General features: G+C 41.8%; 16 protein-coding genes and 1 long non-coding RNA gene across 17 annotated transcripts; 9 read left to right on the forward strand and 8 right to left on the reverse strand.

Moving 5' to 3' along the window:
- Positions 1-4353: 4353 nt before the first annotated feature.
- On the forward strand, positions 4354-5836 carry LOC6543170. Its single transcript, XM_001968962.3, has 2 exons — positions 4354-4439; positions 4491-5836. Exons 1-2 carry the CDS (start codon positions 4436-4438, stop codon positions 5702-5704), a joined length of 1218 nt encoding a protein of 405 aa, XP_001968998.1. The 5' UTR covers positions 4354-4435; the 3' UTR covers positions 5705-5836.
- Positions 5837-5970: 134 nt separating this feature from the next.
- Positions 5971-8134, forward strand: LOC6542977 (tektin-4). The gene is made up of 3 exons (XM_001968963.3): positions 5971-6469; positions 6538-6812; positions 6878-8134. The coding sequence occupies exons 1-3, from the start codon at positions 6110-6112 to the stop codon at positions 7998-8000; spliced, it is 1758 nt and encodes a 585-aa protein (XP_001968999.1). The 5' UTR covers positions 5971-6109; the 3' UTR covers positions 8001-8134.
- Positions 8135-16367: 8233 nt separating this feature from the next.
- Positions 16368-16690, reverse strand: LOC113564059. Its single transcript, XM_026978465.1, has 2 exons — positions 16586-16690; positions 16368-16520 (listed from the first exon to the last, which is right to left on the reverse strand). The coding sequence occupies exons 1-2, from the start codon at positions 16688-16690 to the stop codon at positions 16368-16370; spliced, it is 258 nt and encodes an 85-aa protein (XP_026834266.1).
- Positions 16691-21199: 4509 nt separating this feature from the next.
- LOC113564060 lies at positions 21200-21529 on the reverse strand. Its single transcript, XM_026978469.1, has 2 exons — positions 21418-21529; positions 21200-21352 (listed from the first exon to the last, which is right to left on the reverse strand). Exons 1-2 carry the CDS (start codon positions 21520-21522, stop codon positions 21200-21202), a joined length of 258 nt encoding a protein of 85 aa, XP_026834270.1. The 5' UTR covers positions 21523-21529.
- A 10943-nt stretch (positions 21530-32472) lies between these two features.
- On the reverse strand, positions 32473-35716 carry LOC6541205 (aminopeptidase N). The gene is made up of 4 exons (XM_001968965.3): positions 35150-35716; positions 34941-35096; positions 33520-34876; positions 32473-33271 (listed from the first exon to the last, which is right to left on the reverse strand). Exons 1-4 carry the CDS (start codon positions 35629-35631, stop codon positions 33158-33160), a joined length of 2109 nt encoding a protein of 702 aa, XP_001969001.3. The 5' UTR covers positions 35632-35716; the 3' UTR covers positions 32473-33157.
- Positions 35717-42481: 6765 nt separating this feature from the next.
- Positions 42482-43668, forward strand: LOC6541223 (phenoloxidase-activating factor 2). Its single transcript, XM_001968966.3, has 2 exons — positions 42482-42835; positions 42898-43668. The coding sequence occupies exons 1-2, from the start codon at positions 42509-42511 to the stop codon at positions 43666-43668; spliced, it is 1098 nt and encodes a 365-aa protein (XP_001969002.2). The 5' UTR covers positions 42482-42508.
- Positions 43669-43760: 92 nt separating this feature from the next.
- LOC6542269 (CD109 antigen) lies at positions 43761-49025 on the reverse strand. The gene is made up of 9 exons (XM_001968967.3): positions 48887-49025; positions 47004-48191; positions 46682-46943; positions 46389-46614; positions 46312-46332; positions 46193-46252; positions 46022-46130; positions 44876-45971; positions 43761-44787 (listed from the first exon to the last, which is right to left on the reverse strand). Exons 1-9 carry the CDS (start codon positions 48946-48948, stop codon positions 43777-43779), a joined length of 4035 nt encoding a protein of 1344 aa, XP_001969003.1. The 5' UTR covers positions 48949-49025; the 3' UTR covers positions 43761-43776.
- Positions 49026-50691: 1666 nt separating this feature from the next.
- Positions 50692-52099, forward strand: LOC6543105. Its single transcript, XM_001968968.3, has 5 exons — positions 50692-50786; positions 50840-50896; positions 50954-51352; positions 51411-51721; positions 51782-52099. Exons 1-5 carry the CDS (start codon positions 50716-50718, stop codon positions 52036-52038), a joined length of 1095 nt encoding a protein of 364 aa, XP_001969004.3. The 5' UTR covers positions 50692-50715; the 3' UTR covers positions 52039-52099.
- Positions 52100-53818: 1719 nt separating this feature from the next.
- On the reverse strand, positions 53819-55535 carry LOC6542032 (retinoid-inducible serine carboxypeptidase). Its single transcript, XM_001968969.3, has 3 exons — positions 55386-55535; positions 54290-55201; positions 53819-54154 (listed from the first exon to the last, which is right to left on the reverse strand). The coding sequence occupies exons 1-3, from the start codon at positions 55459-55461 to the stop codon at positions 53859-53861; spliced, it is 1284 nt and encodes a 427-aa protein (XP_001969005.1). The 5' UTR covers positions 55462-55535; the 3' UTR covers positions 53819-53858.
- A 346-nt stretch (positions 55536-55881) lies between these two features.
- Positions 55882-57361, reverse strand: LOC6542035 (retinoid-inducible serine carboxypeptidase). The gene is made up of 2 exons (XM_001968970.3): positions 56364-57361; positions 55882-56299 (listed from the first exon to the last, which is right to left on the reverse strand). Exons 1-2 carry the CDS (start codon positions 57328-57330, stop codon positions 55989-55991), a joined length of 1278 nt encoding a protein of 425 aa, XP_001969006.1. The 5' UTR covers positions 57331-57361; the 3' UTR covers positions 55882-55988.
- Positions 57362-65178: 7817 nt separating this feature from the next.
- Positions 65179-68580, reverse strand: LOC6543100 (the record flags this gene model as incomplete). The annotated part of the gene is made up of 5 exons (XM_026978474.1): positions 65179-65820; positions 66316-66487; positions 66550-66806; positions 66863-66998; positions 68269-68580. Coding segments are annotated over 5 exons (1023 nt in total), but the record flags the coding sequence as incomplete, so codon positions are not given.
- Positions 68581-74394: 5814 nt separating this feature from the next.
- On the reverse strand, positions 74395-75057 carry LOC113564061 (phenoloxidase-activating factor 2-like). The gene has a single exon (XM_026978476.1). The coding sequence runs from the start codon at positions 75055-75057 to the stop codon at positions 74395-74397; it is 663 nt and encodes a 220-aa protein (XP_026834277.1).
- Positions 75058-78328: 3271 nt separating this feature from the next.
- LOC6542056 lies at positions 78329-79004 on the forward strand. The gene is made up of 2 exons (XM_001968972.3): positions 78329-78451; positions 78558-79004. The coding sequence occupies exons 1-2, from the start codon at positions 78379-78381 to the stop codon at positions 78866-78868; spliced, it is 384 nt and encodes a 127-aa protein (XP_001969008.1). The 5' UTR covers positions 78329-78378; the 3' UTR covers positions 78869-79004.
- Positions 79005-84030: 5026 nt separating this feature from the next.
- Positions 84031-85693, forward strand: LOC6541519 (phenoloxidase-activating factor 2). The gene is made up of 2 exons (XM_001968973.3): positions 84031-84275; positions 84336-85693. The coding sequence occupies exons 1-2, from the start codon at positions 84063-84065 to the stop codon at positions 85635-85637; spliced, it is 1515 nt and encodes a 504-aa protein (XP_001969009.2). The 5' UTR covers positions 84031-84062; the 3' UTR covers positions 85638-85693.
- Positions 85694-100499: 14806 nt separating this feature from the next.
- LOC6541540 lies at positions 100500-101881 on the forward strand. The gene is made up of 3 exons (XM_001968974.3): positions 100500-101137; positions 101194-101489; positions 101548-101881. The coding sequence occupies exons 1-3, from the start codon at positions 100581-100583 to the stop codon at positions 101757-101759; spliced, it is 1065 nt and encodes a 354-aa protein (XP_001969010.2). The 5' UTR covers positions 100500-100580; the 3' UTR covers positions 101760-101881.
- Positions 101882-118630: 16749 nt separating this feature from the next.
- Positions 118631-120240, forward strand: LOC6542935. Its single transcript, XM_001968975.3, has 5 exons — positions 118631-118718; positions 118770-118874; positions 118923-119321; positions 119529-119860; positions 119921-120240. Exons 1-5 carry the CDS (start codon positions 118684-118686, stop codon positions 120172-120174), a joined length of 1125 nt encoding a protein of 374 aa, XP_001969011.2. The 5' UTR covers positions 118631-118683; the 3' UTR covers positions 120175-120240.
- Positions 120241-121078: 838 nt separating this feature from the next.
- Positions 121079-121500, forward strand: LOC113564110. The gene is made up of 3 exons (XR_003407797.1): positions 121079-121190; positions 121249-121317; positions 121384-121500. It is a non-coding gene; the product is annotated as an uncharacterized LOC113564110 (long non-coding RNA).
- Positions 121501-139355: the final 17855 nt, after the last annotated feature.

Genomic DNA, 139355 nt, shown 5'->3' on the forward strand with positions numbered 1-139355 from the left:
TTAATATTGCTCGGTCTCGAAGGCCGGTCATTTTATTTATTGTTTACCCTTTGTGCTTCCTTTTATCTGGGGCCATTGTGCATACGTGTATGTGCGTCAACCTTTAACTGTTTATATTCGCACACGCTCCTTGCCTTTTAATGAGGCAACAACAAGGGGCACGTCCTTCGTCCTGCGCCCCTTTTTGTTTGACGGCCATTGAGGCTCCAACTTACATTCGTCGTTTTAGCCTTACTTACACTTGTCGCTGTTTGTCGCTCTTTAAGTCGTCTGAAGAGCTGTTGGCCTTGCAATTAGTTGAGGACCATGCCAGGCCTTCTGCTCTTTGTTTCGCCGCTTGTTGCAGCGCCAATTTTGATGCCATCATTGCACCCCGGGGCCACTCCAAAGTTGCTCACTTCAAGAAGTTCCCGGAGAGCGTTACTTAGACGCTCCGACTAATTGCCAAGGCAAGTTCTTGGCCGTCACAAGAACAGGGGTAATCAAAACACAGCGTTTTGTGCTGAATATGGAGAAAATATAAGAGAAATGTTGTGCAGCTCTTTTTAATCTGATACAGTAACTACTGCAGTATAAAAACAAGATAAAATGCTATTGTCGAGTTCACCGACTATCAGATACCCGTTACTCAGCAAATCCATTCATACCCGTTACTGTGCTCCGTAATCAAAAAAATTACAAAAAAATGTAATAAAAATAAATTTCTAAATTTGAATGCAGTTTTTTAGAGAATCGCGTCAGAAACATTTAGAGGTATGCCACATCAAAATCCGATTAAGATAAGTTGAGTTATGGAGTTTAGAACTTCGGATATGGGACATTTCTTAGTTTCTTTGAATTTCTGCAACATTATATTATCAGAACATTATCAGAAAAATTACAAAAAAATCAAAAAAAAATTAAATTCTAAATTTGAATGCAGTTTTTTAGAGAATCGCGTCAGAAACATTTAGAGGTATGCCACTTCAAATTCCGATTAAGATTAGTTGAGTTATGGACTTTAGAACTTTAGCCTTGGGACATTTTTGAGTTTCCACAACATCATCACATCAGAAAAATTACAAAAAAATAAAAAAAAAATTAAATTCTAAATTTTAATGCAGTTTTTTAGAGAATCGCGTCAGAAACATTTAGAGGTATGCCACATCAAAATCCGATTAAGATAAGTTGAGTTATGGAGTTTAGAACTTCGGATATGGGACATTTCTTAGTTTCTTTGAATTTCTACAACATTATACATCAGAAAAATGACAAAAAAATGAAAAAAAAAAAAAATTCTAAATTTGAATGTAGATTTTTAGAGAATTGCTCCAGAAACATTTAGAGGTATGCCACTTCAAATTCCGATTAAGATTAGTTGAGTTATGGACTTTAGAACTTCGGATTTGGGACATTTCTTAGTTTCTTTGAATTTCTACAACATTATACATCAGAAAAATTGGAAAAAAATTAAAAAAAAATAAATTTCTAAATTTGAATGCAGTTTTTTAGAGAATTGCGCCAGAAACATTTAGAGGTATGCCACTTCAAAATCCGATTAAGATAAGTTGAGTTATGGAGTTTAGAACTTCGGATTTGGGACATTTCTTAGTTTCTTTGAATTTCTACAACATTATACATCAGAAAAATTGGAAAAAAATTAAAAAAAAATAAATTTCTAAATTTGAATGCAGTTTTTTAGAGAATTGCGCGAGAAACATTTAGAGGTATGCCACTTCAAAATCCGATTAAGATAAGTTGAGTTATGGAGTTTAGAACTTCGGATATGGGACATTTCTTAGTTTCTTTGAATTTCTACAACATTATACATCAGAAAAATTGGAAAAAAATTCAAGAAAAATAAATTTTTAAATTTGAATGCAGTTTTTTAGAGAATTGCGCCAGAAACATTTAGAGGTATGCCACTTCAAAATCCGACTAAGATAAGTTGAGTTATGGAGTTTAGAACTTAGGATATGGGACATTTCTTAGTTTCTTTGAATTTCTACAACATTATACATCAGAAAAATTGGAAAAAAATTTTAAAAAAATAAATTTTTAAATTTGAATGCAGTTTTTTAGAGAATTGCGCCAGAAACATTTAGAGGTATGCCACTTCAAAATCCGATTAAGATAAGTTGAGTTATGGAGTTTAGAACTTCGGATTTGGGACATTTCTTAGTTTCTTTGAATTTCTACAACATTATACATCAGAAAAATTGGAAAAAAATTAAAAAAAAATAAATTTCTAAATTTGAGTGCAGTTTTTTAGAGAATTGCGCGAGAAACATTTAGAGGTATGCCACTTCAAAATCCGATTAAGATAAGTTGAGTTATGGAGTTTAGAACTTCGGATTTGGGACATTTCTTAGTTTCTTTGAATTTCTACAACATTATACATCAGAAAAATTACAAAAAAATTCAATAAAAATAAATTTTTAAATTTGAATGCAGTTTTTTAGAGAATTGCGCCAGAAACATTTAGAGGTATGCCACTTCAAAATCCGATTAAGATAAGTTGAGTTATGGAGTTTAGAACTTCGGATTTGGGACATTTCTTAGTTTCTTTGAATTTCTACAACATTATACATCAGAAAAATTACAAAAAAATTCAATAAAAAAAATTTCTAAATTTGAATGCAGTTTTTTAGAGAATTGCGTCAGAAACATTTAGAGGTATGCCACTTCAAAATCCGATTAAGATAAGTTGAGTTATGGAGTTTAGAACTTAGGATATGGGACATTTCTTAGTTTCTTTGAATTTCTACAACATTATACATCAGAAAAATTGGAAAAAAATTTTAAAAAAATAAATTTTTAAATTTGAATGCAGTTTTTTAGAGAATTGCGCCAGAAACATTTAGAGGTATGCCACTTCAAAATCCGATTAAGATAAGTTGAGTTATGGAGTTTAGAACTTCGGATTTGGGACATTTCTTAGTTTCTTTGAATTTCTACAACATTATACATCAGAAAAATTGGAAAAAAATTAAAAAAAAATAAATTTCTAAATTTGAGTGCAGTTTTTTAGAGAATTGCGCGAGAAACATTTAGAGGTATGCCACTTCAAAATCCGATTAAGATAAGTTGAGTTATGGAGTTTAGAACTTCGGATTTGGGACATTTCTTAGTTTCTTTGAATTTCTACAACATTATACATCAAAAAAATTACAAAAAAATTCAATAAAAATAAATTTTTAAATTTGAATGCAGTTTTTTAGAGAATTGCGCCAGAAACATTTAGAGGTATGCCACTTCAAAATCCGATTAAGATAAGTTGAGTTATGGAGTTTAGAACTTCGGATTTGGGACATTTCTTAGTTTCTTTGAATTTCTACAACATTATACATCAGAAAAATTACAAAAAAATTCAATAAAAAAAATTTCTAAATTTGAATGCAGTTTTTTAGAGAATTGCGCCAGAAACATTTAGAGGTATGCCACTTCAAAATCCGATTAAGATAAGTTGAGTTATGGAGTTTAGAACTTCGGATTTGGGACATTTCTTAGTTTCTTTGAATTTCTACAACATTATACATCAAAAAAATTACAAAAAAATTCAATAAAAATAAATTTTTAAATTTGAATGCAGTTTTTTAGAGAATTGCGCCAGAAACATTTAGAGGTATGCCACTTCAAAATCCGATTAAGATAAGTTGAGTTATGGAGTTTAGAACTTCGGATATGGGACATTTCTTAGTTTCTTTGAATTTCTACAACATTATACATCAGAAAAATTGGAAAAAAATTAAAAAAAAATAAATTTCTAAATTTGAATGCAGTTTTTTAGAGAATTGCGCGAGAAACATTTAGAGGTATGCCACTTCAAAATCCGATTAAGATAAGTTGAGTTATGGAGTTTAGAACTTCGGATTTGGGACATTTCTTAGTTTCTTTGAATTTCTACAACATTATACATCAGAAAAATTGGAAAAAAATTAAAAAAAAATAAATTTCTAAATTTGAATGCAGTTTTTTAGAGAATTGCGCGAGAAACATTTAGAGGTATGCCACTTCAAAATCCGATTAAGATAAGTTGAGTTATGGAGTTTAGAACTTCGGATATGGGACATTTCTTAGTTTCTTTGAATTTCTACAACATTATACATCAGAAAAACTACAAAAAAATGCAATAAAAATAAATTTCTAAATTTGAATGCAGTTTTTTAGAGAATTGCGCCAGAAACATTTAGAGGTATGTCACTTCAAAATCAGATTAAGATAGGTTGAGTTATGGAGTGTAGAACTTCAGCTTTCGGACATCTTCCTTCTGCCTGTTACATACTTTTCAAGGAATCTAGTATACCCGTTTACTCTACGAGTAATGGGTGTAAAAATATTAGCCATAAATCGGTCAAGCTAGCTATGGCTTAAAACTTTTACTGGTTACACTCAGACTGACATTTTGGGGGAGCTTAACTTATAAACACTGAAATTAGACTGTGAAACCCGAAGAATGGGTAAGAACTAACTTCAAATTTAGGAAGTAAATATTAAAAAACTCGCCGCAGATGCTCAAGGACAACAGGATATGCGGCTGGATCCGCCGCTCTTCGTGACCTGTGACATGGAACAGTTTCGGGATCCAAGCAAGAAGCGTGCCGCCAACGATGCCTGCGAGGAGCTGGACAAGCTGGATGCCCAGGATGAGATCAGTGTGTCGAGTATCATTTCGGCCCTTTTGCGACCGATTGAGCCGTCGGATGATCAGTTTAAGGTGTGCGACTGGGGCATCAATCCCAAGCAGTTTTTGCCCACCAAACAGGCCATCATTTTCAAGGAACAGTTGTTTATATCAAAGCTGCGGAATACGAACTGCAAGCTGAATGAAAACCTAAAAATCTTCTTTGAGCGGGAACTTGAGCAGATTGGACGGTTCTGTTTGAATGTGGAGGAATCGTACGATGGCTATGTGATCTTCAGCAGCAGCAAGATGAAGAAGGGCAAGGGTCTGACGGAATGTGGCCACCAGTTGAAGGGGAAGTACGATGATAAGTTCCTTCTCATCTGCGAGAAGAGATCGGAGTTCGATCGAATCGATAATACTCGGGTGGAAAAGACACTGGAGTTGCGAAACCATGCCGATTTGATGCTCACCGCTATTCGCGAAACCAAAATCAACGAGGAAGTGCAGCGCTTCAAGGCTCGCATCGATATCAAGGATCGCGATCACGTGTTCGTCCTGGATGGCGGTATCATGCTGTTGATGCGCCACCTGGTGTGCAACAATTTCGTGGGCAACTTCGAGTACTACACAATGAATTTGTATGGCCGAGTCCTGCGCTGCAATCTGGTTGTTTCTAAGGAGCGCAAGGAGGTGCGCATTTTCTATCGCACATACAAGAATGTCGTGCACATCTTCACCCAGCAGTGCTTCAACGACGAACTGCAGGATGTGGCCGAGACCTTCATGAGTCCTGAGGGTCGGATTGTTCTGCACTATTGGCGCGGCTATAACTACTTATTGCATGCCGCCTGCATGCCACCGAAGAGAAAGGAACCCATCCTGCCCAAATTGGAACTGATGTGGCGCCAAAATGAACAGCTGTCTCGCAAGTTCCGGGAGCTCAAAGCCCTCAATTACGAGAATGCCACCAGCTATCTGAGCAGCAATTCACAGCTGGCCGATTTTATGCAGGATTATGTGCTCAATCTGCTGCGGTACAAGCCCAGCAATGTCCTTGAGTTCTCCATCATGTTTTTCCAGAATATGGCGAAGGGATAGGTAAAGTCCCAACTTAACTGGATTGTCTTCTAAATTCCAAGTGCTCATTGGGCAAGTAATCCTATAAACAGAAGAGATAGGTTATGTTTAATATATCGTTGTATTCTTTATTAGAGTGTTAATTAAATTAAAATACATAAAAAGTACAGAAATGGTATGCTATTTTCTAAAAATACATTCAACTTTTTACTCGAAACACACAATACAATATAGTAACCGTTGCCAATAAGCCGAACTTAACAATGAGGCACCCCAGCAACCCATTTCTTTGTTTGCGCCCTTCAAACAAACGTCCAAAATTTTCAATATTAGTCTGTGCCCAACACCAGACGAAAGTCATTCGTACACTTTACAATCCACGTGATATTTTCTTATTTTCGCAATTTAGTCGTAAGTTGAGCCATAATGAATTGCTTGGAGAAAAAATCGCCGGAGGCGAATCCCGAGTGTAGGGGCAAGACCATCGAGCTAAATCCGGGCTCCGCTTGCCCGGCTCCGCTAATCTGTCCCCTGCCAACGGAACCGCCCTCCCACCGACTGAAAAAGCCCCCACAGCCCGCCCTAGTGGCCTTGACGCCTCACCCCGATGAGGCCGCCCAACAGCACCTGGTCCAAAATATCATGGGTTCTGCCCAAGAGCATCAGAAGCTGCAGGCGGATCTCCAAGCAGGAGTTGACCAACAACAGATGCAGTTGGCCGACATGCGTGCTGAACAGTATAATCAATCGCACAAGCCACTCAAAATGGAGGAAGTGCAGTTTGCGGTGAGCTGAGTCAAAGAACTTATTCTATATATTCTTAATTTATATAATTTTCCCCCATTTCTGGACAGCGTTCCATGGACCCCGAAGCAGACGATTTGCGAAATCCACCGTGCTACTTGCCCCAACAGGGGGATGAGTTGCCCCACAAGGACCAGCTAATGCCCATGGGTCCAATTGGTCCTTGGGCATCGGGCAAAGTAGATTGGAGCCCCATGGCCGGGATAACAGGCACAAGACCCGTTGTGGACCGCTACTCGATCACCCGATACAGTCCCAATGAATGGCGGACCAGGAACCACGAGACTGTGCAGGTCGTCAACGGAAGCTTGGGCAGGGCGGATAAGTACGCATACAGAATTTAAGGACCTCGAGTTACTAAACCGCCTAACTGCGAAATCTAATCCACAGAAACCGCTTCAGTTCGACCACCGAATTCCTAAGGCTCTCTGCCCTGGTGGCCAAGTCGCAAAAGGAAACCACCGACAAACTTAGGATCCGTTCGCAGTTGATTGGTAAATGGAAGAATACCCTGGAGAACGCCATCAAGGCGATGGCCGATGAGATATCCACTATGGAAGTGGAGCGGATTAAGCTGCGGAAGTCCATGGTGGTTCTGGGCGTACCGGAATCCATAGCCAAGGAGTGCATTGAGAAGAGGGCCACACGACCAGATACCGAGCTGGTACGCGACCAGGTGGAGGAGGAGCTGGTCAACGAGCTGGCCCTCATCGCTGAAATCCGAAGGTTGTTGATGAAAACGCTGGATGACTTCAATACGCAGCAGGTTGAGAATCGCACGGCTAGGCAGCGCCTGGAATACGATTGGAGTGACAAAAAGGAGGCCTACGAGATTGATACCGTGAATACCGGGCTAAATAACTGCTCCAGGACGATCATGTTTCGACCGGGAGCTGTGCGCCAGCCACCAGAACAAGCATCCGAAAAGTACTGGGAACATTTCAGCATGGAGACCCTGGACGAATGCGAAAAGTGTCGCCTCAAGTCGGTGACCCTGCGCAACACATTGAACTCGACAATGATGAACGCGGCCAGAGATATTCGCACGCAGGCCGATGTCGTTGAAAAGGCCCTGACCTCCAGGATCAACTGCACCCAAGAAGCGGTGCAAAGGTTCGAGAACGATCTCAAGAATATCCTGCAGGGCCTAGCCGACGTGGAGAACCGCATTGAGCAAATGAAGCGTCGCATTAGTTCCTTCGATGCCTCCATGAAGGTGGCCCAAACGCGCATGGACAACCGCAGCTATCGGCCAAATGTGGAGAACTGCCGGGACTTGGCCCAGCAGGAGCTCATCGATGGGGTGCACACCATCCAGAGCAGCGTTTCGGCCCTTCTTCATGAGCTTGAGGAGGCAGAGCGGGTCAAGACGGACCTAGTGAATTCCCGTGCCCGACTTGAACGGGAGATCATGCTGAAGAGGCGTAGCCTTTTCATCGATCGGGAGCGTTGTATGCTCATGCGATCCTATTATCCTTCGGCTAATACCCTGAGTGGCGCTGCCACATCCTAGAGGGGCTTACCCCTTCTGATTATGCCTAAATTTATGCCAGAATTCTAAATTACCCAGTGCTGATTTAGCGGCAAAGTTTTTATTGTCGGACTCACATTCAAAATTAGCAAGTGAATAAATTTTTGAATAATGAATGAATAAATTCTAATTTAAATTTGACCACATTTCCACATTTTACTTCTATGGCGATAACAGGATAAGCAATGCTGAACAATAATTATATTTCGAAAAGGTATTTAGCTTAGGAATTAAATGTAAAAGGTTGCTATCGATATTCCAATTCAAAAACAAATCCAAATTTGTATTATTTATTACAGTCACTAACGCGTTTGGATTCCCTTAGGTGTTTAAGGCTTTTCAAGCAATACCACTTAAGCATCTAATTGCCTGATTTTTGAATTAGCCTTAAGTTCTTTTTAATAAATGCAATAAAATGCCATTAGAGGGCAATCAGACACGTTTGGAAAACCATATAACTGAAAGAAATATGTTGCCAACATCCCTACACACACACGTCCAACCACACACACACACACACACTCGTGTTGGCCCAAGTACTTACCGAAACACGTTCAACAGCTAGAACAACACGTACTCAATTTAGAGATACACGAACCGGATGGAAAAGGGGGCGTGGCAGCGGACTGATATTGATACGGAGGTGCTTGAACATTCGTTAATGTTTGCCTTCCTTGGCGCGGCAAATATAGGGACAGTTTGGCCAAATACACTCGCTCGAGGTGTTCGGAAACAATTTTGCAGGGAAGCCAATAAATTACGGAGCAAACGGAGGACGGCGTGCTGGAATTTCCAATTGAAAATGGAAGGGCTATTTTCCCTTTTGCAAATTTGCTTGCCATAATTGTCTACTAATTTCAAGGATCACAGCGATACTATTCTCTTAAATGCACATGGAAAAAATAAAAATACAAATAAAAACCCAGAATGCGACGCGTCTCCTGTCTGTCATGCGTTGCATGTGTTTCTCGTCTAGTCTCCGGAGTTTTTCTTCCTTCCGCATACGTGCAAAACATTCGCCGTCCAAGATTTATTGCCTGGAAACGTGTTGTTTTTCATATTGGCCAATGCTGCCATGGGTTGCAGCTAAGGCTTGCCAATAGGGTTGATACTTTAGGGAAAAACATTTCCAGATGGATCCATGAGAGGGATTGCATCGCTTCGCTATTGTCAAGGTCAAGGACAGTCGATGATGGATCTAAATAAGGCTTTATTTTAATTGTTAGGCAAACATGTTGGTGTTTCACTCTTTTGTGTTTCAGGCCTTCATCAAGATCGCAGCATATAGTTTGTATTTTTAGTACCGACATGCATTTATATTTAATTAATTTTCGATTATTTATTTATCAAAATGGTTTTCCAGTAAAATATTTCAATGGAATTAAAAAATTACTTTGAATGACAATATTGTTTTCCATTTATTTTCGCACATGCGTGCTTTCACTTCCAAGACAAGTCCATTACCACAAAGCAATTCTCAGGGGCATCAAACAGCCATTACTCAAATTTTCCCTCCTCCATCAGTAGCTGGTTGCCTTAAAAAGCAAAAATCGTGTTTCCCATGTATGCCGTATGCTGTTAATATTTCGTAATGCCGGTAAAAATCACAGCGTGTGGTTATCGCAGTCAACTAAAAAATAAGGGGAGAGTGGAAGTAAAAGGAAACATTGCATACATTTTGGCGCTGGAGCGCGCTCGCAAAAATGGTCGACTGTTTTTGTCCTGGCACCATGTGGCTAAGAAAAAATCTGTTGCATACTGTTTGCGGTGAAACGCAAAAAATGTTATATTTCTGCTACCCCGCTGGGAAACTGCGAGAAAGAAATGTGAAAACGTCAAAAAAAAAAAACAAAAAAAAAACAAAAAATAGTCAACATGGGTCTTTAAAAAATTGTTTGATGTCCTTACGAAATTTTCTGTGCGTATGTGTCTGTGTTTCTATTATTTTTTATATGCCCCAGAGCTGTATTCTACGGGCTGTTTAAAGCTGAATGCCAGATACTCCAGGTGAAAAGTTTTTCGTGAAACTATTCCCAGTTGGAGATGTAAAGTTGAATGCCACACCTTCGACCCTGGGAGGCCATAATTTAACTTCAACGCAGCAAGACATGCAATTTAATTTTAACAAAACCTGACATTATCACACCAGCCAACAACGAGCCCCGTCTACATAGCTCCACAAACACGCACGCAGACATACACAAGGAGTTGGGACAGAAGGAGTCGAGCGGCGTTGGCAACACAAAGTTAGTAACATAATAAGTAGCAATTTTCGGTTTCCGCTTTCCGGGCCAAGCGGCAGCAGCGTCAGTGGCTGCAACCTACCATAAAAATACATAAAATGGCTCTGGCTAAAAGAAAGCCCAGAGAGCAGAGCGAGGAAAACCCAGCCGCATGCACTCGTCGTACCGCCAGCATCCTTTCCAGATTCAGGGCAGGAATGGAAGCGAATGGCAGCGAATGCCAGCCGAAATCGGAACCGGAGTAGGGATTGTGCGGCAGGATGGCAGGAAGAACGGCAGGCAGGCGAGTCCCGTTGCCAAGAAAGTATACTAACTGCTTGCGGAGTAAATTGGTATTTTATAGTTGCAGCCTGCAACTGCTGCCCGAGTTGCCCGAGTTGCCCGTGCTGCTCACAGGTGCCAGCAGCTGCTGTTCGCCGAAACTGAGACGTAGACGGTAACTTTGGCAAGGAGTTCCGGGATTCCGTTTCTCAAAAAGGACTCTCCGTTTTCGGTAGTTACGCTTAGTTCTTTAAAAAATTATTAATTTACGAACACAGTTATGCATAATAGCCCATTTAATGGTGGGACTTTTTAGGTAATACTCCAAAAGAAGTACAGTCTTATTGGTTTTCAAAGTTTTCTAAAAGGTGCTTAGACTATTGCCATTCCAAAATTGTTTCACTGCCTCTAGGACCTTTCGAGAACCCTATTGCCAGAACACCAGCCGCGGATAATCCGACGAAATGAAATGCCGCTGACTTTGCAAAGGCAGCTAAATTAGCTGCCGGCCACCTTCCGCATTCATGCCAAAGTCACTCAAAGCGACGACATCGGCGACAACGACAAGGACGACGTTGATGATGGGATGCAGGACGAAGGGGTGGCCCGCCGGGGGAAGCGCCAGTGGGCGTGCCAGGACAATAAAGGTTGCCGGGGCTCGTTAGCATTTTACAACACTGGCATCGGCTGCAGCACGTAGCTCCTAAGATGATTTGTGACCAGCTGCAACTTTTTGTTGCCGCCTCCGGCAGCCATTTTTGATATTATTTCAGAGCTGCCTCGGCACTTCCGTTTCCGCCCTGCCCGCGTTGCATGTAAATGGGTTGAATGGGTTGCATGGGGCTCCCTTTTTTTGAGATCGCTTATCGGGGCCAAAGGGAGTGCCGAGTGCAGGAGCTTCAGAATGCAATGGTGCGTGTGCGAGGGAGCGAATTGAAGTTAATGTGGGCGACTGATGATTTTATCTGGTGCTGTTGACTTGTTGACTTTGCGGGTTAACTACGGCACTGTTTATGGCTTCATTATGCTAATAAAAGATATTATTTTTACCGCTTGTCAGATTGTGAGCGGAGGTTCAACTTTCGTTTATATCCCCACGACCCCACGACACACGACACTCGACACGATGGGAAGTTTGCGGTAGAGTGTTGGTTTGTTTTAAAATGTAAATACAAATATACATTTGCAAAATCAGTTGTTAATTAGCTTTTAAAGGCTAAATCCCTTCAATTATAGTTTCGGTTTACGAAATTTGTTGTGTATTCTTTAAAGAAAATTAATTATATTTCATGGTTATTAAAGAACGCAGTTTTTAGTGAATTCAAAGCAAGTAAGTGCAAGCACATTGCAGTTGCTTGCTGCAAGTTGGACAACGAGCCGCAGACATTTGATGCATTTCACAGCATTTCACCTGCATCTGCCCCACCTGAGGCAAACAAGCCGATTAGCATATGTTTAGCTAGCAAGTTGGCCGATTCGAGGTGGCTGGACCGAGTGCCTCCCATGCCGACGTCATTTCAAAAATTCAGTTGGGTGGGCCAACGGGTGGCCCGGAAATCAGTGGATCGTGTCAAAAGCATCAACCGAGGCAGAGCGGCGGGAGCCACAAGCTTCAGACCCGCCCCAAAAACACGAAACACGAAACCCGAAACCCGAAATGCCGAAACCAAACCCAAACCCAAATGCGCTCCTCTGTGTCCGGTTTGCAGGCCCGGAACGCTGGTCACCGAGCGCTAATGCGGCGTGAATATGCAGGGACCGATGGTCGATGGACGTGGCGATGTCAGCTGGGGCCAGCACGTTATCATCGTCAATGCACGATTTTTTGGTCGCTGTCAGGCCCAAATGTTTGCAGAGCATTTCCCAGCACATCCCCAGCTAATGTGCGGTTTGGCGGTCGCCAGGAGATTAGCCCCACTCCACCATTCGCTCCTCCATTTCCCATTTGCCAGCACTCACCTTTTCTCCGTGTTGACGTTACCTGAAAAATCAAAATTCCAAATTCCAACACGAGCCAGATTGTCGGGCATTTTATTACGAGGAATGTGTTGACGCTCCTCCACCTTTAGAAATGATTGAATGACATGCCAGAGAAAAGGACCAAGTGCAAAAGTGTAAGACAGTCCCAGATTCTGACACGTTCTACGCACTTAATATATGCAATGAAATGAGGTGGTTTTTAATACAACAGAATGCTGAAATTCCCTGAAAATTTTGCTGAATGCTCTTTGGAGACACATGACAAATGTCAAAAGGGGAATGCCATTAGCGTACATCTTCAAAAATGTTTTTGGAGCCAATATGTTCTTTTGAACTCTGTCTATGCAACGGAATAAGCTTCAATTTCAATTTATACAATGTTATTTTTTTAAGAAACAATTCCCGAAGCTTGTCTTTAATTATTCTTTCCTCAGTCCTTCTTAAGTTATGTTCTTCTGATTCATTATATTACATCTGAAAGAATAAGATTTCATACTCCTTCCGATTTTTTGTATATTATTTTAAAATCTTTAAGGCACATTGCTTGTTAAATGCGCAGGAAAACATTAATTATTCACATTTTATTAGTTTCTTGAACACAGTGCCACTTGTCTTCAAACGTAGCCATCTCGAATCCACACACCGCTTCCGTAAAAACTTCTCATTTACAATCTCTGCTGGCAAAGTGTGTGAAACTCAAACTCAGATGTCATAGCCCGACTTTTGAGCCGGCAGAAAAAACTTGTGCTTCAGTCGCGCCCCAAAACCATCCACATCCTGCAAAGTCCTTGTTTGCGAATCCGTATGTGTGGGTGTGCGCTAGCCGGCATTTTTGGGTGTGAGCCAGCATTGAGCTGTTTGTCTTTTAATTGTTTGCACTTAAGTCGTTGGTTTGTTTGTTCGTCTGCGTTTGTCTGCCTCGCAGGTTATGACTTTTGTGAGAAAAGTCGTTAGGAGACCGCTCAAGCAAATTACGGCCACAAAGTGTGGCACGTTTTTTATGCGAAGTGAATGCGCGCTTAAGGTGGGGCTTCCACGAGAAGATGCAATTAAATGTTGCGGACAACTGTGTGTGCAAGGAAATGTTATTATTGAAATGTAAGCATTTCACATAATTGATGCTTTAAGAGAACTTTAATTGTAAATAATTGATTTGTAAAACACAAGCCCGTGCAGGAATGTCCATGCTGCTTTTATCAACTGCAAGTTTGACCTAAACTATTAGGAATACCTCGAAATGTGTCTGCTTTAATTTGTATCTTAAAATTGGGAAAGTATGGGAAAGCAAATGCAGTGTCAATTGACTTATCTGTGCGGTCACGCTATCAGCGTTTGGCATGCTCGTTCTTCAGTATTCGCTTTCCAAAAAGCACCTACTACAGCAATAACTACATGTTTGCCAGGACAAACAACATGGGAGGCCAGGTCGAATGCAATCCGAATCCTTAACCTAAACACTTGGCTAAATTGATACACACATCAAAGTTGCGTTGCAGTAGCCTCAAATCTTTCCGTAAATCAAGCAAAATGCAAATTTCACTAAAAGCTGAGGACGAATCCGAGCCGGTGAAAAGCGGAGACCACAAAACCAGCACACAAAAAATGCAAAAGCGAATGGCGAAAGGAAACTTGTTGTCTGAACTGAAGTTTGGAAGCTGAAAGTTTTGTGGGGAATAGCCCAAAATGGCGCCAGGTAAACGGACAACGGTGAGGTAGGAAAGAGCTGACCCCCGAAAGCCTTATTTATCACACGTATAGTCCTGGTCTCGATTCTCACCCTTCCATTACCAGATTTGGTTTCTGAAATCGCATACGAATGTTGGCCAATTGGATTTGGTTACCCCAAGAGTTGGCCAAAGCCCGTGTGTGTGTGCTTGCATGGACCCTATGCAGTGCACTGTAAATATTCGGGAGAATATTATGAATTACTAATAAACAAAACTGTCGTAAGACCCAGTATAAATGAGTAATTAAGGGAATTTTAAAAACCCACTTCTTATTTTTTACAGAACGGATCTTTTCCCATGCTGGATTATCGATTATCTGGAAGTTTGCCTTCATATTAACCGCTGATAGCAACTTAGAAGAAATCGATGGAGCCCATGTGGCTTAATAGAATTTTGTTTTATCTTCATAAGTCACTCTGATAAGACTTTTAAAAACTGTAAAAATGATGCGAAAGTTACAATATCAGTTCGCGAAAAACACTCTTGTTAAGCTAAAGATGTTGCCTCAGCTAGGACTCTTCTAATCTCTTCTAATAGGAATCGAAAGTGCCTTATCGATTTCCACAAATGGCAGCTCAAAAACAGAACCTAAGCAAACCTCTCAAAATAATTGTTTTAATTCAGCTTTTTTAACTGTACCAGATTGGCGGCCGAACCTTGGATGCCTCAGGGATTTTCTTAATTAGTTTGACTACTGGTCCCGGATTTCCACTGATGACCGACCTTCTCTTAATCCATCAAGCTTTATTGAAAGCCACCAGTTGGCTGCTACGGCTGTAAAAACTTCAAGAAAATGTAAATAAAATGAATTCTGAAATATAAGACTTGTTTTGTTCAGTGCTTGCTGATTTCCTGTTGTTCGTGTTGCCCAAAAATGTCCATGCCTGCATCAAAATGGTATCGAAGAATTTTCTCATCGACTTCCGATCAAGTTTCCTTTTGAGCGTGGAATTCGGCATTTGATTTGCGGAAAAAAGGAATCATGTTGATTAAAAGCGAGGGGCAATAGTAAAACCGCATTTTACCTTACACCACTAGTTTTTCGCATAATGCCAGGGGAAGTAAAATTAAGGTTATTTAAGTTAAAGTCGGATGGAACAACTTCGTGCCTTTGGTCTTATTTAATTAAACCCGGTGCCGGGCATGTTTTATTTCAATTAGTAGCCGGGGCAAGTGGATGTTGCAATGCACAAAAACCCGTGCAAAATAATTAACTGCATGCAACAATTTCCCTGGCCGTCCTAACTGCCGAGCTGGTTGCCACGATATTGAACCGAATTCGCTGGGCTGGCTTACTTGCATGTACGAAAATGGAAATCTGCATTTAATTTATTGATGCAACAGCCACGGCAAGTGAATGGGAACTCCGGCTGAGGATTTCGATTCTCCCGCCAGTCGCCTAAATGTATGCAGTGTAAAATTGTTAAATGCACGCTTAATCTGCATATAGGCGTGGATTCCGCTGTGCGCCACGCCCCTCCACCGCCCAACGACCACCGCCCACCGCCCACGGCACACCCCTCACCCGTCGCTGGCACCGAAATTGTTTCATTTCCCCATTAAAATGTACGGACGAAAATGTTAAACACTTTATTGGCTCAGTACTGAACGCCGGTGGGCGTGGCAGGTCTACCTCCGATTGTTGCGGCTGTTTGCCACGTTAGCATATCTGTTTTTCATGTTCGCAGCACTAATCGGCCAACGTCCGTCTGCTCGAAGCCCGGGAATCCCCCGATCCACCGATTTCTGTCCCTGGGCTAGCAACTTGTTCATTCCAGACAGTTGTCACCATGTGCACTCACACGTTTTCCGGCCAGAAATTTTCGATTAATCGGAGTCGTGGTAAAGGAATTTCTTAAGCCATTCAAAGCGGCTTTTAAAGTGAATATGGCGACAAAGATTCTTGACCGATACAGTTTCAAGGCCTATGATATGCTTTTAAGGACCTCGTTGAATGGATATTGTTTAGAGAATCAAACGTGGCCACCTTCAAACAATTTGTTTAACTAACTACCATTTCAGAAATTTGTAAGACCTGTTTGGGATTTTAATTTTCTATCAATCCGTTTATTTTCGAATTTTCGCATTCTTTAGGATTCATATAAAATTCAATTCAAGACTCCATCAGCGATTTCCAACTAAAGCTTGGGCTTAGGTTTCCTGGTGTCCCGGATGTTACTAGCCAGAAGATTGGGCGTGCAATCCACGGTGGTCAAACCACCACTGCTTTCAGGAGTCTCAGGTGGGAAATTTGGCGGCAAAGGGTTTTCCCCATTCATCCTAGGGCGCGCCTAGTTATGATTATAAAAAGTTGATTAAAATATTTTCCCAATCAATAGCAATATTTAGTACTGACGGGATAAAGCACAGTCTTCCGATGGCCCCTGTTTAGCTGGGCATTGGCCATTCCTAGGAGAACGCAGCTGAGGAGCAGGATTGCAAGTGCGAATTTAGGAGACATCTTTAGCTTGGCTTGAGAGGCTGGAAGACACTGTGACTTTGGCTGGAAATCTGAGCGTATTTATACCTATTTGTCAAGCTGGGGTTTCGCTTATCTGCTGATCAACAGAGAATTAAAGTTAATGCATCTTGCAATTCTTAATAAATAGTATAATAGGTTTTAAGTGGAAGCAATGCTTCCACGAAAAGCATGAGCCAGTCAACATTGAACGCCAATAATGTAAAGTTCAAAGAAATCAGTAAAGTTCATGAGTAAAAAGTAAGTAAAGTAAAGTTCAGTCCAATGGAATTTTGTAGGCTCTTCATCTCCTGCTGATAAGCCTTTTGAAATTTACATAAATGGGACGACAGTATCGGTGCCTATATCAGTTTCCTCAAAACACTCTTGTTAAGCTTAAGATGTCACCTCAGCTTGGACTTGTGGTTTTACTTTTGTGCACTCTTCTCCAAGGAATCGAAATTGCCTCTGCTAATAAATTTAGACAAAGGTTCCCTGAAATACCGATAGTAAGCATAAATATCTCAAAGTTATTATTTTAATCTAGCTGTACTATCTGTAAATAAAGATAAGCCGGTCAAACGGCCGCTCAATGCCGGAAAGGAACGGAGATGGTCCGGTAACTTCTGGAGAGAACCTTTCTTCAAATTTTGGTGGATCTTTTTCGTCATCAGGTGGTTGTAGAAGCTGTGGATCGTTTAATAGGCGGACAGGAATAATCAAGTGCAGATTCTAAATCATAAAGACAACATCATTAAAATATTTAAATAAAATGAATTCTAAAATTTTCGGAAATTCTAAATATAAGATTTACTTCCTTTAGTGCCAGCTATTTTTCGTGTAGCCAAAAATGTCCATGCAATATGGTATCCAAGAATTTTCTCGTCGCCTTACGATTAAGTTTCCCTTTGAGTGTAGAATTCGGCGTTTGACGATGTAGAGTAAAATGTTCGGAAATTTGAAAGCTTATTTTGGGATTTTATTTTTCTTTCAGAGGCTTATTAATTTATTTTTCTTATAAGAAAAACAGGCAAAATAAACAAGCGCAAAGGTAATAAGAGTCCGTCCTTAGTGTTCAAAATGTTGTCTAGAGAAAAATGTTCAGTACCATAGTTAAGTCCTTCATAAACAGAAAATGCAGAGTATATTCTAAGGATATTTTATAAAAAATGGAAGAAATTTGGAAAGTAGAAATCCCTAAAATGAAGACTTGTAGCTAGTTTATCGCTTAAAATTAGTAGGGGCTCGCCATCTCAGTGACGCCGCAAAATATTTTTTTGCAGATATAAAAGATTGCGCAGAAAAGGAGATTATGATGCCCAACGTGTCGGCCAACCGGCAAGCCGATTTATATATGCTTACTGGGCCATCTTACTCCATCTAACAACTTTTGGAACATAGCAGAAGCTTAGGCCAACTCATCCCTTAAGCACATTCTTTTTAAAATAAGGTTTGATATTTTTTCGTTTTATAATTAGATCTGCCAATTTCTATCGGTATTTGAAAAACATGTAATATTATATATAACATAAGACAAAAAAAGAAAGAAGAGTCGGACAAGTGGAAGAAATAGTTCAAGTTACTGCAAAGGTAATGTTGAAGCTAGCTTCCATTTATGTATTTTTTCGTAAGGAACTTATATTGTAAAACTATGTTGTATAAATATTTATACCCGATACTCGCAAAGGATATATTACCAAATAAAGTATATATACATTTTTGGCCAGAATCTCGTTCGACCTAGCTTGTCCATCTGTCTGTTCGTATTACCGTCGAGATCTCCGGAACTATAAAAGCTTGAAAGTTAGGCTTAGGCTTGGCGTTTCTAGAACTCAAGTGTTCTAGAGTTTGTTAAAGATCTTGCCTCGCCCACTTGCAACGCCAACAAAACGGCGTTACCTGCCACTAAGAAAATTTTTAATTTTATTTTTTTTTTGCCAATTTCTATCGATTTACCAAAAATGTAGTTGAAATTTCTATCACTAGTATCACTAACGGTATCTTGTTTTTTTCCATTTTAGTATTTGTGTTTCTATTGTAATCTATTCTATTGATATGCCGAAAACATGTCACGCCCACTTTCTTTCTTCCATTTTATTATTTGATTTGCCTGTTTCTATCGATATTCCAAAAATATTTTGACAACGCCCACAAGACCCAAAAAGGTATAAAACCCACAATCTTAAAAATGTACTTTTTTGTCTTTTCTTTGCCTAAGTCTATCTACATTTTTCAATAATCTTTTAGCACTCTCATTAGCGGATATCTGTTAGTCGAAGAAATTACTCTTGTTTTTTTATGCAGAAAATTTAATGTCGCTCTAATGTTTATTTTCGAATATAAATAAATTCGAATATGTTTCATATAAAAATCCATTTATCATTTAAAATCAATTATAGTGGACCCTATCTGCGCAGTATTTCCCTTCGGTTCAGCGGTAAAATTTTTTTAGTTTAAAAACTATTGCTTGGACTTAGGTTTCCTGGTATCCCGGATGTTACTGGCCAGAAGATTGGGCGTGCAATCCACGGTGGTCAAACCACCACTGCTTTCAGGAATATCAGCCGAGGGTGGGAAATTTGGCGGCAAAGGGTTTTCCCCATTCATCCGAGTCCGCGTCTAGTTATGATTAAAAATGTTGATTAAAATATTTTCCCAATCAATAGCAATGTTTAGTACTGACTGGATAACGCACAGACTTCAGGTGGCTCCTGTTTAGCTGGGCATTGGCTATTCCTAGGAGAACGCAGCTGAGTAGCAGGATTGCAAGTGCGAATTTAAGAGACATCTTTAGCTTGGCTTGAGAGGCTGGAAGACACTGTGACTTTGGCTGGAAATCTGAGCGTATTTATACCTATTTGTCGAGGGAAACCCCAGCTTATGTGCTGATCAAGAGAGAATTAAAGTTAATGCATCTTGCAATTCTTAATAAATAGTATAATAGGTTTTAAGTGGAAGCAATGCTTCCACGAAAAGCATGAGCCAGTCAACATTGAACGCCAATAATGTAAAGTTCAAAGAAATCAGTAAAGTTCATGAGTAAAAAGTAAGTAAAGTAAAGTTCAGTCCAATGGAATTTTGTAGGCTCTTCATCTCCTGCTGATAAGCCTTTTGAAATTTATATAAATGGGACGACAGTTTCGGTGCCGATATCAGTTTCCTCAAAACACTCTTGTTAAGCTTAAGATGTCACCTCAGCTTGGACTTGTTGTTTTACTTTTGTGCACTCTTCTCCTAGGAATCGAAAGTGCCTCTCCTTTTCAAATTAGACAAAGGTTTCCTCAAATACCGAAGGTAAGCATACCTCTCAACATTATTATTTTAATCTAGCTTTACTATCTGTAGATAAAGACAAGCCGTACAAACAGCCGCTCAATGGCCGGAAGTGGTCCGGTAATTTCTGGCAAATATGAATTTGGAGAGGACTTTTCTTCAAATTTTGGTGGATCTTTTTCGTCATCATCAGGTGGTTGTGGCAGCTGTGGATCGTTTAATATGCTGGCAGGAAAAACCAAGGACAGATTTTAAGCCAATTAATGTTTGTCATAGTCATAAGAATATTTAAGTAAAATGAATTCTACAATTTTCGGAAATTCTAAAATATAAGATTTGCTTTCTTTAGTGCTTGTGGTTTCCTATTGTTCGTGTTGCCTGCCGCAAAATGGTGACGACTAATTTGCTTGTCGCCTTCCGAGCAAGTTTCCTTTTGATCGTGGAATTCGGCATTTGATTTGACGCTGCAGTGTAAAATTGTTAAATGCACGCCTAATCTGCATATAGGCGTGGATTCCGCTGTGCGCCACGCCCCTCCACCGCCCACCGCCCACCGCCCACGGCACACCCCTCACCCGTCGCTGGCACCGAAATTGTTTCATTTCCCCATTAAAATGTACGGACGAAAATGTTAAACACTTTATTGGCTCAGTACTGAACGCCGGTGGGCGTGGCAGGTCTACCTCCGATGGTTGCGGCTGTTTGCCACGTTAGCATATCTGTTTTTCATGTTCGCAGCACTAATCGGCCAACGTCCGTCTGCTCGAAGCCCGGGAATCCCCCGATCCACCGATTTCTGTCCCTGGGCTAGCAACTTGTTCATTCCAGACAGTTGCCACCATGTGCACTCACACGTTTTCCGGCCAGAAATTTTCGATTAATCGGAGTCGTGGTAAAGGGAATTTCTTAAGCCATTCGAAGCGGCTTTTAAAGTGAATATGGCGAAATACTTGGGCGTCAAACAAGAAAAGATTCTTGACCGTTACAGTTTCAAGGCCTATGATATGCTTTTAAGGACCTCGTTGAATGGATATTGTTTAGATGCAGAGAATCAAATGTGACCACCTTCAAACAATTTGTTTAACTAACTACCATTTTCGAAATTTGTAAAGCCTCTTTGGGATTTTCATTTTCTATCAATCCGTTTATTTTCGAATATAAATGCATACTTTAGGATTCATATAAAATTCAATTTATCATTTGAATTCAATTATTCTTGACTCCATCAGCGATTTCCAACTATAGCTTGGGCTTAGGTTTCCTGGTATCCCGGATGTTACTGGCCAGAAGATTGGGCGTGCAGTCCACGGTTGTCAAACCACCACTGCTTTCAGGAGTCTCAGGTGGGAAATTTGGCGGCAAAGGGTTTTCCCCATTCATCCTAGGGCGCGCCTAGTTATGATTATAAAAAGTTGATTAAAATATTTGCCCAATCAATAGCAATATTTAGTACTGACGGGATAAAGCACACTCTTCCGATGGACCCTGTTTAGCTGGGCATTGGCCATTCCTAGGAAAACGCAGCTGAGGAGCAGGATTGCAAGTGCGAATTTAGGAGACATCTTTAGCTTGGCTTTAGAGGCTGGAAGACACTGTGACTTTGGCTGGAAATGTGAGCGTATTTATACCTATTTGTCGAGGGAAACTGCAGCTTATCTGCTGATCAAGAGAGAATTAAAGTTAATGCATGTTGCAATTCTTAATAAATGTGATAAGCCTTTATGTGCACTTGCAATCTTTTAGGTGGAAGGAGGGTTTCCATGAAACTTATTATTTAATTATTATTATTAAATGAGAGTACATTTTTCCTAATGTGTCATAGTTGTTTTTCATGGGTTCTTTTTTAAAATAAGTCCGCAGACTTTTTTCTTGCGCCTTTTCATAAAAATTATTTTAGTAATACATTTTTCAATTCAGTGATCTTATCTACTGTTACAACTGGAAATCCCAGGAAAGTTGAGCATTTACCAGTATGGTAAAAGTGAGCAAACATCGACCATACAAAAACGAGTCCTTTCTAAAATCATCATCATGGGACACACCAAACTGACCGACGTCTTAACAAACACCACATTTGAAAATCTTTAGCAAATCTTTAGTTTCCTTAAAATAAATAGGCAATTTACTAGGAGTACTGAAAATATGTTAATATGTACTATAAATATAGTACGTTATATATATACAACGTTAATTTGTTAAGTAAATCTGTTATTATAATTAGGTATAATTTTGTTGTTTAGAAGTTTTTTTAAGTTTCGGCTACGTTTTATAATATATAAATAACAAAATGTTTCCTACTTCAATTTAGGAATGGTGTCCCAAAACCTAATTGCATAATGATTTTAAATCACTTTCTTTTATATATATTTTCTCCAATGGAAATTTGCTATACCCTAATGTTTTCCATGACGTCAGCCCTTTGACAATATTTAGTTTTCAGCATTCGAACTGTTTGCCCATTGCTTTCATTTTGGCAGGCGCCCAAAGAATCTCCATATAGTGGCTTTCGTATAGAGCCATATACATTTGTAGACCCAGTTCATCGCTGTAGTAAAGTCGAGTTGAGTCGCAACCTTTTTGATTAGATTACGCAACGTAAAACTGGTTTGCAAATTGAATAAATGACTTTTGCGTTGCCAATATAAAACGTGTTTGAAATTTTTGATTAGGCAAACACAAACACAGGGAACGCGATTTTCGACCTTTCGAGCGTACTAAAGAAAAAAGTAAAATGAAATGGAATAGAATATAACAAACAACAGCGGCAGTGACAAAATAAGTGGGACTGAAAAGGCCCAGGACACGAAGGACGAAAATGTCCTGTGCTCTGGCCAAACTCCATTTTTCCCCGTCACTTTAGAGAAGGGACTCTGCGAACCGAACGTAATTTGTCAATTTTGTTGGGTGGCAGCGCGGCCACTTTGTGGTTTTGGGACTAGGAAGGGCCAAATTAAAATTCATTAAACGTAAATTAACATTGGAGTCGGGCATTATAAATTACCTAGAGGCCGCAATGAGTGACCTCGGAAACCTGGCTAAAATAGTAAGCCAATTGAATAGGGATTTGTGTAGCTAGTACCTGGATCAGTGCTTCTTTAGATTCAATTATGTAACTTAGAAGTTATTTTCAAATTTAATCCTTAAGCACAGCGTTATAACTTAAATTATGAAGGCATTCTTCCTCAACGGAATGTCTTGCCATATGCATCTTGCATATATCCAACAATAAATAATTAACTGTAGTTAACCCATTAATTTATGAGGTATGTATATAAGTACATTTTCCTTTCATATCCAAGCACAACAGAATAAAAAGAATGTTAAATCAGTATTTAAAGTTAAAGTCATAATATTAACTTAAGCATTAAGGACATTTCCAATTACGCTAGAGTTTGCTGAAAAAATTGGCGATGCCAAGATTTCTGAGGAGCAAAAATCGTGGATGCCTAAATCCAATTCGGGCTTAATGAGCTGTGTAATATTTGCATTTTGTTCACACCCAGAGAAGTAATTTCGGTGACTTCGCCAAGAACTGGGCAAAGTTTAGTTTTCTTGGCAAAGTGCCGTCCGGCAAATGTGCTGCAATTGCTTCGGCGTTTACGTTAACATTCTTTTTCTGTGCCCTTTTTGGCAATCAGGGAAATAGAGACACGTAGAGAAGAAATAGGGCGACATAAATCCATTACAGATTGTGAATGTGAAATAAATCAAAAGCCATAATTCAATATTAAATCTCTCAAACGCCCGGTTAAACCAATTGCAAATGGTGAATGCATCTCGGTGGCACAACAAGCAGGACAATTAGTGTGTCACTCACTGCGGCGAAGAAAGAAGGGAAATGAGAAATGGGCTGTGCAGTCCCCCCTTTTAGCCAAATGAAAACCTCAAATGCGAGTCCCTGCTGCAAACTCTTCTCGGGCAAAATCAACAAAATATTTCAAAATAACAAATGTGTCCATTGGTGCCGGCTAGCTGTGCTGGTGGGACAGCAGCAGCTCCAATGACAAAGTGCTTGCAAACGCACAATATTTGTCTAGGTCATGCATATCACAATCCGGATCCGGTCGGTCTTCCCGAAAGGTGAGCAGCCCGGCGAGCAGTGGGCGGTGCTCGGCCCTTCGAAGCGATTTCAATCCAGTTTGCCAGTTAAATGCAAACATAAACACAAGGGCAAATACACACAAAACACAAGACATATTAATCAGTGCAGGACATGGAAGGCGTGAGATTCGGAGGGAGACGGCGGGCTGTGGCCAGATATATAAGCGATTCCCTGCATTGGCTTTAGTTGCCCAAACAAATAAATTGCAATTTGTGTAATCTTAGCACCTAGGGCCAAAATCAATGGAGAACGGACTCCTCCAAGCAGCACACCACATCGTTTCATACAATCACTTGCGCATACATACGTTTCCATTGAGCAAAACCCGGCAAGATCAATACTTTAATAAACGAAATTTTTTTAGTGAATTGTCAGAATTGTGCAACATTAGCTTTATAAGCGCACAATTCGTTATGTTAAATTATTTAATTGAAAATTATACATTTTACTTAATGTTTCTCAGTTAAAAACAGCTTTTAAACAATTCTTTTTCGATAAGTTGCGCATTTAAAAAAACTTTCTTCTAATATGCACCACAATTTACTCTGCTTTTTTCTTTAGTGTGGCCAAATATGTATGCAAGTATTTGGATCAGGTGTGTGGCAAAATATTTACAATTAAGCACAAAGGCAGCAAATGCATTGAGACTTCTATTGTTCCTTGTGATGTGGAGAAATGTCACCTATCGGCGTTCAAGGATGTTGAAATTTCATTGTATTAGGTAGTCGTATGCATGTGGTGCCTCAAGTGAGAAGGGATTAAATAGGATTGTGGGGAATTTAACCAAAGTCAAAATTGATGTTTGATTTTAATTACAGCGTGCTTTCTGCCTTTGCCAAATTATGGTTTACGGAAAGAAAAAAACTAGTGAAGGTAGCTTAACTCATAGTGGAATCTACTTCCAAACAATTTCTTTTTTATTTTGGGTGTTATTTAACGAAATACACGTGATAATTAAAGTTGCTCATCTAGGCACTGTAGGCTAAATACTAACTTAGGACGTTTCCAATATTGTATACTCCTTAAATTGCACCAAGCCCATAAATGATCCTAAGTCTTTGGCTTGCGTCCGTAAAAGGCAGCACTCCAAGATGGCCCTGAAACTCAGACCCCGAGGGTCTAACCGGAGTGCTTAAGTGCCTAAGCACTCCATGATGGATGCAGGCGAGGTGGTGCTGAAGCTTAACCCTAAAAGCGCATTTTAAGTAATTCCAGAGCCTTGCCTATGGTCTCTTAACCCACTGCTCACCCTTTCGCCAGCCATTTCTGCTGTGGCTTAAAAGCTTTAAAGGAATTTATTGCGAACACTTGAAGTATTTTTTGCCGCTCCAGCTCTATGTACATACATATATGCATTGCTACCTATGTATATGTATATAATGCGAATTATTCCCTTGGGTGTAAAGTGAAAGGAGCTAGAAAAACAACAGCATCTGCAAGGAGCAACAGTCGGAGAGGAAGGTCCTTGCCGATGCGTAGGTTATTTACAATGGGTATTTTATGGTGGGAACCGAGAATGGCAATCCTGCTGCTGCCAAGGCATTCAATATTTTCACACTTTGGTTTTTAGTTGTAATGCTTTCCTCTATATATATATGTGCTGTTTTACAGGACAGAGGCGATGAGAGTTCGGCATCGAAAACGAAATACAATTGCATGTAATGGATGCAGTTCCTGTGTCTCGAAAGTAAATGGTTTCGAGCTGGCACAAGAAAAATTATTAGTTCGCATCGACTTTCTACTATTGGTCGTTGTGTATGGTACAAAAATATATTTCCTACCATCGGAATTCGTTTTATAGAATCCGAAACGGTGAGCACACACAATATTGTTTTTAAAGCAGTTGCGGAAATTTTATATTATGTTTTCAGCAATAGCAAAGCATCTGATAAATAAATGATTTGCTAAATGACTTACTCTGCTGATAAAATCATCTATAATTAACAGGAATTAAACCTCAACATTTTCGCATGTATTCGATTTTATCGGCGCCACAATATTTGTTTTGCTTTGTTTTGGCAACCATTTTATTTTTTCCCATTCACTTTCATGTCGGTTTACAAATTAATTATTTACTTTTTTACTCGAATTTAGTTTTTCAAAGTATTTGACACTTCGTGGGGTGGCGGATAAAAATGAATAAAAATCAGAGCACAGCTTTTTACGACCATAAATAAGTTATCGAAAATTCATATTAAGCGAGAAAATTTAATTTTTTAAAGTTTGTACAAGCTTCAATAGTTTAATTAATTTTAGTGTTTTTAGACCGTTATAAATACAAATTAAAAATTAAATAACAACAGCGTTTTCATTCACCTTATCAACAACAAAAAAGCAAGGAAGGATACCAAAAGCAAAGTATTATTTGTCAGAACTCCCTCGAACGTAACTTAAATGAACTGAATACATAATTTGCTTTTTAAAATCGTCCTACAAATCGTTTTTTTTACCTCTCTTGTTTGGCCTAATTAATGTCGTCTGTGAGCTCATCAGGCCGTTGGATAAACATTTTTACATAACCAAACTGCATTCAAATTGATTTATGTTAATTACTGTTTAACAGAATGCGGCTGACTGATTGCTAAATTGATTTTAAATGAAATGCAAATACGGAAAAAATTCACTCCGTGGCGAAAAAAGATGGAAATCACCCAATAGCTCCCACTGACGATAATGGCAATCTATTTTATCGCTCTGATTGCTGTCAAACATCAATGATATGAAACAAGAGGTTTGGTCGGTAAATCGGTGAAAGAATGGATAAGCCGTAAAAAGTGAGAAAACGAACCACATTATTTGTGGAAATTGATTTTGTTCTTTTTTTGTATTCGCACAGAAAGGTTTAAAAAGGAGCTAATGGCAGATAGAAATTATATATTTTTTTCTTAACTATTTTTTTGGCGGCTATGTTTTAAACTGCCTTTTTATTAGTATTTTATTTTATTATTAATATTTAATACTCATTAATGATTCGAGCCACTTAAAAAGTCTTCAGCTTAAATGTGAACTTTGAATCCCTACTAAAAATGTGAGATCTTTAAGGTAATAGAGGCATTCCTATGAGGATGAAGACGGATAATAGACGGAGGAGCTGATATGAAACAATCTGTGACTTTTATGGACTCAGTTAATGACAGTCCCTGCGGCGACAAAAAGTTGCCAGAAAGAAACATTCCGTAAGTTTATTTATGGAATTCTGCCGCCAAGGAATTGAGAATGTTATGCTGGTGATGGCGATGGTGGTGTTGTGAAAAGTTTTGGCTCTTATTTGCATATATTTAAATGGTTGTATAGTCGTGTGCCGAAATAAGCAAAAAGGTAAATCAGAAATCAAAACTCTATAAGTGCATTAGGAAAAATGATTGGAAAAGCCTTCCGAAAGGACATTTCTTCGCCAGAAACAACATTTGATTTATCACTCCCCATTCATTATGGCAAGTTATTAAATACGTATTGATGTTTGCCATTGTGTTTTCCAGCATCTCCTTGTTTGTCAGCGCAATTTCGATTGGGGGACAGCAATTAAGGACTCCTTTGTCTGCGATTAGGTAATGACATGAGCTGGCCCCTACCGCACAATCGGCTATATCCTTGTTGTCGGGGTCTCAGCTGTCAAAAGCAGCAGGTGGGGGGATGACAGGAGTGCGGGTGATAATGTCCTGCAGAACGGGAAGGGGCAAATGGAATGCCAAGGCACCCAGCATATCAATGGCGTGGAGGCTGGAAAACCAACTTGCAACCTACTTGGGTCAGAAACGCACTCGAGTGTGTGTGTGTGTGTGTGTTGGCTAAATGCCAACGCACAAAACTTGCCATAAATCTACAGGCAGCGTATAATTAATAAGGATTAATTGTACACCAGAACTTGTGCAGCGACAAGGCCAGACAGAGCCAAGACAAAGGGAGCATTGGCTGTGGATTGGGCCATGGAGATGGAGATTGCATGGCCGTAGTCAAAATTTAATTAATTAATAGCACAATTTTAGGTGGCCTGCATATGCACGTGTGTGTTTCTCAGAAAGTGGGCAGCAAATCGATAAGCAAGGCTTGAATTCGCAAAATTACCTCCGGTATGCGTTGGACAGAAATATTCTCGTAAAATATTTGCCTTAATTAACAGATTCAGATCATGGGTCTTTATTAGAAAGCCAATTACCAAAACACTCACAATGCATCCAACCAAACTAAATGAAATGTTTGTTCATTTATTTCATTTCTTAAGTCAATTTTGAGTCAGTATGGCTTACAAATTTATCAGCCCATTTTAGCATTATACGAGTCTAATTAGTTATACCGATTATATTTTGTAAAAATCCCTTTATTTTTGTATATATTAACCATCTTATTATATTAATTGCATTCAACGCCATTTTATTTCCGCCATCGGCCCAATGAATCAATAACACAAATATTCATGCATTGTTGCCAAAATCCGCCCATTTGCATTAAGCAATTTCAAAGGGCCAAAACTAGTAATTAAGCCGCATTTGGCAGCAACAGAAGATTGTCCACTTAATACGAAAGGAAGCTACAACTTTTTTATTAGCCCTGTAATTCCTTCGTTTTTTCGCCTCGGCATTTCAATTCCCCGAACTTTTTATCAGACCTTTTACAGTTTTTCTACTTAACTTTACGTTCACTTGCCCCTCGGTTTTTCCACCGCTTGGCAGGTGAGTGCAAAAAGGACGACGGAAGGGAAATGAAAGACGGCAATTAATGTTAAGCTCTTGGCACGGCCCAAAGGATAGTTGAGCATTTGGCGGGGCAAAAAAAAAAAAAAAACAAAAAATCCAAAAATAAAATAAGAATACAAGTGCAGCGAGGGAGGGTTTGGTTTTAATTAGAAAAAGTGTTTTATACACCAATAACATTATGGTAATCTTTTCTGGATTGAACGCGGAAGACTTGGCGTCATCGCAAAATGGAAAATGGATGTTTAAGTTTGGATTTGAACGCGAAAATCAATACTTTGCTTTTAAAGTAATTTGTGGCACAATATCTATTATAAATGCAGACAAATCGGCACCTTTTAATTCGATTCAAAGTATGAAACTCCCACCACTGGGCACCCAAAAAAAAAATAAGTTCTGAGCACAAAAACATTAAGCGAAATTGAATAATAATTATACCGCTTATTGCTGTTTAATAATATGTTGATTTATTTATATCTGCGTACTAATATTCGGTTCAATTTATAGCTGATTTTTTCTGAACATGTTTTTTTATCCTTCCACGCATTTTGGTTTATCAATTTCAACCGTTGCATATCATTATACGTATTGATTTATTCTTTCAAGCATACAGTTGGCCGACAATTTAAGAATATTTCGGCATAACTACTTTTTATGTTTTTTTTTTGGCGGTAGAAAGTTGGAGCCAATGGCCATTTGGTATTTATCTCTGTTTACCATACTTTATGCTTGACTGATTTCCGCATTAAGTGAGAATATAACCTACGAAGAAATATTTTTATTATAACAACAGACAAACAACAATAAAACTAGAGATACGAACGGAATTTGGGTGTTTTTATTTTTCACGCATTTTGCCATTGGATCCACAAAACTGTATTCGAGGCACCATTCTTTGGTGTTTGCCATACTTTTAGTGGGTAAACAAGATTTTTGATGCGGCAATATTTCGCCACCACCTTCCTCTCATTGCGCGGAAATTTGTTTTTGACGCATTGCTGATAACGACGACGATGATGATGTCACAATTTTATTCCGCTCGTTCACATCCCGTCCAAAAATCAAAACAAAAAGCGTTTAAATTCAACGATCTATCCGCATTTCATGTAATTTGCATAATATTTTAATTTTGCATACTTATTGGCGCATAATTAGGTGGTTATGGCCGTGGGTAGAGGCCTTGTTGTTTGACTTTCAGCTCAATATTTATCAAAATAAAAGAATATTTTCACTGATGCGACGAGATGTCTGGTTAAACCCCAATCACTATGTTTCCATATCCACTAATTTCACATCACTGGGCAAAACAGCGAACAACTTTGCTGTAAGTTGTCTAATTGTCAATGATTTGTTTATGTAAAAATTACACCAAATTCAAGGCACTGTTCGGATACTATCACCAAATCCTCTGGCAGAGTTCCCCACCTGTCCTTATTTATTTGCTCTTTATTTACCCCTTGACCACATCGGCAAAAAATAACCACAAATGTACATTCGCGTATTTTAATGGACTTCGTGTTGCACTCCACATGGCCCCACATCCTGAGGCAACTCGCAAATCGAACGAATGTTCGAACTTTTTGGGTGCCACATGATGTTTGTCTAAGATCCACAGTGGTGTCCTTATCTTCAGGGGCGTAATAAAAAATGTTTTCAGCGGGGCTAAGAAATATCCCAAGTATTCCTGCTTGATTGAGATCTATTGACTGTCTGGTTAAAAGCATGTTTAAGCCGCACTGTTTGCTTGTGATTTCTGTGGAACGCTGGCCTCCGCATTTTTCGCAATACGCCCCTGTCTATATGTGGGATTTTGGCTTGGTCACAACCAGCCATCGAATTGGGTACTTCTTCTTCGCAGTTCCGCAACCCGGCACAGTTTTTTCCCCACTCGCTCCAGGACCCAACACAAACACTCGAGAGCTGCTGAGCGTTGCCGGATATTGGCTTCATACACCGCCAGCCAATTTTAAATTGCCAATATTGATTTATACGCCGCATGCGTTGCTGCCACATGGGGTACGAAAGCCAAGTTAGTGGGAGTTCGGAATCGCCGACCCTCTGAAGCATTGTTAAGTTGCAATTTTGCAGGTGGCGGTCGGGGATTCATTGCCAAAGATGGACGTGGGCCCGGAGTAAATGGGCATGGGATTTCACGTAGTTAACGCTGCCTGAATTTATTGGCCTGGCTTTAAAAGCTGCACTCGCATGCAATGCAAATGTGTTTAAATGTACACAGAGAACAGAATTTAATGCACCACCTGAGATATTTAGCAATGCCTCTCAGGGATAAAAAATTTTCATATTTGTTAATACAACATTACTCGTACAGCTACCTAACAGATTTTCCAGTGTTTCTTCCTGTGCACAATCCTCGTACATATATGTTGCGATCATACTTAAATGTATATATTACTTGGACTAACTGCAATTGGATATCCCATCAAAGCGAAAAAATGGTTCGCCTACCGTTGAGCTCGCTTCCCCTTTTAATTTCACATCCCCATCTCTGGGCTCGGCTTGTGATTTCCCAAATCCCATTTAAGAATTCCCTTTGTGGGAGCCTGGGACACCCAGAACTCAGCCAGCCCACAACAGTTGAACCCACTCCTTTGCATAATTCATGCAAAAAATTCAACACAACTCGGATTCCGACTCCCAGTATGTTGGTTGTTTATTTGCTGAGAGATGTTTTTGATTCTCCTCCCGTTGTCCCCTCCATAGGGGCAATCGACATATGCTTTAAGTGCTCAAATGCCGTCAGAAGGATGAAGATGTGTCAACTGAATCCTGCCCGTTGGCGAACCAGCTGACATGTGGCTTGAAAAGGGTAAGATGTTTGTTAGCGTATTCATAAGGGGCGCTTTGATTTTAGCTACAAGTGTAATACATTTTATAATAAATATTACAAGCGGCCAACTTTCTGTTTATATTCCGTTAAGAAAACATGAACAAAATACTCATGATATGAAGTACATTATTAAGAAGACAAAAAAGTGATATATTTTTATTTTAACACTTTAGCGAACAATATTTTCAGTTCTAAAAATTCGTCGTTAAATGTGTTTTAATTTTTATTAATTCTGTTCAACTTTCGAGTTTTGTTACTTTTTTTGACACACCTGGGCAATTAAAAGAAATTAATTGCCTGCTTCCATAATGAACGTCATTATAAAACTGTCAACTGCATTCAGCAACTGTATTGTGGCCATCTCTGATACATAATGACATTTTTTACTTGCTTTTACAATAATGACAATAATTGATTTTTTCAATGCAGCATAAGACTCTTTGTTTTTATTGCGTTCAAAGTGCATACTTTGGGGCTCCTTTTATTTACCAAAAAGAAAATTAAATAGCAACCTTAATAAATGTGCGCATTTAAAAATGACCACTGACAAAGGGGAATAAAAACTTAAACAAGATTCATCCAGACAAAAAAGATATCACACGAACCATATACAATTAACGCCAAAGAGCAAAATCAGAAAATAAACCTCAAACGAGAACTAGTAAAAAGTTAATTGTTTTATAAGTGCATATATAATATAAAATATAATATTTATCGGGCTTGCAAGTGATTGGATGTTAATACTTTTGCTTTGGAATGCCCGTTTTAATGCAAAGCGCTAAATTTGATTTATAAATATTTGTGTTGCCGACGACCATAAACCAGCCAGAGAGCCGAAAATGGGGGTCAGAAAAATAACAAAACGGAAAATGGTAATATATTTTCCATTTAATTTAATTTGCATGGTTTTAGGCGGAATACGCTTCCGCCTGAGCTTTGGCTCCCACGGTATTGCCCAAATTTCATTAGGCGTAAAACGAACTTTTTGCTCACACAATTTTCAGATTTTCAACCGACTATAATACTTTACTTATATTTCTTCCACAAACTTCGACCTAAAACTCTTTGCAGCGACCTTAAAGACGCGACTCCTTGAAGTGATTTGGTAAGTAGAAGCAGCCCATTGCATTGCCATGGAAATTGCTGCAATATCACGAGGTCTGCCATTGTCTTTACCGCTGCGGAAAGGAGCATCGATACTGTCCTTTATTCCTGCCCAGTCCTTTTCGCGGCCCGCCTTTATTGTTATTTCGCCTGCATCATTATTTCAGTTGGCGCCTTGGCTGTAAGTGGATCCGCAGTTCCCAGGGGCTGCTCCTTCCTGCTCCTTCCTGGTCCTTTGGCATTGTGCGGAGATGCTTTTGCTGTTGTTGCAGATAAAGATAAATAGTCTCAGATAACGCTCAGTTATTTGCAAACAAATACAATTGCGGTTCATTGATGGCGGTTTCATTTCGCCAGCTCCCAAAGATGGAGACTTGCCACTGGGCAAATGGGAGTGCATCTGCCCTGGCCCATTAGTTTGTGGTGCTCGAGTGGGCCACCATTGTTTCCGGCTAGTCTGGGTAGTCAAGGCTATTCAGATTCTGGCTGGGATCCTGAACCACGAATTTGTCGAACGTGTAACTGATGAACTCTGCATACCATTTCGCAGCAATTCCAAGCCATTTCTGTGGAGAGACCGAAGCAATATTACTATCGAATCGCAGATTAAGAATATTTAGGTTTTGAAATTTAAGATATAACCTTTAACTACGAACAACTTAAAAAGTATGCATAAATAAACTTACTTGTTATTCCCTATGCTATTTCTTATTGTGATTAATTTAAATAAATAGTACTTAAGATATAACAACAAGGGAACCCTTAGGCGAATAACTATTGAAGTACTCATTAAAACAAGGTGGTCTTGTCTCACCGCAATGCTAAACGAACTCTCCGTCGAGATTCCACAGAAACCATTGGTCACGCCCACAACGAAAGCCACCAGAGGTTCGTACTCGTCCTCGTTGATGATGTACTTCAATACATTGAAGGCAGTGGACCAGGTGAGCAGCTCCTGATTCCAGAGGAATAGAATATCGCTGACGATCTGGGCACGGTTTAGGACATTTATGCTACGAAAGTCATCGAACAGTGTGGTGGCCAAAAGCTGCCAGGTGTGCTCGTCATAGTTGACTCTGTAGTAGCCAACAGCACGCAGATTAAGAAGGATCCACTGGTTAGGCGGAACTATAGCATTTAGTTTTATGCTATGGCTGTCGGCACTAAGCCACGCCCTCGGCTCGAGGTTTTTGGAAAAAGATCCGCCCTCTATGAGGTAGGTCAGCGGAATCCACCAAAGCTGGGAGCTGCTGCGGTTGAGGGCGTGTCTCTGCGTCAGAAATACTTCACTCCCGTTCCGGATTACAGTGACTAACGGATAGCCGTCCTGCATAGTCCACGTGTCCATGATGCTTTTGACATCCCAGTTTTTGGCCAAAGCGGCCTCCCTTTCGCTGGCCAGTTGTAGGGATCTCCAGAAGAGCTCGGGCGTGCTGCTGCCAAAGGAGTTCTGCCACATGTGCCGCCGAAGTCCATCGTAAAAAGTCTCATTGCCCAAGAAGCCAATCAGCATATAAATCAGAGAGGTGGCCTTCTGGTACAGTTGCTTCTCTTCATTAGGAGTGGCTACTGATGAAGGAGGCACCAAGGATATGCCGCCCACCTGCGATTCGTACATGATGGAGGATTCGCGATACCTGAGCAGTATCCGGCGACCCATTCCCGATTGCAAGTGATCCATGGCCAGGCTTTTAAAGTATCCGGCTAGTCCCTCCGTTAACCAGATGTCTGAGTTCAAGTCCATTCCCAGCAGATTGCCAAACCACACATGTGCCATTTCATAGGAGATTAGCTCGAGTGCCTCCACTTTTTCCTTGTTCATTGGCCCATCTTCACGGAGCAACAGCTGTGTGCTACTGTAGACGACGAGACCGAAATTTTCCGTGGCTGCTGCAGGAAAATCATCCACCACCAGTTGATCGATCTTCTCCAGTGGTAGTGCCACCTGAAGCAAACTGTCCAGGAACTCCAGAATCTGAGGAGCCATTTGGGCGGCAAAGGAGGTCTCACGCACATCAGCCGACTGGGCACAGGTACGAAATCGAACTGGATTCGTACTGGCTGCTTGGCTATACCGGCAGTTGAAGTTGTTTACGGAAAGGGCCAGCAAATGTGTGGGAATCAAGGGCGTAACCTCATGCACGGACCATACATAGTCCTGTATCTCGCGGCTAGAAAAAGGTAACAATGGCGTTTAGGGATTACGGGCAAGCCATCCACACGGATCAAACTCACTTGGGCTGCACAGCTTGGATATGCATATTGCTGTAGCTCTGGAAGCGCTTGTGATGACCCATGGTCACATTAAAAGTGGCCTTCAGGGAGGGCTCATCGAAGCTGGGCATGGTGTTCCTTATCCAGTTTCGATTGAAGTGGGACACGGAGTACCAGCTGAAGGGCGTGGGTGTTACCTTTGTTGAACTCGAGGAGGAAAGGAAGCTTACATTTTCTCCGAGGTCTTCGAGTGTACATAGTGGCGTATAAAATAACCATCCCTCTCATCCGTGGACATTGACCTGCCGAATTCGATGCTGAGGACATAGGATTTGCCCATCAACAAGGATTGGTTGAAGGCAACAACCATATATTCCCGATCCTTGATGAACCTGACATATATCAGACGATAGTTGGACGTCCCACCAAATAGCCTGATTTTCTTGGCCTCGATTAACACTCTGCCCACATGAAGCACCACTTGATTGGTGGTCTTTTGTGCATGAATGGAAATCCTAACGAAACCATTGTAGCTGGGATGGGCTGAGCTCTCCAGGTGAGTTAACAATCTAATGTCATAGTGGAATGGCTTTACATTTGCCGGCAATCGGGGCTCATCGTACAGCTGAGTTTTAGAAGAACATGCAACTTGACACAGACAAAGTAGGAGTATCAATCGGTACAGTGCAACATTTTCATAGCATTCAAACATGCTGAACAAAAACTGCTCGATTGTAGATCTTTTAAACTGGTCGCCAAATAGTTTTAAAATTTTAAATTTCTTTTCAAGGGAAAATTTACGACGATCTGACTTACTGAGTCCAGTTTACTTACTTTTGGTGCTTTTGGAATTTGTTTTGTAATTAATACCACCTTAGTGCTATTATATTATTCAAAGTCACGTGTGTCAAATCAACATTAAGAATATTACATTTACCGTGGGCTGGGGTTGCTTAAATGCCTTTTTAACTTGGGAGCCAGAACACAAGATCCTTCGGATGGGCACGGGGTGCTCTGAGTAAAAGTAACATTCCCAGCTCGACTTAGCAGCGTCTTGACTTACTTTCCTCCAGCTTTCACTTGCGGGCTGGCAGAAGTTTGCAACTTTTTGCGCTACGTGCGTTTCTCGACTTGCACATGTATCTGTTTGCAAACACGTGAGTGTTAGTGTGTGCCAGTGTGGCACAGCGCCAAAAAGGATGTTAAGCGCTTTGGTTCCAGTTTGCAGGCCCACTCTCGGGCCCAGCAGGACCAGGACCAGGACCAAAACCAGGACCCTCGAACGCACAGCGCATACGCATACATATGCGGATCTGGTTTGCGATTTATACGTGCATGTAATATGTGTAATTTATGACTGACGGGATGTGAGCGCTTAAATTATGTGCAAAATGCTCGCAAAAGCCTCGGTGGCTTTTGGGGGCTGGCAAACTTTTGCTCAAAAGTTTGCCACCAGCCCCGCCTTGCATATCAAAATATTGGTAGTCACGTGTGGATTAGTTATTGGGATTGAGTTGAATACGGCGGATTATTTTCGCAAAATTTGCAAATCGATTTGGCCATTCAAAATTAAGTTTGCTATGATGAATTATTTCAAGTTTTCTCAACATTTTATAAAAAACATTTTTCAACTCTTGCATGGAAGTTAATTTATATAAATAAGGCTTGAATCCTGCGTATACTGAACAAAAGGGAACACTGCAGTAGTATTATTTCAAAGTTCGTTAGATGTGATTGGTTGTCCTTAAGAAAATGGTTCCCATGAGAATGAGTTTCCTCTGTCGTAGAGAAGTGTCCATTTGAAGGACTCGTTGAAATGACAAAGCTCAAACGGATTATGCTTTTTGCCCCTTCAAAGACCCTCAGCCCCTGCCCAGCGCATTTGCTCATCCCGATTCGGATCCTAAATGAATTTTCATTTCCAATTACTTTACAATTTTGCTTTTGTGTGCCTGATAACTCGGATCCCTCTCCCACAAACTGGCTCCCCTTTGTTCTTCGTCCTGCCCCTGTTGGCATTACAATTCGATTTCCTAATTTTCAATTTTACACGTTTGGCAAACACTCGAGTCGAACAGCCCAGATCGAAAACAGGACAAGACCCGAGAGCCCATACCTAGTGCGGATCCGAATCCGGATCCGCATCCACATCCGCAGCCCCATCCAATCGCTGCGCCATCCGTATGCAATGCCAGCCCAGAGACTTTTGAGAAATTTTAATTAAAATTGAATTTTCTTGCATTTAATTAAAAGCTTAGCTGGCGCGCATGAAAAATGAGAGAAGCCAAAGAAAAACTATGCTCGATGTGGATGTGCTGCGGGCGAGGGTGCGGATGAGTATGCGGATGGGTATGCGGATGTGGCAGGGCACTCGAGCAGAAGTGCATGCACTGGCTGCACTAGAGATATGAGAATCATCATCGTCAGCTGGCTAAGGCGCATCCTTGAAATCCTCTATATCCTTTCATGGATACCATCGTGAAAGGAAACGGAGCTGTGTACGTGTGTTTATCCGGTCCAATACGGGATCCTGGCTTCCCGGAACCGGTGCTAAACGGAACACTGACAGCTCCTGTCAAAATAAGCAACTAATCTCCCTGTTGCAATATTGTTTGACAAGCGAGCACACAAACAATTGGGCGAGCTTCCATTCACCAAGCCCCCATTCCCAGCAAGTGCCATTGGTTTTGGACTGGAGAAAATTTCAATGAAATTTTTGCCTCGGTTTCAGGAACAATCACCATCCCATTTGGATTTTGGACTGCGGCTGGCTAATTAAGTTTTCCAGCTCCACGCCCCCGAAATCCATTGCAAATTGGCCCCTAAAATTTGCCTAGGCCACAAAATTTTCCACCATTTCCGGCCGCTAGAATGCATCACAGTTGCGGACCGGAAGACGCATCAGTTATACCGCAGAAGGCGGCCATGCGGAATGATTCGTTCAATGATTTTGGTTCGGCTTAGCGATCATTTTTAATTGACCGCAATGACCCAGTAGCGGATCGAAAATGTCTGCTTTTCATACCCTTGCAGATGATATTTTGATTTCTGGCAGAAGTTTGCAACGTAAGGTAAAGTATATATGTTTTTGATCAGATCCCTATCAGTCAGTCATCTACTACAAGTAATATAGCTGCCATTTGAATAACTATTTTATGTATTTGTCATATGAACAGTGGGGAAAATTAATTCAATTTAATAGAAGTGAAATCACATTTTCGTTTTTTTCGATAACAGTGATCATATTTTGTATACAACAAGGGTATATAAGCCCATGAGGAAACTGGAGTTAGTGCGTACTGCAATTCTTTATAAATGGGACTAGATATTTTAAGTCGGAGGATTGCTTTCATGAAAAAGACGGTGAAATTCGCTTTAAAAATTGATTCTCCTGAATCATGCATATTGCAGTGTAACTTTTAATAAATTTTATTTGTGCTACTGCATTCTTGTCCATCGTTCTTGACCAAGAGGACACCCGACGCCCCATTCATAAGGAGGTAACCAATCAATGCATAGTTGGTATTCCTTGCCTTGCATCGCAGAATGCCATGAACAATTTCTGCTGGCGCTGGCGCCCAACTGACCAACCAAGCGATCAATGGCTGCCCATCCTGCTGCCGGAACGAAGCGGCCAAAGCCACACAATTGTTTCAAAATTTTTCATAAATTCCCCCGCAAAATGTTGTCCGTTAAAAAAGCGACCCACCAACCCCGCACCAGAGGCAGCTGTATGTAAGTAGTAGGTAAATTTTGCGAGTCTCGGCTTTCGAGCGCCACCCAGCCGAGACACCTCGAGATCCGGTGGCTAGGAGGCGAAAACCGAGAGCCTGGGACCAAGCATAAATAGTTTAATATAAAACGCAGACAACGGCCTGGAAGGGGAGCGGAGACAAAGTACTTGCCTCATCTCGTGCCCGCATAGTTTGTTCAGCTCAACCTCATCCTGCGCCCCGAGTTCGTGCAGCGTTTTCTTTTGTCTTGCGGCAAGAGGGAAAATATTTAATGCACCCACAATATTTCGCTTGGCTGGCAAGTGATAATGCACCCGCCTCGGGCATCGGCTGCCTTGGCCTTTGGCAGAAGCACTGGGCACAAAGGACCCTCCAACCATCCCACCATCCCACCATCCATCCAGCCAAACAGCCAACCATCCAACCATCCAACCAGCCATTCAAAGTGGGCGTGCCGCTAGTCGTCAAAGCAAGGCTCCCCTGCCGATTCGCTTTTTATATGCATATTCAACAGTGTGGAAGTAATAAAGCCAACTTGCCGACAGTTATAGTAGCTGGTACAGTTGTCTGGAGACAGTCGGTGTGCCGGTGTCAGGAATCAGGAAGCAGGAAGCAGGAAGCACTCGTTGCCGGCCCAGACATTCATGGTCCAGGATGCTGGCTAGGACGGGATCCGGCGCGATTGGCAGCCCGAAACCTTTGACACTCCTTCTGCGCGGTTTCTCAATGCACACAATTTATGCCATGATAACAAATTGGTACTTACTTAAGATCTGATCACGTGGGAGCACTAAAATGTATAAATGATAAATGGCACCGCAAATTCTTAGCTTCATATGTAAATCCAATATTACTTGATATTTTAAAAATTACCATAGTTCATAGAACAGTGTATGATGTGGCAAAAATGGGAGACAAACCATTTCTACACAAAGAAATGTGCTTAAAGTATAAGCAAAGTACATGTTTTCGTCTTTCAGAAGCGAGCTGTAGGCCTTTTCCTTTGAATTTCCCCCACATGTCCCAATTTGTCACTTGACTTGCTGCACAGCGCTCTGCTGACATAATTAAATTTCCCTTTGCTCCGATGGCGGCCTTAGAAGAGGAGCGTTTAGCTAATTTGGCATTCAACACACGCTTTAATCGAACCCGCCGAGTCCATAGTCCTGCCAGCCAGGCAGCGAAATTGAAAGTGACATTTATGACACAGACATTGCCGACACGACATCATCATTTCCATCAGCAGCGGCATTCCTCTGACGAAGCGAGGCGCTGCATTTTACCCTGTGGCACTGATTTGAATTCTGTCAACAATTTCACATCGACGACATCTGCGGAGGTGCAAAGAGGTAGCTGATTGGCCGTCTCATTGCGACATCAGACAGTAGGCAAATTTAATTGTTGTCAATCCGACATTGCCAAATTGGAGCTGCCGACTGCGGGCTGTCTCCGTTAATTTTGGCCAGATTTGTCTCTGGGTTAGCTGCCAGTTAATTTTCCCATGTTTCCAAGGATTAATTTTACGGAAAGCTCAACTCTGTGTTACCGGTTTGTTAATTTTCCCATGATTTCCAGGATTCATTTTATGGAAAGCGCATCGCTGTGTTACCGGTTTGTTAATTTTCCCATGATTTCCAGGATTCATTTTATGGAAAGCAAATCGCTGTGTTACCAGTTTGTTAATTTTCCCATGATTTCCAGGATTCATTTTATGGAAAGCTCATCGCTGTGTTATCAGTTTGTTAATTTTCCCATGATCTCAAGGATTCATTTTATGGAAAGCTCATCACTGTGTTACCAGTTTGTGATCGATTTAGGTACAGTGAATCTAGTTAGATATTTTGATCCAGCAGCTTTCTTATCATACTTTGGTTTGAAAATTTGTTATCTTATCAGTTTGGAATTCAAGAAATATTACGATTTTAGTTTAGAGTCTAAAAACAAATCCACTGTTAGCTTTGAACAAAAAATCTATCTTTGTTGCCATTGCTGTGTCTGCATTATCAATCAAGCTTGTCTAACTCTACCCCTACAAAACTTTAAGTTATTTTTCAATGTCATGGGCATAGAAAATTGCCGGCATATCCTGCGGCTCCTGATATTCCCAGACTGTTTCAATATACCTCTGTATGCACTCCTAATTTGCGGTTGCATATTTTTTTCCTGCGCTTTTCAACTTTTTTGTGTGATTTTGGCCATAATTATTTTTCTGGCTTCCTTTGAAATGCACTGGTCGTGAGTTTGCACCATCGTCCGATGTCCCAGGATGCGCCAACATTTTGCTTGTCACGCAAATGTTTCGTGTCAGATTTCTCTCTCGTCCGGATACTTTCCTGCAGAAAATATTCATTTTTAGCCGTATATATATGAAATATATATAGACTGCTACACAGTTTGCCATATTCTTCATATATCCATTATATACTTTCAACATTAGTATGTACGAGCTGTGTTCGTGGAAAACCGCGCTGCACGTCGACGGTCCACTTGCAGAAAGTCTGTCTGCCCACAGCCAACTGACCCATGTAACAACTCATTTCAGCAGGGAAACTTGCCTATGCGGCCACAGTATTTTGAAAGCTGTTGATTCTGGCCCGGAAATGTGTTTTTGTACAAGTTGGTATTTCTATTTAAAAGGTTTAAGTATTTGCATTCATGAGGATTTCATTGTTTGTGATAATTATAGGTGTATGTTGCTCAATAGTCGACCCATGAAATGGAATCGGTCCACTGTGCATTTCTCGCTGCACGTCCTCTTGGTCGCACGCTATATTTTTCAATTTGTAAACATATCCTGCGGTGTCGGCGTTGAAAGCTGTTCTGAAAGGGGCGGCATTAGTTGGCCACGCCCACACTCCGCCACCGCCGGGGGTGAAATGCATTTGCTTCATTTGTTTGGCGTGTATTTCATGTCAACTTAATGTTTATTAGAAAACGTCTACTCGAATCGCGCGGGGCAGCAGAAAGGCAAAGGACGAAGCTCCAGCTGTCAACTGACGCAACCCCTGCCCAGTGGAGCTCATTCATCAGCCAACGGAAGGAAGGACTGGTCCCTGCCGTTCTCTAAACGCCACTTGGGAAAGGTAAACTAGAATCATTCCGAACGGCAGACAAGGTTTTAATCTCCCATCCTCTGCTGTGCTGAGAAGTCATCTAAGTTCAAAAGCCATTTTCCTATTAGCATAGCAATGTGAAAGTACTAAGAACAGTAATTAGAAAAAAATTAACTCAGTCCTGGGAAAAAAATCGATCTATATTCATCGCATTTTTTTGTATATCATCTAAAGATTTTTTTCTTAAGCTTGATTACGTTCTCAGCTCAGATACACCTACTCCAGATTTGTTTTGTTGATAATCTAGTTAGTGAAATTCCAATCCACAGCAGAAATGTTTTGCTTGAGACTTAAAAGGCATAAAAAAAAGGTATTTGAGGCGCATTTGCGTTATCAGTAAAATTATTGATAAGTCGATTCTCAGTTCTTCAGGGAGTAAATTCCTATCATGAGGCTTTCATGTAGGTGCACAACTTTTTTTGAATAAATATAAAATCAAATCACTGAGTAATAACTACAAACGGAAATAAAAATAATTTTTAAAAAAGGAATTACTTTAAATATTTATACTCAGCACTCAGTACATCTATACTCAGTATAGATGTCGACTACAGCCTGTTATCAATCAAGTTAAATATAAATAGAAATATAAATATAAATACACATATGTATGTATGAGCGGACTACGAGTATTAACTAAGTTCACATACTAGTTTAGTACATGCAAATGCGTCTCGCAGCCATGTTCTGCTGAAAATAAGAGTAAAATATCAAAAATAGCGTGAAGTCTAAACGTAGAAACATGTTACTAGTAACAATAAGTTTGTTGGCCATATTTTCGGGAGCTTTGGGAGAAGCAGAAGACAGCGATGAGAGTGAAGATCTAGGCTTCGGTTTACCAGATGAAACAACACTCACATCGACCACATCGATCCCATCGATCACAACTGCCACAATTCCTAAAACAGAAATACAACGGAAATGCGGCCTTTATAACAACAATACCTGTGTTAAGCGATCTGATTGCTCAACCACAATGACCAGTGGTTCAAAACTCACCGTAGATCTGAAGGTACGGTCGAAGAATGGCTGTCATTACCTTGAGGTTTGCTGTCATCCCGATGACATGGTAGGTAGCTTGGAAATGTATTTTAAATAAGTGATCTATATTATGCCCTTCTCTACTTTCAGCTGACTCCAATCAACGCGTGGATTCCTTTAGGGTACGTGCAATGCGGCATTGGCAATGTTGGTGGCATGTTTATGAACCTAAAAGGTGGTCGTCTGGAGACGAACCTCGCCGAATACCCGTATATGGTGGCCATTCTGGACACAAGTCACAGATTTTTATGCAATGCTGTTTTGATTGGCTACAAAGTGGTTCTCACAACAGCCACTTGCTTAGCTCCCGAGCAACCACTTGTCGTAAGGGCTGGGGATTGGGATCTGGCAAGTGATCGCGAGTTCGTGCCACACGTGGACCTCAATGTCGAACATCAAATTGTTCATCAGCTATTCAATTGGGAATCGACAAAACACAACATTGCCCTACTGCTCCTTACAGAGGAGTTTCCTCGGGTCCAGCATATAATACCCATATGCCTGGAACGCAGCGGCGTGGATCTAGATTACGACAGCTGCTTCGTCACCGGCTGGAATTATAGACTGACTAACAAGTTACAGCCGACTCGGAACATTGTCCTAAGGCTCGATGTGGACTTCGAGCAAACCAACTTCCCGAACACCTCCACCTCCACCGATCCAGTTTTGGTTGCCGTTCCCCGACCTGATCAGCCCACGTATGCCAAAGGGGCTCCTCTAGTTTGTCCCACCGAGAGCAGCAGGTACTATGTGGTTGGCGCCTGGAGCACCAGCCTCAATGGATCTATACAGTTCACCGATGTAAGGAAGTTCAAGGAATGGATTTATCGGGAGGTACTTGCGTACAATATTGCACTTTAAATATTGTAGATACTTGTTCCTTTTCAGACATTAATTATTAACACAAAATATAATATATACAAAATTTAATTTCATTAATTTTTGTAGGTATTTTGTTTTCTTAAAATACTAAAGTATGCGAGGAGAGTCCACGTGGTAGAATTCGGTAGCCTTGCGTTCGGTGGCATAGTAATCGTAGAGCTGAACCCAAGAAGGTTTCTGCTCAGCCACTGCATGGGTGTATATGGCCTTCAGGTTCAGGCACTTGGGGGCATTGGGGTGCAGCTTTTCGAAATAGATATGAACCTCGGTGTCACCGCGTTTGGACTCCACACGCTTTACGTCTGGAATGGCCGCGATGAGGGCGAAGGAATCGGTGTCGCAAACATAGCCAGATGGTAGCTGCACCTGCATTAAAGCCATATTGGTGGGCTTACTCCGCTCGGAGTTTGCGATGGGAGTGTACTCGCCGCAAATATTGAGGATTAGCCGGTACTTATCGGACTGCATAACCTTAGTCCTTAGTTTGAAGCTGGGACTCTTCACCGCGGTGGCCACATTGTACCGGTAAGACAGCTGAACTAGAGCACGTCCTTGACCTGTGGCCGTACACTTGACCTCGGTTGCATTTTCAGGAAGCCGATGGGTCTGAACTTTGAATTTATTGTCTTTGCCTACCCTCAAATGTTTTCTGTGTTTGTCCAAATACGAAAGCTGAACATCAATACCTTCGGTCGTCATTTGTGATGCGAGTTCGTACTTGGTTAGGGCCATGATACCCACAACGGTGTCCTGCGAGGAAACGAAGCCTCCGTTGCTGTTTCGCTTGCTTATCAGCCAATCGACAATCGGCTTGGCTGAATCCAACCCGTTTTGCTCAAGAAGGGCGAGCAGCACATATGAGGTGGTCTCCACATCGCTGCTCTTGCTGTTATCTGCACCGGTCCACCACTTGTGGTCACCACGCCTCTTGGCCAAACTTTCCAACTTGGTTAAAGTGCTTTGGGCACTGCGATGTTTTGCTAATGAAAGGGCCAGGGCGGCGATGGCCAGATCATAGGCGTTATTCGACCTGGTCACCTCCTCAGCCACCCAATTCACAGCCCTAGCGATCACTTTCTGATATTTATTTTTATATTTCTGCAGAGAGAGGGGTTAAAAAAAGTGGCTTAATATTAATATAAATCTCAATATAAATCAAAATAGAGCAAAAGGAATGGAAGCTCACCTCGTTTTCGAAGAAAGTCAGCAGGACAAAGGATGTAAGCGCCAACGGACTTCCATGACTGTTTTGTATAAGCCTGCCCAATTCCTTAAATATCCCATTTGCACTTTGTCGGGACGCGATGAAATCCAGTCCAGCTGCCAGTACACTGTCGTCAATGTCGATGTACTTGGCAGCCTGATGAAAGGACCTTATCACATATGCAGTGAGCCACGTGCTGCCTGCAGGATCATATTTGCCCCAAGCGCTGAAGGAGCCGTCGGAACGTTTGTACGAAAGCTCGTTTTGGTAACCAGTTTCGACATAAACCCTGGCAATATGTTCTATTTTCTTATCACTCCGATTACTTGCTTCTAAATAGCTCAACGCCAGGATGCTGGGCACAAAGTTAAACATGTTCTGCTCGCCACAGCCATAGGGCTTGCGCACCAGACCGTCGAGGTGTTCCAGCTGAGGCGCTTGGCTACTTCCACTCACTTGGATTTCCCTACAAACGGAGCCCTCCACAGCATCGTGGATTTCTTCTATGACAAGTGTCTTCTCCGGCGGCGCCAGACTTCGTCGCTTCCGCCTTTGAACGGTAATTAATACGGCTTTGTTGACGTACTTTGGGACGCCTTCGGCCTCCACTTTCAGTATTTGATGGAGTCTGTCGCCGGCATTTGGCGAGATGGCGGAGATCTTTAGGGTGGTCAGACCTACTTTCCTCGGGCGGATCATGAAGGAGATGCTTCGTCCGGTACTGGCGGGTATCCATAATTTTTTTTCCCTTTCCACTCTCTTCTTCTTTTGGGACACGTTAGCGCTGGTGGTCTCAATGAATTCGTACTCACCCTCAGAGTTATCCATTGATACTCTCGCCTCCACATCCATTCCCAAGTAGTTGAAGACGACCACAGGAATGGCGATCACTTCGCCGTGCTTCACCGAGTACGGCAAGTTGGTGGTCACAAAGAACGGTTGGAATACACGAATTCTGTGAGGATTCCTGGTTACGGCAAGGCCGGTTTGGTAGTTGAGGGAGAAGCCGGTGATAACCCAGGAGGTCATCGTATCGGGAACTGTCGTGTTGATGGAGGTTTCGCCGCTGGCTCCCACGCTGTAAGCTAAAATGTATTTTGTTGCTTTCGAAGCATAATATAAACTTACCTCCTTATGTTTGAAAACAGCCAGGTTTCGGGGAAGAGCTTGCGAACTGGTGGAAGTGAAGCTTGTGCTTTGCTTGAACTGACAGTTGGAACAGGAGCTGAGTTCCTTACTGGAATTATAAGATGTCATTGGAAAAGAGGGAGAATTTAAGCAATTGTGTGATTGGCTTACCTGATTCAACTTTTTGAAACACCGTTCGACTTATAGGAGCACCAGTGCAATTGTTTTGGTCTATATTATATTATATTATATTATATTATATAAATTATATGTTCGCTTTAATGACTTACCATCATTGGTATAACAGCCACCTAAAGGGTTAATCCAGTTTAGCATTAGCAGCCAGAAGCGTACAAATAGAACTTACCCGAGCTTTTGGGGATAAAAATATTCGCGTTTGTTAGGGTCACCAAGTCGGTGGAGTCCGTGGCCAGATTGTTCAATATTTGTTCACGGTTTAGGTCGTTTCCTGACCTTAAAAGCAGCACACTCTGGTCCACTCCAAGGAGACCCACAAAGGAATGGGGATTGGTTTTCACCCTTAGGCTGACTTTATCCCCGGGCCTTGCTTCCTTTTCTGTTGATATTTCAATCTGTCGGGAAGTGTATTGAAAATAAGTTTGTCAATCTTTTGGAAAAGTGGAATATAGAGTGTCTTACCGTGTTTTCAAAGTCCTTCTCGATATCGACAGTTTCTTTGGCAGACATGAAATCCCCGTTGACAATGTAATGGACAAATATCGTAGCTTGGGGCACCATTTCAAAAGTCGGTACGAACTTAAATTCGTGGCTCTTTTCTCTTTCTTCCACCTTTATATATTGACTTAGAAATATGTTACCTCGTGCTAGAATAGTCACAATAATGTAAGGAAGATAGTTATTGGACTTAATATTTATTTTAAGCTCTTTCCTTAGTTGCGGTCTGAAAGTAAAAGAAGTAACTACAATTGATCAATCTCAAAGCAAGACTAATGTTACTCACCTTTTGGTAATGACCGCAATATTGAGTGTCGCATCGAGCTTATATAAGTATCGTCCTAAATTGGCTGCAGTGTCATATGTAACCGTCACAAGACAACTTTTGCACGTTGTATCGGGTAGCATTATATGCTGGGTGGCAATGCTATTTTGAAGGAAAGCTGGGAAATTTCTAGAAGCGTGACAGCACTTAACGTTGAAGTTCACGTTCTTAGAAGAGTCAGTGACAGGAGAACCGTCCAAGTTTCTAACCACCGTCTTAAATTCATACATTACACCTGGCCTATAGTGCGTTGGCCAAAACAGATCCTCCAGCTTGTGGCGGTGTTGGTGGACGGTCACGTATGCAGTAGCGTTGTGTTTGAGGTTCGTCAGCTCCTCGGCAACAGTGGCAGTTATTTTCAAAAGACTCTTGCCGGTCGCTGGAATGGGAAACTCCACATTCACCTGTCCATCGATGGGCAGGTTTTTCTTCGCCGAGCTGCCCTCGATCGAAGCGACGACGTGGCCCTTTACGGGCTTTTTAAAGGTGTACCTGGCTCTTATCGTTGCCCTAATGTAGCCAGCACTAGCCGCGACATCCTTGGCGGTTATAACGAACACCTCAAACTTCGGCACCACATACTTGTCCACCACCAGCGTTTTCGTCTCCTTGCCATCGTCTTGCGCCGTGACGGTTAAAGTCCAGTTGCCCAGAACCGGTCTGTCGGACAGCTGGAGCTCTCCGGAATAGACACTCCTGGGTATGATATCCTTCCATTGCCTAATCAGATTATGGTCTCCATCGCGAATCTCTATCGCAATGGCCTTATCGATTACGGCTGGTCGGGTGTGTTTGTCCAGGAAAAGTACTCTAAACTGGATCTTATCGCCGGGCTTATAGGTGGCCTTGTCCGTTTGAATGTATATCCTGTTCTTGTCGGTTGCAAAGTCCAGCTTGGTGGAGTTCCGGAATTCGATGCCGCCACTACCCACAACTTCTAGCTTGTACTTGCCTTCGGTTAGTTTCGGAATGTCAAATCTAACAGTTTTCGAGGACATTGCTGAAACCTCAACATGTTTTCCCAAACTAAATGAAGGTCCTGTCAGGCTGACTGAGACATTAGTAGCTCGCGGTGCATTTTGGACGGCAACTACAACATTATAGGCACTTTTGGATCGCAGGGTCTTGGGTGCCACAACGGAGTACAGGCTGTGAAATTAGAAGAAGGAACAAAAATATATTCCGCTGGGCTCCTGCATATTTTAATTTTCAGGCAATACATGCTACTTGTACCCGTTACTCGTAGAGTAAAAGGGTATACTAGATTCGTTGAAAGGTATGTAACAGGCAGAAGAAGGCGTTTCCGACCATATAAAGTATTCTTGATCAGGATCAATAGCGTCCAACTGGCATGGCTATTTTCATTTTTGAATAAAAGTTTTAGTTTCATTTTATAATTTTTTTCATTTTCATTTTAATTATAAAATGTTGAAATTTCTTGCTTGCACTTCCACTAGCTGAGTAACGGGTAGCTGATAGTAGGGGTTCTCGAATATAGCATTTTATCTTCCTACATATTATCAATATACAATTTATGAAATTCCAAGAAAAATCCAATATTAAATTTATTAATTTTATTGAAGTGCTGATAAAGGCTCGGCGTAGATCTGCATTCCATAGTCAGAAATTTTCCATATTCGTTTGCATCTTTACAATTTATTTACTTAATCTGTAGGACCACAAAAACTTTTCAAGAAAATTGTTTTTTTTTCTAAGAAGAACTATGCTTATAGTCAAATTCCGAAGAATATATGCTTATATCTCACACAAGAGATAGTTTTTTATACCCGTTTACTTTTAGTTTTATATTTTGAATTTGATATTTATGTCGCTTTAATACAAACCCGTCAGCATTGGTTAGCAGCACACAATGCAAAATTGCCGAACTTAGTATTAACCACAGCATAGTGCAGTCTTTTTTGCATGTATTTAATTTTTCAGTTCTTAAAAGAGCCACTGAATATTTTAGGACCTGCCAGCTTGTCCGACTATAAAAAACTCAGCTTTTAATCAGAGCGGGAGACTTTATATACGCTCGAGGAAGTGGCAATGCCAATACACGGAATAAGTATCGGTTTAAAGATTATTTTCTTCTATATAAATATGAAAAGAATATTTATAAATATGACTGAAAGTTTGTTTTGACTTGTAGATAAAAGAGTGGACGTGTGATTGTACTGAAGCAATCTTGCTTAGTGTAGTTATGACCAGAATCGTAATTCTTATGCCCAATTATCTAGCTAGCTCACAATATGTAGACAGGTATACCGACGTACCCAAGATCGGCTTGGCTAGTAATTCCGATCAGGAATATATATTCTCTACATCATCGGAAAATCTCATTTCTACTTGTTAAGCGCATTTTTAGCAATACTATATTGTTGTGGGTGTTCTAAATCCTTTGCCATAACCATATGTGCCAACGCACCAGACCCCCACAGATAAGCGCCCCAATGGCATTTAAAATTTTTTATTTTTCTCCTGCTCCCAGTTACAACGGAATGGGGTCCACAAATGTTTATACATTAGCAACATTTGTGCAAATGCTTGGGCGTCGTCACAGGTGCTGATTATATTGAAAATTATTTGGGAAACATTGCAGCATTCAGACTCCCGTGGAGCTGGAATGCTCAGTGGGCTGAAATGGTATGAAGTGGGCTAAAAGGGCGGTTTCCGTCGGCTGGGCACTGCATGTGGGCTATAAAAATTGATTGCATACTTTGTGGCGCACTAAGTGCGCTATGACTATTTGCGGATGTATGCGTGACTGAATACCCATATCCCCAAAGCATATATTTAAAAGTTTTTTTTAAACAATTTGAAGAATGTGTGATTTGAAATACTTCATGAACATACTTTGCTAATATATTTAGTTGCAATTTCAAAGTTTGCCCTTCAGTTCGGGCACTAGTAAAATCATAGATACTCAGCACTTAACATATTTAATTATTTTTGTTTAAAGCACCCCTGCTTGCTGTACTTGACAATAATTTGAAAGCTGATGATGTGCACACAATAAAGTGTCATATATCGACACACATCAGCGCACCGGGAGACCGACATCATGACTGCCGATGTGAGAGCTATGGAGACAGGACAGCTTTGGCAGCTTCGAAAAATAATATAAAAGTCCACAGGTGAGTCGTGCCAAGAAGCAATGTGTGAGAAAAGGTATGGAAAAATGTACAAAAATTGATTGAGCGCATGATGCGAATGAGTTGATCTGAAAGATGAAGTGGCGCTAAAAAAATAAGGTGATTTGGAATGCTGCGGAGCACGGATGTCGCAGTGCCTTTTCCCCCTTTATTACACAACTTTTTATGTTAAATATATTTGCTTGACTTATTTATTGTTTTTCGCTCTTAGCTTCGGCTGAAGCTGAAATTTGATCAAAGTTCGAAATTCAATTTCTAAATTCAATTTCAACATCTGTTTTGTACTTTGCATACCTAAATTAGTTTTTAAAGCCATTAACTCTGATTTTTACTTGTCATTGAGAGTATCGACCATGCTTTTCATTTGTTATCAATAACCATATATACAGGAATGCGTTACACTTACACTTGGCTTATTCACTTGAGTTCCTTTTAATTGTTGTTGCAACACAAGACACCTGTTATATTTATATAAAACAACCACCACACTACTAACTACCACTCGCGATTTTATAAAGATGCACATGCATTTTTTTGGGCCTCCTGCGACCACCATGGAAGAGGACGAGGATTCTTGTACGGAGTCTTAGTAAGTTGAGGCTGTTGCTAATTTCGTATTTAAAGGCAGACCTTAACCACAAGCTTCGACGACGAGAATAAGCTAAGTTGCATCTGGTCCTTGACGGCGAAGTTATCCCGGTAACATACTGCAAATAGAGCAAAGAAATATGGCTATAAGACTTCTTCCCCCAAAAGCACCAATGTGCAGCTGATCGACTACAAGATGTTCATTGCTGCTCGTCGCATCCAATCCTTCTGGCGTGGCTACCGCGTCCGAGAGCTGCTCCTCCAGCGCTGGCAGGCTGCCATTGTCATTCAGCGCTGGTGGCGCGGCTTTCGCACGCGGCGCATCCTGTGTGGAAAAGTGGGGCGACGGTTGCAGGATACGATTCTCAAACACTTCCACCGGTCGGCAGTTCGCATTCAGGCCTTGTTTCGGGGCTGGTTGGTCAGGAAGTTCATCCACGACGTGCGCGACCTGCACCGGATGCAATCCTCTGCCGCCGAGGATCTGATCAATTGCGTAGTCCATGAGCTGCATGACATCAGAAAAGCCGACTGCTTGCCCGGAGTCGTCTCCCTTCGAAATTCAGCGTAAGTTGCAAGCATTCACGAGCTTGAAACACTTTCTTAAGAATCATTTTATCTTCAGCTGCCTTTCAAAAGTCGAAAAACTATTGACCACAATGATATTCCGCTTCCACAACGATCGGGTGGTCTTGATGGTAGCCAACAGGATGTCCCGAAAGGAAGGATATCGCAGGCACTTCAGGGACGGCAGATTCGTTACCCAGATTCCCTATTCCGGACCCAACTTCAACGAACTATGTTATGTTAGAGAGAAGGAGCATATGGTACTTAAAGAGGTCCCCAAAGATCTGCGTTACGCCGAAATAGTCAACGAATACGAGGAGTCCCAACTGCACGAGCACTTAAGAGCAACCCATCTGCGATTTGATTCCCGTGAGTGTTTACATTCATCATTAATTCAAAAATTCTTTATAATTTTTATATTTTTCATAGGCAATGTGCAAAGGCAGATAGATCACATTAACATGCAAGAACTGCATTTAAAGGGCAAGTTCTGCGCAGACGTCATAGATCGTATGCGTAAATGGACCATATGGAGTAGCACGAGTGCAAGCCATAAGCAAAATATTTATGAAAATCGAAAAAACATACAAGTATTTTTTAGGAGAGTCGAGCATCTGATGAGTGATTTCTGCGTGAGCAAAGCCGAAGATCTCTACAATGTCTCGAGCTTAAGCTCCGCCACATAAATTTCGAGTTAAGCACTTACACATTACACAAAATTCGTAAATATGTAATTAAACCTTTTATTGAAACTTAAAACAGGCAATCGAAGCAATGGCAGAGCTTGGGCAAGTTGTGTATGTGATTTAGTTCCCACCCCAGAACCTGAAGAATTGGCAACATCTGCCTTTGACTGTTTACTAATTAGCACCCATTTATTCACCTTTGCTTTCTTTAATTTTGTTCTACACTCACCTTCTGCTTACCCCGTCCGTATTCAGCAGCCGCATTTTTCATGCGAACAATTTTCCTTTGTTTTCAGCAGGCATTTAATTTATTTTACTCTTGGCCGGGCCAAGAAAGAGCCAGCATACGGGAGCAATTTGTGAGTTGCGTGGTAAATCTTGGCATGCTTCCCTATAAATATTTGACATGGCTACAATAGCCTTCCCCCCACCCCCTGAAAACGTGGCAGCCACACACGATCCTGCCCAGGCCCAGATACCATACCATGCCATACCATACCATACCGTAGTATAGAACCTGTGGCATACGTGCAGGAGCTTTATCCGCATACTTGACGCGGGACGGGTCCTTAAACGTGACTGCCGTCTGCAGTTGGAGGATTCGCGGTGGGCATGGGAATGGGCGGGTGGTCTGGCAAATTAGATTTGCCTATAATTAATATGCACGATATGTGGCGTTAACTTGTGTGAAAATTACTCGGCACCCTGACGTGACAGAGCGCGGTTCGTGTGGAACGCGAGAACAAAGACCATGGACTCCAATTACAATCTATCTACCCGGCACTGGAGGTCCTGGCGCAGTTCGATTGCTATTTTCGCCCGTAAGTATTTCCTAATTAGTTGTTGATGACAAAGAGACGTGAGTGATTTCTGAGGAGGGGGCCTTTGCAAGGTGCCGCACAAAATCGAGCTGGGCCACTTAAATCAATTGTCAAATTGGGTTTGGTTAATATTCTGATGTCGCGCGACAAAGTGATTTCATTGAAATATTGCGTGGAATTATTTTAAGCGTCTTATTAATATTGGGTGTTTAATTGTATGTCATTAAAGTACTAAATTTGGCACAAAATACCGATATTTTTTAAAAGCCTTGTTTTTTCAGTCCAATGAATTGACAGACTTTGGGGATTTGTCAAAAGGTCCTGGATCGACGAATTTCCAGTTGCTGTCCCCGCTTGTTTTCCTCCATTCCGCCCAATTGAGGCGTTGCCGTAGACAAACTTTTAAGTTTTTAATTAATTTGTTTTTGCTGCGGTCCAGGCCGCCGCAACGCTGCTTTTTTAAACTTAACCTCCTCCGTCTGCTCATTTCTCCTTCGGTAGCTGGAGGAAAAAAAGGTTAAGTGGTTTCATTTGGCAAACATTTACCCAGACCCGAAACGGAAAGTTCCCCAGCCGCTCATCAATGCCCAAGTGTGTAAGACTTTTAATGGGCTTTTGTGTGGAAAATAAATTGATGCGGTGCACCTGTAAAGCGCTTCAACAATGAGCCTCCGCCTGAGCCAGACGAATGTCTGTCCGTGTGATGCGGCCAACCGCATCCCAGCCAGAAAGTTTGGAAGGGAAGGCAGTAGGGATTCAGTTAATTTTGAGTAAATTGTTAGAGAATTGTTTGCTGCTGCTGATGCCGCTCCTGGGCAACGGCCTTATGTGGGTGACTTGTGGCCTTGCCTCGAAATTATGGCATTTAATTACCAAGTGTTCTGAGATACTCACGGGTGGTACTGAAGGTGGTGATACTGAAGCTGAAGATGACTGAAATTCTCGAGTTAAAGCTATTGTTGCAAAAGCTCTGTAACTTTATTCCAAGGAACTTGTAGTCTACCCATAGCTGGTGAAGTATCTTAGGATGTACGCCATTGCCGTCGGGTTCTCCTGCTGCACCAGATGTCCCGCCCGAAAGACCCAGAACATACTAAGTCGTCCGCCGTGCTTTTCGTACCCCTCCAGCATCCCGTCGATCCGAATGGCGGTTCGGTTCGCCTTGGCATACTCCGAGCGGAGGCGCCACTTCAGTTGGCGGATCCAGCTAACGGTGCCGGGCGTTGCACAGAGTAGGTCCAGAATGCCCGAGTAAATGCCCACCTGTATGGGCGTCTCCTCGAGCAGCTTGGCCACTGAAAGGGAAACGTTAAGGGATCAAATCTCATTTTGCCCATGTAAGATAATGTACAAAAAATGTTCATTACATTTTAGAAATGAAATGTGAACTTAAAAATATTTGTTTTCAGCGCAAGCATAAAGTGAATTACCAATATGATTCGCAGGCTTAAAAATATCCTGACTGAGTCGCTCGAATACTGTAGAGTTCTGCTCCATCCACACGGGCATATCGGCCAGTCCCAGTGCCTTAGTCACGTTGGACCGCATGAAGTGGCTCATTTGCGGGTCCTCGCCGTACCGGTAGACCTCGTCCACGTGAACGCGCCGCTGGGTGTTGTAGATGAAGACGCCGCCCGCACTGGCGGAGATCTCATCCTGAACCTCGCTCGCCTTCATCAAGGCGCGTAACCACTTTCCGCCGTAAACAAGTGCTGCCAACTCGCCGGCCAAACGCGATATTCGACGATAGCCGTCATCATCCACAATGCCCGATTGGAGCAGAAAGGGGGCATAGGACAGAATGCTGTCCAGTGGGGAGGTCCAGGGATTGCCCACTACCACGGACTTCAGTTCGCATTTCAATCCGCCCCGCTTCCTTGCCAAGTGCAGTTCCAACGCGAATTCGGGAGCCATTTTTCCGCCATAGCTCTCGGAGAATATGTGCAGGGGCACCTTTCGAAAATCGGGATACTTCTGGAGAAACTGCTTCATCAACTGCACGAGATCGAGGGCTATCTGCCTATTGGTTCTGGCATACAGGCCGTGTTGCTCCACGTATGCGAATCCCGTGCCCACCGGACTGTCCACAAAAAGAACATTCACGTGGTCCACCCAACTGCTTTCCCGCTTCCTGCCCTCGATGTCGATGGGCCCTAACTGCTCGAAGACCCCGCTGCCGGTGGAGGCCACTCCGGGCCCCCCTTGCAGCCAGATTACCAGCGGCCTCTCAGTGAAGTCGGTCACATTGGCCGTGGTGTATAGAAGCCAGTAGAAGAGGTGAGCGCCCTCCCGCACTTTCACATAGTCCCATTCCTGCACTCCAGGTCCCAGACCAACGCGTCCTGCAACGATATAACCAACTCTTCTGGAGTACTCTTCTAAGAAATCGAGATTTACAGGGAATATGTCCATTTCGTAGATTATGGGAAACCACAACAATGCAACCTATTTTGCACGCCTATAATGTTGCACATACGAGTAAGTATTTTCACTTGGGTAATGAGTATTGGGGTACAATGTACACACCTTGCGCGCAGATCAGTGCCAAAAGAAAACACAGGGCACACGCCCATGTCTGATTTTTATTCCCATTGAGGTGCATGATCGCGATGATCACGAGTCAATGGAAAGGAAAGTAGAACTAAACTGCCTGCTCGGCGGGAAATGCGCGCTGATTTTGAGCTGTTTGCTTACTTTACTAGGAAATATGTACATTCTTCCAATAAACACTACAAATGGCTGTGATCACCGAAGTGGAAACCACCCTTTCTTTTCTAATTTAGGACTGTAAAGCGAGTATATGTTTGGATTCTAGAAATTCGCCCAAATTAAATCTCTGAACAGTTGTAAAACATTTGAAGAAATTCTGTGAGAGTGTGCTAAAGGTTTGTACCATATGAACTTGGTGGAAGTGCCTTGGTAGACCTCTAAACAAAATCGAACTTATATACGCTGCTTAGAGTAAACACTGACCCCCGCCGACAGACCCATCCACTATAAATACTAGCTCTGCACTTAAGGCTAAGACGTCAGCATAGAATACCGAAAGTGGGCATCTGGCATACGACGTCTGTATGGTAGCAATGTTTTATTCAATGTGTCTAATAATTTTGATAATAATAAAATCAATTATTTGGTGTAGTCGCTGTCATACTGAGTAACGGACTTGAGGACGTACTGCATGGCAACAGGATTATCTGAGGGCACCAGGTGGCCCGAGCGATTTATCCAGTACATGCCGAAGTTGCCTCCGACCTTTTCGTAACCCTGAAGAATGCCCTTGATAACGATGGCTGTGCGATTGGCCCGCAGATACTCGGACTTGTTGTTCCATGCCCAGTCCTTGATCACAGCCAAAGTGGCTGTGGTGGGCACTAGAATGTCCAGCTGGCCAGAATAAATGTTGATCTTAACGGAGGTCTCGTTCAGCAGGCGGGGTACTGAAATAAATGTTAAGGAGTACGTGAACATACTCAAAATGAGTGGCTAACACCAGTTACTCACTCGTATTAATTTCCGACTTAAGGCGATCTCCGTGCAGGCTAGCTAACACGTCCATAACCTGGGACGCAAAAATAGTGCCGTTGATCTGCAGGGCCTCACTCACATTTCTGTTCAGAAAGTCGATGAAATCACTTCCGTAGCCGTAGGTTCTGTCCTCTGCGGGATCCAGGTGGGTCTGCGTGTTGTACAGGTAGACCTCGCCAGTCAGCTCCTGCATGAGTTCATACCAGATGTGGTACTCATCAGTGGCCTTGTTGAACTCGTGTTTCTTGAGGGCACTTAAGATGCGTTCCTCCTGGGCATCGAGCAGCGTTACCCCATCCTCATCGATCAAGCCATTGACGAACATGTACTTGGAGTGCTCCCGGGAGATGTGCCGATTCGATATCCAGGGATTGCCGATGGTCACCGACTTGAGAATTCCGGGCTGCGCCAGTGCGCCGGCCTTCATGGCTGCATCCAGTCGGATGGCCAGGGCGGGGGCCATTTTACCGCCGTAACTCTCCGAGAAAATGTGGAGAGGGACATCCTTGAACTCCTTGTGCAACTTATAGAAGTGCAACATGAAGCTGATGAGGTCGTCGACGAGCTCCTCATTGTTGCTAACCAGCAGACTGGTGTTATCCGCATAGCTGAACCCCGATCCCACGGGATTGTCAATGAACAGCACGTTGACATGCTGTACCCAGTTCCCCTCCCGCGGCTCGCCATTCGTGTCCACGGGTCCTAGTTCCTGAAAGTTTCCAAGGGACGCGGAGGAGCCACCAGGTCCGCCCTGGAGCCACAGAACCAGCGGTCGATCAGTATAGCTGCTCACATTAGCAGTGGTGTAATATAGCCAGTAGAACATGTGCGCCCCTTCGCGGACGTCCACGTAGCCCCAGTCCTGCTCGCCAGGACCAAATCCTTTGCGGGCCTCGGAAATTCCGAACAGGAGACACACAATCGACAAGGCACCGCACCACATTCTCGATGGTAAGATGGGAAATCACTGGACTCTTCGCCATCGAAGTCGCGGCTATTTATCGGAGTGGAGAGCGTTTTAGGCCGCATGGAACATGACCATGAAAACTGTTAAAGTTCTCTTTGTATCCGATAAAGGTATGTTTATAAAAGTAAAATGGTTTTCTGTTCATACTGGGTGTAAGACAATCTAAAATGAACTGATAATTTACCAGTCTTATACTTATTAAATAAATAAGAAAGAACAAAGCAATATACTGAATGCAAAAGGAAGCTCAGCTAAAATTTGTCACGTCTACGATTTTGAAGATGTTTACATATTTTTCCGTTTTACGCAAAACACACTAACTGAATAGCGGGTATCTGATAGTCGAGCAACTCGGCTACAACGATCTGTTGTTTACTTATTAAATTAAGTACTATCCTCTCATTTGTTTACCATATCACGGCACGAGCATAATTTATTTAAGTTCACTTATAAACACCACTGCCTTTTATTTCTAGAATTTTTTACCCTTCTAAACAATTTATTACCTTTTTATGATTTTCATTTGCCGAAGACTGGATATTAAGTAAGACTGATTAAGTATACACTTTAAATTACATTAGCTGCCCGAAAGGTACATATTTATTTAAATGCTTTGCTAATATCCAAAGGCAATACTGGAGCAGCATTTTAATTTAGTTGTTCAAATTAAAAGACAGACCTATGCGAGGCTTTAAACTAACTTACAAATACTCTAACATAATTTAGGGCCTTTAGTTGTTTTTAAAATAGTGTAACATATTTTTGGGATGCTTTAATAAAAGATGCTTTAGTCTAAGCTTTTAAAATTCTCTGATTGCATTTGATCTACTTAATATACTGCAATTAAATGTTGACCAAATAAAAAAATATGAGTTATTACCAAAATCGCCCCCTCACCATTTACCATTATATTTCCAAGCAACTTGTCTGCATTTCATGTGCAACGTCGATGGTTTTATGTCGTAATTGTCAAAGTTAAAATTGCTTAATTTCAATTTCAACGCGTCTGAAACAATGGAAAAGTCCTGCGCCAAAAAAAGGTCGAAAGAAACCAACTGTCTGTAAGCCGGACAAGAGCAGTGGAAAATGAATCCGATTTCTGTTTTCTGTGGCTGCACCCGAAAAAGTAATTAACAAATGTTTGTTTGTCCCACGCAAGTCAAAAGCAGGACGACAAAAAAGCTTACGATGCAAGCAGCTCCTTCGTCCTCGGCCCGTTTCGACTGGTTTTGACAATGGTAAGTGGTTGGACCCGTCAGGGCCACCCACCAGCCAGGCCAAAACGAAAAGCTCCCAACCAAACGACCTGCACTACTGCAATTCTGACCCGGTTGCAGTGCAGTTTTAATGAGTGCGCCACCTGGCGGCGGCTGCTGTCATCAGGAGCCAGTTGACGCTGGGATGCGACCGCAAACGGAAATCAATTTGCCACGGGAGCAAAACCGAAATTGCCAGTTCAATGCGTTTTCGATTGTCCATTAAGCAGCTTCGGCAGCTCGCTTTTTGGCCGCTGCCAAAAGTCATTTTCAAGCAATTGGCCCGACTGGCAGAGCAATTCTGCAGATACGGATACGAAAGCCGAAAACGAGTTGGTTGGTATACCCTTGCAGAGGGTATAAACCGACGATTATACTGTATGGCTTTCAAAGAAACTGAGAAATTAATTGAAAGTAAGAACAAAGAAAGCATAGTTTCGTTGTCTTTAATCATTAAAACGTAATTTCTGATATTAAATCTTGTAACGTAAAAGTATCTTGCATTTATAAATACACTTAACACAATTTACTCACTTCTGGTGAACTTGTCACTTGGTTGTCAAAAGTTTTTTAATATCTAATTACATCAGCCTGCCGGAACTACCTTCCTGCTTTGTCTTAAGATACTGAAAACTGCGTATTCTGCGTAAATATAGTATTCGTTGGCCTGACTTATAAGAATCATAGCCAGAAGGATATAATCAAATTGCTAAATTTGTGTAATAATGATTTGAGATGACATTACCAAGCTCAAGACTTAAATCATTTTTACTTTCCATGAATTGGTGGAAATCCCAATTTTAACATGTGTCGATTTTTATGTACTTATTTCTTATTATGTAACTTAACAAATTCAGTACACTGCACTAGAGCAACACTTATACGCCAAATAATTTGCTCCTAGAGCTCCTGGCCCAGTTTTTGGCCCTATGGCAGTAGCTCAACAGGGAGCTGGGATGCAGATATGCATTCGAGTGCGAAATTGCAAGCGGGCAGTAATCTGTGGGATGAGTACCCCACTCACCCGTGTAGCGCACTGTGAAAAATGGCTGTTGCCAAAATCAGCACCACCCATTTGACGCAGGATTCCTACTCTGGCAGTCAAAGAGATCGGTTGTGTCGCGCGCATGCAAAAGTGATTTATTTTTTGCTTATCGGTGCATTCCCTTTTGTGCTCAAAATAGCACAAATCATTTATTTGGGCGCTGCTTTGAGCGGTGTCGGCAGTTTGACAAAAACAAAAAGTGCATCAGGTGAAGTGCATTCAAACGGTGCTTTCTGCCCTTCGGGCAAGTCATCTACCTCACCCCGCGCAGAACTGCACAAGAGGTAAACAAACTTTGCTTATCAGTAAAACCGAACTGTTTATGCTCTGTTCCGGACATTTGGGCCCGCAAATTATTTGCTGAATATTAAGACAATATAAAAACAATGAATGAAAACAGTTTCGATGACTCTCAGCTTATAAAGAAGCAGATTGATCATGAAAAAATGTTCTCAATAGCTGGAAAATTACCTAGTAAGATTAGAGACGAGTGCCGATCAGAAATTCAACGCATTACATGCAATAAGTCTCAAAGCAGTCCCACCACAACAACAGTGACATTTTCTAGTGCCAGTAGCAGCACCATATACACAATGGCAAATCCCACAATGAGCAGCATCTGTTCTGGTTCAAGTGTAGCAAACCAAGAATGTTCCCAATTGACCAGCCCCGACATTGCAGCAAAAAATCTAAGCGGTGCTGCCAGAAGATTACTGGATGATCAAAATCGGAAAGCAGGCAAGAGAAAAAATGCAAAGCCACTGTCCCCCATCCTTAAACCGAAAAGAGTGAGCAGTACCCAGGGCCCGCACTTGGTCCCCACAATTAACCAGAAGGCAAGCTCTAGTAACAGGTTTGCTATTCTCGACACGGACATCATTACTAATGAAGAAAACGGGGAAGACATGATGTCTGAGGATGCCGATGATGCTAGTGCCCGCATGGACGAATTTCAATCTGCAGAAAACAATACTGCCAATAAATCCCAGGAAACATCTAACGCCAACAATCAACTCAAAGATTTTAAAAAACCACCCCAAATTGTTGTTAATATTAGCAACTTAAATGACCTATTTGAGCTCATACAAGAAAAGGCAAGTCTAGATAACGTCGTAGTCAAAGCTAACCAAGGGGAAACAGTCAGAATATTTCCCAAAGACAGTGACACTTACAGAAAAATTGTTAGCTATATGGATGAAATTGGTATGCAGTTTCACACTTACCAAATGCTGACAGAAAAAGCACACAGAATTGTAGTAAGGGACTTACATCACAGCACACAAAACAAAGATATAACGGCCGATCTGAAATGTTTAGGCTATGAAGTACTTCACATTCACAACCCTAGTTCAAGGGTTAATAAAGATGAAAAACTCAATATTTTTTTCATTAACATTAAGCCCTGCCCTAATATTAATGAAATTTATCACGTGAAGACCCTTTGCCGACAGAAAATACGGATCGAAAGGATGCGAAAGTCTAGTGAAATTGCACAATGTCGACGTTGCCAGGAGTATGGCCATACAGCTAAATACTGCCGCAGACATCCAAATTGTGCCAGGTGTGGTGAAAATCACCAAACCACACAATGTACACGTCCTGTAGATGCTCTGCCCACATGCTATCACTGTTCTCACGATCACATGGCTAGTTATAAAGGTTGCCATAAGTACCAGGAGCTTCTCCGCAGATCTATGGGGCCTGCGAAGAAGGCGAATCACTTAAATAGGCAGAATCATGGGTTCAACCATAGAGATCAGCAACAGTTTCCTTCCGTGCAGATTAATCGCCGTAAGAGTACTAACCAGTCAACTGAAGATCAGCAACCAACACAACAACACCAAAATATGGTACAGCATCAACCATCTATAGGCCCTGGGGTAAATACAAAAGTATCCTATGCCACAGTAGCAAAAGAATACTCTAATACAACTCCCTCCAAGGATGGACCAGCTCAGCGACGTTTATATAACTTACAAACGCAACAGTTATCGCAGCAACAACGACTGAACACTCAGCAAAATAATTCACTTGACGTCCAAGCATTGTTACAACAGCAACAACAACAGTTCCAAGAATGGCAGCAGCAAATGCAACAACAACAACAACATCAGTTTCTTATGTGGTTGCAACAGCAGCAACAAGATCAGCAACATCACAGAAATCAAACCAATCAACGACTTGAAAAGCTCGAAAGAATGGTATTTGAAATAACCACCATGTTAAAGCAAGGAGCTGGGAATGAACATACCTACCAGCTTTCTAACAACGCTCCACACCCACAATGAATCCACTAAAGATTCTTATTTGGAATGCCAACGGCATTTCAAGAAAAGCTAAAGATATTGAGCTTTACGCGCACAATAATAGCGTGGACATTCTTCTTGTGACGGAACTTAGAATTAAAAGAGGGGATACTGTTAAGATATATGGTTATGCTTTCTATCCAGCATTTAGGCCATCGCAAAATAATAATAGCGTTGGTGGAGCAGCCGTGTTCGTTAGGACAACTCTTCGCCATTTCCCGCAAAGGGTCATAGAGACACGCAGCATACAAATGTCTACAGTAAAAGTAGCTACAGGACTGGGTGACGTGCAGTTCGGCGCCATTTACTGTCCTCCCAGTGTTAGTATCGACGAAAGACAATTTACTGACACAATACGCTCTTGCGGCCAACGGTATATGATTGGTGGCGACTGGAACGCCCGACACTGGCTTTGGGGCGACACCTACAATTCACCCCGGGGGCGTGAGCTAGCGGAAGCCATCTCTATCACTGGAGCTAAGATACTTGCAACTGGTTCGCCAACCAGGTATCCTTATGTACCCAGTCATACGCCTTCCTGCATTGACTTCGCGGTGCATCATGGTATACCAGATTCCCTAACAAGTATAACACAAAGTTGGGATCTGGACTCCGATCACTTGCCTTTGATCATCAGTATTGTGACAGATAGTACCCATGTGAATCCAAGTCCACGATTAGTCAACAAGCACACTGACCCGCTCGCTTTTAGTCAACAACTGGAGAGCATGATCCCGTTGAACATCACGCTAAATTCTGGTGAAGAAATTGAAATGGCTGTTGATCACCTTACGCAAAGTATTCACAGGGCTGCGACTGCATCTACGCCTTCTGTTCCTCGGACAGGCACCCCCTATGGAATATCCCTAACAAGAGAGGCTAGAGAGCTCCTGACACAGAAAAGGAGACTCAGAAGGCGAGCAATCCGATCTCAAGATCCCTGGGACCGCATCTTATGGAACCGTGCTGCAAAACAACTACGAAATGTGGTAAGAGACCTTCGAAGTATCTTTTTTGAGCAGAAGCTGGCTTCTATGGACTATACGGTGGATGCTGGGTATTCACTCTGGAAGTCCACCAAATCCCTCAAAAGACAACCGTTCAGACAGGTACCCATTAGATGCCCGGGAGGTGAACTTGCTAAAAACGAGGAGGAACAGGCCAATTCCTTTGCAAATCATTTGGAGACTAGGTTCACCCATTACCAATTCGCTACAATGGAGCAGAATCGAGAGACGCTTGACAGCCTAGAGATACCCCTACAAATGTCGCTACCAATTAAACCAATCAGGGTTGAGGAAATTGCCGAAGTCATTAAATCAATGCCAATAAAGAAGACTCCTGGCATCGACAATGTCTGTAATGCCACGTTAAAAGCGCTACCTCTCCGAGCCATCCTATACATGGCGAAAATATTTAATGCTATATTTAGGGTGCAGTCCTTCCCAAAGCAGTGGAAAATGGCAGCAATTCTCATGATACATAAGCCTGGGAAACCTGAAGAGGATCCGGAATCGTATCGGCCCATAAGTCTGCTGTCTTCGCTATCCAAGATATGGGAAAGGCTGATTGCCAACAGACTAGGTGACTTTATTAAGGAGCGCCGTATCCTCCCAGATCACCAGTTTGGATTTCGACAGGGACACAGCACTGTGGAGCAGGTTCACAGACTGGTTAAGCACATTATTCAGGCGTTTGACGACTTGGAATACTGCAATGCTGTATTTATTGACATGCAGCAAGCATTTGACAGAGTCTGGCATATCGGCCTACTCTGCAAAATAAAAAAGCTGCTTCCAGCACCATACTATGGAGTCCTGAAATCTTACCTGGAAGATAGGAAGTTCATGGTCAGGGTCAGAAGCACCTACTCAACCCCTTGCTACATGAGAGCTGGAGTTCCGCAGGGCAGCGTCCTCGGCCCGCTGCTCTACTCAATATTTACCGCGGATTTGCCTTGCCCAAATATGCACCATATGGAAGCTCCCAGGAAGGCCCTACTCGCCACTTACGCTGACGATATCGCACTGTTATACAGCTCCAGTTCTTGCACTGAGGCAGCACGTGGCCTCCAAGAGTATCTCAATACTTTGGCTGCATGGTGCAAAAGATGGAACTTAAAGGTAAATCCACATAAGACCATCAATCCTTGTTTCACCTTGAAGACTCTCATTAGGCGCACACCACCCATACAATTTGATGGCGTAACCCTAGAACAACCTCTGCAGGCTAAATACCTTGGGATCACCCTTGACAAACGGTTGACCTTTGGCCCACACTTAAAAGCTGCGGCACGGAGATGCGGTCAGAGAATGCAACAACTGCGATGGTTGATCAACAGAAGAAGCACCATGACACTTAGAGCCAAAAGGGCAGTATACGCCCACTGTATAGCCCCGATCTGGCTATATGGAGTGCAGATCTGGGGTATTGCTGCAAAATCGAACTATAAACGCATTGAGGTCTTGCAAAATCGTGCAATGCGTGCCATCACCAACTGCCCATACTATGTACGTAGCTCAACCCTTCATCGGGACCTTAATCTGCATACAGTGGAAGAACAGATCTCAAGGCACACAAGCAGATACAGTGATAGGCTTAAAAGACACCACAGCATGCTAGCAAGACGCCTACTCCCTGCCAGGCCTCTAAGAAGGCTTAAAAGAAAGGGCTTTGCCAAAACAATTGGACAGCTTTAAAGACCCCCTCGACGTTTGAGACTCTGTTGTTAGTCTTCCCACGATAAGTGAGAAGTTTGGTTATATTATTTATATGTTTAATTGCAATGTTATGGTACTAGTACTGCATGTACGGATTCGTCGCTTTATAATAATAAACATTTAAAAAAAAAAAAAAAAAAAAAACCCATTTGACGCTGGTTTTCATGTCATTCCGCCAATTGCGACTCCAAGTATCCATTCCAGAGCGTTGTTTTTGTCACGTGAAATACAAGTTTTCCATTTGCGGCTCGGCTTGAGAACTTGGTCCTTCGTACTCCCGTTTCAGCTGTTTTTTCCACACAAATGGAATAGGAAGGGTCTACCAAATAATATATAGTACAAAAGAAAGTATAATGTTGGGAATTTTGGCAACCACAACAAGTTATTATAATGTGGGTGAGTACAGACTAAGGATCTGAATGAAATAGGTACTTACCATCCCGAGCCTTAGAAGTGAAAAGAACAGCAACTAAGTGATCAAATAAAATCATCTTTATTTGGCTTCCATCAATACGCACACCTTCAACTTAAGATCACACTAAAGTTAAAGCTACGGCTAATCATTTTAGTTGTACAGACACAGACGAACAGAACAATGAATCTGCATAGAAACCACAATCTTAACAATAAATCGTCGAAAACCCAACGAAAGCAAACATTTAGAATCCTGCTTAGAGAGTAGATATATATATCTTGTATGCAGTATATATATATTCCTGTTGAGTATGCGAGGAAGTGCTCGATGCCTATTTACACTTTACTTAGGAATAGAGGAGTACGGGTCCTTGGAAATGCATTTGTCTTTACAGTTACGTACTTAACATAGATGTAGGTGTATGTGAATAGGTATATTCGGTATGCTGAGGACCCTTCACTGTTGATTTGCTAATCGATTCGCTAAATGTGGGTTCCGTTATTGCCGAGCCTGAGCAGGGTTTCCCATCCGTCTCAAGTCCCGCCTGAAGTCCATCTCTCCTGCCACTGGCCATCCTATCACCGCAGCGCCCTGCCGGAATGACGAATCTCCAACAGGTTCCGCAGCCAGTGCTCCCAGCTCTCCCAGGCGCCCAAAACCCAAAAACTTGGCCACAACAGCACAAACAGAATCGGATGCCAGGCAAATGGTCCGCAAGCCGCATCTGAAATAAAACAGAACAAAACAGATTGGCTTAGGCGGGGCTAGAGATTGAAATCCGCTTCGGAAAGGGCACTCGGTGGTGAAATTAATCTTTGAATTAATTGCTTCCAGCTTAGCGCAGAGCATTAATAAATCGCTGCCGGTCAGAGGGCCAAACACACAAGGATAATAAGGTGCTCGGTCCTTTTTCGCTAACTTTGATTTAATGCCCTACAGTTTATCACTGTAATGGCGGGCGTACAAATGTTTCCCCTGTGCATACATCTATGTTTGGCTGGCAAAAACAATCAGGGCCAGATCTGCATGCCCGCTTGGGTCAGTTGGCTCCTCATCTGTTTTCTGGCTAATTTTTACGGAGACAAAGCTCACCTATTTAGGACTGTACGCTTATCTTGTCTATTGATTATCTTGAAGGAGAAACAGAGATCCCAAATGTGTGTTTTTATTTTAACTCACATGTTTCATAATATTACTTGTATATTAGAAAAGTACTTACTTGAATGGATTAAGAACAGCTCGTTATGCTCATCTACATCCCCCGGCTGATCGAATGGATACATATTCATATCAGGGGATCTGCCGGAGGCCAGAAATCTGGGACGATCTTCCTCGATTAGTTTCTCGCTTTCCTGCGCGTAGATTTCGTGTATTCTTGCCGAGCATTTCAACTGTATAATGAAGGAATCGATCGTTTTGTAGGTTCCACAGATGCTGAGGTATGCCAACTCACCTTTAAGCGACTCTTGATGAAGTGGTGCACCGTGACCACGAATTTGATCTCCAACACCGCCGACTCCAGATGCTCGGCCACGTGCCGCTGAATGTCGTAGACGCGGAGGTAATTGGGTGGCACCTGGATGTCGTTGATCCACCAGGTGAGGTTCGCAGCCGGCTTGGAGTAATCCGAGGAGCAGTTCCCATTCACAACGTCCCCCAGGCGGTATCTTGAATGGATGCCGGTAATTATGGGTCGTTGGGTGGGCAATTCTGGGGCGGAACACGGTGGGTTAGTGAAAGGGTGGGAAAAACACCTGCTCACTTACCAACCACCTCCATGTCGGCGGCCACGATGGAGGTATCGAAGGTGGGTGCATCCGCGGACACTTCGCAGGCAAATTTTCCCGATATCGAGGTGGGAACATTTCGCAACAGAACGTGGCTGGCATTCGATTGGGCAGTCTGTGTAGTTAATTTGAAAAGCAGTAGATGAAGTTAAATCTTTGTTGGCTGTCAATGTACGTAGATAGCGAATGAATACTCAAACCGGAACAAATATTTTTTCTACACCCATTGTTCACACATATGTAAAGTAAATATTAATCATACATTTTAAAAATATTTCCTTTAGTAAATTAATTGTGCTCAGGTAAACAGCGCTTATAAAGCAACCACCAGCTATTTGCGTTCAGCTTTTACGTAAGTGAATACATAAGATAGGCGTAACCTTCGTTGCTGTCCATCGACAATATTTAAATATCATGTGGTTTTTGTACTTTTCCCCGTTTTAATATCGAAATGTCAGCTAAAGTCAACAATGAGAGCGCAGCAAATGGGAAGTCAAAATTGTTAATTAAAACTTTTTAACATGCATAAAACCAACATGGATGCACACACGAACATCGAAAACAGGTCGATTGTTTGCAATGCCCCTGCTGCAACTGCTGCAACTGCTGCTGTCGTTAATACTATCGGCAACATCGCAGCAGCAGCATCAACAACAACATCGCAACAGCAGCAGCAGCAGCAACAAAGAAGCCCATCAGCAGCACTTTGCCTTCAGTTATTTAAAGCAATTTACATTGGCAACTTTTTGCTTTCGTTGCTTTCGTTGCTTTGCCCCTCCTTGTCTGTCTTTCAGTTTCAATAAAGCACGTCATCATCATATCACAGCACTCAGTGTTGATAACTTGGCTATTTATAGCCGTTTAAGCATTTTAATCAGGGTACGCCAACCAAAAAAGAAAACCAAACGTGGGAAAACTCGAAATTAAAAAAATACTCTCTTGCTATTTTTATTCTTTAAAGTGAGTAAAGCCTTTTTTTTTATCAAGCTGGCTCAGTAATTTTTTAGTTTTCGATCAAAAAAACACTTTGTTATCTATATTTTTATAATTTGTAAAAATTTTGCAGTTCTTGATCCAATAATCGATCGCTGACTTACAGTGGTGGAAAAAATAATAGAAACACAATGGTAATCATTGATTTTAAATTTTGTGCTCAGAACGAAAGTAATATTTTTTAATCTTTATTTTTTTAAATTTATATATAAGTATATTTCACAATAAGGAATCTGGTATATAAGGTATCTGGGTATCTGGTTCACATATTATTAAAAATTTTGCACTTATATGACAACATAACGACCCGACTTTTTGCCTCTAAATAGATAACAAAAACTCTAGCATTCTAAAATGGCCTTTAGCCACTTGGTTGTCATCTCCGCACTCACCTCGACATCGATTTCGTTCGCTTTGGTGAATATCTTCCAGGCCGGATTCTCCTTGGGCGTATAGCGGTAGAACTCCCGTCTGCCCCGATACCATTTCACCGTGTACAGCGTGTCGTTCTCGATGTCATAATTGCAGATTAAGAGCGCATTATCGCCACGCTTAACGGCGGACGGTATGCGAACGTTGACGTTCCGCAGCCCCACAGTGAGCCCTGGAAAAAGAGGACGGGAGTGCTGTAATGAGTTGTTGCCGTGGAATCGCAGTGCGCTGAACGGCGGACTGTTAGCCCGGAGAGGCTTAAATATGACAAGTTATTGTGGCTTAATTATGATCCCCCAGAGGATTACACGGGATTCCACGCGAACGACAGTAACTTAAACTGCTACCCACCAAGTAAATCATGGAAAATAAGCTCAAAAATAAACAAACTTTAAGCATTTATACAGAACTCACACTTTTCGCACCTTCACAGCTAGGAAATTATTGTTAAATCCTAAGGCGTAAGGAAAATAAACATCTGTTAAAAAAATACTGCGGAGCAATATAAATAAAACCCTATTACTCAGTTTGACACGCTATATTTTAGACTTACATTTGTTATAATAACTAACCCATAAATAGCCGGCTGACTTGTTATAATTTTTTACTACAATTTTTATTTTTTAATTAGTTTCTTGCTTGAAGTTTATACTGATTTGTTGCGCAGTGTACCGCACCTCTGCTGCGTAGAATAAAAAGTAGGTCACCGTCCATAAAACCCCCGAAAAAGGCCGAAACTGAAAAAAACCTCCATTATACGAATAGCCGGCGTGCGTGAAAGAGACAACCATAAGAGTCGCCCTCAAAAAGTTTATTATAAAATACAATTGTGCGATCAGCAGTTGGAGCGTGTGCCTCAAGCTGTTCGCCTGTTCGAAAATATAAAAAGCTTCCTAGAAAATTTAAAACCGAAAGTGAATGCTTCAGAAGGGGCTGACCCTCCGCAAGAGAGCCGTAAATCATAAAGAGGCACAGTTTTTTATATTTTTTTATTCAACAACCATCGATGACGTGCTAGTCAAGTCTGCCATATAGGAAATCGAGTTGGGGCAGGCGACCAGGTGCCCAGAGACTTTAGGTGGAGCCCCCTGTCAAAGGTTGCTGGGCAGCTCGCCGAGTTCACTGACCTCCGCTCCGGGAAAGAAGCTAAGATTTTGTATCTGTGAGCGCACTATACAGATGAGCAGATGACAGCTAGTTTATGGGTGCGTATCTGGAGGTTGGGTATCTCAAGTGGGGGTTTGTTCTCTTTGTTGGTGGCAGCCTTTGAGTCCATTATCTAAATGAATACATCACTTGCTATATTTGCAAGGGAGTTTGGATGGTAATTTGTGTAGTTAGGGGAGTGGAATGAATAAAATAAATACTTTTCTAAGGTAAATAGCTTATACTGCATAATTTGTTGCCCAAATTACTAGAATATTTATTAGTTATTTCTGTTTAGGCGGCAGAATAATATGCTCAGCATACGCAATCATCCAGGACTTGCTTGTATCTGACCTAGGATCCACCACATCTATTTATATATTGTTAGTGCGAAATGGGAAAAAAGAAACAGTAACCGGTTTCTAGGGGCCCAATGTGGGGGGGTCTGTTTAAACAATTGCTGGTCCCCAGTTGGCAACTCAGCTCGTCGTCGACTGTTCGCGGTTCGTTTCTGGTTAACCTTGAATGCTAATTGTTGTTTCACGTTGATTTTAATGGCACTGGCTGCGTACGGAGCGCGTTGTCGTTTCGTTTTGTTGTTTTCATATCAGCATAAAAATTTCATGCTGCCCCGTCTGCTTGGCAGCTGCTTTTTTCCAGCGCTGAACGCCGGATCGAAATAGTACGAAAAAACTAATCTCATCCATATTGCCGGCTTTTCTAGCCGGCCACCGTTTGTTGGCCAGCACAAATTTGCGTAAACAGAGCACTATTTGTTTTGCCGAATGGAGAGAAGGGTACCTTTTGGTCCGGGGAACTGTGAGCGAACGACCATAGAAAGACTATTTAGAAACCGTTGCTGTTCTATTTTGGCCAGGCCAACAGAAGAGGGCCAGCAACGCTGCTGCCAACTTGGCGGCGCACGTATTTAACTTAAGGAAACCTTGGGCTCGTCGTCTCGATCGAACTGGAAAACCTTGGAAAACCAGAAGCGGGCATCAGCATGAAAAAAACATAACAATAACAATATGCTATGGATCAGCAAGGAGTCCTCCAAGGGGCACGATAATGGATAAGATAGAGTAGGTAATCATAATAAATAATAATAAGTATTGAGCTTGGTGTGCCGACACGTAGCAGTAATTATGAACTATGAATAGTAAAGCAGCTTTCCTAATCTGCCCGAAATTCTAATTTGAAATTCATAGAGGTGGTGTCTTTATCGCCGAGACATCTCCCAATAGTGAACAGAAAATGCTTAGCTAAAAATTATCAAAAATAACACGGTGCAAATTACTTAATCGGCTGCAGCATCACAATTGTTCCCTAAGCTGTTCAGCTCATTGTTATCCTGGCGTACGTTTTCATTGTATCTTTAAGTACTTGCAAAGAAAGTCCATCTTGCAGATTATTTTTCCTGGTATCAAAAGCAATATTCGCAGTCTAAAAGGCCACGTTGCTTGCATCTGATTTCACGAAATCCCTCCACTCGTTTTGCCACTTGAGTGCTGCATTAAAACCAGCATTACGAGCGACCTGCTCTGGACGTCGCTTACATCAACCCCACCCAGTTCACAATCATTGTTTAAGTTTTGACACAAATAAATAAAACAAAACACAACGAAACAAGCCAAAAGGCAGCGACTGGAAAACGAGGCCACCACCAGCAAACAGCCAACTGGAACTGAAGTGCGAGCATCTTGGCATTATGTTGGCCTGTTACTCGCTGCCCCTATATTATCGATCATGATTTGAAAGCGAAAGTGAAGGCGGTGGTGGCGATGAGCGCAACAAACCCATCCACGCCGCACAGTGTCATATCGATGCTTTGATAAAGCGTTACTATGTTTCAATCTCATTTGCATTTCTCATTTCATTTCATTTGCGAAAAAATAATAAAACAGCAACACAAGAAGTACGAATATAATATAATATATAATATATAGATATAAATACGTTTGCTATGGTTGGTTATAGTTAATTAGCTGATTTAGCGTGATTTTTTAAAATGTAAATGCAGATCCAAATAAAAATGTAAATGTTCGGTCAAAATTGAAAAAAGGTAATGTCTTATATTTCAATAGACAATTCGTGGCGATCCCAAATTTAAACTTTTAATGCGCACATTGGGCGTGAATGTTTTTCTTGTTGTTTGAGTCCACTGTGCAAGGCAGATACAGATACATTCGCAGATACAAACGCAGTGTGGACTCAGATACGTTTCGTTGACTGGCGCTGTCTGCTCGCCTGGTCGTCGAGCAAAGCCGGCTATCGATTTCTACATAAAAAACGAAAGTGAATCCCATCCGGACGGCTGCGCGTTGGATGCTCTTCGCTGACCCACTTTTTTGGGCGCGTTCGCTGACCCCGGATGGCCCAAGGCTCGGCGCTTCAAGTTGAGTGGCCGCCAACGGTGTCACGTTCAGGGCCCGTCCCTGACCCACCGAGAGCCCCACCAGCACCACCAGCAGCACCACCGAAACCACTGGCAAACCGATACCACCGATCGACGATTGAAAGAAAAATCAGTCGCCTGTTGCGCCAACCAGGCGATCAGAAAACTCAGCGCGTGGCGCTCTAGAAGTGGTGCTTTCTTTTTCGGCGGGTCAACGAACCCGGGCTCCAAATTTCGGAGATCGTTGACCGCCCCGCTGGTGGTGGTGGGTGAGTGAGAGAGACGGCTGTCGGCGGTGCGAGAGAAACAGCGCGCGAGCAACAAATAAGTCCAAGAGAGAGAGGGTGAGTGGAATTGGAAAGAGAGCGGGAGGCAAGTGGCTCGTGTTCAGCGGCAGCGAAAACGCTGACACACTTACACTTACACTTTGATTCCCTCAGCAATCAGTGTTACAGTACGCCCTACATAGGGAAAAAAGTCTCACTTTCTCAACACATGAAAAATAATATTTTTGTATTTTTTTATTTAAAACAAATTTCTTTTAATGCAAGTTAAAAAAGTGGGAAGAAAATTGTAACTTTGAGTCAATAATTGGTAAATAGAACTTGCTTAGTTTGTATATTTAGGATCTGTAATATTTAATTTTGTATATTTTGTTATTCCGCGCCGTGAAAATGAGTTCCCAAGAATGGTGCTCACCATATCGAAGTTTTCTTGTAGCTATGTAGCATGGTGGCAACAGTGAACTTTGTATTATATTTACGGAGCAACAAATTGTTACGCAGACGGGCAAAATGCACGACTCATTAATTTGTAGTTTTCCATAGAAAACGGCCGAAAAAAGCAAGAACCACGCTGGAAATGTTTATAAACTTTAATGATCGCCTACCCCTCACGCGAAAAAACATTATTTTTTTGTTAAATACGAAATTATAAACTTTTCATACCAAGCGCCCAGAAACCGTTTGAAAGCCGTTTGTCGAGTGCATCTCGCACGCTCCACTCGAGTGGATAAGTGCCAAGGTTGAATTTGACTTGTGTAACAGAGCTATGGAGCGAGGGGCGGCAGGGGGGGCAGAGACCCCGCTCATGAGCTATGACACACAGCTGGTAAGAGATCGAGAATGATGTCGGCACTAGCCCTAGAATTCCCAAGTCCCGAGTCCGCCGTGCAACAGCTTCAGATACATTTCATATCCGGGGAGCCTGGGAGTCCGCTCTTCCACGCTGACCATTTATCCAAAATCCCAGGCGTTCAGTGATCTGGTGGAAGTACTTACGCTTTGGATAAATGTGATTTTTACTGTGCACTGTGCACTCGGAGAAAACAGCTACGAGGCACTTAGGTAAAAATAAGGGGAGTGAAAGGTTAGCTTTAAAGCAACGGCCTAGTATTTTTGTTCTCTTATAAGAAACAACTAAGAAATGTCATAACTCCATACCAATAATGCATGTATAAGCCTTAAATGAACTACTTATAAAGAGTATTGTATATAATTTCTCGAGCACCTTCAAGCTTTTGTACGATCATTGCCACAGTTTTTTTCAGTGCTCTTATGTTAGACAAATTAGTCTAAAGCTTTGTGAGAGTGCCAATAAGCAAATTAGCCCAGTGCCAGACCCCCATTAGTATAATAAGCAAACAAATGAATACAAATGCATATATACGTACATACGTTTCTATACACGTGTGCACACACTCGTTATCTGAACACAAACCCACATCTGTGTGCACACATATAGGAACGAGCGTAGTCGGTGGTGTGCGTGTGTGGACTCAGTCATATTGCCACTTATCGGTGGGCAGACATCGCCATGCTTTTGAACGCTGCTCGCCTATTCGAATTAGTACAAAATAATACCGTATTTCCTAGAAGCTTACGGATTCACCGTTACGCCGTAGTCTGCCAGTGGATGTGAGGGGGACGGCAGCCAGCGAGGAGTGCAACAACAAAAGGGCAATTTAGTACGCTTGCACATATGTATAACGCATACGCCCCGTTGCCTCGATCGCAAACAAGTGGCGGTCGCCCCTGGGTGTGAATGGTTTTATTTTGTTTATATCAAAATTTAACAACAATTCGGATGGAAAAGTTTAAAACATTTTAAATAGTTTGCTAATAGAACAGGCGACCAGCACATCGAAATAGCTTTCAGTTGCGCCGAAAAGCAAAAAGGCACCCGGTCGGTCAACGAATTGAATTTCACATTCTCGTCGCTGTTTCGCTTTTTTTTCAGTAAAAGTTATGCGTCATCAGTTCCGTGAACTCAGCAAAAGCTGGTATACATGTTTGTATGTGGCGTGATAAGCGTGCGATTGTGGATCGAACGTCACCAGCCGCTAACTTTGCCATTCAAGAATTGATGGTTTATTAATTATTTTCAGTGACTGTTTTTAAGAAACTGTTTCTCTGTTTAGGAATTGATGGTTGATTTAATAATTATTTTCAGTGACTAACTTACTTATGACTGTTTTTAGGCAAAGGTTTGATGTGACGTCGCTTCCAGAGGTTGTACTGTGTACAAGATAGCATGGAAACATATTTTATAGAGTAAAGTTTCTTAAGGCAAATTCATTTTGGATCCATGGCACATACGGGGAAATATTAACAAATATAGCGGGTCGGGTATCTGGTTGCCAGTCCTTGTCCGATAATGCGACTCCGACCAGGACGCTTCGCCCGACGTAACAAAAAAGTCCTCCTCCCAGGTTGTGGGGGCTAAACTCGTTGGACACATCAGCTCCGCAAAGAACATTCGTATCTGAATGCGATTCTGGTGGCAGTGCAGCGCGGCAGTCCTCGGGGGTCATGACGGCGTAGTTCCTGAACCACAGGATATCCGATTGGCTGTCTGATTGGTTGGCCGAGAAGGAACTGGGGGCGGGTTGTCCCCAGCCAATGGTCCGGCAGAAGTCCTCGATAAAAACGGACTCCTGAAGAGGCAGGCAGATGGGAGAAATATGCGTGCCAAAGAACGGTGCATCCAAGAAGATGAGGGCCAGCTGCTCGTGGATCAGGATGTCACTGACCGAACGGCTGTGGTGCGGTTTCTTCTCCACCGTTCTCAGTCGATCCCAGTCGCCAGCCTCCACAGAAATTGTATCCTGCGGCGCGTTCTCAAATAGATTCGCGGCAGTGATCACTACATCCTTTCGAATCAAAGTGGCTGCGGCTACATATATCCCATCGGCATAGATAGCCGCCATCCAGGGACTATCACCGACTTGTGTTTGGTAGGTTTTGTTGGTGGGAAAAGTCTGCTGGCCAATGGAACGCACCCCGCACGTTTTTAACCCACTCAGATTCAGGAATTTGTCCTAAGTAAATGGGTCAACACATTTGTTTTCATTTCTTTAGATCTCCAATTTTTAACAAGGATTTTGATTTTGAAAAATTTGCGAAACTTGGCGTCTTTCGTGCTTACTTTTTTTTCTGGTCCTGAAGTGGTTCGCTCTTCAAGATGTGCAGGTGCTCCGAGGCCCAGGGCGTCAACATCGTCATTTTCATTTTCTTCTTGTGGCAAAGCAAACGCACACATGGCAAAAGTTGAAATTAAAATCCACCTAAGCATTTCTGGATACAATAGGGTTCTCATGATCAGAGGCTGAGAATTTTTAGATAGCTTTTTCGAACTGTGCCAGTCGGAGGCTACCAGCAAACTGAGTTAAATTGTGCGAGTTTGGAGAAACGCACAATCAGGTTCTTACACAGCTTTTGTGCATCCGTCCACTAGATGCAATTTAATATCAACTGAACTGGGGAGGTTACTCGCTCTGTGGAAGAAAATCCATGAATTTGGTTTCACAAAATCCGAACACATACTCGAAAGTATCTCGTTTATGTGCGTCTGAAAAAATGGCGTTTGGCTATAACCAAAACCACATAATTCTATGAAATTGTGTGATTATACCCTTGCAGAGGGTTAGATGGTTTCAGTCAGCAGCTCGCAACGCACTAAAGGATTTATTCGCAAGGGTATATCAGCAGCGGCTTGCCGAAGCTCGCGAGATTTCTTGTTTTTCTTATATGCATATTAACCCAGATGAAAACCGCGTAAAACAAGTTTAAAGTTCTACTCTATTACATTGAATTGGTAGATGCAGCCAGTTTTTCTGGTTAAAATGAAGCACATTGACCGAATAAGTTGGTTGACAGTCGCTCCTGGCATCTCAACTCTGCAAAAATCACGTGTAAGCCGAACGCGCCTGCAGCTCGAAGTGGACGAAGGTGAGACACCTCCGTCAGTTGCCCTCGACCTCGTCTTCGTCCTCATCCGCCAGCCTGTCCTCGTGTCCTCGTCATCCGCATTGCTCGAGGGCTACTTTACACGGTGTCAAGCCGGTTGGTCCTGCTGCCTGTTGCACTTTTTGCACATAATCACGTCACATAAACGGACGACAGCCCAGGATATGAACAACAAGCTGCCGCTCCCTTTCATCCTGGCGACATGTGACGCTTGGCTTTAGATGCTCGCAAACAAAAAAAAATAAAATAAAAATAAAAAGAAGCGGGTAAAAATAAAAATGAAAGCAAGGGGAAACGGGGCCAGGAGTCCTGGGACCTTCCAACTTATTTCCCGTCAGCCTGCTCCTTTCTCGCCGGGCTTTTCACTTTATGTTTATGTTGTGTGTTGTGGGCTGTGACGTTGGCCACTGACACTTTGCTCCTGCCGCTGCTCTTCCTTTAGCTTTTCCGGATCCTGTCGCCTGTCTCGTACTTTTCACAAGCGGATGCGACCGGGACACCTGGACACCTGGACAAGCCGGGTGTTAAAATAACAGGCACCGAACATATTGACTTTTAAAATAAGCATTATGGCGGTAAATTTTTATGAAGCCCCTCCCTGTCACTCCTGCTCGGATCCCTGGGATCCTTGGGATCCTGCCGCTGTGTGCGCCGGACAGCTGAGTGATTTATATATATTGTTTAATATTATTACAGCTGGCAGGTGGCCATTCGAACCCGCTTTCGTCTGGGCCCCGTTCCGGCCGACGGATGTGCAAAATGCGAAAAATTGAGCACATTACAAGCTCGGACTCCGACTCCGACTCCGACTCCTTATCCGTATCTGTGTCCATGTCCATGTCCATGTCCGTGTCCAGATCCTTGTCCATGTCCACGTGTGGTCGGCAATAATTGTTAAAGTGTGCGGTTGGCTGGGACAGGATGCGGGGCGAATGATGAAGTGATGGCCTTTCGAATTGAAGCCCGGAAGCGTGGAAGTTTTCTTGCCGCCTGCCAAGCTCGAGAGGATTGCGCTCGTAAGCTTTGAGAGCAGTTAATGGTAATTGCAATTATCCAGCGAGCCTTATTGGTTAATGAACGAGCACAGGCTTAATGTCCTTGGGCTGGGCGGATGATAATGCTCCCGGCAATTGCCCATCGGCGGCTGAGTGCCTTCATCTAAGATGAATATCGAAGCGCACAGATAGCCGTCTTTAAAAGTCCCGATTAAAAGATACTCAATGTTTGCGCAGCAAAGAGATGGTGAGTTATATGGAAAAAATTATAAAATAATTCATATATTGAAAGCGTTAATCCTATAAAATAAAATGAAGGGTTTAAGCGGCAACTTGCTCCTAAAAAACTGCAGTATTGTGTTGCACGGAGCAGGGAGGAAAATCAATTAATAAATAAATAAATGCGACAACAATTATATTCCATTTTGCGATACGCCCGCGTCGCTCGGCCGCCCAATTGATTGCATTTTAAATGTGTTTGTTCAGCAGCAGGGGCACATTTTGCATTCGGCCAAAATGTATGCCGCATTTAATGCAGCATTTTTTTGCTCTCAGCTTTCCAGCAAGTGAAACTTTTTCAAACGCAAAACTGCTGTATGTTTGCGCGTGTCCTGGCAGATCATTTTGGTAATTATCGTCTGCAAAAAACGTTTCTGTGAAGAGGGCTTAACCATCAGTTCGAGTTGTGTAACCGAAATGACGGTTTAATGTTGTAAGAGGATTAATAATACGTTTCAGAAATTAAAAGTGGTAAATAAAGCGGCGGAAAATTATACAGGTTACTAGCAAAAGGACTTAAATAGCTAAATTAGGTGCATTTTGTCACTTTTAAAATACATTAAACGGTGTTCAAGCTTTCACAACGCTGATTATTAAAATTGGCCACAAACATCAGTATGACATCTTTATTTAGAGACTTGGGGACTTGTAACTGATGATTTGTTACAAATTGAGCTTGTTCTTTCTTAATTTAAGATATCCTGAATTTGACTTAAATATGGCCCACCTCCATGTCCATAATTGCCTAATTTCACTCGACTTTAAATTGGTTTCGCACATGTTGGCTCGAGTCAATAGATTTAATGACATTACACTGGCGATTTCAAAGCGAATCGAAAGCCGCACCGCCAACCAACCACAAAGTGCAATTGAGGCCTCGTGGTGGCTGCTCGGGGGTTTTGGTGGGTGGCGGTAAGTATTGTAATGTAGAAGTGGTGGGGTGAGCCATTTCAAAGGAGTAGGCTCCGCTTTTCCGCTCGGTCCTCGGCTTGAAACTCAGCTCGAAAAATGAAATTGAAGTATCAGAAGAAACACCAGCCGCTCGACCCAGTTAAACAAGCACTTCGAAAATTTGCACGTGGTGAGTAATTGCACAAACATGGGGCATTTTCACATGCATACACATATTAGGAAATGCTTTCAAGGTTAAGCGGATTGGCTGCTAATGCTCAACCTTTCACCAACAGTACTTGGCAAGGCCCTTCTATACCTCGGCACGCCGCCCCTGTGCCCCATCCACCAGTCCAGTGCGTTGGACCTACTGCACTGCCACTATCTCTGCGTCGGCGTCTGTCCCATCTGCGTCCTGAGTTGCTTTCCAGGAGGCGGGACATCATGTTCGAGTCCGTATTCTTCGTGCTGCGGCAATTCTACAACTTCGTCTGCCCCATGCAAATCTTCTACGAAATCGAGGAGGCCGAACAAGGAGGCCAGCAAGAGGAGTGGGATATTTGGAGGGAACTTTGAGACTCGACGGCATGACAACCAAACCAATTGATTAATGGCTGGCTGGGCGGAAACTGTAGGCAATAAAGAGATCTCTCGCTTTCCCGGTAACCCAACTCCGATTCGCACATAATTTTCACATAAATTGTCAAATGTTTAAAGCCTGAGCAACAGTCAAGGTAACCTAAGCCTGCGGATTAAACTTATTGCTTCTACCGTTTGGGCTTGCAGTGGTGGGGGCGATAATGGTGTCTGTTATCAGGCATCATTGAGTGTCATTGAAACGCCAGTAATTGCGTATTAAAATTATACACCCGGGACCATTTGCTTAATGAAATGAAGCCGTGTCTGAAAGCTAATTAGGTTGTCGTTTTCCTGGCATTTATGCAAAGTAATTGAAGAAGTACACAGAAGAGGAGTAGTAGTGGGTATGGGAATAGTTCTGGTAGTCCCTGATCAGGATTCTAATTTTCCACTCGAGCGAAGATCTTCGGTTGGCACATATCTGTGGCTGCATTACGAAAGGTGTCACCATCGAGCTGAATGCTTTGCAATTCAAATGTGGCCATGGTACTCACCTTTGACCCCCATTCCGTTTCCCATTTCCCAAACACCGTCTTTCAATAAGCCGGTCCGAGTTGCAGGACCGGCCGTCAATCTGCCGGCTCGCATTCAATTTGTTTAGCTTGTCGAGCCACCCACATGTCGAAAAGGCCTTGACATGTTTTCCGCCCTTTTGCCAGTCTTTTCTCGCCGCCCCAACAGTTGACACAATTTGACTTTTGGCATCCGAACGTTCGAACAACGCCCTGAACTTTTGAACTAATCTATTTGTATTTGTTTAGCTTGCTAGCGATAAAGTTACCATTGTGTTGTTGTGCAATAAAGTGTATGTCTTTTACCCTCGGGCAGGTGCAAACATATATATATATATATGTATATGTGTGTGTGGGGCAGGTCGAGTTGCCATAATGGCTTCCTTAGTGGCACAGCCCCATCAGATAGTAAGAAGTTAATTTTGGTAAGCAAACAAATATTGCTAAGTTAATCTACGCGTTTTTCGCTGTATGAAAATGATTTCAGTTAAAGTTCAAACGATAATTTAGCATATTCATTTACACTTATAAATATTATGTTTGACTTGTAGAACTAATCATTAGAGCACACCCCTAGAACCTCTCGCCTTCAGTGTTAAAGATATTCGGGGCGCGGTTGCTTTGCTAAGATCATCGCAATTGCATTAACGATAGAGATATGGCATTGCTTTGCCAATTATGGGGCCACTCGCTGCCCCGCCCTTTCCGTTTGCTGTCATTAATGCCGCAAATTAGCCCGGAAAGTGGAAGTAACCGGAGGGGAGAGCCGGGAGTCAAGGGCTGAACTAATAACTTCTACTTGCGTGAACCCGTAAACCATTTTCTGCCGGCAGTGCTTTCATTAGCGCTGCCTCAATGGCCAAGGCACACCGATTGCCAGGACTCGTCCTTGGAACCGGCTCGGACCAAACGATTATTGGGCTCTCCGCTTGCGCTAAAGTCTAAGCCTCTACTCCGCTGATTGCCAGATTTGTTAATTATGCACGTTATAATTAATGTTCGCTATCCCGCGTTGACCTGCCACCCCCATCAACGCACTATCACCCACCCCAGCAAGCCCTCTTCCACTGGCCAACTAATTGTCAATAAATTTGCCAGCCCAAAACATAATTTCCCAGCCGAGAATCCCCAGAACCGTGTTCATATCCATGCCCGGGCAGCTCCTGCTGTCATGCTGGCTGTCAGTGGCGCTTAATGCTTAAATGAAATCTAATCACGTTCTAATTTCAGTTAAGTGTGACAGCGAATCGTGTGACCCGCCCTCGGAATACCCTCTCTATATCAGCAATACCTCATCTTTGATCCCTCCCCATTCAGCCCACTTCCGTTGCTCGTCTCCTTGTATTTCATTTCCCCCATTTAAGTGGGCCACTTCCACTTCGACTGCTGTTTTATTCTTTTTTGGCAGAGTGCCAGTCGGGAAAATTTGCATTCACTGAAGGCGGTGACCTGCAGTCGGAGGAAAATGTTTGGCGGCTATAGTAAGAATTTTAAAGAGGGTGATGATATACGTTCCCTTCATTTTTAAGCTGTTTTTGATTAAATCAAATATATAAATTGTAAATTACGTGAGGCCTAAACTTACAATTTACCTGAAATTTGCATCAATTTGCTGTTTAGAGGTTTATTATCTCGTGTTTTATTCTACCCGCTAATGATCAGAGTTCCTCGACTGAAGGAAAAGTTGAATTCAATAGCGCAACTGGCGTTAAATCTCCCATGACCACATCCACCATCACTGCATGTTTCATAACTTTTCATTTGAAAACGACGCCCGAGGGGCAGGGAAACTATTTCGTTTTAAAATTAGCTAACGGTTTTCCCTTTGAAAATCTAGTTAATTAGCGCTCAACAACAAACAACTCGGGGAGAAAAAGCAACAGCGGCAGAATCATCACTATCATCGTCATCATCATCATCGTCGTTTCGCGCCAGTCGAGCAACTTTTTTGGCGCAAAATAGTTAAAAACTGGGTGAGAAACTGCCCTGAACACCGCCCACTTTACCCCGAAAAGTATGCAGTGCGAAAGTGTTCGTGAATTAAGCAATTAGCCAACTCGAAGAAAAAGGGAAATACAAGCTGGGAATTGCGAATCAGCCAACATCCCAAGTTGCCTGTATTGTTGCACAAGTCTGACGCTGACCCACTGCTAATTGACCAATATTCCCGTCTTGGCCATCATTACCATCCCGATTTTGGTTTGGACTGTGGTATTGATCCCCGTTTGGTATCCGCTTGCTGGCATTGGCATGGTAATTGCAATTGCTGGCATTCCACTTCCCCCATAGAAGGCCAGCTGTTCTGGGGACACAGCATAAATACAGCCAACAAATGGAATTTATTCCAGCCAGCCACGAATTCCAATTTTGAGCATTAGCTTCCCTTTCCTCTGGTTCGTTGACAGAAGCCATAGTGGCTTTTATGACCGGAAATGAAGATATGCTGCGATTAATTGTAGTGAGTTGTAACAATTTTTTAGAAACTTTAACTTTATTAGGTGAATTGAGCGTTTTACGCACTTTCTCAATTATTTCAAGTTGCTTGAAGTAGAGTATTGCACATTCGAATTGACGCGTCTCTCCGTCCGTCGACTGCTTTTTGGCACATTGCTTATTGATTATTTTTACTAATTTATGTGCTAATAAAATTGTCAATTTGTATGCGTGCAGCGGCAGTTCGTTTTGAAGCGGATTCCACTGCTGTGAGTGGCTGCGAATCGTTGCGAAGGATTCCGGAGAGGAGTGAGTTGCCAGGAAGGCGCAGCTGACAAAACCATTAGACTTAAGTGTCTCCTGCTGCCCAGCGGCTCGTTTTCCTGTTTCCCTTTTTGCTCAGAGCCGTCGCCGTCGCCATCGCAGTCTCATTGTCAGAGGGCAGAGTGCCAAAGGCGCTTACAAATGACGCTGCAGGACATTTCTGGTAATGATTTTCCGTCGGTGGCCAACCAGCTTTGGCTTTAGTTTCACAATTCTGCCGGCAGCAATCTCACTCACTCGCTGGCCAATCCAATCCTGTCTTTCCTGCGGTCCGGGATTTTAAACTGGCTTATTATGCCGCATTTGAGTTTAAATACGGCCGCAAGGACTTCGCCGATTGCCATGGGGCTATTGATAATCTTTCGCTCAGTATTTATGCAAATGTTCTGGAGAATTATGGCAAGCTTGGGAATTGAATATCAAACGAACAGGGTAGGGTTAAGGTGAGCTGCGCACATTGGTTATCTCTGGGGAATTTAAGTTCAAACTTAGCTTCACAGGAGCTTACTGGGAATATTAGTAAGTATTGCATGACTTCTCGGCTTAATCTAAATAAATACATGTTCAACTTCAATGGGTACAGCCGATCTGCGTTATCAGCAATACTAATTAGCTCTAAATAAATTTCTAGATATTGCCTTGAAAGTGATTCGCATTTATTGACGGATCAAGCTGCACCTCTAATATAATGTTTAATGTTTTCGAAGCTGGCTTAAGCCACCTTGCTTAGACTTAATATACTTTCCAGGCCAACAAGTCCATCACAGGAGCCCAATCTGCGTTCCAGCGCCTTTGGGCCCTGACATAAACAATATTTTCGCACATTTCCCCAAAGCACGCACTTCCACTTAGCAACCTTCTCCGGAGGACCGCTACTTTACGCCATTTGGGCCATTCGAAGGGGGCGAGAGAGGGGGATCCTTGAGCAAACCACTTGATGACGAAGACATTTTGCCAGCTAAAAAAACCGTATTTACAACATAATTTACACTCAAAGTGAACGAGTAGTGGCGGCAAGGGGAAAAAGGCAGGCTGTGATGAAGAGCGGGTGAAAAGGGTGAACCTGGAGCAGTTTGGGCCATTCAAAGTGCCACCACTCAAGTGGCACTTTGCCGTGCTTGTGCCTGACCAGCACCAGGATCCGTCTGAAAAATGGGACAATTTCATGCCCTTTAATAGCAAACTTTTAGTGGTCAATGCAATGGCTGCCGCGACAACATCATCAAGATCCGGGCATTACCAGGCTCTCGGTGAGGAAATGGCGAACTGGAATGAAAGGCCGTTCCTCACGTTAAATTATGTAAAAATATAATTCTCCTTGAAAAAGAACGAGAGAAGCATTTGGTAGCTGGTATATGGGAAAATGACGGAAAAGGTGAAAATTGTATTACACGAAGTCAAGTCGAGTTCTGCACTTGCTGGTGCTTTCCGCTTGCCGTCCTTTGATGTCGTTGCGCGAAAATTGAATAAAAATAATTTGTAATGCGTTTGCTTTGCGGCAGATGGCTGGTGAGTTTGTGGTTGAGCGCTGAATGAAATGGAAATTAAGGGAAATGTTGTAAATTAATGAGATGTTAAGGGGCGAACCAGCTCGACGTAATTAATGAAGAGCATGCGGCCCAGCAGTCCAAAATATATAGGTAACCTATTTATAAATGCCCCAAATTAGTGTTATTGTTAAGTATTTAATCTTTATTTATTTTTGCGTAAGTGCAAGTCAAGCAACGTTGAATAAAAACAAATGAAAATGCTAGCTTCATCTTAAGTCCTTATCTTAAGACTCGAAGAAGCCTTATCAAGCCTTATAAGAAATGGAATATATACTCCCAGGGGCAATACAATGGATTGGAGCCTTAATCGCAAACGACAGTCTGTTGAAGACAGGCGTGTAGAATGGATCGCCTTTCCATCGTGCTCGTGCTTCTGGGAGTTTCTCGGATCCAGGCGGCCCTTTACTGTGGTGGGTCCATGGCGAACAAGTGCGTACAGGGAAGCCGCTGCCGTGTTGGAAGCGAAACGGGAATACCAATCATTGATTATAGGGGATTTACTGACGGTAATCTGGGATGTGAAACTGGGGAAACCTGCTGCCCAGTAACAAAAATAGTAATACTCAGCGCGAGCTATCACTTGAATGTGTTTTCTTACACTCCATTGTTTTTGCAGCTGCAATTTCCTGCACAGATGGACCACCAAGCGGATTCTCTCGAATGTGGCCACGTGAACCGTCTAGGAGTGGGCTTGGCCACAACTAACGAGGAGGGCGAACTGCCATGGATGGTGGCTTTGCTGGATGCCAGAAACAGCGAGCCGATTGGCGCTGGCTCCCTTATTAGGCCGGATGTGGTGCTTACGTCCGCCTCGAAGACCTACAAAACTCCCCTCGACTACCTCATTGTGCGGGCTGGCGAATGGGACCTTAAAGGCGGCACCGAGCAGCAAGCACATCAGGATGTTCCGATCGAGAAGATCGTACGACATCCCAGATTCAATGTGGAGAATGGTGCCTATAATGCGGCCCTTCTGTTCCTCTCTAGATCGCTTAGGCTGGACCGCCACATAAATCTCATTTGCTTGCCGCAGCCGAATCGAAACCTTATCAAAAACCTTTGCATCGTCAGTGGCTGGACCCAAAAAGACTTATTGAGCAACGGATACATGAATGTGCTGAAAAAGATCGAGGTGCCATTGGTGGAAAGATCTGTGTGTCAAAGGCAACTGCAGGAAGTCGCCAAGAGAAGCGTATTTCTTGATGAAAGCATGATGTGTGCCGGAGGAGAACCTGGAAAGGACTTGTGCAGCGGCAATGGAGGTGCCGCACTTGTCTGTCCACTTCAAAGCGATCCCAATCGGTACGAGCAGGTGGGTATCGTCAACTTCGGAATCGGTTGTGGAATGCCTGTACCTGTTGTCTACACTGATGTTTCCAAAATTCATCAATGGATTGTTTATAGTATCGAAGAGAATACAGTCGACCATTCTTCCCAGTTGGGAAATGTGGGCCAATCACCAGTTCCAAATGTAGAAACTCCAATTGCAGTCCAACGCCAGGCTCAAGGATCATTTCAGAATGTCGGATTTCAAACTGGATACGATCCAAATCGAATTCAAGAAACTAAAATAATGACAGACAATACGATGTATAAGGACCAAGGAAACGGAGTCAACGGATACAATTCATTCAGAGTTCAAGGATATATTCCAAATGTAGGCCAAGGAAACAATGGCAATGGTAATGGATATTATCCAAATGGAAGTCAAAATCCAAATAGATTTCAAGGAAATTATGCATCTAACCAAGTTGGAGTCGAAGAAAATAAACCCGATATGGGTGGCAGAAAGGAATTCGGAATTTTAGGCGGTGCTACTGCGAATCCCAATAAGTATCATGTTATAACGTTTGATGATATTACTACTACAACGACCACGTCAAGTTCACCTGTACAATTTGTAATAGAAAAGGCCTAACCTAATTAAAAATTTCTATCAGTTGGCTAATAATCTAAAAATTACCTACACATAAAGCTAACAAATATATAATAATATTGTTTATTAATGTGATTAATAGCCATAGAATAGATAATATCTTATTTTTTAGTGGTAACCTCATGGGTATTTTAGTCCATCTGGGCCATCATTGTGTTGGCCTCGACCTGCTTGCATTCTGCATTACTAACGCTAATATATTGGCCAGAATACTAGCTGATATCGAGTTCGGCCATCAGCAGCTTGACACACTCATCCTATTGATTCTGTGGCCCACCCGAAATCCGGCTAATTGTGCCCGAGTTTGGCCGGAGTTTATTGCGAAGGACGCTGGCCTCAAATTGCCGCCCACCAGATACAACCAATTTCGCAGAAAACAACGCACAAAAACTGGCCCGAAATGGGGGCTTACTATAGTTACATGGCACTCAGAGGCAAACGTTGGGTGTGGAACACACAGTGGCCCTATTGCTTTTAGCCGGAGTTCGCCTCTTGTTTATTTGTTTGTTTGACTGATTTGCTGTTGTTTATTTTGATTTCCGGCTCAAATGCCGAGTGGGCAGAGGCGGATCCTTGTCGATTTCTACATTGATTGTGTTGTCGCAGCAGGAGTTCGATTTCCTCTGCGGGAGTGTGTGTGTGTACTGGTGCTTGTACAGCAGCAGATTAGTGTTGACAAACAGTCAAATGGCAAAGGTGATGCCGGCTCCTGCGACTTCATCATCAGGGCCTCCATAATCCCATAAACACCTCCCAACTGGAACCGTGGAAATCCTTTGTTTGCCCCTCCACGCAGCAAACATCAAAGGAAACCGAATCAGAATCCAGTGGGCCAGTGAAAATGGCATTCCGACTGGCTTCGATAAGTTAACTGCGCTTTTTGCCCTCCAACTTGGTCCATCGATAGTTCGCTTCATTATTATTTGCATAAAAAATGCATTAATATGAAATTTATGCATTTGTTTTGCCGCTATATTTTTTTCGTTAATATGTCACAAAGTCATAACTTCTGTTTTACTGTTTAACATCAACTGAGCTCAGCTCAGACATGGAATAACTTTTAGTGGCTCGTTAAAAAAAGCTTTACATTTCGCTTTTATGCGGAGATTTTTTACGCAATATTTTTGCGAAATTTATGTATATAATTGGAATGGGTGTGATTCATAAAAAAAACGCTTTAGGCTAATGAATCGGTATTAAAAGGCTTACGAGTTAAATAGGAACATATGAAACGGGTTGTAAACGGCTTATTAAAGAAAATATTTTTCAAAAGTAAAACAATATTACAGTAAGCCGCCAACTTAAGTGACCTTTTGAACTTCTTTGAAATTAAAATAATCTCTTGTCTGTATACACAGGCATTACTGTGCTTGCTTGAGATAAGAAGAAATACTACATTACTGAATTATATTTTCATTTTTGCCTGAGCATTAAACGCAAAAAGTCTTGGAAATTGTATTTGAATTTCTTTCCCTCCCCGGCGAGGTTAAGCATAATGAAATAAATATAATTAAATTATAATCATTCAGCTGGGAACAGAGTCCTATTTGTGTTTCTGAAGATAAAGAGCAGATAAAGCAGTCGCGTAGCACATAAAATGGTAGATTAGCAGAAGCTCGGATTGCAAAATATATGTGCATTATATATATTTATTTATGTATATATATATCGTGCAGAACCAAAGTGCTGAAAAACTCATTAAGGCTGCAAATGAAAAAGAAATTACAAACAATTATTAAAATGTCCACTTCACGCATGCATCCAAGGACACCGAAAAAATAGAAGAGAAGTGAAAATAATCGCAAACTTTGCGCTGCAAACTTTTGCAAGCAATTAAATATATTTGTCACTTCAAAATGGCTGACAAGCCAGGGACCTTTTTGAAACCGCAACAGAATCGAGTGGTGCCGGGTGGTGCCGGGTGGTGCGGATGGCGGTGATCGTGGGGCTGTCAAACACTAAACTGAACCACATCTCCGGAACAACTTCTAGCCACCTCCCGGCAAATGCAAGGAAACCTTCAACCCGAACATAAAGTTGCCTAGTAACTGGCACTCGTGACAAGTTCTGGCAAAGTTTTCTTTTCTGCCGCCATTTGTACTGCAGTTAACTGCAGTAGTGAAAATGCACAAAGTTTTAATCATGTGGAGCATTAGCAACTCATGCTAGGCTGTGTGTGTGCTCACATCAATCAAGATGTCTTGAAGTAAAATGTATCACTTTTCAGCGAGCTATTGGCTAAATCACTAATTTTCTAGGAAACAATCTGAAGAGCACACTATTACTTGGACATAATTGTTATTAACATACGGGTATATTACACATACGTGATTTCAGCTAGTGGTGTAGTAGGTTTTTAATTTAAAAAAGCCAAAAAATAATAATAATATAGAAGATACACGAGAGGCATTGGAAATACCTCAATCATAAATCACACGGAGTTCTTAGTCAAAGTTAAGACAAGTCCTGGCTACCATGATACCAAGTCCAAGCCAGATAGGAAACAAAACCGGTTTTTCGCCCATCGACCCCAACCGAATCGTCCTGGGGATGCTCAGCTCTCCGGCTGGTGAGAGTCACCAGCGGCAGGGACACTCTAGGAGCAGCCAAGTGGAATCAATTAATCTTTGCTCGCAAACATTTGCCAGTGGCCCAGCCGAAAAAGCAACACCAGCACGCTGACGTCTAAGGCGTCCAAGTCCGAAAAATACGAAATGGTGGCGCCGCCTTTCCTCGCCCCACTGCTGAGTGAAATGTTTCAAGAAAAGTGCAGCTTGCAGCTATGAAAAATGATAAATTTCACTTTGCAGCTCCCACTCCGGTCCCGGTCCTGGTTCCGTTCCTGCCTTCCCGATGCTATTTTATTATTTATCAAGCTTATTACGAAGGCAGCAGCATCCAAGGGGGGACCTTCGGGATTCTTCAGCTGCAACTGTGCAACATCCTAGCAACCCTGCCATGGGATTGCCGCTCGGTTTGATATTGAAAAATTATTGCTTTTTATGAAATAGTGCCATAAATTATTCGTAATACATTAACAATTATTTAGTAGTTGTTGCCTCTCTCGCTCGCCGGCATCTACTCAAATGTGTGATATATGGCTCGTACTTACTCAAGCGAGTCTCGACACACGAGAGGGCTGAAATTAATATTATTTCCAAATCAATTACCCAAAACGAGAAAGGAGAAAGTTTGGGAGACTTGGTAGTAGAGGCTGAAAGTACTTGGAATTATATATTAATACCATTTTAGCTCGTTCAAAATTTTATCGAGAAGAACTTCATTTCTCCTATAAAATCAAATGAATTTATTTATTCACTTATTTCAGACGCAACAAAGCTTGATTATAATAGAAATGGGGAGTATGTATGTATCTATGTAATGTAGAATTTCGAAAATAATTAATAAACATAAACCTCCAAAGTGCAACTAAATAGTATTGCTGCCTTGTTCGATATTACTTTGTCGCCAGCACCACAACTTATCCCGAAGTTGAGATACAACCTGCACTACTTCACTCTGGATCATCCTGCACACTTTGCAATAAGCCGAAGATTAATCTTGAGCCAGACTTTATGTCACATAATGCTTCCCTTTTTTGGCATATTTACATCGACAAGGGAAGCCATCAGGCGGGTAAACACCCCAGGACTCCTGCCCAGGACACTTTTATTGATTTATCACGTCTGGCGTGAGTTATAATTGGATGCCACGCGGGGCTGAGGATGTGTAGCTGGGGATCTTGAGGGACCTGTCTCCCATCAAGTGCAAAGTGGAGCCGCAGCAAGTGACGTATCCTGGCAAATTTATGGCATCCTTTACGAGTGCTGCCGCTTGTGTCTTGGCGATGGCTTCTTAAAGTCCTTCTCGGGTGGTGGTGCAAATTGTGTGATTAGCTGATGAAAGTGTAATTAAATTTCCGGGGCGGCACTTTGAGACGGGTGATTTATTTGTAAAGTGCCGCACAGGATTGCTTAAGTTTATTAATTATGCGTAATTAATTAACCGACTGGTTATGGTGTCAGATGTATTGTGTGAAATTAGCAGGGGAGCTGTCAAAAACTCTGTTTTTCGGTTTTTAAGTACTTAGTCTTGATGGCCTCTTAAAATGAAGAGTATGCACTTGTTTAATTTCAAAATATCAAACTTTAAGGGAACTGATCTAGCTTTAAAATATATTTTAAGCCCCTAGCCTCAAACCCCACATTAGAATTTAGATATTGGTTTAATTTTTCAGTTGCATATATATTTCGACATGCGTATGGCAAAACATTTGAAAAAATTGCAGTGACCGCTATGAAAATATTACACAGCGTGATGGAATATTTTAGGCTAACCGTTTTAATCATGCCGTTGGCACCTGAAGGAAAACAAACACCCATGAACTGAATTTTTGGCCAGCCAGCAATTGTTTACCATGTGTCTGCGGCAAAATAGTTATCAAAATACAAACAAATTCTGGCGAAGGCAATTAAAGAGATAGAGAGCGATGCGAGCCCTCCACCATAAAACCATCTGTGGTCCTGTGCCCACATGGAGCGCCCCACTTGTCAGGCGGCCCTTTTCGGGATCAGGAATCGAGATAGTATCCATAAGAGGGAGAACTGAATACATTACCCGTAATATTACACACATTTGCCTAGCAGGAGCAGTAGGTGCCCTCGCATCCCGCCCAGAACTCTCCAGACCCGACACATATGCTTATAATGGCATTTCGCAACTGCCACTCAACCAGCCATCCAACGGCAACTACTAGCTACCAGCCAGCCACCAACAAGGAACTACGTCCGCAGGCCAACATCCCGAGTCCTGGCTGCTGTCGAGTCGTCATTGTTGTCGCTGATGCTTTCAATTGCCGCCAAAAGAGTTCATCCGCAAGGACTTGGACTTGGACTTGGACTGGTTCCTAATTCAAATTATTTAAGTGCGATTTTTTGAATTAACCTACTAGGATTGGGACAATAAATATATTTTGAAGAACTTGCGAAGTCATACTTAATTTACCTAATGTAACTTTCGTAGAAATTTGAACGACAAATGTAGGTGGTGTATAATTTTTTTGACATATCTGTTGAAATACATTAAACTTATAGCAAGGGTATTCACTGCCCACTTACTCTGCTCTAATTTTAGCTTTTTCCTCCCGCTCTGTTATTTCCCTGTTATTGTCATTTGTGTAGCTGCACTTTGTTGTTGTCGTGTCCGTGGGTCGTGTTCTTTAATTGCGCCTTTGCAGCAAATGTTGTTAAAACACTCGCACCCAAACCAGTCCGGAAGTCAATGACTTTTTGCCGGCAACTTCGAGCGGTTAAAATCCAAATAGAGACGTTAGCACTAGCTTAAGTAAGGCTCTACATGGCGCAATTGCTGTTATTGCTTTGCGGATAACACGACCTTTGAAGGCACGCAAGTGGTTGAGAGCGGGACATTAAGTCATTTAGTTTTATTAGTCACAAGGCTCCCGGGCAGCCTGGGGTTAAGCATGTGGGTTAATTGCATAGGTTAAAGCCGAGTGAAGCGGCGATTTAAATTATTGCAACCACGTGTGTCCCTGAGATGGACAAAAGTGCAAAAAAGAGCGAAAAGCGGAGGAAGGTGGCAGCATAAATCATTGTTGGCATTTTTAAATTGGCTTTCTGGGCCGACACATTCCGCTCTTGCTGCTGTTGTGGCTGATGTGGCTGATGCGGCCGGTGCTCTTGGCCAGGATTAAGGCCAGCCCAAGGGAGGTCCCATTGCGCCAAAAGCCGGTCTACAAAAGGAAATGCCATGAAGGACAAGGCGAAGTGAACGGAAATTTGACCAAAATTGACTTAATTTGAATAAGCTGCGAAAAAAGGGCCAACGGAATTATGTGAAAGCGAATTGCAGGCAGACAACAGCACGAAAGCAAGATCGAAAATAAAATTAAATAAATGGGTTAAAGTGAGTTTTGGGAAACTCGATATTCGATCCCATGACCATTTTTGGCCCAACTTTCTTACTATTACTATTCGACCACCTACTTAGTAATTAATAATTCCTTTATCGAAATTTAAACCAGATATTGACACAAAGTTCAATCAGCTCGTGGCAGATCAGTCATTATTTTGTTTCCGAAAGACACGCCGAATTCGTGTTGCGCGTCAAAGTTTCCCATGTTGAAGTGGAATAAGTTTTCAGCAACATTTCACCAAGTTTGCCAATCACTTGAAGGCGTGAGCACGCACAAACAGACAGCCACGCAAATGCTGTCAATTGTAGCGCGAAAGTATGCAACACGAAATTACGAGAGGGTCTGGAAAAGTTTTCACGGAGGCGGAAAACCCTCGGACAGCCAACGTCCTTTGGTCCGGAGTTCGATATAGAAAGCAGGGCTTCACGAAAGGGACGATGTTGTTGAGCTGTCCCATGCCTTGATTGATGAGCATGTCATGAACTTATGACACTGATAGTTATAAATTATTATTATTTCGACATTGTGCTCTTGCCCGGAGCTAAATGCACCAAACTTTTTCTGCGCCGGCATCTTCCTTACTTCCAGCGAGGCAAACATTTGACATCTAATTGACATTTAAAGTGCGCCAAGGAAAAAGGAGTCGAATACTAATGATTACCGTCCTTGAGGTCAGTCAAGTGATGAATCATCGTGCATTGAATGAAATATTTTCTTATCGGCTTCCTTCAAAAACAAATGCAAGAATATTTGTTGTAGATAAAGAGCACGATATTTTAATGTCCATCAATCAAGACTGCAACGCAGACAAAATTTATATTTATTTTAGTTAATTTAGTTTAATTTTGAGCACCTCGTTTATAAATGTACTTTGTTGCAAGCCCTTTTAAACAACTCGCTTCAAACTCATCTTTCACCTAATCATCCACGGAAACCTCAACTTTAAACTTTAAAGCCCTAATGACCAAACACATTTTCTATTTTCTGTTTGTTTGCGATTCAGCCTTGTCGCAACTCCATTGTTTTTGTTGCTGTTTATCATTTTGGCATCTTCATCGCTGTCATTAGGCGCACATTAAGCTGCCCACCTGCCACTTTCAGGACCTTCCAGTTTCAGGATCTCCCAGGAGCTCGCGCCTGTTGCCCATTGGCCGCCCGCCCACCTGCCGCTTTATAAATGTTTCAAAAATACATCCAGCCTGCAAAAAGAACACTGCACAGTCTTAGACCAAAAGAAAAAAATCATTTATAAAGAGGGAAACTTGATAAATGCTTCTTGCGGGTTTATTTAATGTGCGCCAAGTGCGTTCATTGTGTGAAATCATAAAAAAATAACAGGAAGAGAATAATAAAGGCACAACGATGAAGGGGTGGTCCATTTTTTATTAAAGTCCAAAAGACCCTATTGTGAAGGTAAGCAAAATAATGTACCGTCATTTTTATACCTTGCAGAGCGTATGTTGATTTCTGGAAGAATATTGCAAAGCAGAAAAGGGCATTTTTGCGAGTATATCAATAATAATATTTATTATAGTTGATACATAGTTGACATTTCTGAGTTCATGAAAGTTTTTTTATCATACGTGTATATTGTTCCAATAAGATAGTTACATGAAAATAAAGAATTTCGGTTATATTATGATGAAAATCGGACGACTATTTTACATACCTCTGCTCATTAGTTGTTTTTTTTTAAATATATTATATAATTACTGCAAGGGTATATAAACTTTGCGACCCTAAACATGACCTACTTACGGGATACTTTGTTTTTAAGTCTTAAAGAAGTACTTTTACTCTTCGATTCTATGCATAGTTGTGCCGTTTAAATGTGAAATTTTATGAATCGCCTTCATATCCAATTCCAATAATTCTATTTAAAGCGGAATTACGATAAGCCGGGCCAGGAAGCTGCCAGGAACTCTTGCTCAACGTGGGAAATGGAATTAGCATTATTCAAAATATTTCCAGCGCTATGAATATGCAATGTGAAAATCATGGAACACGTTCTATGGCTTTGTTTGACAGCTCGGTCGGAACTCTGGCATCAGTCCTCGAATGCGAAAATGTGTGTATATATATACATTTTCATGAGTCACATTAGTCGCATATGACGTCACGATTATGAAGTTGGTGATAAGGGCGAAGTTACTGCTGCTATCACTTTCATTGAACGCCTTGACGTGCGTCTGCATAATGGGTAAAAGAGCTCAAAACTATATTTATTTATGCAATTTTCAAATGAGATTAGGATTGGCATTGGTATTCAATATGCTCAGATTATATTTCCTTCATACTATATACTTGAATACAAATTTATAAGAAATAGTCATATGTTTTTTAAATATTTCTATAAATAAATATCTAAATTCAACAAATATAGGCAACAAAAAATGCAATTGTAAACATCTGCTTCGCGTCTGCAACGTAGTATTATTGTTGTTTTTAAAACCTTGGAGTTATCATGAAATATAATACATATTTTTAATTGCCTTAAAAGCTTTATAGCCTGCTTCTTATCGGGGTTATATATAAAGAGAGAGGCATTGAAGCAGTTGCATTCATTTTCTTGTTGAACTTCAAATGCAGCGCATATTAGCCATTCAGGTTGTGTTGGTATGGTGTCTTTCTCTTACCCTCGCAAATCATAATTGTCAACCACCGTATCAACGGGATTGTGTAAGTATTTGATCATCTTCTACAGCCATTTAACTTAAACTACCCATCGTCCTACCAGCTATATAATTCGGTGAATGAAGATAATGAAGAAGATCTAAATGTTGATTTGGGGTTCCGTTCTGTGCTCGGAGGTTCAAATTGGAAAGGACACGTAAAGCATGCCCAAAATGATCCATGTTCCAGATACAATGCAGAACCTTATTTTATGTTTCCTGATTTCATCCCGCAATCGTGCTGGCCTTTTATCAATTGAAAAATAAAGTTCTTGAAATGTGCTAATAAGTTATGCGAAAGGCATCTTTTTTTGGAAAAACCAATAGTTATTTTATGTTGTAAGCATAAACATTTCCGCTTTCATAATTGGCAGATCCATGGTGCTATTGTGGCCTGAATAATTTGCGCGTTTTCATTAAATTCACCTCCTGCTATAGTACAAACGAAGTATGTGTATTCCATTTTTTGTTCGCACTGGTCTTTGTTTTTAACAGCCTAGCCACGCCCCCATTGTCTGGCCGCATTAGCACTTGGTCCAGTGAACCAACAACACAGCCAGCAGCAACAATAAAGCATTTCTCTTCCTGTACGGCAACTTAATGAAAATAAATCTGAAAAAATGTAAACAAAGCAAAGGCGTCGGGCAAGAGGGGCGTGGCAGGGTAGTCGACTGTTCACAGGTGTATGAATTAAAGTTGGAATTCAGCTTGGGGGATTTCTTGATGACGCATTCAACAGCTTGGAAGTAATAGACCCTAACAAACAAGCCAAACAAAAAGGCTTCCCGCCGTCAGAAGGGCGCTGCCCTTAGAAAATGTAGTGCCAAATGAGAACGGGAAAAAATAATTCAAAAAGGAGTTCTACAAATTTAAGGAGGACGCAGAACTTAGCAGGCAGTTTCTTTACAACTCAAGCACAATTACGGACTACTTGGAGCATGGGTTGTGCTCTTTCCACAGAAATAGGACGCTACTGCTATAACAACAATGACTTATTTGAGTTTCCCTTTTGAAATTTAGTCGATCCGCCTTTACGCATTTTAATTGCGTTGGTAACAAACAAAAGTGCAATTACTAAGCTCCAAAAATGAGTTCAATTCATGCGGCTCGTGGCTTAAATAGTCCTTTAAAGCTATTTTTGGAGATAGGCATTCCTGGCATCTCAGCTACTTAATATGCCCAAGGGAAGCCACACATTTTAAATCAATTACGAATATGCTACGTTCCATCTTTCAATCAATCAAAGTGAATTGGTTGCCGTGGCTTGTTTTTCTCGCTCACTTAATATTGAATGCCATCAATAACAATAATTTTCATAAATATGATAAGACATAAATCACAAAGTAGCAGGCGCCACAAAGTGCCTGGCCAAGGGTCTGGATTTAGGTCCTCCCCAGAGGACCTCAGTCGGGGTCACCACCCTCCACCCACCAACCACCATCGTCTGCACTGTCACTTGGTCATGCGAGGCACGCTCATCTCCCAGAACGACAACGCCACAAAGGAGTGAAAAAATAGGGAGAAGAATACTTTCGAAAGCCGAAAGTTATATACCCTGGTACTAATAGAATAAGATTGGCTGGTCGGCATATTTAGTCACATAAAAACTCCTTATGTCAACATTGGTTGTAAGTACTTTAAAAACATAAAACTAAATTTCCATCTGTTGTAGTCATGTTTTTAAGAACTATCCTTATTTCTCCTCCCTTTCATTAGATCTTTCTGTATAAATATATTTGGACTGCTTTTGAATACAAGACGCCCTTGCATCTAAAATAGAAATGCATAATCAGGTGCTAAGTAACCATATATATCAGAAAAACATTTCAATACCCTCTGCAAGGGCAGAAAAAGAGTAGCTAAGCAGGACCGCCCACTTGGAGGCGATGGGCGGTGGGTGGATGGCGCAGGACGCGGAAGGACGCGACAACGTCACGCGGCGTTGTCATGGCGCAATAAAAATAAAAATCTAATTAGTATGCCGTTGACAGTTTAATCGTGATTACGCTGGCAAAAATGTCAGCTAAGCGTGGCAGAAGCGGTGGCTGGCCGTTGCCAGTGGGTGTTGGGTGGTGGGTGGTGGGCGGTAGTGGGGTGTGGGTGTGGGGCAGAGGCAAAGCGTCAACATCAACATGCCAACAGTTGATTCCAGGCTTTGTTGTTCCTGCTCTTGGACGTTGAGCTCGGCATTTCCGGCAGACGCCACATGCATCGCGTGCGTGTCACAACAACAAGTGTGTGTGTGGGCTGGCGGCCGTGTGTGTATGTGAGTGTTATGTGCGGGTGTCAAAAGTTTAGCGCTGAAAATTGCCCGACGATTCGTTGCCGCTTTCCCGAGTGGGCGGCAGTAAAACGCTGTACAAAAATATAAGAAATAATAACTCATTTCTGGTGCAGAGGGTATCGCTTTGAGCTGCAATGCTGTTCAAGATGCTGTTCAAAAGTTGGTGACATACACGTGTATATAAAAATCATGAAAACATCTCAAGACATCTAAGACATTAAACAGTAATAAAAAACACCTTTTTTTAAAAGGGAGTGCCATAATTACAGGCAAGTTTCATAAATCGCCTTCTTGTGACCCAAAACTCTTTTCTTACAAACAGAAAATACATTTTTTCTGAAGTCGTATCTTGAGAAAAGGGTATCAAACGCATCTTGTGCCCACGATTTTGGGCCTTCTATTTTTCTAAATGTGCCCCACGACCAGACACTCTCTTTTTGGAAGCCCGCCTCAATGTTGGCCATTGAAATGCGTGCCTAGTGAAGGATCCGCCAGACGTGATTGGAAGTTTTTAGCAGGTCCCGTCGCCGTTTCCTCTTTGTTTCGATGGAATACGAGTGGTTTGCACCAGACGGGTGGGCGATGGCACACGTCTCTGCGCCAAATGCCAGTTAGCATGAGCTGGAGGAGGAGAGCCCGAGTAGCCCGAATTAAGAGCAAGCTAGAAGTGTAGATCTAGCCGAGACCGGAACCGGAAGTTGCTGTGATGAATTGCTGCGCATTGGCAGCCGCTTCCGTGCCTTTAAAGGCGGCTCCTGCCCAAGCTCAGCTTACTACGCTGCTCGAATCTTTCAGTTTTTAATATAAAATCCCTGGGATTTATGAGCGCCTCTTTTACAACTTTATTATGCCCCAATCTCACAATAAATGGCGGGCTGGGCAGGAGTGGATGTCGACAAGCCAAAGAAATATGAAACGAAATTAAAGCTGCCGGAAATGCAGACAAAGCGACAACTCATTGCAGCAGCTATTTTGCCCGGAGTGTCAGACAGAGATGACTGGAAAAAAATCCAGAGTAAGGCCGGGAGACTGAAATGAAATCCGAATCATATTGCATTTGGTGGGGAACGTCAAGAGTGACAAACAAACAGCTGAATGTAAGCTGCATTCAGGCACCAATATTAAATTAAAATCCAGCAAAATTATTAATAAAAGGGAGATTTATATTGGGGAACTTTGACAGTCAAAAGAAATTCAGGCATTTACAGCGAGACAATGGAACGGACGTCAATTTATCAAGGGAAATTAGCCTCGTATAAAAGGACAGTACAATAGGTTTAGATAACAGACAATAAAACAAATATCATTCAGTGCAGTTTCAATTGCAATCCGATAATATATTCTCAAACTGCTGCATACAAATAAAGCGATTAATTTAAAACAGCGGAAATTCCAACATCTGCTTGGTTAATTTGCTAATCGTTTGGATACAGAGAACTTTGGCAATACGAAGTTTGAATAACTTGGAAGTGCACACATTTCATAAGAGTAGCATCAAATTGAAGTACTTATTAAGTTGTATCTACCATTCGTCACTTTTTGCTGCCTAATTCGATTTGTCGTGGCGTTTTCAAAAACAAAACTAAGGAAGTTCACGTTTGGGGTTGAAACGTTTTCACAAATAGTAACCGCAAACATAATTGAACCGCAAATGATGTGGGCAGAGCAGTGTAACAGTGGGTGGCAATTGTTTGCCCAGTTTGAAAACAGCCATGAAATTTCCCATGACCATAATTTTCGATTAATATTTCAGGCCAACTGCGTGTGCTGTGACATTTAAATTAAAGCCCTGTGTGGTCAAATAGTAAAAGGTGATGAGGGCGTGACGGTGTTTGATTTTCGCATTTAACAAACTTACCTGGCAAACTGGCTATGTAAACAGCGGTAATGATGAAGAGTCTACGCAGTTTAAGCGCTGGCTTTTGCATTTTATGTCCTTTTGCCCACAAATATGATGGTTTATTTATAAATCAGCTAATTTTTTATGTTGCGCTGTCCTTCGCAGCCGATTGACGTACATATATGAGCAATATCCGCTATCCAGACCGCAGAAATCAATTTTTACATTCGCTAACTGGTTTTGTCATCCTTTTGTCTTGCTCCGCGCTCAGTATGTGCAATTTCCCTTTTTTTGTCGTTTGATTGGTTTTACTTTTTGCTCTATTCTGTGGTTGCATTTAATGCATTTTTCATTCGCCGCTCTTGCTTTCTTCGGTTTACCAGTCAGCCACAATTAGCAATCTGCACAGTGAGTCGCATTTGTATTCGCACTGTGAACAGGTCCTGTGTGCGGCGAACTACCTGAATACGAATGCCACTGCTGTTGCCTTGCATGTGAAATTGTGTAAATACGCTCGGCTTAGGGTTAGCTGCATTTCTCATTGAACTCGATTTGGGTATTTGCATTTTTCATATCCCTTCGCCCTTTTTTGCATATTCATTTCCTGCTTTCCACAATTTTTCCACTTTGCTGCTATGTATTTTATATGACTTCGGCTCACTCCCAGCTTTTCCTCTTCCTGCATGGGAATTTCACAATGTTGCTGGATGGTGATTGAACTGGATTCGACTTCCGAATTAACCTAAAAAATGGAAGAGAGGGGGAGGGAATTAGATCCAGTTGTGATCTCAGAAATGTTTGAATTTATTGTAACTTAAATTGCTATACAATACATGCCCTCGTTATAATCATGAAATCTTATAAGCTGACTGGTGCTATATTAAAAAGGTGAATACATTTTCTATAAATAATGGGAAACTTTTTAGTCACGCATTTCAAACTTTTCGGGTGGCAAAATGATTTAATTTCAAATTTAGTTTTTTTTATGTTTAATATTTTATCGCTCGGACGTCTGCACTGAAATTGATTTATTTAATCCCTGCATATTTGTGGCTTGCTTATCCGCTTGCGTGCAACTGACTCTCCCATCTCGACAACTCCAATCATCATCAAAATCAATATCCCAGGCAAGGATTTAACGTCTTCGACTCGGAGAATCCTACGGTTCTAAATCATTGATGGACGCTTTAAGCTGCAATGGATTTTGGAGTTTTGCGAAAAACAATACACACGCACAGTGCATTTTCCAACTGATTTGAAAATCCAAAGTTGCCCATTAGCAAACCAAATACGCGCAGTTGCCACCGCAAAGGGACCTGGCGGGGGCAGGGGGCAGGGGGCAGAGGGCAGGGGGAGGGAATTTCGACTTTGGCGCCACACGAAAAGCCGACTGACTTTACATGGGAAATTGGCAAAAGCCAAGCCATGAAATTGTACAACACGATTTTCACATTTCGTACATGACACCATTTCGTTTTCGACTGCCGAGAACAGGGACAGTGGCGCACATGTGTGTAAGGCGCCCGGGTGGCGGGTTGCCTAGTTGACATGCCTGTGTGCGTCGAGGAAAATTCACTTATGGAAATCGAAGATTTTCTCTGCGCCCTCCATTCTTTTTCGATTTTTTTCGAGGCAAAAGCGAGGGAAAACTAAACTGATATGAAGTATCAGCATTCAGTATTCAATGTAAATCCTTTAAGCTGCAAGTGCGTTCGAAAGGAGACTCTCCGCCACGTATTCATGGATTCCTGGCTGACTGACAGGTTGACTGCGGCTCCGAGTGGAGCTCCTGCCCCATATTTGGTGGGTTCTGCGGGGAAGTGCGGAATGCGACCTGGGTGTGATGCCGGCAGAGGGCGGTGTCTATATCCCACCAGAAACCAGTAACCAGTAACCAGTCAAGAGATGTGTGCCAAGTGGCGCAGCAGAGGGAGAACTTAGTGCTCATCATCGTGCTCATGCTGTGTACAATAACACAGCGAAATAAGCCCAACATTTCTGCTGAATCAGTGTAATTCGCCATAATTTTCCCAGCCTTTTGGGTGGATCCTATGGCACAAGGCTAAGATTCTTTTTCGGAGAGGTGCTCATTAGAAATTAATGTCAACAACCTTTCAGAATTAAAAAAACTAGATAGAGCACAGTACCGTAGTACAATTATACACAAAAACATAAGCACGCACAAGGCTTGACCATGTACCTAAAATGTCCTTCGGTGTTCCGAGGCTCCAAACACCTTCCTCATGACACCAGCGAGTTCAGTTCTGGAAGCCGTCAGAACACGGACAATCTGAGCGACCTGTGGTTGGAGTCAAATAGTAGTCAGGAATCCTGCTACGGTCCATGTAGTCGTCTGAAACTGGCCCTCCTGGACTACAAACACTTCAACGCTGCAAGGACCGTTCAGCGTTATGTGAGGGGATTTTTGGCCAGAAGGCATCTTAAAAGGCAGTGCGATGCCGCCACCACCATAAGCAGGTGGTGGCGTGGTTTCTGGGTGCGCAAGTCAAAGTTCTCCTTCATGCAGCAGCTGTTGCAGCAGAGGATCATCCAGTACCACCACGACATGGCCACCAAGATCCAGGCCCTGTTCCGCGGCTGGATGACTCGCCAGTACTTCCAGGACTTCCAGGGCATGAAGTCGCTCCGAATTCAGTATGTGGAAGATATGCTTAGTTCGCTTTACAGAAAGCTGCACAGAATGCGAAAGGAGCATTTGCTACCGGGCATTTATGCACTAAGGGAATCTGAGTATGTCTTGCATACTGGTTTTACTCTCCATACTCCATGCTGGGCTTTATTCACAGCTTACTAAGTAAGATCGAGGACCTTTCCTGTACCTTTGGATACCGCTTTCATAACGGGCGTGTGCGCGCGGCCATTGCCATGAAGCGATCCTTCTTGAACGACAGGCGACATGAGTTCCGAAAGGGAAATACTTATTCCAAAGCGCCTTTTCCGGGACCCTTTAAGGAAAACCTTACCGACTTGGAGTTCACCTTGCCCAAGAGAATGCCAACACGCTTGCAGCGTACGATACTCGTGTATGACAAGTCCATGAGGGATAAGTATGTTGAGAAGGTGTACATGAACTATTCAACCAGTAAGTTTGTCACCTATTTGGTTTTTTACGATACCAACACCTCAATTTTCCACCGCAGAACGTCGTATGAGCATGCATGCCCTGCGCGAGAATATGCGAACTCGTTTTTGCAAGGATTTTATGAAGCGTATCATGGCTAAAAGGAACATGGCCCGAAACGCTCAGGAGCGCCAAAGCACTAAATTCTACCTCGACGATCTTCTTTCGGCCGCCGACGAATACAATTGTTTTTGCAAGCCCCGTGTAAAGGAGGATAGCTTGTGCCCATAGGTTGTCTCAGTAAGTGCTGGGAAAATCTATCTTCACATTCGATCTCTTTTACACTTTGGGCTCTTCAAATTGCGAGCCTGTATTGAAAATAGTTGACGCCAAGCTTACAAAAGAAAACAATATGAAAATATTTATAACTAAATATTTGAAACTCTTACTTTTCTTCTCATTTCCGTAAAGTCTATAAAATCTAAGGCAGCACATTGTGGTTGATTTAAGCTATGTACAGTACTCCTATTTAGATATAACTTGAACATCTGTCCCACCTTCCACTTGGCCGTTCAAAGTGCCCGGGGGAAACGGAGAAAATATTTCCATTTCTTACTGCCATCAGTCACAGAATTTCAGAAATTCCCCGACATAAAACTGATTTTGTCCCTCAACTGAAGACGAATAAAGCAGAGCGCTTAAACTTTTTAATGTCGAGGCAACAAAAATTGGAGAAAAACGAATTCCGTTCTCCTTTGTATGGATGACTGTGCGTTTTAGCAGCTCGCAATTTATTTGCAAACATTTATTATAGTTACTTTTGTTTTATTCGCTTTGAGTACTTTCGCGTGTAGAGCGATGGAGATGGCAAAAAGTAGGGGTCACTTTTTTATGCGGCATTGTTTTATGGTCGCTTCGTGGCTGAAAATGTAATGCCCCAGCCATAAAGAAGCTCCAACACCAGCCCTGGGTTGATAAGTCCTGTGAGAGCAGGAGGCAATCCGAGCTAGGAAACAAATTAGTTTAAAGATAAGTGGGTTACACAAATTCGAGTAGCATACTTTGTGGCATTAAGTGGCCGTCTTGATTAGTTCGTGCAGATGACTGACTGACTGAATGGCTGAATGGCTGAATGGCTCAGTGGGAAGTCGGCCAGGACGAGAGGGCAAATACAATCAAGCATCAAGGCTGCAGACTGCACGTGAAAATGCTTAACAGCTGTCGATTGCAGGGAAAAGGGGGATTAGGGAAATGGCATAGAGCAAACATCCTGCGAATCAAGCTGCAGCTCCAGAACCTGCGAACAGGACTCCCAGAGGACCTTGAGGGATGCGCGTAATGCGCCTTTGGCCAAGTGCACTGTAAATACCAAAGCAATTTTCACTGCAAAATTAACAAGCGCCAAACCGCAACACAAGCCCGAGGTGCTGAAGTGGATTGGCTTGGCTGGAGCCCAGTTGGCTAAGACGCCTGCCGTACGTACAGTTACCACTAAGTCGAGGCGCCGGTCTATAATTAATTTTCCTACTCCTCCTCCTGCTCCACATCCTCAGTTTATCTGCCATTCTTCCCATTTTTCCTGGCTCTGGCTCTCTTTCGACCCACGAATGCAATTAAGCTGCCCAGCTGGATGAAAAAATCGAAAGTTTGCCGGATTCCTTTTCTGTTCGGTATTGAATCATCAATTCACGGGCTGAAACCCGATTCTTTTCCCGTCCCCTTATAGAACGCATCCGAGTGCACATTCTCCGTGTAAGCCAAGAATGTGCACTTTTTGTTTTGTCACATTGCAGAAGGGGTTTAAGCCGTTTGCAGTAAGTTTTAATCACCTTGTTCATGCATTAATCGCATACGATCGCTTGCACACGAACTTAAATTTACTGCTGACCATTATGGTAAGCTTATATTCATAAAGTGTTTTGAAGTCATGATAATTTTATGATTATTCTCCACATGGCTAAACAATTTGCAGTTATCATCCAATTAGATGGCTCTTGCCGCAGCAAATTGGGCTACAAACTTTGCAAGGACTTTCGGTTTTCATTCACTTTCATTCACAGTATTTTGCTGCCCAACTGGCCATTAGGCGAAGACACAAAAGAGCCAAATTAAAGGCCTTAACCTTAATCTTAATTATGGGTATATCCAGGACATGTGCGGGAGTGACCGAGTGGTGGATGAACCCGATTGGACAATAAACTAACACTAAACTGCCGAGTGCCACCAAATGCTTGGGTCATCAAAATGTGTCAGGCCGGTCCATGCAAATTTTCCAACTTAATCATGGCAAATTATATTACAAGAGGCAGCCATTCCATTCCACAGACCATTCTAACCCTTTGGCTCTGGCCAAATGTCCGTTTATCAAATGACCCGTCCCACAACAGCTGTTGGCTCCAGAATAGTTTCCTTTATTCGGGTTCCTTTGCTCGTGGCTGTCAAATGAGATTAAAATAAGCTCTTCCGTCAATCGAAATCATCGACTTGGACTCTGCTGCTCCGTTCCCCACACGACAATGGCAGGGTTCCCAGTTCCCATCTCGCCATTTCGCCATTTCCAGACCCCAGTCTCCCCGTTTCCAATTCCGAGCTCCCCATCCCTGAAAGCCACACCCAACGAGCAATATAATGGGCCAAGCGAATTTATAGCAATTGTGCACTAAAAGGGTTTTATCCACGCACAACAGCTTGACCAATAAAGCAACTAAGCGCATTTGTGCACCACTTCACAGGACCCGGATCGTGCCTCATATACGAGTATACTATATATACTATACTATATAGTATCGGTTTGGGCTTTGGTTGGGGCTTGGGCTTGGAGTTAGGGCGTGGCAATCGGCCCAGAGCTCTGAGTGCCAGTTTATTGCCAAATTGAGTCCTCGGCGACAAAGCGTCGAGTGTATGGAGCGTTGTCAACAACAGCTGCACAATTGAGATAAACTTCAATTTTCGTAAATTGTTTAGTTTATTGAAAAATCTACGACATGTGAAGACTGCCAGCGGATCGAGGCGAATGTTTGTGAGTTTGCGAGCGTGTCCTGTGTATTTTCGGCACATTAAGCGCTCGGAATTTTAATTCAATTTAACTTTAGTTTCAGTTTTGCTGCTTGCATTGCTAACAGCAGAGACAACCATTTATTGGCACATTTTATTTACGAATTTATTGGCTTTGATGGGTCCAAACTGAAATGAATTGCACTGAGCTCGGGTCAATGGCAACTGGCAGCTGCACAAAATTGCACTGGTTGACTATTAGCTTTTTAGTTTTCCAGTGACGGGTATAAGACAATTCGAACGCACTTCAAAAAAATAGCACACTGAGCCCCTTACCTTTTTCCCATCAGTCTCTGCGCCATTTGTAACCAGCACAACAGGGCTCAGACCGAACTTTTTTCACCTAGAGCGACCAAATATACATTTCTCTTATCAAAGGACCCAAAGGTCTGCCTAAGGCTCTCAGACACAATATCCGAGGGCCCCAACCAATCCCTTCGCCATGTTCTCGCATTCACGTACTCGCATTTCCCTTGAGAAAAGTGCTGCTGCCTGTGTGTGCTGAAATTATGCGCATGTCGTTGGCATTTTCCTTCTCTGCTCAGCACGATTTTCAATTCAAATGTTTTTCTTTTCGGGGATTCGATTTCGCCGGCAGAAGGTGAAGGATGCGGTTACACTGGCTCGGTTGGCGAAAACTTTTCGCATAAAATAAGGCAAGATAAATTGTTAATGCGTCTGTGGGGAAGCGATTAGCGGCAAATGTGCCGAGTTTATGTTGGAGTTCGTTTTGAAACCCATTTATTGCGAGTAGTGCAATTTTAATATTATTTTTCGTTTCCCTAAACTGAAACGGGAAGCACATCCATTTGAAGCAGAAACAGGTGCAACAACCGAATCAACTAATGTCTGGACCAAAATAAAACGAAAAACGCTATAGTTTCGCGACTATCAGATACTCGTTACTCTGCGAACGAGAAATTGCAACATTTGTCCGGCATATTAATAATGAAATTATTTGTTTTTTAAAAATGTTTCAACGTGAGGGCGTGGCAAGAAGTTTTTCGACAAATCCAATATACCTTTTTACTCTACGAGCAACGGGCATACGTATAAAGCTGAAATCAAACTGTCGTTGCCATTGGCAATTTATTTCCACCAGTCAAAAAAGTCCAGTTCAGGGATTTGGTCCTTGGTCAAGGCAATCCCTTACAGCCAGGATTAGGAGGCACTTCAGAACGCATTCAGGTGGGCAATTGGCAAATGCAACAGCCACTGCACCTCATGATAAATAGTTATTTATAATTTGTATTGTAAGCGGAGTGTAGTATTTTCTTCTGTTGTCCAGACCAAGAGTGGCATATGTTAAATAAAGGAAAGGGGTTTTTGGACACAGCGAGTTAAATTACAAAATTGAATATCATTCAAACGTTTTTCAGCTATTTGTTTGTCTGAAAGAAGATTCGCAAAGTAGAAATATTAGAATTATGAAACATGTATTTTCCGGGTCTAATTTTCCAGCTTACTAGCACTACAACTATTTTTCCACAAGATAACAGATACAAATGCACTGACCTGTATAGGTATGTACTTGAAAGGCAGTTCATGTTGTTAAATATTTAAGCCATTTCCCAAAAACGGTATTAGTTTAGATTGAAAGCTTAAAGGTGTGTAGTTAAACAATTTTACATCACCATTGTCATTTGGCTCGCTGCTACCAGCGTGGCTTATATTTTGCTCCAGCCGGAGCCGAAAGCCGGGTTCATCTCTGACCCAGACTCCTGGCCAAAAAGGAGGTAAATAAATGCAACTGTCAGTGGCAGCATAGCTGCACGGCAACTGTCAGCCGTGGAATGCCAGTGACAAGTTTTGTGGAGCAGACAGTGGCAGGACTTCTTCTTCTCAGTAGCCAGGAGTGGAGAAGGTGACTGTTGCCCACTTTTGTGCCCTTCACTTTCCTTCGGGGAGACCGTGCAACTAAACCTGGTTTTATGTGCCTGATAAATTACCTGGACAAAGTTGCGTAACGAATCAGGCGTAAAGACTGCAGTTGGCGACCGCTCCAATGGCAGGTTTTATTATTCATTATGATGCCCAAGCTGGCTAAAATCTGCAACCGACTAGCCAACATATATAAATGCTTAAAAGCAGTGCAAGCAGAATGAATGAATTTATCACTCGATATTACTAGTTATACACATCTTGTTTTAGGAAGAAGTTGGCCCTTCCAAATTTATTAAAGCCTACTTTTCCAATATAATATGCGCGAAACCTTCCAGCTCAATTTAGACTTCATATTTATTGATTGAAACTTTAGAAACTATTTTGGAGCAGAGCTTTTGGCAAATGGAGTGGGTGGCTAAGCCCAGAACCATTCGGAACTATTGCCTAGGCGACAATCAAATAAATCACAAGTTCTGTGTCTAATTAAACTTAAGCTGCGCGACCCTTAACTCTTGAGCTTGGCCCATTGTCTTAGCCGCATTTTCGCTCATTTGCATAGGGACGCGTTTGCCGCCTACCAGCCAAAAGATCAACGGGGGAGCCATTTTCAGCGACCCCTCTCGCCAAGGATTTTCCGACACTCGAGATGTGTCTATGCATATGAGAGAAACTTTGTCCTTAGCATCCTGTTCCTACGGCCCCTTAGCCCCAAATGCCCCATCTCCTCCAAATAGTGTGTCACGCCCGGCTTTTGTGTCATATGTGCCAATTAAAGTCGCTGCCACGCCCACTCACCGAAAAAAGAGGGTGCAGCCTAAAGAGGAAAAACCATGAATGAGTTCAGTTGCACACTGCCCGAAACGAGGGAACTATAAAAAATGCAATCATAATTTTCGGGCACAGTTATAATACTCTTAACTTTCAAGGAACCAAGCTGTTTATTTGTATCTTCAACACAACCACCAAGGCACACTTGTTGCTCCATTTCATTCCCTTAATTTTAATGCATAGAAGGTTGCTTAGAAAAAGTATAACATTAGTTGCGCTCGCAGACAAGGAACTATCCAAGTGAATTAGGCTAGATGCCCTTGCTTCCCCATCAAAGTACAGTGTAGGGGGCCCAAGTGGCTTGCTCGACTCCTGCTCTTCCCGCTCTTCCTGCCTTTCGTCCTGTTCCGTGGTCCTGACTCCTGGCTGCGCGTTGTGCGCATTATTAGCTGTCGTTTATTTTACCCAAGCAGCCGCCAGAAGGAGGCGGGCTGCAAGGACCTCGAGTCGGGACCCCCAGCCGCTCTGTGGGGGGGCGAAACAAATTTCAGTTGTCGTCGTCATCGTCGCTCTCTGGCTCGTTGGACTCCTTCTGCCTCGTCGAAAGCTCACTGCATATGCCTTGGAAGAAAGTGGCTCCGCCGTACTGCTGCTTATCTTTGTATACTTTAAAGTCATTAGCTACCCTGGCTTTAACTAGATGCTCTCCAGGAAAATCAATGCCAGGCCCTCGCCCAAAAAAAGACGCTGGAAGGAGCAAGCCAGGGCAAAACTGCAACTGCTGTCAAGTTTAGAGCCTGGCAGACGTCGCAAAAGAAATTATAAAATGAAAACAAAGTGCAAATATTTTTCTAATGTCTGACAGCAGCTGTTAAATGCTACGGAAAATCCCGACACAGAAAAGCAGCAAAGGAGAAGAGTGCTGGTCAGAACAAGCAAAAAAGAGCTTCGAAGAGGGACCAGCGCACTAATGAACTATGAAAATAGCAGACAACAAAAAAACAAAGCGGAAGTAGCGAAAAGTCGTATCCACGAGAAGGCATCTTAGAGTGCACAGTGGCGCAGAAGTCCCAAAAATAAAGATTTAGTATAATTTGATATTTCTTTTCTTACATTCTCTGCCAAAAATTGATATCTTTAATGATTAAATATCTTAAATATGATTAAAACATTATCCAAAACTACTTCGTACAACTACTACGTCTTGCAACACTATGGGAACAGTTTATTCAATGGAGCGGACTCTAAAGATCGAATAGAATTCATAAGTTAATTCGTTTACCTGTTGTTTACTATTACTGCACTATTACTATTATTACTATTACTTACTTACTTTTCTTATTATATACCGAACAGGCACCATATTCCGAAATCCATACTTTAGTATTATCCTTTCTTTCTTGCACAGCAAGTCCACAGTGCTGCATAATTAATTAGAAAACAAAAGCAGCTCACCGGAGAAAACAAAGAGAGAGCAACAAGCAATCACTTTCGGAATGGAAAAAATAGAGCAATAGCCAAGTGCGGACTTGTAGAATCCACTCAGTGCAGTCGCAACCGGAGGAAGCGGAAGTGGGCGGAGCGGTCGAAAGTGGAAGTGGGGTGGAGCCGCTGCTCGCCACAAGATGGCGCTGTGCACTTACTTTTCTGCAGCTTGACAGCGCTCGAAATGAGACAAGTGGCAACAGCACGCGCTGCGAAAACGAGCAAAAAACTCAGACAATGGGGTAGCGGTGGGTGGTCCATCGTGAAAATGCTAATGCTAGGGAAGCAGAGGGATGCCACGGGACGCCAGAAGGTCGAACATAAGGTCGGCGGTGGGGCGAAATCGAGTAAAATGCAATCGGTTTGTTGCCAGGGCAACTCAATGCGTTCAACTCGGTTTTGCTCTATTTGGTAATTTATGTGGCGACATTTTCGCCACCCAGAAAACCCACCAGGATTCCCGTTTGTTGTTGTTGTGGCTGATGTTGTTATTGTTGCAAAGTCAACCGCAAGGAACAAACCGAAAGCTGACGGGCAGCATTTTTGTGACAAGCGCACAAGTTTCACGCTTCAACGTGCAACCGAATGGCAAATGTGGAGGGGCGCAAGGATATAGCCAACGGATGCCTGACCTGTTCCCCAGTGGCAAGTGAGTTAGAAAATTAAAAGCACAATATGTTGGGGCTTGTTTGCTGCTATTTTATATCCTTTCTAGCACGCTTTCATTGACATATTGACAAGCATTTGGAAAAGGGCGTCAGTTTTGAGAACTTGGAAATAAAAGGTAGCATTCAAATTCCATATATACAATTATAAAATGATGGTATGCATGCAAAACAAACACGTGTTAGTCAAAGGAAACCTTTTTACCGTAGAAAATAGTTACTCATTACTCGAGGAGTAAAAGGGTATACTGGATCGTTAAAAGGTATGTAACAGGCAGAAGGAAGCGTTTCCGAAGTCTTGATCAGGATCAATAGCCGATTCGAACTGGCCATGTCTAATGTCCCAAGGCTGAAGTTCGAAACTCCATAACTCAACTTATCTTAATCGGATTTTGAAGTGGCATACCTCTAAATGTTTCTGGCGCAATTCTCTAAAGATGTGCATTTAAATTTAAAAATTCATTTTTTTTTTAATTTTTTTGTAATTTTTTTGATGTAGAAATTCAAAATAGTTAAGAAATGTCCTAAGGCTGAAGTTCTAAACTCCATAACTCAACTTATCTTAATCGGATTTTGAAGTGGCATACCTCTAAATGTTTCTGGCGCAATTATCTAAAGATCTGCATTTAAATTTAAAAATTCATTTTTTTTTTTAATTTTTTGTAATTTTTTTGATGTAGAAATTCAAAATAGTTAAGAAATGTCCTAAGGCTGAAGTTCTAAACTCCATAACTCAACTTATCTTAATCGGATTTTGAAGTGGCATACCTCTAAATGTTTCTGGCGCAATTATCTAAAGATCTGCATTTAAATTTAAAAATTCATTTTTTTTTTAATTTTTTGTAATTTTTTTGATGTAGAAATTCAAAATAGTTAAGAAATGTCCTAAGGCTGAAGTTCTAAACTCCATAACTCAACTTATCTTAATCGTATTTTGAAGTGGCATACATCTAAATGTTTCTGGCGCAATTCTCTAAAGATCTGCATTTAAATTTAAAAATTAATTTTTTTTTAATTTTTTGCAATTTTTTTGATGTTATGATGATGTACAAATTCAAAAAAATTAAAAAATGTCCTAAGGCTGAAGTTCTGAACTCCATAACTCAACTTATCTTAATCGGATTTTGAAGTGGCATACCTCTAAATGTTTCTGGCGCAATTCTCTAAAGATCTGCATTTAAATTTAAAAATTCATTTTTTTTTTAATTTTTTGTAATTTTTTTGATGTAGAAATTCAAAAAAATTAAAAAATGTCCTAAGGCTGAAGTTCTGAACTCCATAACTCAACTTATCTTAATCGGATTTTGAAGTGGCATACCTCTAAATGTTTCTGGCGCAATTCTCTAAAGATCAGCATTTAAATTTAAAAATTCATTTTTTTTTTAATTTTTTGTAATTTTTTTGATGTTATATGTTGTAGAAATTCAAAAAAATTAAAAAATGTCCCAAGGCTGAAGTTCTTAGCTTCATAACTCAACTTATCTTAATCGGATTTTGAAGTGGCATACCTCTAAATGTTTCTGGCGAAATTCTCTAAAGATCTGCATTTAAATTTAAAAATTCATTTTTTTTTTAATTTTTTGTAATTTTTTTGATGTTATATGTTGTAGAAATTCAAAAATATTAAGAAATGTCCCAAGGCTGAAGTTCTAAACTCCATAACTCAACTTATCTTAATCAGATTTTGAAATGGCATACCTCTAAATGTTTCTGGCGCAATTATCTAAAGATCTGCATTTAAATTTAAAAATTCATTTTTTTTTTAATTTTTTGTAATTTTTTTGATGTTATGATGTAAAAATTCAAAAAAATGAAAAAATGTCCCAAGGCTGAAGTTCTAAGCTTCATAACTCAACTTATCTTAATCGGATTTTGAAGTGGCATACATCTAAATGTTTCTGGCGCAATTCTCTAAAGATCTGCATTTAAATTTAAAAATTCATTTTTTTTTGTATTTTTTGTAATTTTTTTGATGTACAAATTCAAAAAATATTAAAAAATGTCCTAAGGCTGAAGTTCTAAACTCCATAACTCAACTTATCTTAATCGGATTTTGAAGTGGCATACCTCTAAATGTTTCTGGCGCAATTCTCTAAAGATCTGCATTTAAATTTAAAAATTCATTTTTTTTTAAATTTTTTGTAATTTTTTTGATGTAGAAATTCAAAATAGTTAAGAAATGTCCTAAGGCTGAAGTTCTAAACTCCATAACTCAACTTATCTTAATCGTATTTTGAAGTGGCATACATCTAAATGTTTCTGGCGCAATTCTCTAAAGATCTGCATTTAAATTTAAAAATTAATTTTTTTTTAATTTTTTGCAATTTTTTTGATGTTATGATGATGTACAAATTCAAAAAAATTAAAAAATGTCCTAAGGCTGAAGTTCTGAACTCCATAACTCAACTTATCTTAATCGGATTTTGAAGTGGCATACCTCTAAATGTTTCTGGCGCAATTCTCTAAAGATCTGCATTCAAATTTAAAAATTCATTTTATTTTTTATTTTTTGTAATTTTTTTGATGTACAAATTCAAAAAAATTAAAAAATGTCCTAAGGCTGAAGTTCTAAGCTTCATAACTCAACTTATCTTAATCGGATTTTGAAGTGGCATACATCTAAATGTTTCTGGCGCAATTCTCTAAAGATCTGCATTTAAATTTAAAAATTCATTTTTTTTTGTATTTTTTGTAATTTTTTTGATGTACAAATTCAAAAAATATTAAAAAATGTCCTAAGGCTGAAGTTCTAAACTCCATAACTCAACTTATCTTAATCGGATTTTGAAGTGGCATACCTCTAAATGTTTCTGGCGCAATTCTCTAAAGATCTGCATTTAAATTTAAAAATTCATTTTTTTTTAAATTTTTTGTAATTTTTTTGATGTAGAAATTCAAAAAAATTAAAAAAAGTCCTAAGGCTGAAGTTCTAAACTCCATAACTCAACTTATCTTAATCGGATTTTGAAGTGGCATACCTCTAAATGTTTCTGGCGAAATTCTCTAAAGATCTGCATTTAAATTTAAAAATTAATTTTTTTAAAATTTTTTGATTTTTTTTTGATGTAGAAATTCAAAAAAATTAAAAAATGTCCTAAGGCTGAAATTCTAAACTCCATAACTCAACTTATCTTAATCGGATTTTGAAGTGGCATACCTCTAAATGTTTCTGGCGCAATTCTCTAAAGATCTGCATTTAAATTTAAAAATCCATTTTTTTTTAATTTTTTTCTAATTTTTTTGATGTAGAAATTCAAAAAAATTAAAAAATGTCCTAAGGCTGAAGTTCTAAACTCCATAACTCAACTTATCCTTATCGGATTTTGAAGTGGCATACCTCTAAATGTTTCTGGCGCAATTCTCTAAAAATCTGCAGCTAAACCATACTTTTGCTTCAGGTGCATTGAATTTTGAATTTTCTGAATTTTGGGCACACACAGTTGATATTCTACTCATCGCTCGTACGAGCTGCCCACGCACAGTGATTTATTCCCAGAGCTCATCGTAATTTAAAGCGTTTAAAGGTGTAAGCGCGTTGTACTTATTTTTGTCATACTTTTCCTGCTACCTGATGTGAAAAACTGTTCCTGCTGGCGACATTTCCTTCAAGTTTTCGGGTCTCGCCGCCCGATGGCGGCGGCTGTTGTTATTATTATTCAGTTACTCTGTTTATACAGGCAAGATATTCATACATTCATGAATATATATAAAGAACGTATCTTCCTTTTGGCGCTGCCCAAACACACAGGGCGAGAATTTGCATAAGCACCAGCATACAACAATAACAAGATGTGTCTGTGGGTTGGCCAAGGAAAACCGGGAAAGGCGGGAAAAGCATCCGCAGATAGCGCGAGATGCGGCTTGGCTTACTTTTGAATTTGTACTATGTGCAATATACACTGTGCATGTGGTAGCACAGAAAAAATTAATTTTTTTATTCTGAAGCTGTGGAAACCAAAAGAGCTTTCATTGGATCAACGTTAACTGTTGACAATTTCCACTGAAATCTTACCTTGTACTATTTATAAACATTTTTAGCCACATCGTATATTTAAAAACTCTTTTCAGTGCATATAAGTCCGTGTTTCCTTCGCCACCGCTGCTTCGACATCGGCTGTACGTCCATATGTATGGGGACTTATCTTGCCACAGTCCTCGGAGTCGTATGCATGTTTATAAAATTGTCTAAGTTTCCACAAGTTGATTTAAACTTTCTTCGCTTGCCTCGAGCTTTCGGGTATGTATGTTGGCATTTTTTCAGAAATAAAAAAATCCTTGCCTTTGTTAGTTAGATGCCCGGTGGTGCCGCTCAGGACTCTAATGCAAGTATCTCTTCTGGGTCCTCTGCTGGTTTTCCTGTTTTTCCGACCCACCTCGCGTATACGTTATATTTGTGCAAAACCAGTTGGTTGCACACAAGCAGCAACAAAGCGGAAGTATCGTACATTGTATTGTTGTTATTTCTCCGGTATCCCTTTCATTGTAGAAAATGCTGAAAATGCACTCAGCTATTGAAATCTGAACCGCAGTTACAGCCCACAATATTCGGGCATTTGTCCTTTTTTTTGGGTTATATATTGAAACTCTTTACTTGCTTGCTGGATATAGGGAAAGACAGCAGTCAGGTGCACGTAGTGGGTCAAAAAAAGAGGTATGTGAATTAATTCTGAGGAAGATTCTTTCAAAACATTGAACTTGTGATACAAAAAAAAAAAGGGTAACGTTAAACCTGCGTAATGATGTATGAATTCACCTTAAACCGCATAGAAAACTAATTGGTTCAACTTGAAATAACACATCCGACAAAAATGGTTGACCGAATTAATTAGATTTGGTTTAACATAAACAGTTAGTGCCTCGAACAAACAATTTACAATTAAGCTGTGAAGGATTATTTTAAATTTAATGTTTAATTTAATTTTAATAAAATGGGAAAACAAGTGTTTTATATTTGCAGCAATTAATTTGTTTTGGTTTATATTTAGAAATTTTTTTGTTTGCCTTGCAAAATATATTTACTTATTTTCTTCTGGACCAGATTTGAATTTAGTTTCTAAAACTTTGAAGATTGCTAAAAAGAATAGTTACTACACATAGAGACATTACAATTCATTTTATGACTTTGTTTATTTATGAGAAGAAGTTAGTACGTATAATTTTCTTCGAATTAGATATATTTTATGTAAGGCAGTGCGTTCACGCATAGCTCGCATACTTCCTATATGCCATACTCTTAGCCTGGTTGCAAGCCACTTGGCCCACTTACACACTTGTTTCGACGTGATCAAACTAATCTTCTTTCAAACATCTGTTTATAATTTCAGCCGAGAACGTAGAGCATCTGGGCCTATTTGCCATTGCACTTGACTGAGCTTTGGCCCGGCGGCGCTCACATTCGCACTGTCACCCACTCAGATGAGAAGCGTTTTAACCAGCTAACCACTTCACTCGAGTGTTTGCTCACTTTGCGGGCTGTCTCACCGAGAACCTTTCTCCTGCTTTCTCCTGCTTTCACCCACTTTCGGCTTGCTGTTACCGCTTCGGTTTGTGGCTACTGCTCTTTTTTTCGCATATGTTTTGACACGCCCTCTTTTTGCGCCCTGATGTTTTTGCTCCCCAACGATTTTCTTCGCTTTTCTTTGTTTTTTGTTTACGACCGCCAGCTTCCCTGGTATTTCCATTGTCTGTCGACTTTCACTCAGTTTATTTGTACTCATGCATCATAAGGGTTTAATGGATTTTCCGTTGGCCTAGCAGCCCCTAGGTCTCGTTCCCGTTTGCTTTGCATCACTTACCCACTTTTCACACGCCCCTAAAAGCAAATAGCGTGTGGACCTACGCAATGATTATCATATTACGGCCATTGTGTCTGGGACCACACCTCACTTTCCATCCATTCCGCACTTACCACTTGGCTTTATGACTTTATTTTCGCCTCCCTTCTCGGCGGCAGTTAATACATTTTTATAGACTTGCCAAACTACTTAACAACCCCACTTTCGGCTTATTTTCCTTCTTCTGGGCTGTCTCTCTATTAGCTTTTCGCGTGCTTTGTCATTGCCGTTAATAGACTTACTTCCTTCGTGCCCCAGTTTCCGAGCCAAAGTAGCAACAGACCATTAAAGCCAACTGCCCACCTGACCATCTGAGACTGACCGCCTGGTCATAAAAAAATTGGTCAACGCGGCTTATTGTTTATATGCCAGCTTTGGATTTTAACAATCCAAGCGTTGAACTATTTAGGAGCTATAATTTAATGCCTGGATTCGTGCCGATTCTTTTCGTGAAGTATAAAGTTGTGCTGTAATTATCTGAAATCCTAAAGAATAGTATGCACCCTATTAATATAAAAATGGTAAGGAGCAGAGGGAACACAAATAAATTAATTCTATAGCCACCATCTAGTGCACTCAGCTCCAGTTTTGGCCAACGGCTTCCGGCACACTCTTTGCTCAGAAATTCTGTTTACAAATGCCAACATTTTTGCAGACTTCAGCAGCAGCTGTAGTAGTCAGATCGAGAAGAACAAAAATATGAACACGACTACTGGTTGCTTTCGGTGGCCCATGTACTTGGCTTGTCGTAGTCTGAATCTGTCCTCAACACACATCAATGCTATTATTAACACCGTATACACGAGCACGGATTCTGAATGATGCCTTCAAGCTCCGAGGCCAAAAACCCAAAACATGTGTCGTTGTCCTTGTTGCGTATATGTATATGTATAAGTGGCTCTATGTGCGAGCCTGTTTATGAACCACTGTACTCGGCCATACCACATACACAAGTATATTCACATACACACAGCTAGCTGGCACAGGAATACATACGCATGTAAACTGCTTTTGGCGTGCATTAAGTGGTCTTAACTTCCAAAGCAAGGACATTCTGTTTGGGTTCAAGGAATATTTTTCTCTCATTTTGCAGTCAAAAATACCATGTTGGTTGAGCGACCATATAATGTCAAACTCATGTTTCTGAAGGAATGAGCGCCAAATAAAATTATAACAGAAGCTCTAATTTATTCTTCGTACATTTTTACTCACTATCTGATTAAAGATGTTAAGTGCCGCACATGATTTTTATTTCTTTCAACCTATCCTACCTGTGTATTGATTAAATTTGTTTCCCCTTGCAACTTTATGCTCGCCCCATGTACAAAACACGTAATCCTACCTATTTGGGTTGTCTGGGCCAACTTCAAATTTACAACTGGCAATTTGAAAGTCAGAACCCGTCTGACCCTTTTTTCTTTTGGCTCATCAATGAACCAATAAAGTATGCTACCAAAAAAGGGCCGGCAATTGATGTTTTATTTCCTCGTTACATGTGTGGGCCATACAAATGCAGTCAGGAAAATGTTTACCTCTACATTTGCCATCCTTGTTTGTTCTGCAAAATCAGGTTAACGAAGAGTCTTCATCTGGCCAATTTAAGTGCGTGCGGAATCTTCTCCGATGAGAAGCAGGTTGCAGTATTCGACAGATACAATTAGCACTGCGAGTCTAGAACTAGTGCGGCATTCGACGAATTTTAGGAACGCCAGGGCCCAGATGATAAAGATGGAACTGGAGCATTCTGATAAATTGAAATTTGAGCTGAATCGTAGTGCTGTTCGTTAGTTTGGTGCAGCACTTTAGCCCTGATCCAGCCACTTCAAAGTTTGCGTTGTCGCCAAGTTCGGAGAGTAATGAAAGTTACGTGCCTCCTTCTCTGACGGGGTAGCACTTCTACGAAGGAAGAAAAGACGCCAGAACTACAGGACAAAGGACGAGGACGTGACGGCGTCAAGTCGCAAGGCGGTTGCATTCAAATTAAATAGCATTTTGATGAATATTGATTGATTGCCTTTGCCTTGGGACAAATTAGAATCGCAAACCAGCAAAGTTTGTTTCTTGTGCGCCACAGGCGAGTTAGCCAAGTTTAGCCTTGAGTTTAGCAAGGCAGCGCGTATTCGATTTCGAATTATTTTCCTTTTCGTTCAACAAGGTCAAAACCAATATGAAAATATTGAGACATTCTTAGATTACACATGCATAGATAGCATCAGCTAACAAATGATTTCTATTGGATTAGAAGAACTGGATATTGCAGCAAACTTTGGTGCAGTTACAAGTGTGCAAACGATCTTAAAAATCAAAACAATATATACATATACATTTTTCGCTCTTTTAAAGCATTATTGCTTACAAAATTTCCGGCATAAATTTATTTCCGTGGGTGTCGCTGTGCCCTTGTTAAATATAAAAGGATTTTCTGGCGCTAGCTGCCGAGCCAACGTTAAACCATTTTCGTAATGGAGGCTACAAAGTATGGAAGTCTTCGCAGACGACAGAGGACCCACAAGGCAAGGCAATGTCCTCCGGATGAAACACAATGCAAGCGGCAACCGGAAATGAGTAAACAAGCGTCAAATAGTGAAAACAGCGGACCCAAGTACAATGCAATACCCAGTAGTCCTGGTCCCATCAACATCCACTCCTCGAGTCCTTTTTCGTGCCTCGGTAAGAGAGAACAAATAAATGAAACATTAAACAAGACAAGAAGCGGCACGAAAGGAGAATAAGTAGTGCTGGAGGGGAACGCGCGCCGCACAAGGACGAAAAATGGGTACCGAAGACAACAACGGGATATCCTGGAACTTTATAAGGAGCTCCCCAGAAAAGGACAGCAACAATAACGGCAACGGCAACGGCAACGGCAAGGACAACGAAGTTTATTTTAACTTTTGATTTCCGCCTTTTTCGGCGCAGCTCTCGAGTGCATTGGCAAATGATTGCATTGAGTGGCAAAGTTGCACTTTCAAGAGAATATCGAGTAAGTCGGTTCGGCATTAAAAATGAATTAAACTGACAATATTCTTTTGTGTTGACGCAACGGCAAAGAAAACAGAGTAAGGCACAACGATTTATTTTGCACCTGACACAGAAACGCGACGTTCCACCTGATACATACCTTTCAGCGTGTCTAGTGTACCTTTTGCTGTGCTTCTAAGGGGTATTCATCATACATGCTGACGTTTTCTGCTGTCAAACAGTGACTGGCTGAAAGTCTCCAAATTTTAAACACCGATTAAATAGAGAAAATGCCACAAAGTCCAATCCAATCAAATTAAACTTTTGCAGAGTGGCTATCACACCCCACTTCATTGGGCTAAAAACAAATGTTCCTGAATTTTCTGTTACATTTTGTTTAACACAAATGTTCAACTAACTTTTAACCAATAAGCCTTGACTTGATTGTCCACAAGTCTTTATACCTTTGGACATGAATTTGATTCTTAGTAATATTCAAACAGAGCCTCACACATCTTAGTCAAACCACTGTCTCTGGAAAAGCCTTTCATATTTTATACTAAAATGCCAAAGCTCTCAAGGCAGGACTCCATCTCGATGTAAGAATAGGTAGACCAAGCGAACTTAATTGTAGTATTTTTTATTTGAAGAAACTTAAGTAACTCATCAGTTACTTTTGAAGACGACCAATTCGAAAATCCAGACGAAGCGTTTCTGCATAAGGGATTCTTTAGTTTATCCTCCAACTTATCTAGGTAAGTTATTGACGTATTAGTAAACCCCCTAAAAAGATGTTTCAATAGAGTACAGAGTGTTATGTTGGACTACAAGCAGTTCAAGGCGGCTCGCACAATTCAGCGTTATTTTCTCGGATGGATAGTTCGCGAGCATTTGAGAAAACTGAAGCTGGCTGCAATAGTTATTCAAAAATGGTGGCGCCGATTCGCGGCTCAGAGAAATTTACTTTATGTTGCCGAAAGGGCCTTGCAATCGGCTACTTTGGCCCATTACGAGAGGTCTGCCACCGTGATTCAGACCCTCTATCGCGGCTGGTGGTCTCGGAAACATATCTTTGACCTTACCATGCTCAAGAGCGTGCAGAATGCGTTGGCAACGGACCTCATTCACACTTTGGTTAAGTACTTGCACTCGACCAAGAATTCTGAATTGCTGCCTGGCGTTTACACTGTTCGAGACTCGGGGTAAGTGAATGGTCATTCGGTTTCATAGGTCTGAAGATACGCGGATCCCAATACTTATTTATTTCACAGTGATCAGTCATAGTTTTATTCTAAGGGGAATGTATTCTGACTTAATAAGTGCGCATTCTTTTCTTAGTTTTGGATTAATTGCTTGCACTTCAGTTAAATGCAAATCATATAATATTCTGATCCCACACACTTATCTAGCACGTGCCTGGAAACATTGGAGGAGCTGATGGCAACATTTGGCTTTCGATATTATAATACTCAAGCTTGCTACAAAATGTCCAAAACATTGTCGATGTTGGCAGACGGCAGAAAAGCGTTTGCGGCCACATTACATTTCACGGATGTACCATATCCCGGCTTCAATGATCGCGGATTTTGTGGCCCTCGACAGCTTTCTACCATGACCTTTAATATAACAGAGCCAAAACATTTTGAATTCATTCACTCGTTCCTGTCCGGTCGTAGAAAAATTGGCATGTCAATAACGGCTAAGTTCGAGCAAAAAATGGCCAACCATGCGGAAGAAAATCGTGAGTTCGTGTTGCAATTTGAACATGGGTTTTTAACTTATCGTTTATTTTAATATACAGGTTTAAATATGTTCATAAATAGGGACAACAAGAAAAAAAGTTTCATCAAACGGATTTATCTTGACATGAAAAACTGGCATTATTCAAATGGGGATCCAATTCTTCCCATCAAGTTGTTCAAAAGTACTGAGATGCCCGTGGTTCTGGAAGGTGCCCAGAAAACTCTGGAATCAATTTTCGGTGAACTGAAGCCATGTGTTTGTCCAACGAGCAAGGACTTAGCTTACCTTATAAATTCTCTTAATGGTTTCTAAGAAGTTTATAATCTTTGCATTTGTATCTTTGTAAACCTTACGAATATCCCATAATATTGAATTTTAAAATCGTAAATGTGTTTCTTTTTGTCTTATCAATTATCGCCCAAACTTTGGAGGTCTTTTAATTTTTTTCATATACCATTATTTTCATAGAAATATGAATGCTGGAAAATGTTAAATTTTCTTGAAAGACTAGCGCATTCTCTTGTTTTAAATTATACTCAAGCCTTGTAGATCTGACTTAACTCGTCGACCTTCTCCTTTTTGTTTATTCCGCACACATAAGCATAAGTTCAATATTGGCAGCAAATTAAATTTAATGATGTTTGCTGCTTGCAGCCAAAGAAAACCGTAGCAAAAAGCCAAGCAAAAATTGCGAACTGTGGTAAATATTTGCCAACCGATTCTAATGAACTTAAGCATACAAATAGGGAACAAGAGTGGAGTGCCGAATTTGGTGCAGAATAAATTTCACCCAAAGATTTTCAGGGGTTCTGTGGTGCTTGCTTTCGTTAAAGAGCATTCCATTCTCGCCTCAGAGGAAAAAATACATTAGAAATAAAGGAAAAATAGCTAAAGAGCTTACACAAGAAATGGCCTTTCTATTAATTTTACACATTTACTCGTATTGTGGTATTAAGTAGCGCGTGGGTTGGCCATTGTGAAGCCACAAGTCAGAAGTTATTTGATACATTTCATGTTCTAGACTCTTTTGAAAAAAATATAATCACATATGCTGAGACTTTTTCCGTCAATCCAATTTTGTACCTAACTGAGAACGGGATAATATAATTCAGTTGATTTCTGGAGCTCAAGCAAGCAACGCCTCCAGGAATAAACTCCAAATTCTAAGTGATTTTCGGTTGACTCACAAAATTTAACATTTTTCGGCTAGTTTTAAGAAAAAAGTTTCTTTTTTTATATTGTTCCTAAGCATAAAGTGAAATTCTTCGAGCATTGTTTTGAAGTACTCGGCTCTTTTCCCGACTCTCTTACACGACCTTCCATCACAGGTTAGTATTTGTTAATTCGTTTAAATTAATCCTGCCTTACAGCAGTAATTTTATGCAGATTTTTACACTCTTACATGATTTTATATTAATACTCCCTGGATGAGCTTAACACGGCTCTATAATAATGGTGAGCTCACTTTACGCATACGCTAACAGCAAATTAGAATTAACTCCTCCCCCATGGAAAGCATAGTAACACTATCCTTGAACTCTGTGGAAAGCATCATAAACACTGTACTCAACTAGACACCAATACCACATCGAATATCAGTGTTCTTCTTCGCAGACATGGTGGTCATGCTTGGGTCATGGTCAGGGGTTAGTATATGTTATATCGTTTAAATTAAAATAATTTTTTGCAACCGTTTACAGTCTTACATGAATATATATTTAAACTTCCTGGATGAGCTAATACGAGAAAATACTATCCTCCCTGGGACCTTCCTAATCTCCGTACTCAATACACTAATATCGGATACCGAACGTATAAACTAAATCCTTAAAAAAATAAATGTACACTTCAAAATGAAACCGCTGAATAAAGAATGGTAATAGTTAATTAGGCCAAAATTGGGTCAGAAAAACAACGGAGATAGAACTAAAAATACTAGTCATGGGCAGGGAAAAGAATCGGGGAAGCCGAATTAACCCAAATATGCAAATAAATCTGCCAGAAAAATGGAAACAAGTCTGGCCCAAGCTGCACATTAACTTCCGCAGCTCATTAAGTCACAGTCAGCCCCTCGAGGCGGGAGGCTGGCTGGAAATACATATAAATTTATGTGACGCCAACTGGACGATAGTCGCCCAAGAACTTCGCTCCCAGCTGGAAAACAACAATGTCTGGGGGGTGGGAGGTGTTGCCAGTACGCCCTACGTATTTAGATAAATCTACAGGGGTCGAAAAAATGGCTGAAAAGATTGGAATGGAAATGTCGGCGGAAAATAAAAATATGGCGCGGGCCGCCTTTTTGCCTGAAGTTTAATTGGGTCGATTCCCTTGTTTTGCCTGTTTGTTGTTTTTGTTTGTCCAATAAGAAAATGCCTGGATTTTCAAATTTTAAATGCTTTCCCATGCGAGGGTCAAGAGCATTCCTAAGGGGCCAATGGCCAGAGCAGGCCAAACTAATTAGTGGCCATTTTGTGGGTGCTGTTTGATTAATTTTAAATGTGAACTTAATTGAAACTCGGCAAGGAAGGGGATCTCTTTAAAGATTTTAAAGCTTTACTCACTTATTTATCATTTTGAATTGCCGGCATTTCGTCGGTTTTATTCGATTTCAGTTGTCTCTGTCTATATCATTATCGCACTAATTTGAGGGGAACACACCACATGCAGATTGTACACGATTAAATTAATTTGCTGGTTTCGTTGTTGTTTTCTCCAAAAGCCCAGTAATCCGCATGAGGCTATATAATTAAATACGCGCACTGCGAAAAAACGAACAAAGAACCAACGAACCGAGCATCGGTTAGATTGTCAGCATTACTTATTATTACTAGCAAAACACTAAAGCAGATGCAACCTTTAACCTCTTTCTCTACGAATTTGCAGCCCCGTAAACGAATTTTTTGTCAGTGCAGCTGGCCGGCGTTTGCCTGAGATCCAATTCGTTGCGCGTTATCAATGAAACTGGTGATTTTTCTCGTCATCGTCGCCAGCATCGCCCCAGAAAGGAAATGCCTTCGTGGCTACTCGGGCTTTCCTATGCTCCTCTCTGTCGCTCTTTGGCAGGACCTTTTCTCTCAACTTAACGAAGGAACTCGGAGAGAGAAAGCCCCGTAATGTTTAACGGTCGGAAAGGTTTTGAATTGCTTAGTTTTTCTTTCATAAGAACAAAAATATTTAATTTTTTATAATTTTTTTAAAAATGTATGTATATATTTTTTTTATACTTGATTACAATTTTAGTTATAGAAATATGTTCGTCCGGCGAACTCGAAAAATTAACGGTGGTTTGTCCCAACACTGTTAAAATATGGGGAATTTATTTCATACACTTAGCTTGCAGTTAATAACATAAGTGAAACATAATGTTTAGATGTATATTTTTGTGATTTTAATTTCATTTATTAAAAATCTGTCTTATTTATTGTGGTTTGTAAGATGTTTACGCCAGAGTGGTGAGCTTTTGGATTTGTAAACCATTTTAGGAGTAATCTGTCTGTCCGTCATACTTTATATCATACCATATACACGTCTAGATCTCGGGAAGGATAAAATCTGGAAAGTTTCTATCGATATGCCAAAAACACGGCCACAATTTGGAAAATGTTTTGATATCATTATTTTTTCTCACACTCTTCCCAGTTGAGTAACAGGTATCTGACAGTCGAGCAATACACAATCGATGAAATTCCTAAAAAAGCAAATCATATCTTTCGTAACGCCTTCTAACATCCCTGTTCGATTTTCATTTGCAAACTTAATCGCTGGATGAGGTTTAATTAATTGACATTAATTAGGGATAATGCATTTACTGCTTAGTGCCAAGTCACGGAATTAGGGTAAGCCCCTGTAAGGGATCCCCCTTATTCGAGAATTACGGTATTACCCCACCCTGCGTTGGAGGTTCTAAGATGCTTCAATATGCTGCGCTCTCTCTATGCCACATAACCGACTGATTCCCGCCTACTTAAAGTAAGGAAAATCTTTTATGACATGTTATTAGTTGGCCCTGAGCAAAGGGAAAGCCGCGAGTTGTGCGCCGCGAAGGGATATACACGTATGTGTGTGTATGTATGTATAGAACATACATGTGTGTGTGGGTGTGGAGAAGGAGCACCGACTCAGACGGCGGCGAGCTTTAATATGCTTAATGTAATTATGAGAATCGCATAGAAGGGCACCGCATCCCTGCATACAAATGAAAGCGTAATTCGCAAAAGGATGGAGGGTGTCAGGTTGTAAAAAATGCCGGAGGACTTTCGTACCCGCGGTTGTCATAAAAACACACGCAATTTACGTATACAATACCCAGATTTTTATTTTTGCGCGAGAAAATAAAAACTGCATTTTAAGGTTGGTCAATTACAAAAATTTAAATATTGTTCTTTAATTTATGATGCACTAAGACTTTACCAGAGAAGTACCGAGCATTTCGCATTTAAAAATAGGATATCCACAATTACTTTTGTACTAACTTATCGGTCAGCGCACTAAGCTCCCTAGCATATATTTTTGGATCATTTTTTTGACAATTGCCGAAATCCATTTGTCAGTGTCCATTTTCCTATTTCTGTGCTTACTTTTCGTACTCCACCTGACGACTCAGCACCTGAACAGCACAGTAAAACAAATCGGAGATCAGGCATCCTACTTATACTTATTTACATTTACATCGCAAACATATTTATTCCTTCGCTCCTAAATTCGTAAACTGACTTTGCGGCTAATGCAAATGGCAGGCGAAGCGAAGCGTAAAATGCTTTGTAAATTATTATGCCAAGTTAAAAAAATGGTGTGGGTCCTACGACCCCATATACTCGTACATAAATATTTTTCCACAGATAAACAAAGTATTTTCGCAGCGGGACGCTGGCATGTGTCATAAATTTCAATTGACTTATGAATATGGAGGGCAATCTGTTCCCTTGGAAAGTTTTAGCGCCAACACGTGCCTAAAAGCCGATGAATACTGTTTAAATTTATTTGCCAAATTGCTTATTTTCTATGCTTTTATTGGATTAAATATATTACGTCAACTGTAAATGAAAAGTAAAGTTTATAATGAGTCTAGGCTTTAACATATATTTATTTTTCATCAATCCGTGCAACGCCCAACTTCGCCTATATATATACATATATATTAATGTCTTTGTCAAATCTCTTGCCGAAAGCAGTACACAAAGTTTCGTCCGAGTCCGATGCATCATTTTTATGTGGAAAATTTTAGAACAACCTAAGCTTTTAATGGGCCCCGCAGCTCAGTGGGGCGAAAAGTCCTCGGCCAGGACCTCCACATACTCTCGAAGGCGTTAGGACCGTGGCTGAGAGCACCCCAAAGGATATTAACAATAATCTAACCAAATTAACCCAAAGCACTAAAGTGTAAGTGACATTAAGTTAATTTTCGTGTGCGCCAGCAAAAGAATAAACGAGATGAAAAACAAAACGGAAGAGCCGAAACAAAAGAAGTGGCAAATAGGGGGGAAAACTTACGTATTATTTTTCGTATTCTGTTCTTTTTTCTCTGCTACTTTTTTGTACTTTTTTCTTTTGTCCTTGCTGCCGTTGGTTGCATCAACTGTGCAAAATTTCCCACGAGATCAATCAGCCACAGGCTGGAAAACAGGATGGCCAACAACAACAAAGATGCCTGCGATGCGGTGGACTTTGTGGGTGGGAAAAAGCAGCAGGAGCAGCAGGAGCAGCAGTTCCTGTAGCTCCTTGTTGTGGTTTTTGTTGCTATTACAGCCTCCGTTCAAGTTCTTCCTTTTGTGTAACTTTGACCTGCTCGGCTCTGGGAGCTTTTCTTTTTCCCGCTGGTTTATTGTCTGCAAGTAGTAGCAGCTTCTTCCCGAATACTCGTATATATCAGGGCTCCCTTCCTTTTTCACCTCTTGGCATTGGCCTTTGGAGTGTGCAGCTAATGAAGCGGGAGCTGATGAGCCAACTCGGGTCAGGGGCGTGCTAAGTTCAGTGCGAGGGGGTGGGCTTAGCAACTACTTTTTGAGCCATCGGTGGGCAAGGAAACTCACAGAAAAATCTGAGATTTTTGCGATTGTCATAGTCTTACTGAACAGTTTTCCGTTTACTTCAAACTTGAAAATATTAAAAATATTAATGGTAAGTTTTAAGCGATGTTTAATAACGCAAAATGCTTAGCTGTAATTTGCAGCCACTAAATGGTATTGAACGAAGTCAAGCTAATGAGGTATTTTTAAGCCAGCCTTCAAAACGCCACCTCTGCTGGAGACATCATAAAAAACAAGCAGAAAGTTGGTCGGAAGCCAGAAGTTGTCTCTCATTAACGGAAAACACTTGAAAGAAGCGCATAAGTCCCGGAACTGGGCGCTAATTGTCACAGTGTGCGTGTGTGAACTCGAGAGTCCTTTGACCGAATCCAGGAAAATATGCCGCCAAAAGAAAGCCACTTGATTGATTAATGGACGCAAGGCGGCAGTGTCGAGGCGACAAGTGACGAAGTCAGGCTGTACGGGGATTTGCTGCCGCTAAATGATGTGCCAAGTTAGACACGGACTGGAGGGAAGTAGGGCTGGCTGATCCTGGGGTCAAGGGTGGGGTTTTGCCGGAAAGCGAGCCAAAAGTGGATGCAATAAACCGTCAAAATGGCGCCCGGCAAATGACAATAAAATTGTTTGAAGTTCCATTCCGGGATGTCGGTCGGTGGCTTGTATTTCGGCACCCTTTCCGGAAACATTTAATTTTGCTCCCCAGGATTTCCCACCCAGGACTCGATGCAGAGTTTCTTGCACAACTTGCACTTCCGTCTACTTTTGCATTTCCGCTGCCTTTCGGTGGTGCGGATGACGACGACCTGGGCTATTCCGATCTCGAAATGGAGTTCGGGGTCCATTGCGGATGTCCGCGTGGCAATTTTAATGCAATTTTTATGCGCCCGCTTTCGGCTTCCGATTTTTTATTTAACCCCCCGTTTCGGTGCCCTTTCTCTGCTTTCTCTGCCATTTACTTTTTATCGTGTGCCATAATAGCAGTTGCCTCTCCCTCGACTGCAGTTTGTGGCCAGGGGAAATGGCAGCCAGGTCCTGCATCCTGTGGAGCGGAAGTCAGGTATGTAGGGAGCGGAAAAATTCGGTTGTATTTCGGTTTTAGTCTGGGGTTGCTAGGGGACTTAGGTTGTCTAATTGCGTCCTTCATGGCTTGGCGAAAAGAGATTAGAGTTTGCCAGTGTCATGGGTGCGGATATGAGCCTCAGACAAACCACACTCATATTAAGTCTGTGTATAGTAATATTGCACGCAGCTCAGCGATACGAATTTATTACAAATATGTAAATATGCAATGTTATAGTACATACCGAACACTTTTTATCGAGCCACTAAAATGTATTAGTTCGCGAGCCTAATGACTTAAAAATATATATTTGCTAAACATACAAGCCATGATGTAGTTCGTGTCAAAATATAAGTTTAACAAATTGAGTATCTGGGATTATTTCAAGTTCCTGATTGATCATAATCCATTGCAAGGCGCTTGTCGCCATGGCGGAAATTTTCCACTCGAAACTTTTAAACAGTTTTCCCGAAAATAGACCCAAAAAACTGGCAATGGAAAATTTTTGCATAAAACCATTTTGCTTGCAGCAACCGCAAGACAATGTTGTAAACTAAGACCAGCACTCCCCCGACACCCCTTTTGCCCACTGCTGAGTTTTCCCGAAAAGTTGTTGCTATTCGAGAGCCCAAGAAAATTTCTATAAAAAGGCATAATAGACGTCAGCAAATGTCTGGGACAGCAGCAGCAGAAAACTACAACAAAAGCATCAATAAACAGTGTAAAAGACAGTTACTGGGTTGGAGGATGGCATTTGGTGTGACAGAGAGCCAAGAACAAAGTGCACTGCGCAAAAAAATAAATTAAACCGGATTTATTAGATCTACCTTATTTAAAACCAATTTCCCAAGTATTGCTTTTATTTTCCAAACCATATCCAAACAAAAAGAATGTATTCCACGACTTCTCGGAGATCTCCGTGTCACGCCGAAAGTTAGGCTAAATTGTTTTCAGTGTGCTGGAAGGGACAACTCTGGACTTGAGGTTGCGGCTGAGCTCCAAAGCTTCCGTTCATATTTTTATCGGGCTGGGAAGGGGTTTTCGGCAAGAAAGGGCGATTATGGGGCGGCGTAAACCATACGTCAAAGATGCTTTATTGAGCGGGACAAACAAAGGCCGTAGGAGAAAGGGTGTCCAACAAATTTAAAGTTGTGCGGTTGCCGCACCCCGGGCCTCCTGGATTTCCAAACCGCCCACAGAATCAAGAGCTGGCCACCACCAACAGCTGCCAATGATGCAAACAAACAAAATGCTCCGGGCGGGATTTTAAAAAGCACTTTACGGAGGCCAACAGACTATCTTGTGGGATGCTGGGCGTTGGGGGTGTTGGGGGCGTGGCAGTTGCCGGGGGCCACTATAAGCCGTGTGTGTGGTGACAGGGAAGATGGTTTTGTGGGGCGGCAGGCGGCGGGTTCGATGGCAACACAAATTTGCAAAATATTGACAAGCGAATCGTCTTCGCCGGCGCATAATTTAATAAATCAATATTTTATTAGCTGCAGATATCCTGCGTATGCAGTTGGCAGGGGAGGCGTCGATTGGCATGTTGTTAAGAAAGATTTCGGCTGCGGGAGATGACCTCTAGTGCGTTTGTATCTATACAATTGTGTGGTGACATAGGGGATTGTTTAACAAAATGCATTAATTGAGAAATTTGAGGTATTATAAATTATCTTTTAAGTCCGTTCCTAGTTGTAGTTCAGTTAAAACAAGGGAGAACGCTTTAGTCGAGTTCGCCGACTATAAGATACATAGAAATTATCTCTGGAATTGGCAACTTTCTAGATTTTATGACTCGGACTCTTCTAGGATCAAGAATATATATACTTTATAAGCTCAGAAACACTTCCGTCTACCGTTACATACTGTTTAACAAGTCTGGTAAATGCAGTACAACTTTTTGGCTCGGTTTTCTTGTTGTTTGTGACGCTTTACGCACTCGGCAAAAATGCCCAACTGGCTGCTCTTTTCATTACTTATTTCTTTATGACGCTAATGTCCTTAATTCGTCAGTGTTAACCTAATTTCGCAGAAAGGCAAAAGCGACGCTGGCGGGAAGTTGAGCGGCAACACGACGACAGGCGAAAGGAAAATAGAAAGAATTATGCCAAGAAAGTTTCCTATTTTGTCGCAGCGGGCAAAAGTTTTGCGGCCAATGCGACGACTCGCCTGAAAGTATACTACGTATCCTGGCCAAGTCCTTTGTGCGACACTCGCAGTGTCGGCAGTCTGTCCCCGATTTCTGTTTCCTTCTGCACTCTCTGTCCGAACGAGAGTGTGCTAGTGTGTTTTAGTGCGCATTCCCAAAGGCCATATAAATCATAATAATTTTGCAATGTAGCATTGGCCAAAGAGCATCCGAAGAAGCGCCGGCATATCCTTGTGGCATTTCTTTTATTTGCTACGTGTTGATGTCCTTTTGATGGCTCTTCTTCGGGTCCCTCATTTCCTCAAACTCCCCGGTTACACTCCCATTCCCCATCGCATATAGGCAAAAGCCCCCGGGGCCGAATGACAGCCCCACAAAACCGCCGACCGTCCAACCGTCCGACGGACAAGCCGTTGCCTCACCGTAGAGTCCTGCCTTTGTCCTGCTTCACTTTGCGCCGCAGTTTCTGTTCTAGGATCTGGTTATGGTCCTCTGCTCCTGTGCGTGCGTGCGTGCCGCCTTGTATTTGTAATTCCGGACGGCATGTCCAGCATAAAAATATACTTAAGTGATTTCTCTTGATTCACTTACATAGATTTGGGTTACATTTCTGCTGGCGCTCCTATTTCTGGTTCTTCAAAGCAAATAAATAATTTTTATGATGGCTTGGCTGGGACCCAAACCCCAATTCATTCTGTGCCATCCCGACTGATCCTTCATTTAATTTCGCTCAAAAGCGTCAAAAGTTAAGCTGTAATCATTTAAATGATTTATGTTGCTTGATTTACCATATCCCTTAGATATTTTGCTTGGCTTGACATTTCCTCTTTTTTTTTTTCTTTGGGGCAATGGCTTGGCATCTCCCTGGAGATTTATACCGACGTTCTTTCGGGTTGGAGGACACACTCAATGATAATTTGTTGCGGCGTCAAAGTGATTATAATAGATTTATATGCGTATCACTGGCAAAAGGCAAAAGGTAAAATTTAATGTTTATTTTTTGGCTACCTAAGCGACGAGGGTCATGCGATTGAAGGCGATTTTATGCAGCATAGAATTGTTTAATTTATTATTCAACAGTTAGTCAAAACAGAGATAGATATTCCTGACTAGAAACTCGTCTATTAGAAATAATCTTTTGCAAAAATACAAACTGCTTGCTAATTGGATTTCATTTAGCTTTGGCAATATTTATGTCCAGGAACCTGCCACAGACTTCCTTCATTAATCTCTTGGGGAAGAGCAAAATCACTTTTCGATAAATATTCGAAAATATGCATCAACTTCTGGCAACAAAAGCCAGCTCAGCGCTTATCCTTGACCTCAGGACTCAGGGAGCTCGAAGTCATTAGGAGATTTTTGCATTGCACACAAAAATTGTTTTAATTGTTATTTACTTTTCCGCTTTCTGCCCCGCGGCAACAGCAACAGCAGCAACAACAGTGCTGGAAAACAACGCTAATGACCAACTTTTGGCAAGCAGCTAGCAAAAATTGCATGCCATGCAATGCAGTGTTGATCCTGCTACCACTCCTCGTCCTTTTCCCGCCCCTTCCCCTTGCCCATCGCATGTTCTCCTTGTTGCTATTGGCATAGTTGTAGTCGTCGAAAACACTCAAAACCCATTAGGAAACACTTTATGCTTAGTTTGAAGTTTGAAGGCACAAAAAACTGGCATAAGGACAGCTTCAGTGTCTTGCAGCTTCAATTTACCCTATCCCCGATTAGTAATTAATTTTTTACTGGATTTTATAAGGTGCTGTTTCCTTAGTCAGAGCGTTTAAAAGGTTTCACTTTATTTATTAAATATTCGCTAATATCTGTATACAATTTTTTAACAATATTATTGAAGCGAGAGTACAAATATGTTTTATTCCCGTATATTGCTGTTATAACTGGGAATAAAAGTATTAACGGCTATTTAAGTCGATAAAAATGTAATTAATTATTTGTGAAACTAGAATTAACAATATACCCCGACTTCGTAAGATAGTGGGCATAAATACGCACACAAACAAGCCGAAACAAAAAAAGTGCAAAAAGACAGAAAAAACATGAAGTGAGTTTTGCATATTAGCAGAGCGCAGCATAACATTGAGCGGGCTGGTTGGCTGAGTTTCGGGCAGAAATATGTTTGCTGAAACTGTAAAAACGTTGCTCAGTTCTACAAGAACGGCAACTTCGAGCAGAGCCTGCTTGCGAGAAAAGGGGCGCCAAGGGGCGTGGCAGGGTGCATTTAAAATGCAATTGGCATACGCGACGCCGGAACACTAAGGCGCAACACCCATGCAATGCAAATGAAGGCGCCACGCCCTCAAGGCCTACGCCCAAGCTGAAGTCTTCTCGCCCCCAAAAACAGCGCACCATCCGGGAAGGAGGAGCAGCTGGAGCAGCTCTGGGCGATGCGTTTACATTGAAAATTACCCCACTTACAGTGTTGACAAACGAGCTGCAGACGAGCGCACACGAGAAGCAGATGAAGTGGAAAAAAGTGGATGGTCTGGGGATTAAACAGGGCTGTTAAAAGGATCAGCCGATCAGGGAGGGGTTGCCAGGGGAAGGCAGCATAATTCTTAAAATAAATTACATAACTTAGCTTGGCCTTAAAATATACTCAGGCAAACTGAAATGTATAGATGCAACCTCGCTTCTGCAAGATGTACTTTGTAAAAGTACTCACGTAATTTCATCTGTAATAGTTCACTGACTAATAACATTATAACATGCTACCTTCGATTTCCCTAATATTCATATTACGGTGCGCAAAAATATGCATTTCTAGTTTTGAAAGTTTTCGTTTCCTGGCTCAGACTTCTGGGCTCATCACTTAAAGCCGGCCGACATTAACATAAATCGACTGTGCGGTGAAGGACGGGGTCCCACTTCGTGCCGACTCCTCTGACACTCGCAAATCACTCAACGCCATGATAGATGCATCCTGCAAACACCACCTTTTCGTCCTTCCCCGCTTATCCGCAACAGCGTTTAACGCAATAGCGCCAACTATAAATTTTAAATTAATTTTGAAGTGCAGCCGAAGCCGTTGAGCTATAGGACTGACTCCCGGAACAGTTGGCGCACACTCGCCAAAAGGCAGCCCATCAACGTGGCCAAAGGAAAGGGGGCGTGGCACTGGACGGGAGGCGGAGGGCGGCTCACAGTGACGACACTCCCATGACACGCATTTTATTGCGCGTCAGTCGCCGCAACTGACTGAGGACGGCGCTTTGAGTCGGGTCCTTCGTTTTCGTGGCAGAATCCTCTTTACCCTTTCGTGGGTTCCCATTGAACAGAGCTCGGGTTCGATCGAAACATGTCACAATAGTTCGAGTTAATTACTCAACATCATTTTAAATTAACAGTGCGACAAATAGGAAATAGCTTGTTGAGTTATGTTTGAAGAAAGATCGGCCAGTTGCATGAGTTGTCTATTTAAGCAGTCGGCTAGGGGCAGAAGGTATTTATTTTCACGCTATTTTTTCGGGTCCTCCTCGGATGACGACTCCTGGCTTCTTGAACGCTTTGTTGTCTGTCATTACAAGTGCATAAATTATTGTAACCACATTTGGCGGCGACAGAGAAAAGCAGTGGAGCGAGTCAAGAAGGACGAAGTCTGCACGATGATGGTGGTGGTGCTGCTGTGGCTGTGCTGCAGTTGTTGGTGGTGCAAGTGCTGGCGGTGGCAGTGGCGGTGCCATGGTGGCCATTGCAACAGTTGCCAGTTTTCAGTTTCCAGTTTCCAGTTGCTGATGCCGCTGATGACATGACAAAATATTTTCCCAGCTGACTTTTGTTCAGCCCTCCCTCCATCCGCTGGGAGCAAATGTAGCATTTGACTTTGATGCCATTGCCACGTCAAATGTGTCACCACCCACCCACCCAGCCACCCAGCCCGCCGAATCCACACACTCCCACGCCCCCATGACCTTTGTGCAGTTGATGTCAGAAGGAGTTACGGATACATATATGCATACATTCAGGGTGCAGGATGCGTATGCATCCCCCACTGCTTCCTTTTTGTGCATTTCATCGTAGATTCTATCATTTTCTGCTCGCATGCTTCAGCAAATTTTGGAATTTTCAATTTGTTCAGAAATTTTTGTAACAACGTCCTTTTCGTACCGTTCTCGCAACCAAAAAGAATTTATTGAGTTTGTGCGGGAAAGAGAAGTGGACACATATATGAAGGATATGGATGTGGCCAAGTGGGCGCGGTTCGTATGAGTTAACTTATAGTATGGACCCTCGCTTCTCTTGTAATTATAATATTATAATGGTAGTTCTGGCCTATCTAAACTTTTAGTACAGCAGCAACTAACAAAGTTGAGAGCACATATAAATATTTAATCTACGCCATAACCAAATACATTGAACTTCTGTCGAAACAAGTCAATTAATTGACTTTCCAACTTTTGACCTCTGCACTCCACAGGAAAATCGAAATCAAAACCCAATTTGGCAAACGCCAAACATATCCTACTTATTGACCCAAACTCAACTCGAGTCCAAATTTATAGCTGACTAAGATGGCTGTAAATATAATTCACAAATGTATTCATTTAAGGAGAAAACTTTAGCCAAAGCAGAAGCAGCTCAAATACAAGATATTTATGAAAATATGGCCGAGCACTGTCAATAATAAAACGCTTGATAAATGCTTTGAAAATGTGCGCAGAAATGGTTTACATGCGAATTAACGCAATAAATTTGATGACCGAGGAACAAAGGGCACACAGAAGATTTGTTGCCCAGACATTTGTGTGGGCACCGAAAAAGTTTGATTGGGAAAAGCATTTGTGATTTATTTGCGCAAACATTTAATAAATTGCCATCGGAATATATTTATTTTATGCGACTTGGCCGGACCAATGACTTCGGTCCACCCTTACGTAGCGTAGTAAATCTCTGATACTCCAGCGCCCGGCAAATAACTTGATTAAAAAACCGCAAAAACCTATTTGAGGGCCCCCGAACGACCGCAGCTCCTTCCGTCCCCTCCCGTTTTGGCCACAAAGTTATGGCCGCCGCAATCCGATTCAATGTGTAATTTAACACGAAATGGAAAGCGATTGGCAGGAATGCCCGTGTGTGCATTTGAGTGTGTGTTTCTGTGAGAGTGATGCCTGCGCACCTGTTTGCCCACCAGAGTCGCCCTGCTGAACCGCACACCTGGTTTTCCCCATGGCCCCAGTGCCGAGTGTTCCGGTCGAGGCGCCCGGTGTGTCCATCAACGGCCATCTCGGGTTACCTGAAATCTCAGGCAGGCGGACCACCCAGCCTGCCGCATTTCTAGGTCACTTTATTGCTGTTGCCGGAGTTTAAGGGCCGAATTCACATAATCCCTAGAGATTTGTCTTAGCGAAACGCGCGCATACAATTTCGGTTAGGTGTAGCAGGAGGGCTTACGAATTTTTTCTATGAACGGAATCTATTTTGCAACAGAATTATATTTATATTTGGGGCAGCACGGAATTTAATCCCCAAAGTATCGAGTATTGATGGAAAAGCGATCGTTATCGAAACGATTCTGTTAGTATAATTAACTGGGCGTGACAAGCACTTAAAAATTTACTTTATTTACTTTGTAAACTATATAAGCAGCTTTCATTCAAACATGGCAATAGTTTAATTTTTCGGAAATCGATTCTTGGTTCTTAATGCAGGTAGTTTAATGCGGGATTACCCCCTTTTTTGACCAGACCATTAAGTAAAATCTCTATTTGAAACCTAGGAATGCGGACCACATTTTCTGCAGACATTTCGATTAAAATGCGTTGCATACTTTTATGCGCATATTCCCACAATCACTCACTCACACACACAGCCACAGATCTCCATCAAGGACTTCAGAGGCACAAATAATTAAGTTTTTTCTCTAACTTTTTTGGCACACTCTGTTAGTTGGTCCTGGTTGTCTCTGTGATCCTGCCCCCCGACACGTAACTTTCAATGGGTAAAAACTTTTTGCATTTTATGTCCTGCACACCAACACACGCAGGAGCACAGGAGCATCAGAACACCCACAGACAAAGAGCGGTGCATAAAATGTTTGTAAGTGACGTTGAAATTGAGACACTTGTCGCTTAATTGTTTTTCGAGTTTCCACACATAAAAAGTGGGATGGCGAGGCAGTCTACGTTCTTTTGTCCCTTTTTGCTGGATGCTGAGACGTGCCAGGGAAATTGAAAAGGGATTTGCCTTTTGCCTTTTTAAGGGGAATCATTTACACTCCTCATTTATAGGGACCTACTGCCATTAGATACCCCCCAGTTTGTACTTCCCGGGATCTGTTCTGTTTGCACGACTTCTTAGACCATCGTTTCTGGGTGGGCGTGGCCCTGGGCCGGATTGCATTCGCCTGTGGTTACTTGTCTGCAGATTATTTTAAGTAATTATCAAGCGATTTGCGTAAAGGTCTTAAGTGTTCTCAACTTCTGAAGAGGTCCCTGATGACGTTGCCGATGATGATGGCGATGGAGGGATGGGCGTGAATTAAACATGTAAATTTAAACAGCTAAGTGGAAGACAGTTGCATGTAATTGCGGTGGCATAGTGCCAGGGCCAAGGAGGAACCACTTTTGTATTCTGCAGCCATGAAAGGGCGAAATTTAATTCCAGTTTGTACCCATCGTGAGTGTCTCAGGATTTTTAGTGACCCCTTATTGATTGTTCCTTACTTAAGATAGGCTTATATAAGCCCTTTTTTTAGACTTCCCAACAGTTTCAAATGCAAACTCGGCATTTTGCACTCACTTGTGCTGATGGATAAACGCTTTACGGTCGGTTAAATTACCCAAACACAGAACATTTAATACAATTTATTGTGGTGTGCGGAATCTATTTCGTTGCGGAGAAGGCAACTGTCTGACTGACTGACTGTCAAGTTATGGCTTCTCCGTGCCGACTGTGTGTGGCTACTGCCCTGTGTTATATAACTTATTACGACCATAATTAACACTAAATTCCCCAAATGGCAACGGACAACTGTCAGCTGCAAAATCATTTGCGGTAAGGAGTCGGAGTAATGTTCGCATGCAGAATGACTGGGATGCGGCTGTCCCTGTTTTTGCTCCCTGTCATGTGGATGTGGACGCAGGATTCGGCTGGATAGTGCCCCTGATCCGTGTCCAAGGACTTCTGCTGACTTATGCGATGCGTCGTGCTGCAGCAAATTATAAAATGTTTGCCCTGCTGCATTTTCCACACATCGCACAAGTCATGTCCAGCAGGCTGCTCGGTTCGCCATAAGACGACGAGTGCTGCTGTGCCCTTCTCGTAATCAAATTAGGAAAACCAAGTTTAATTGGGGTCACTTCTTGCAGATGCAATTTCTAGAGCACTCAGCCAAAATAAATGTTGCCACAATCCCAGCTTACCAGGTTAGACATTATTTGGGTTCGATTTTTAGTTATTTCTCATATCATTTATATATTCTGCTTAATTGTGCCACTACTTAAGATAGTAATGATACTTACTGCGGATTACACCTACATGAAGCTCCTTGCACACTTAATATCCTTGAGGTAAGTTCACAATTTATGTTTAGCAACGAGCAGGACCAAGTCGTTTTCTAGGCCCTGTCAGATAATATTCAATTTAGCATTTCAACCATATTGATTTTGAACATTAATCTGGGGACTAAGACAAGCGATTGTGTCAGTCTCCACACATCCCTGTTGTTATTGGGACTATCCAAGATGGTCCGGGCATTGATGGAGCTTTTCGGACTGCAGGAGCAAACAAACCCTATAATTGAAGGGAGGATGCTGCAAGACTCGGACTCGGAATCGATGCAGAGCCTCTCAAATTCCCAAATCAGTAGGACCCGAATCTCATATATATTACCCAACTTGACAGGGCCCCGCCCACCGCCCACCGCCGCACACATGCAATCGAGTTTTGAGTTGCGAAACCGCAAATACTCGTAGAGAAGCACTCCTTCCAATTGAGTCATCAGGTTTCCTGGGACGGGCGACTAGTTTTGGCGAAGACAATCGTGTTTGGTGTCTGCAAGGGAGCCCATGACGTTTATGATTGCAGCAAACAAAGGCCTCGATGGCTGCACTTGAAATTGATAATTGCGTTCGGCAATATTAGTCCATTATCGCTGCTTGGGCTTTTGAATGCGCATCGAACTGCTTTATTTATTACTCATCAATGGTGTGTGAGTTCTCCAGATAAGATGAAATATTGATGTGCTCACAAGTGGGAAGTCAAAAATATTAACAGAAATTAAATGCCAATTCAATTTGCTCAATTATTTGTGAAAGAAGTTTGCCAGTTTGGCTAAAAGGTCTGTAGCCGGATAAGAAAGTATACTCGACTTCCAACAACCTATCGCTGTTATCAGACAATTTCCCCCCATCTTGTTTGTCCAATGGAAAAGTTTTCAGTATGCAAACGCTTCTATGGCACTCTCAGCCTTTCTCAGTAGGGCCAGGTGTTTTAAGCGGAAAAATATTTTCCTATGTACAAGTTTTATGGCAAGAACAACACAGGCTCGAGCTACAAGCTCGAACTTGGTGTCCTTGGCTACGTTTTGTCACTTATGGCATAGTTACTTGGCTTAAATCTTTTGGATGTATTTTTAAATTTGAAAAAGAAAAAAGGATATCAAGGAACTGTTCAAGTCTTTGTGCTGCAATGAGTAAGGCCTTCTGTGTTTCTTAAACTATATTCACTTGACTTTCCGTTGGCAGTTTGAACTGCAATGCATTCATATATTACGGCTTGCTTAGACAGAAAATTAGTTCGCATCCCTTGCCACCCTTTTTTAGTATCTCAAAGACAATTCATTCCGCAAATGGCTGACTGGAAAAAAATTAAGCCAAATGCGTGACAGTTGGCTAGCCATTTGGCTGCCCCTCGCTGCCGTCTTGTTAACTGAAACTAAACATTACAAACACGACTGTCAACAACTGCAACACTTACCGCATGTCCACGTCCAGCTCGCACTGGGTGACAGGACATGTTGTGGCTGCTGGGGCTGCCCGGTTGCCCAGCCCACCCACAACCGCTCATATTTGTGTATAGGGACACACACCGATGGGTCCACCCAACTACTGCCGCTTTTTGCGGGGAGAGGACCTTGCTTAATTGGTCAAGTGCATTTTAGAAGTGCTGCTACTACTCCAGGTTTGGCTTGGCCATGGTGAGGTAACTAAATAAATAGGAAAAAGCTGAAATACAATTTCCTCTTACGTATCGTATAAACACTCGAATTGTGATACATATACCTGGATTAGCTTCATTAAAGGACTTTGGAACAGTACTGCCTTTAAAAATTGTAATATATTTGTTTTGCTCGTGATTATAGCAGTCACGATTTTGAAAATCTGTGGGAAATGACAGCTTGGCAGTTTTTTAAGGCACGTCATATTGGGTTCACGTTTTTCGGTAACTTTATCGCAAATACTTCCATGAAAACAGCCGCCTCGCTGGCCAACTTTTCTGGCCATTCTTTTGGCTTTCCTCTGACAGCTGGCCACGCCCCCGCCACTGACATGTTCCACTTGCCAAATATAGTTATATATAGATATATGTATAACCTACTCATTCGAGTACCTTTCATCGCTGGTATGCCTTAGGCCAATTCATAAATTAGACTTTGCATGCAATTTCGAGTGATTTTCCATGCCCCCCCTCTTCCCCTTCCCACTTCCTGTGCCCAGCTATATGTTTTTGTTGGTTTCCGTTCTGCCGCATTGAACATGCAATTTATGGGAGCACAAATTTTATTTGAATTACAAAAAATAAAACCGAAAATAGCGGAAGGGAATCAAATATGTTTTTACCAATTTCTGGACGATTATCAAGAAAAATAGCAAAAAAAAAAAAAAAGAAAAATAACGCGTGGCCCAATTTAAACATTTTCTCTTTGCCGCTGTTCGGACAAATAAATTCAATAATTTATTGCCGAAAAATAGCTTGCTATGCCCGAGATAACAGCTGTAGCAAATATTTAATCAAAATGCTGTGTACAATTTAAAGTGGGCTGCAAATAAAAGAGGAGGGCTCGATAAAAAAGCAAAACAAAAGGATGGTCCCCAGGGGCGAAATGTGAACTGTATTATCACCTCAAATGTGTGTAATAAAGTGCCGAGAAGGCCTCCCTCCACAATTGCCAACATGACGCAAAGGCGGCAAGAGCGCGAAGGGTAGTATATGACAAAGGGCAGCCCCGCATCCCGCCACCCAGTCTCCGATTTCGACCAGGACAAAGAACCCGGCCAATGAAGTAATCATTGTGCGCCAGACA

Source organism: Drosophila erecta, unplaced genomic scaffold (genome assembly GCF_003286155.1).
Source record: "Drosophila erecta strain 14021-0224.00,06,07 unplaced genomic scaffold, DereRS2 tig00000055-arrow-pilon, whole genome shotgun sequence".
In the NCBI taxonomy this organism is placed as follows: domain Eukaryota; kingdom Metazoa; phylum Arthropoda; class Insecta; order Diptera; family Drosophilidae; genus Drosophila; species Drosophila erecta.

What these genes read in the sequence shown, in the direction of transcription:
- LOC113564060 (XM_026978469.1), bottom strand. Translation starts at nt 21,522, where the DNA reads ATGTCTCCTAAATTCGCACTTGCAATCCTGCTCCTCAGCTGCGTTTTC. An exon ending in GGAAGAGTGTGCTTTATCCC is followed by an intron (nt 21,353 to 21,417) that starts GTCAGTACTAAA and finishes AATCATAACTAG; the next exon opens with GCGCGCCCTAGGATGAATGG.
- LOC6541223 (XM_001968966.3), top strand. Translation starts at nt 42,509, where the DNA reads ATGTTACTAGTAACAATAAGTTTGTTGGCCATATTTTCGGGAGCTTTG. An exon ending in GCTGTCATCCCGATGACATG is followed by an intron (nt 42,836 to 42,897) that starts GTAGGTAGCTTG and finishes CTCTACTTTCAG; the next exon opens with CTGACTCCAATCAACGCGTG.
- LOC113564059 (XM_026978465.1), bottom strand. Translation starts at nt 16,690, where the DNA reads ATGTCTCCTAAATTCGCACTTGCAATCCTGCTCCTCAGCTGCGTTCTC. An exon ending in GGAAGACTGTGCTTTATCCC is followed by an intron (nt 16,521 to 16,585) that starts GTCAGTACTAAA and finishes AATCATAACTAG; the next exon opens with GCGCGCCCTAGGATGAATGG.
- LOC113564061 (XM_026978476.1), bottom strand. Translation starts at nt 75,057, where the DNA reads ATGGCGGCTATCTATGCCGATGGGATATATGTAGCCGCAGCCACTTTG.
- LOC6542935 (XM_001968975.3), top strand. Translation starts at nt 118,684, where the DNA reads ATGCCAAAGCTCTCAAGGCAGGACTCCATCTCGAT. An exon ending in TTATCCTCCAACTTATCTAG is followed by an intron (nt 118,875 to 118,922) that starts GTAAGTTATTGA and finishes ATGTTTCAATAG; the next exon opens with AGTACAGAGTGTTATGTTGG. An exon ending in CAACCATGCGGAAGAAAATC is followed by an intron (nt 119,861 to 119,920) that starts GTGAGTTCGTGT and finishes TTTAATATACAG; the next exon opens with GTTTAAATATGTTCATAAAT.
- LOC6542035 (XM_001968970.3), bottom strand. Translation starts at nt 57,330, where the DNA reads ATGTGGTGCGGTGCCTTGTCGATTGTGTGTCTCCTGTTCGGAATTTCC. An exon ending in TAAGTCGGAAATTAATACGA is followed by an intron (nt 56,300 to 56,363) that starts GTGAGTAACTGG and finishes CATTTATTTCAG; the next exon opens with TACCCCGCCTGCTGAACGAG.
- LOC6542977 (XM_001968963.3), top strand. Translation starts at nt 6,110, where the DNA reads ATGAATTGCTTGGAGAAAAAATCGCCGGAGGCGAATCCCGAGTGTAGG. An exon ending in TGGAGGAAGTGCAGTTTGCG is followed by an intron (nt 6,470 to 6,537) that starts GTGAGCTGAGTC and finishes ATTTCTGGACAG; the next exon opens with CGTTCCATGGACCCCGAAGC. An exon ending in AGCTTGGGCAGGGCGGATAA is followed by an intron (nt 6,813 to 6,877) that starts GTACGCATACAG and finishes TCTAATCCACAG; the next exon opens with AAACCGCTTCAGTTCGACCA.
- LOC6541205 (XM_001968965.3), bottom strand. Translation starts at nt 35,631, where the DNA reads ATGTTTGAATGCTATGAAAATGTTGCACTGTACCGATTGATACTCCTA. An exon ending in TCGAAGACCTCGGAGAAAAT is followed by an intron (nt 35,097 to 35,149) that starts GTAAGCTTCCTT and finishes CACGCCCTTCAG; the next exon opens with CTGGTACTCCGTGTCCCACT. An exon ending in ATCCAAGCTGTGCAGCCCAA is followed by an intron (nt 34,877 to 34,940) that starts GTGAGTTTGATC and finishes ACCTTTTTCTAG; the next exon opens with CCGCGAGATACAGGACTATG.
- LOC6543105 (XM_001968968.3), top strand. Translation starts at nt 50,716, where the DNA reads ATGCACATGCATTTTTTTGGGCCTCCTGCGACCACCATGGAAGAGGAC. An exon ending in GATTCTTGTACGGAGTCTTA is followed by an intron (nt 50,787 to 50,839) that starts GTAAGTTGAGGC and finishes CTTAACCACAAG; the next exon opens with CTTCGACGACGAGAATAAGC. An exon ending in GTCTCCCTTCGAAATTCAGC is followed by an intron (nt 51,353 to 51,410) that starts GTAAGTTGCAAG and finishes TTTTATCTTCAG; the next exon opens with CTGCCTTTCAAAAGTCGAAA.
- LOC6541540 (XM_001968974.3), top strand. Translation starts at nt 100,581, where the DNA reads ATGTACCTAAAATGTCCTTCGGTGTTCCGAGGCTCCAAACACCTTCCT. An exon ending in TATGCACTAAGGGAATCTGA is followed by an intron (nt 101,138 to 101,193) that starts GTATGTCTTGCA and finishes CTTTATTCACAG; the next exon opens with CTTACTAAGTAAGATCGAGG. An exon ending in GTACATGAACTATTCAACCA is followed by an intron (nt 101,490 to 101,547) that starts GTAAGTTTGTCA and finishes TTTCCACCGCAG; the next exon opens with AACGTCGTATGAGCATGCAT.
- LOC6542269 (XM_001968967.3), bottom strand. Translation starts at nt 48,948, where the DNA reads ATGCTGTGGTTAATACTAAGTTCGGCAATTTTGCATTGTGTGCTGCTA. An exon ending in TTTTATCCCCAAAAGCTCGG is followed by an intron (nt 46,333 to 46,388) that starts GTAAGTTCTATT and finishes TTAACCCTTTAG; the next exon opens with GTGGCTGTTATACCAATGAT. An exon ending in TGGCTGTTATACCAATGATG is followed by an intron (nt 46,253 to 46,311) that starts GTAAGTCATTAA and finishes AATATAATATAG; the next exon opens with ACCAAAACAATTGCACTGGT.
- LOC6542056 (XM_001968972.3), top strand. Translation starts at nt 78,379, where the DNA reads ATGAAATTGAAGTATCAGAAGAAACACCAGCCGCTCGACCCAGTTAAA. An exon ending in ACTTCGAAAATTTGCACGTG is followed by an intron (nt 78,452 to 78,557) that starts GTGAGTAATTGC and finishes TTTCACCAACAG; the next exon opens with TACTTGGCAAGGCCCTTCTA.
- LOC6542032 (XM_001968969.3), bottom strand. Translation starts at nt 55,461, where the DNA reads ATGCACCTCAATGGGAATAAAAATCAGACATGGGCGTGTGCCCTGTGT. An exon ending in GGCACTGATCTGCGCGCAAG is followed by an intron (nt 55,202 to 55,385) that starts GTGTGTACATTG and finishes ATATCGTTGCAG; the next exon opens with GACGCGTTGGTCTGGGACCT. An exon ending in TAAGCCTGCGAATCATATTG is followed by an intron (nt 54,155 to 54,289) that starts GTAATTCACTTT and finishes TTTCCCTTTCAG; the next exon opens with TGGCCAAGCTGCTCGAGGAG.
- LOC6541519 (XM_001968973.3), top strand. Translation starts at nt 84,063, where the DNA reads ATGGATCGCCTTTCCATCGTGCTCGTGCTTCTGGGAGTTTCTCGGATC. An exon ending in GCTGCCCAGTAACAAAAATA is followed by an intron (nt 84,276 to 84,335) that starts GTAATACTCAGC and finishes TTGTTTTTGCAG; the next exon opens with CTGCAATTTCCTGCACAGAT.